Genomic DNA, 126,299 nt, shown 5'->3' on the forward strand with positions numbered 1-126,299 from the left:
CGATAGGTTTCGTTTGGGTACTACAACGAGCATCCAGTGTTGCCTTAGCGAGGTAAAGAATTCTGTCATCTCCCTTCCTTCTGTAGCTTCCTCTTTCCCAATCTCTATCGCCTTTTCTTTTTTAACCTAGCCGTTGTGCTCTTTCAATCCCTCAAACACTACTGGAGGTGGGAGATGTTTTAGGGTTTCTTTTAAAGGGATAACATGCATCATGATCAGATGCCCTGTTAATTAATTGTTGAGATGGTATTGGAAATTTTTACTTTTCCAAGTGTTTGTTGGGTACCATATAAAATAGTAGCCATTATAATAAAAAACCTCTATGAGTTCTCAGTATGTTGCACCAGCTTGTTCTCGTGTGTTATCTGTATGCCGTGTAACTACTGGATAGAAGATTGAAACAAACCGAAATTTTAACTGTTGTGGAAATTCTTGTATTCTCCTGTATTGTAGCAATGTTTTGCAATAGCACATCAACTTATTTCTTTGATGTTATGTGTAGATTTAACCTCAGTTCCAATTAATGGATGAGATTGTAATTCCTTTGCAACACATTGACATTTCTTTGCCTGTTGTCTAATTGAGACATTTTAACCCTGATTCATTGCGGACTTGGGAGTGCTGTATGAACTTTATGATGCTTATAACTGAGACATCATAAACTCCTGATTCATTCCTGATTTGGCAGTGTTGCATGAACTTTATGTTGATTTTCGTATTTTCAATGCCTTTCAATATGGCCAGGAAAAAAAGATTCAGCATGCAGGATATTGAAATTTTGAGATTTGTTGACTGTATCTGCTCATTGTTAGGTGCCTTCTAATTGTATTTATGCTATATTTAAGATAAGTCTGCTTCTGCTACAATTCGTGTGTTTTTCACTTTAACATCACATTGCTATATCATGCAATTGTGGCATGACTATGATTTAAGCAATTTGTTTGTATCTGTTATAAGCAATCTTACAATGGGCACCCATTCCCATTGTCTTCTTCATCTTGATAGACATCATTTCAGCCTTCACATTGTAACAGATTTGAGCACTGCATGCATATTTATTGTTTGAACTGAGGGTTTGTCCATTTTTTTCTAGCACTCTAGTTTGTATCTTTGGCATTTCAGACAAGTTATCTTGGTGGTTTTAATTTCTTCAAAAGAGTGTAAAGAAAGTAGCAGTGATCATAATCATCCCTTTAAAGTTCAAGTTTTGATATTGGGAACATAATTGTCATTTGTACAGTTTGATTGAGGTCTGAGTACCAAACAACTAGATATAGATTGAATATGGTATCTGAGAGTGTACGCAGGGGGAGCATTGTGAGCTTTGAAAAATATTCATTTTAACACAGTGTTTTTTGCAGATTTCTCAACGGAACTCGCTTGTGCCCCGCCACCCGTGGTAAGTAAGTGACAAAAACACTTTATTGTTCAGTAAGTGTCCCGTGGTAAGTAAGTGCCCCGTCATCCTTTCACATGTTATTTAATTTATTGAATGTAACACTTTATTGTTCACACACTCACTTAGTTGTTGATATCTAGGACTGCTTTGTTGGAGTTCGGAGATCATGCTGAGCATGATTTTAATGTATGAATATGGAAGTGTTCTTATTTTTGGAGTACGGAGTCCATGCTAGGCATGGTAGTAGTTAGTGGGATATTGAAGTGTGTTGGCTGCAGGTACATGTTTGACATTTGTTTGATATGAATTATTTCGATGTAATGCAATGTTTGATGTGATTGTATCCATGCTTACATGTAGTTACTTTCAATTTGATTATGTCTTTCATGTGAAATTGTATACTGAAAGCATGCTTCAAATGAATGTATCGTGTCATGAATAGTTTGCACATGAAAATATTAAGTTATCAATGCATGCATCATAATTCTTGTGATTGTATGACATCATATATTGCATGATAAATTTGATATTTTCTTCATCATAGCATTCTGATGGTTCTCTTTTAACTGGTTAGGATACTATTCGTAACATCATACGACAAAATGACTGCAAAATGTGAATGGATGTACCGTAGGATAGTGGACAATGAGTTATCGCATGAATATATGGATGGTGTTGACAGTTTTATTGAATTTGCAACGGCAAGTGTCAGTACAGTAGATCCTACAGGTCGGATTAGGTGTCCCTGCAAGATTTGTAAGAATAATCGATTTGTAGAACCTCATGGCGTTAGACATCACCTAAACAGGAAGGGTTTTGTGAGTGATTATCAGAACTGGACGTTTCATGAAGAAGAATTTAGAAACGATTTTGATGCACGTGTGAATATGGTGCACGATAATCCATATACGAATTTGATATCGCAGGAACAGAACTGGGTTTTGCTATGAGTTCTAGTGATGTAAGAACTGCCGTAGATGAAGAATCACCAAACGATGCAGCTAGTAGATTTTATGATTTACTTAGAGATGCTGATGAGCCACTTTGGAACGGTTGTGAGAGTCACACTATTTTGTCTGCAGTTCTTCAACTAATGAATTTGAAGTCCGAGTATAATTTGAGTCAATCATGTTTTGACCGTTTGTGCATGATTGTGAAGAGTATGTTGCCCAAAGATGAGAAATTGCCACAAAATTTCTATCGTGTGAAAGTTATGGTCAACGCTCTAGGTATGGGTTACAAAAATATTAATGTTTGTCCAAATCACTGCATGTTGTATTTCAAGGAGCAGGAAAACAACATATCATGCCCGTCATGTGGGCATCCTTGGTTCAAGCCAAAGACAAGAGGCAATGGTAGCACGAGATCAAAGGAAGTTTCATACAAGTCGCTCCGCTACTTTCCTATCACTCCTAGATTGCAGCGATTGTATATGTCTTCAAGGACAACTAAACACATGAGATGGCATGCAAATAAAGTTCGACACGATGAAAACAAGATCACGCATCCTGTTGACGCTGAAGCTTGGAAGCACTTTGATCGTACTCATCAGAACTTCGCAATGAAAGTGCGAAATGTTAGACTCGGTCTATGTACAGATAGATTTAATCCATTTGGGGGTAGATCAACTCCATACTCATGCTGGCCAGTATTTGTAACTCCATACAACCTTCCACCAAGCTTGTGTATGAAACATCCAAATCTTTTCTTGTCTCTGTTGATCCCTGGTCCGACCTCACTTGGCCAAAATCTTGATGTATATCTAAGGCCATTGATTGATGAATTAAAGGTATTGTGGGATAACGGTGTTACCACGTATGATGCCCACAAAAAACAAAATTTTAACATTAAGGCCGCTGTTCTATGGACAATCACTATAACAAAGCAGTAGATTAGCGACGACCACATTCCGTCGCTAACATAGTTAGCGACGGATTAGCGACAACAAGGCGACAGTATGCTTACGTCGCGAATATTTCGACGCTAACTGGCGACGGAATTATTCTGTCGCCAGGTCCGTCGCTAATTGCAACGGAATAACGAGCGCTATATTCCGTCGCCAATCCGCCGGTACTAAACGGCGACCACGTCTTGGCGACGGATTTAATTCCGTCGCTATGCCGTCGCTAGATTAATATGAATAGCGACGGATGGTTCTGTCGCTATGCCGTCGCTAGATTAATATGAATAGTGACGGAATCATCCGTCGCTAATCCGTCGCAAACACGAAAAAAAATAAAAAAAAAATTATTTAAAAATTAATTACCGAGAACTGTAAAATTTCTATTTCTTGTACAATTTATATTTCCTGTAAATAAAAAACAAACCACACAAAAAAATTCATATAACAAGTATCTACAATAATTAATCGTTCCACCTTAAAATTAAGAAGTTTAATTATTTACAATTCAACAATTACATTTAGGAAAAATAAAAAAAATAGAACTTCTTCAACACAGTCCTCTAATCATCGCCAAGATTTTGTGCGTCTTCTTGTTCATTGTCTTTATCTGTCCCTTCAGCTCCACTACCCTGATTATCGCTAGCAACCTACACAAGAAAAGAAAAGTCAGTATTGATAAACAAAATATAATGAAATAAATTACACACTATATGTGATTCTATCATGTGCTCATGTGTGATCTAAGGCAATAAAAAAACTCTATATGTGATTCTATTATGCTCATATGTGTGCTAAGGCAGTCAAAAAATTGAATATGTGATTATAGCATGTTCATATGTGTTCTAAGGCATCTAAAAAAACTCTATATGTGATTCTACCATGCTCAGATGTGCTTTAAGGCAGGCAAAAAACTATATATGTGATTCGATCATGCTCGTATGTGTGCTAAGGCAGTAAAAAAATTGAATATGTGAATATAGCATGCTCATATGTGCTCTAAGGCAGGCAAAGCCAAAAATTTTATATGTGATTCTATCATAAATGATATATAACATGTTCATATGTGTTCTAAGGCAGTTAAAAAACTCTATATGTTATTTTAGCATGCTCATATGTGTGCTAAGGCAGTCAAAAAACTGAATATGTGATTATAATATGCTCATATGTGTTCTTAGGCAGCCAAAAAACTGAATATGTGATTATAGCATGCTCATATGTGTTCTAATGCAATCAAAAAAACTTTATATGTGATTCTATCATGCTCATATGTGTGCTAAGGCTGTAAAAAAATTGAATATGTGATTATAGCATGTTCATATGTGTTCTAAGGCATCTAGAAAAACTCTATATGTGATTCTACCATGCTCAGATGTGCTTTAAGACAGTCAAAAAAACTATATATGTGATTATACCTGAGAGGGACCTGGAATCGAAGATCCCCTATCCTGAACAGCGGCCTTGATCTCATTTCGGAGAAAGGGGGCGACGGTGTATTGGAAGTAGTTATTCAGTGATTCATTAATGATCTCGCGTACATCATCACCGAAAAGAATAGTCGGCTGCTTGGAGCTTAGGTCGGCGCAAGAAGTCGGTGAGTCGTAACTGGAAGAACCAATAACTGGTGAAATGTTCATATTACTCCCAAACCCGAACACGGGACCTTTTTTGGGTTCACCTGCTGCAGTCACCCATGCTGTAGGATCAAATGATGGATGCTGAGTAGCGTCATCGCCATATCGCTCTACCATCTGTTGCTCATATGCCTCCTACAAAATAATGTTTAAAGTATTCATTAATAATTAATGATAACATTATGATAACTTGCATATATATTGCAATGATTATTAATAGAATTAATACATACCGTTGTCGTTCTCGCCTTCTCTGATACGAAGACTCCCGTGGTCTTCCGTTTATGTGTTTCTACAAACACATCCTTATATGGTACACTGCCTCCTTTTTCTGCTTCCTGCGAAGTTGAATGACAAAAGATTTAGTACACAAGTTTGCAACAATACTTATAAAATTAATATTATATATTGATGAGTTACCATTTTCTTTAGGTGGCTCCCAAATGTCTTAGATCCACCTGTGTGTAGATGGGCTTCGGGCATCTTTGATCGATTTTGTGAAACCTTCGCAGAGCGATTTCTAAATGCATCTCTCGCCCACTTATCGCACATTTCATCCCAATAATCTCTCCTGATAGTAATAGGACCATGGCCCTTCCACAGTAATGGATCATCTACTACGCCAGATGTTTTTTTTGCTGCAGTCTTCATAGTGTGCAGCATGTCTGCAAATCGATTGGCAGCCACCTTCTGCCACACCTTCCTTGCATCATTTTCTTCCACCGTAGTTGCAAAGCGATTCGAAGCCTACAAATATTTTCAGAAAGTTAGTAGACATTGCTTAAATAAATTAAATATGAAACACATTAACTATGAGTTACAACTGTATACCATGAATGAGGACCACAATCTGTCTAACACCTCCTTTGGGTACTCTTTCCATTGAGCAACTGGTCCTGGTAGATGTTGAAGAAGTAAATTCCTAATCTCCCGTACTACTTCTTGTGGCTCAAACCTCGTGCTGCACATGAATTGTTACACAGTAAATATCAATATAAAATATTTAAAAGATATGCAATAATTGAAAACAAAATACTTACGGTCGATTATTGATACACACTATTCGAATGAGTCTTCTTGTGCCAGCCTGAGAAGACCCTGTTTCCTGTGTTGGTTGTTGACTTGTGCGATCAACTGGTGTAGGTGGGTCGTGTACAGGCGCAACATCATCTGTAAAAAAATACATTAGAAATTCTCAGAATGTGCATTTGAACTAATCAAGCATCTAATTAGTTATATGATATACCTATCACAGGAGCCCGTGAAGATGAAGGTTGAGCCTGGCTACTACTGGATGAGCGACCACTATAACCTCCACGAACCATATTCTAACAAATAACATATGTCATACAATACATTCAAATAATTCACATCAAGTATTACAATGCATTCAAGTCATTCACATCAAGCATTGCAATGCATTCAAATAATTCAAATCATTGACATCAAGTATTGCACTAATTCAAATCATTCGTTAATTTCATAAATTATAATACATTCAGATAATTGAAATCATTCACATCAAGTATTACAATGCATTCGAATCATTCGTATCAAGTATTACAATACATTCAAATAAAATTTTTAATCATTCACACCAAGTATTGCAATACAACTCACATCAAGTATTACAATGCATTTAAATAGAGGTTTGTAGTATAAGATTTTGCTCACTAGCTTGAGAATTTTTCCTCGTCACTAGTTTGACTTTCTTCTTCTTCTTCTTCATTGTTTGCCCATCCACTTGGTACATCATTTGGATAACATTCCTCTATGAATGTTTCATCAGCCAATGGAGATATGACATGCATATCATGCGGAACATCGTGACCATAAGCGAAGTCACAGACATCATCTGATTGATAGTAATCATTGTCTTCAGCTAATATCAAATTCGTATATGGATTATCGTGCACCACATTCACCCGTGCATCAAAATCTTTTCTAAATTCTTCTCTATGAAACGTCCAGTTCTGATAATCACTCACAAAACCCTTCCTGTATAGGTGATGTCTAACGCCATGAGGTTCTACAAATCGATTATTCTTACAAATCTTGCAGGGACACCTAATCCGACCTGTGGGATCTACCATACTGACACTCGCCGTTGCAAATTCAATAAAACTATCGACACCATCCATATATTCATGCGATAACTCATTGTCCACTATCCTACGGTACATCCATTCACGGTTTGCAGTCATTCTGTCGTATGATGTTACGAATAGTATCCTAACGAATTAAGAAAAAAACAATCAGAATGCTACGATGAAGAAAATATCAAATTTATCATGCAATATACTATGTCAAACAATAACAAGAATTTTGATGCATGTATTGATAACTTAATATTTTCATGTGCAAACTATTAATGACATGATACAATCATTTGAAGCATGCTTTTATTATAAAATTTCACATGGAAGTCAAAATCAAATTGAAAGTAACTACATGCAAGCATGGATACAATTACATCAAACATTGCAATACATCATAATCATTCATATCAAATAAATGGTAAACATGTACCTGCAGCAAACACACTTCAATATCTCACTAACTACTACCATGCTTAGCATGGACTCCGTACTCCAAAAATAAGAACACTTCCATATTTCTACATTAAAATCATGCTCAGCATGATCTCCGAACTCCAACAAAGCAGTCCTCGATATCAACAACTAAGTGAGTGTGTGAACAATAAAGTGTTGCATTCAATAAATTAAATAACATGTGATACGTTTGCATCACTTACTCACCACGGGTATTTACCCGATTTGCATTGTTTTTGTCATTTACTTACCACAGGTGGCCGAGCACGAGTTGGTTCCGTTGAAAAATTAAGTAACAAACTAACTAATCATGAAACAAGATGAAACACTAACTAAAAAAATTAAAACAAATTAAAACAACTCTAACTAATTGAAAGAAGAGAAAAGAAAAATAGTATATATGTTAAGCCAAATCTAACTAGAAGATGCTAATTTAACAAACCAGCTATAACATGTTGAACCAGTCGACTAACATAAAGTCATAGACAATTTCTAATCTGAACTACTTAGCAAAGGAATAGTAAATCAATCAATTAGTTTACTAGAAAAGATGTGAACTCTGTTTAACCACCACTATCATAAAGAATTCAAATAGCCCTAATCTAACTAACTGATTGTGAGAACATTAAATACCAATCTATCTAAGAAAAATATAATTATAAAAGACTAATAGATTGAAATACTCTAACTAACCAGATTTCAAGAAAACAAATTGAAGTAAAACTAACTACCAGTAGACATTAACAAACTAACAAATTGATAAAAATTTATGAACTACTCTAACTAGATGCCGGAACTGCCTTTCTGGCAGGGAAGGGGGTTAAACCCCCTGCCGGAAAGGCAGTTCCGGCATGGGGGGTTGACCCCCTGCCGTGCCTTTACGGCAGGGGGTTAAACCCCCTGCCTTTCCGGCAGGGGGGGTCGACCCCCTGCGTTTCCGGCAGGGGGTCGACCCCCCATGCCTTTCCGGCAGGGGGTCGACCCCCCCTGCCGGAAAGCACGGCAGGGGGGGTCGACCCCCTGCGTTTCCGGCAGGGGGTCGACCCCCCCTGCCGGAAAGCACGGCAGGGGGTTAAACCCCCTGCGTTTCCGACAGGGAAGGGGCGTACAGCGTGAAGAAGAAGAAGAAGAAGATTACCTGCGCGTCGCCGGACGGTGGCGGGAGGTTGACGGGGAGCGGCAGCTGGCGAGCGCCGGCTGGCGAGCGGTGGACGGGGAGCGGCGATTGGCGAGCGACGGCGGCCGGACGGTGGCGAGAGTCGACGGGCGGCGGGAGGGAGCAATACAGCGAAACAGGGAAAAGAGAAAGAGGGATGGGATTAGGGATTTACGCGACATTTAGCGACGGCTTAGCGACGGAATGTTTTCGTCGCTAAGCCGTCGCTAAACCAAAATACCAAAAAAGCGACGGAATATATTCTGTCGCTACGCCGTCGCTAATTAGCGACGGATTAGCGACGATAGAGTTCCCTCTCTAAATCCATCGCTAAAATGGTGTTCTTGTAATAAAAAGTAGCGACAAAAACATGCAGTCGCGAATCCGTCGCTAAGTAGTGACAGATTAGCGATAAAAGTCGTTTCCTCGCTAATCCGTCGCGAATTAGCGACAGATTCTATCTCTAGCTAATCAGTCGCTAAGTAGTGACGGAAAAAATCCGTCGCTAATTTCTGTCGCTAATTAACAATTTTCTTGTAGTGAATCAGTGACTTCCCTGCATATGGTATGTTATCTGGTTGGAGCACACATGGAAGGTTGGCTTGTCCGTACTGCATGGAGGATTCCAAAGCTTTTAGATTGAGGCATGGAAGAAAGTCTTGCTGGTTTGAGTGCCATCATCGATTTCTACCCAGCGATCATCCGTTCTGACGTCAAAAGAATGCATTTAAAGTAGGTACAACTGAAACGGAAGGTCCATCCTCAAGATTGTCCGGCATAGAGATTCTAAGAAGATTGCGATACTTTCCAGATGTATTAACAGATGCCCGCAGTCCTACACCCTTCCGTGGATTTGAGAAGGATCACAATTGGACGAAAAAATCTATTTTTTGGGAACTACCGTATTGGCCGACCCTATTGATACGACATAATTTGGATGTGATGCATGTAGAGAAAAATGTGTTTGATAATGTGTTCAATACAGTAATGAATATTAAAGAAAAAACGAAGGATAATCTGAAGACCCGTTTGGATTTAAAATTAATATGTAAAAGACCAGAATTGGAAATCAAAGAGTATAATGGCAAAGTACTGAAACCAAAGGCGAAGTACGTACTCAGACCTGATCAAATAAAACATGTATGTCAATGGTTGAGACAACTGAGATTTCCAGATGGATATGTCTCTAACATTGCTCAGGCTGTGAAGATTGACGATGGACAGTTATATGGGTTGAAGAGTCATGATTGTCATATCTTTATGCAACGATTGATACCCCTAGCATTCCATGATATGTTAGACAAACCTATATGGGGGGTATTGTCTGAGTTGAGCGGATTTTTCAGAACATTGTGCACATCGGAGGTCGTTGTATCAGATGTAAAGAATCTCGAGGACTCTGTCATCACCACTGTTTGTCTGTTAGAAAAGATATTTCCGCCAGCATTTTTCGATGTTATGGAATATTTGATCATACATCTGCCATATGAACTAAGGGTTGGTGGCCCTATGCAATATCGATGGATGTACCCATTTGAAAGGTATATGTCTTTTTATATTTGTCTCTTTAATGACATATATTTAAAATTTGAAATGTATATTCTTGTCAGATGCATGTTCGACCTAAAAAAAAAGGTTCGTAATAAAGCAAGAGTAAAAGGATCTATTTGTGAGGCGTACACTTTAGAAGAGATTTCAAATTTCTCATCTATGTACTTCGAACCTCATATTCCAACACGTTACACATGCCCGCCCCGTAACGATGATGGAGAACAAGTAACTATAGCTGACAAGCTGTCGATATTTCAACCACTTGGGCATGCATTTGGTAGTTGCCGATCAAGGCTATTGACAGATCAAGAGCAAGATGCAGCACACATCTATATTCTTTTTAATTGCTCAGCGATCGACCCATACACCGAGTAAGTATATGTATATGCAACTCAATTATAAATCCTTTTATGTTCTATATGTGGATACATGGCTCGGTAATATAAGTATTTGTGGTTTGCAGACGATTTGATCTGGAGTTGCAAAATGAAGTTTCACATCTCACTGATGCAGAAGTACAAAAAGAACGTGAAACTAAGTTTGTGGAGTGGTTGAAACAGTTGGTAAAGAAGCTAACATAAATTTTGTATTTATAAACAACACTAAGTTACTTAATTGATCGTGATCACAATAATTGTTTATGTCTGTGCGTAGGTTCGCCATGGTGATGTTAAAGATCAAGGAATGTGTGATTTAGAAAATGGTCTGACCAAAGTTGTGCAATGCTACAACGGGTATATCGTAAATGGTTATCGATTCCATACAAAAGACTACGGTATAAACAAATCAACGATAAATAGTGGCGTGTGTGTCAAGGGTAGCAGCTACGGTGAAAATGAACATGATTACTATGGTGTTATAGAGGAAATAATGGAGTTGACTTACTTAGGCATGAATAACAGGGTTACGATATTTAAGTGTCATTGGTTTGATCCAACTGCAACAAGACTCGACAAAGCTTCAGGCATTGTGGAGGTGAATCATAAATCCAGGTTTGGAACATATGAACCATTCATATTAGCCTCGCAAGCTCAACAAGTTTATTATACTTCATATCCGAGTATAAAAAAGTCGATAGAAATGAATGGTGGGCAGTTTTCAAGGTGAAATCCAAACTATACCCCGAGTATGATCAGTTACAGGAAGATGAGTTAGCTGAAGACAGTGATTATTATCAATCAGATGATGTCTATGACTTCGCTTATGGTCACGATGTTGCGCATGATATGCATGTCATATCTCCATTGGCCGATGAAACATTCATAAAGGAATGTGATCCAAATGATGTACCAAGTGGATGGGCAAACAATGAAGAAGAAGAAGAAGAAGAAAAAAGTCAAACTAGTGACGAGAAAGAATTCTCAAGCTAGTGAGCAAAATCTTATACTACAAACCTCTATTTAAATGCATTGTAATACTTGATGTGAGTTGTATTGCAATACTTGATGTGAATGATTAAAAATTTTATTTGAATGTATTGTAATACTTGATACGAATGATTCGAATGCATTGTAATACTTGATGTGAATGATTTCAATTATCTGAATGTATTATAATTTATGCAACGAATGATTTGAATTAGTGCAATACTTGATGTGAATGATTTGAATTATTTGAATGCATTGTAATGCTTGATGTGAATGACTTGAATGCATTGTAATACTTGATGTGAATTATTTGAATGTATTGTATGACATATGTTATTTGTTAGAATATGGTTCGTGGAGGTTATAGTGGTCGCTCATCCAGTAGTAGCCAGGCTCAGCCTTCATCTTCACGGGCTCCTGTGATAGGTATATCATATAACTAATTGGATGCTTGATTAGTTCAAATGCGCATTCTGAGAATTTCTAATGTATTTTTTTACAGATGATGTTGCGCCTGTACACGATCCACCTACACCAGTTGATCACACAAGTCAATAGCCAACACAGGAAACAGGGTCTTCTCAGGCTGGCACAAGACGACTCATTCGAATAGTGTATATCGATAATCGACCGTAAGTATTTTGTTTTCAATTATTGCATATCTTTTAAATATTTTATATTGATATTTACTGTGTAACAATTCATGTGCAGCACGAGGTTTGAGCCACAAGAAGTAGTACGGGAGATTAGGAATTCACTTCTTCAACATCTACCAGGACCAGTTGCTCAATGGAAAGAGTACCCAAAGGAGGTGTTAGACAGATTGTGGTCCTCATTCATGGTATACAGTTGTTCCTCATAGTTAATGTGTTTCATATTTAATTTATTTAAGCAATGTCTACTAACTTTCTGAAAATATTTATAGGTTTCGAATCGCTTCGCAACTACGGTGGAAGAAAATGATGCAAGGAAGGTGTGACAGAAGGTGGCTGCCAATCGATTTGCAGACATGTTGCACACTATGAAGACTGCAGCAAAAAAAACATCTGGCGTAGTAGATGATCCATTACTGTGGAAGGGATATGGTCCTATTACTATCAGGAGAGATTATTGGGATGAAATGTGCGATAAGTGGGCGAGAGATGCATTTAGAAATCGCTCTGCGAAGGCTTCAGAAAATCGATTGAAGATGTCCGAAGCCCATCTACACACAGGTGGATCTAAGACATTTGGGAGCCACCTAAAGAAAATGGTAACTCGTCAATATATAATATTAATTTTATAAGTATTGTTGCAAACTTGTGTACTAAATCTTTTGTCATTTAACTTCGCAGGAAGCAGAAAAATGAGGCAGTGTACCATATAAGGATGTGTTTGTAGAAACACATAAACGAAAGACCACGGGAGTCTTCGTATCAGAGAAGGCGAGAACGACAATGGTATGTATTAATTCTATTAATAATCATTGCAATATATATGCAAGTTATCATAATGTTATCATTAATTATTAATGAATACTTTAAACATTATTTTGTAGGAGGCATATGAGCAACAGATGGTAGAGCGATATGGCGATGACGCTACTCAGCATCCATCATTTGATCCTACAGCATGTGTGACTGCAGCAGGTGAACCCAAAAAAGGTCGCGTGTTCGGGTTTAGGAGTAATATGAACACTTCACCAGTTATTGGTTCTTCCAGTTACGGCTCACCGACTTCTTGCGCCGACATAAGCTCCAAGCAGCCGACTATTCTTTTCGGTGATGATGTACGCGAGATCATTAATGAATCACTGAATAACTACTTTCAATAAACTGTCGCCCCCTTTCTCCGAAATGAGATCAAGGCCGCTGTTCAGGATAGGGGATCTTCGATTTCAGGTCCCTCTCAGGTATAATCACATATTCAGTTTTTTGTCTGCCTTAGAACACATATGAGCATGCTATAATCACATATATAACTTTTTGCCTGCCTAAGAACACATATGATCATGTTATAATCACATATTCAGTTTTTTGACTGCCTTAGAGCACATATGAGCATGCTATAATAACATATAGAGTTTTTTTATTGCATTAGAGCACATATAGGCATGCTATAATCACATATAAAGTTTTTTTGCCTGCCTAAGAACACATATGAGCATGATAGAATCACATATAAAGTTTTTTTGACTGCATTAGAACACATATGAGCATGCTATAATCACATATATAGTTTTTTGACTGCCTAAGAACACATATGAGCATATTATAATCACATATTCAGTTTTTTGACTGCCTTAGAGCACATATGAGCATGCTATAATAACATATAGAGTTTTTTTATTGCATTAGAGCACATATGAGCATGCTATATTCACATATAAAGTTTTTTTGCCTGCCTAAGAACACATATGAGCATGATAGAATCACATATAAAGTTTTTTTGACTGCATTAGAACACATATGAGCATGCTATAATCACATATATAGTTTTTTGACTGCCTAAGAACACATATGAGCATATTATAATCACATATTCAGTTTTTTGACTGCCTTAGAGCACATATGAGCATGCTATAATAACATATAGAGTTTTTTTATTGCATTAGAGCACATATGAGCATGTTATATTCACATATAAAGTTTTTTTGTCTGCCTAAGAACACATATGAGCATGATAGAATCACATATAAAGTTTTTTTGACTGCATTAGAACACATATGAGCATGCTATAATCACATATTCAGTTTTTTGACTGCCTAAGAACACATATGAGCATATTATAATCACATATTCAGTTTTTTTACTGCCTTAGCACACATATGAGCATGCTATAATAACATATAGAGTTTTTTTACTGCCTTAGAACACATATGAACATGCTATATATCATTTATGATAGAATCACATATAAATTTTTTTGCTTTGCCTGCCTTTGAGCACATATGAGCATGCTATATTCACATATTCAATTTTTTGACTGCCTTAGCACACACACGAGCATGATCGAATCACATATATAGTTTTTTGCCTGCCTTAAAGCACATCTGAGCATGGTAGAATCACGTATAGAGTTTTTCTAGATGCCTTAGAACACATACGAACATGCTATAATCACATATTCAATTTTTTGACTGCCTTAGCACACATATGAGCATGATAGAATCACACACACACACACACACACACACACACACACACACACACATATATATATATATATATATATATATATATATATATATATATATATATATATATATATATACATATAACTTTTTGTCTGCCTTAGAGCACATATGAGCATGATAAAATCACATATAAAGTTTTTTTGACTGCATCAGAACACATATGAGCATGCTATAATCACATATTCAGTTTTTTGACTGCCTAAGAACACATATGAGCATGTTATAATCACATATTCAGTTTTTTGACTGCCTTAGAGCACATATGAGCATGCTATAATAACATATAGAGTTTTTTTATTGCATTAGAGCACATATGAGCATGCTATAATCACATATAAAGTTTTTTTGTCTGCCTAAGAACACATATGAGCATGATAGAATCACATATAAAGTTTTTTTTACTGCATTAGAACACATATGAGCATGCTATAATCACATATTCAATTTTTTGACTGCCTAAGAACACATATGAGCATATTATAATCACATATTCAGTTTTTTGACTGCCTTAGCACACATATGAGCATGCTATAATAACATATAGAGTTTTTTTACTGCCTTAGAACACATATGAACATGCTATATATCATTTATGATAGAATCACATATAAAATTTTTGGCTTTGCCTGCCTTAGAGCACATATGAGCATGCTATATTCACATATTCAATTTTTTGACTGCCTTAGCACACATACGAGCATGATCGAATCACATATATAGTTTTTTGTCTGCCTTAAAGTACATCTGAGCATGGTAGAATCACATATAGAGTTTTTCTAGATGCCTTAGAACACATATGAACATGCTATAATCACATATTCAATTTTTTGACTGCCTTAGCACAAATATGAGAATTATAGAATCACACATATATATATATATATATATATATAACTTTTTGTCTGCCTTAGAGCACATATGATTATGATCGAATCACATATAGAGTTTTTTTTATTGCCTTAGATCACACATGAGCACATGATAGAATCACATATAGTGTGTAATTTATTTCATTATATTTTGTTTATCAATACTAACTGTTCTTTTCTTGTGTAGGCTGCTAGCGATAATCAGCGTAGTGGAGCTGAAGGGACAGATAAAGACAATGAACAAAAAGACACACAAAATCTTGGCGATGATTAGAGGACTGTGTTGAAGAAGTTCTATTTTTTTTATGTTTTCTAATTGTAATTGTTGAATTGTAAATAATTAAACTTCTTAATTTTAAGGTGAAACTATTAATTGTTGTAGATTCTTGTTATATGAATTTTTTTGTGTGGTTTGTTTTTTATTTACAGGAAATATAAATTGTACAGGAAATAGAAATTGCTCGGTATTTAATTTTCAAATAATTTTTTTTTAATTTTTTTTCGTGTTTGCGACGGATTAGCGACGGAACCATCCGTCGCTATTCATATTAATCTAGCTACGGCATAGCGACGGAAGTAAATCCGTCGCCAAGCCGTGGTCGCCGTTTAGTACCGGCGGATTGGCGACGGAATATAGCACTCGTTATTCCGTCCCAATTAGCGACGGACCTGGCGACGGAATAATTCCTTCGCCAGTTAGCATCGAAATATTCGCGACGTAAGCATACTGTCGCCTCGTTGTCGCTAATCCGTCGCTAACCATGTTAGCGACGGTTAGCGACGGATTAGCGACGGAATGTGATCGTCGCTAATCTACTGCTTTGTTGTAGTGGTTGTATCAAGCTGTTGAAGAAACTACTTTTCATTTATTCTGGTCCTGCTCAATCTTCGTGGCTCTATTTAATAGCACGTGGTGATCTTCGAACGTAATTGTCAAAGAAGAGTCTTTTGCGCTTGATCTGCTCCTAGGCCCTATTGAAATTAGACGATGCAAGCGGTGGAGACTAATCTGGAAGACATGGTTGCTTACTACTTGGTGGTTTGTTTGGATGGCACGTAATGATGCTACTTTCCGTCAAATTCCGGTCATCCTTAATAATTCTGTCCATAAAATCCTGGTTGATGTATATGCGATTCTACGTATGCATCTTAGAGACATCTTCTTCCGTCTGAACAACGTTCACTCATCGGTGGTTTCTTCTAATCGAGAGGATTCTTGTTGAGCTTGGCTTTGTTGTTTGTTGCTAGTTGGCTGTAGTTTCTTTTTCTTTAGCTTTTGTTTTTCTTTGTTTTCTGTTTTTTTCGGTTCATGGGTTCAACATTTTGTTGATCTTCATGAGTGATAATGTTGATCCTCTTTCGGCTCTCTTATATATTCCCACCAATCTCTCTTCCCAACCTCACCATCTCCTCCTCTTTATCAGTCTTCTTATCCTTCTTGTTCTTCTTCTTCTTTTTCATTGTTGGTGGTATAAATCTTAGACAAGAGATATGGCAGCGAAGATGGCAGAGAACTACGAGGATTTCCTGTCTGTGATGGCAGAGAAGTTGGGAGCAGAGGGGCTGATGGCCGAGCTCTGCAATGGGTTCAGGCTGCTCATGGATCCGGAGAGATGGCTCATCACGTTCGAAAGTCTGAAGAGGAACGCAGAGGTGTTGGGGTTGAAGGGGATGAGCGATGCGGAGGTGATGGGGATGGTGAGGGTGGGAGATTTGGACGGTGATGGTACTCTCAACCAGATGGAGTTCTGCATCCTCATGCTCAGATTGAGCCCCGAGCTGATGGACTACTCGTGGAGATTGCTCGAAGAGAACCTCGAATTCGATTGCCAGTAGCAAATTCTTTTGTATACCTTTGTGTATTTTTCGTTTTTCATTTTTTTGTTGCTGACAGACGAAATCAAGAAAATGATACTAGAAATCCATTCTTTTTAATACCACTTAGCTGAAAATGATATAGATATATTTGCTGACAGATGAAATCAAGAAAATGATATGACATATCCATTCTTTTTAAAGACCATTTTGCCTCTCCTGATGTGTGTTTGTTTGGTGTTGAAATATACGATTTCTTTTTTTTATCCATGGAATCATTACCGACTTTAAGGCTTGGCTACCAGTTATACAACTATACCATTGGGTTTTGAACCTGCAACGTCCCAACACATGGTGACGTGCACTAGCTGCTCTTACCAGACAAGCGGAGCACCCAAGTTTGTCATTACCGGCACATCGGTGACGACTTTTCTGTGTTTGTACAAGGGTACGAGTTGAGTCCAGATCAGGTGATACGAAAACTGTGTGTTCTGAAACCAGGGCCGTCCAAAGTCTACATCTTTGTGTGAGCATGACATCAGCAATTTTGGTTGGCCCCACTTTTGTTTGTACAGTGAATGGCATATGAGGCATAAAGATATATAATATGAGGCATGGGAAGAATCAAATAAGAAATGATCAAAACACAAATATAAACGATATAGAACCAAAATGTAAGTTTTTTACAAAAAGATTTTAATTTTCTAATATAAAAATGTAAGAAGTGAAGATGAAGCGAGTGGAAAGTGACAAAAAGCAAGAGGAAAATGTTAAGTACAAGGGAATTGATTTGTGAAACGAAGAGGAAGCAAGTTTCTAATTCAAGAGAATTGAGTTTCTCATATTTTGAAAGCAGGTTTTCCAAAGCTATGCCTCCTTTGAAGAAAGCTAAGAGTTTTTCACTTTCAAAGAGAGCTTTGCCACATAACAAGATAAGTTTTTTTTACCCACCGGAGACCTACCAATATGCATTCAGAGAAGGAGTTTTCTCTTGAACTAGCTGGAAAGAAAAATGTGCAAACAGCAATTAAGACATGTTTCCCAACTGAACACCATGTGTGAACTAATAACTTTTTTTTGGGGTAGATGCCCATGTCATAGCCAGCATGCTACTATGCCGGTCTTATTTCACATGGACACAAATACAGATGCTAGACCAATTAGGGCTGTCAATAGGACAGGTACTGTACCCATCAAGGTATATCCAAACCCACCCAAATAACAAATTGTCAGGTTCAAACCGGGCCTGCATATTTGCTTGGGTAGTTTAGAGTCGACCCAAATATTATTCAGGTCGACACTTCCCATGCCAATGCCCTGAGAATTCGATTTCGGGTTGGGTCGGATACTCGATACAAGTAAACCCCGTTAGACCCGATAGATGTGTGAGACAGATATGAAATCTTTTTGGAAATTAATTAGGACTCCATGACATAGGTTTTTGTGATATTTAATTGACAAAAGCAGATGATGTTGATCATGTAGATTAGCGTGTTCACGTGTCATTTTATGTCTCCTAGACACCGGACTTAATTAGCGTGTTCCTCTCACAATAAGCCAGCATTTAAATACTGCAATGGCAGTAACTACTCATAAAAACAGATCTAACAATCCCCATACCCACCTAGGGGTGGGCAACCGGCCTGGCTGCCGATATGGGCCGAGCTGACTTGGCCCGTCATGGTCTGGGTTTCGGTCAATGTTTTAGGCTTTGGTCTAGGCCTGTTATATATGTGAGCCGGATCCGCGGGTTATCAGGTTGGCTCCACAGGCCTAAGTTATTTATTAATTTTTAATAATATAAAATTAAAAAATAAATTTAATATTTAGTAACTATTGTTATTTATCTAATTAGTTGCATTATTTTTTATGAAAACTAAAAAGATAATTAGTTTGTACATGAGAACTTGTTAATTATTTATTATTTGCCTAACTAGTTGCACTAATTGGTTAGGTTTAGGCCAACTGGTCTGCTTCATGTTGGTATATTAGATTAATGGGCTGGGTCATGGGCTGCTCATCAAAACCGAACCTGGGCCGGGCCATCTTCGAACCGAGCTACACTTAAAGCATTGCTCAGGTTTCATCTCTATAAAAATTCAGATTTCATCAACCATCATGACTGATAAGGGAGGGTCTGCCTAACCTCAGCTTTCTCTCTCCAAAAAAATTTGCTCAGGTTCCATCAACCAAAAATTCAGGTTACATGAACTCGGCTACCTTCCTCACAATGTTAAACTAGTAGATCTTGGGAAAGAAAATGTGACAAATATAGTTACCGGAAGCGCTTCCCCTAAGGGCAGAAATGGGATCTGAAGCAAGAAGTGGCACACTTTCCCAAGAAAAAGTAAAGCAGGGGTTACTTCTCATTGATAATAATTGGTGCTTCTCATTAGTTTCTCAAATGTTTTCACTCCATCTCTTGTTTCCTTCTTGGTTTTTACGTAGATATTTATATTTTTCACTTTCTTGCATTCCGCTGGTTTCTGTTTCATTTTTTCTTCTCATATGCTTTCAAAACAAATCTCGCTTCAATCCTCATGGTACTTTTTAATGCTCGATTCTCCGCTTTCGCTTCACGCATCGCTTTCCTATCTATTTCGCTTCCTATACTATGGTTGCAAAACATGACTTACCTAATCTTGGTCAGTTTTGGAGACCGAACCTCTGCGTCGCCAACTTGGCCACATTTCATAGACCAAACATTGCCGAAAACTTGATCATGATCTTGGTCACCTTCCACAAATCCACCCTCCTTGACCCCACAATAGTCAAGCGGCCAATGTAGTTAATTATCACAAAGGGAGAGGGCGTTGTTGGAAGTTTAGTTGAGGACAAACCCCATTGGATTCTGTTGGGGGCAGGAAGCATCCTTCCCTTTCACAGAAGATGGGAAGAAGGTGAGAGTTGGGGGAGGGAGACAGGCGCACACCGACGCGCCTTCCATCTGTGTCCTTGTTGGCATCCAAACACCACTCTCTCTTTCCTGGAACCAGTTCACACCTCTCTTATATATTCCTACCATCTCTCTTCCCAACCTCACCATCCTCTTCTTCTTCTTCTTCTCCTTCTTCTTCTTCTTCATTGTTGGTGAATATATATCTTAGACAGGAGATATGGCAGCGAAGATGGTGGAGAACTTTGAGGATTTGTTGCCAGTGATGGCGGAGAAGTTGGGGTCAGAGGGGCTGATGCGCGAGCTCTGCAACGGTTTCAGGCTGCTGATGGACCCGCAGAGAGGGCTCATCACGTTCGAGAGCCTGAAGATGAACGCGGAGGTGTTGGGGTTGAAGGGGATAAGCGACGAGGAGGTGATGGGCATGTTGAGGGAGGGAGATTTGGATGGTGATGGTGCTCTCAACCAGATGGAGTTTTGTGTCCTCATGGTCAGATTGAGCCCAGAGATGATGGACTACTCGTGGAGATTGCTCGAAGAGAGTCTCGAATTCGATTGCCAGTAGCAAATTCTTTTGTATATCTTTATTTTTTTTTTGGCTGACAGATGAAATCAAGAAAATGACATAAGAAATCCATTCCTTTTTAGATTATTTTGCTTCTCACACTGTTGTGTATTGGAAATTTCGACCTCTTTTCTTATATATTGTTGTTTTTTGGATGTGTGGTTTGATATTGGATAAGTAAAATATGCGGATTTCGCATAGAGGGAATTTTTGTGTGTAGGAATTAGATTGGATTGATTGAATGATTGGTATTTCTCAACAAACTTAGGCAGGTTATGGGACTTCTTATTGGTACTGCTTATTTCATAGTTTGTTAACCATGGGAACAGAATCTCCAAATTTCTGTTCTTATCTAGTGTTCGTGATTTTTGCTGAATTGAATTTGGGATTCATGTTTTGAAATTGAATAAGTAAACATGTGGATTTGGGATAGAGAGAAATTTGCTGTATAGGAATTAGTTTGGATTGATTTGAGTGATTGGTATTTCTCAAAATACTTGACAGGGAGGACTTACATTGGTCTACTTGTTTAATCATGGGGAGCACTTTCTTTTGCATATTCAAGTGCAAGGATTTCTAATCACTTGGAGAGAAGAGAGCAACATTACCAAATCAACTATCTAAAGTTCATATCTTAATTCCAAAACAAGAAACCAAGTCTTTGGTATAAGTAACATTACCTAGCCTCTTGTTGTTTGGATGCTAAACACAAGTCTCCTTTTACTGAGAATTGTTTTAGCACAGTGGATAAATTGCTCCAAAATTCTGGTTGGATGTGATTTAGTTTGCTCATAACTATGGAGAGCAGAAGATCCCAATGTCCTCTTGCATACTATAGCTTACTTGTGTCATGGACAGAGAGATATCCTAGGGGCCTCTAGAAATTTCTTGGTTATCATCCTTTTGTTTGAATTCCAAGCCTGCAGCTAAGGAGCAATAAAGTTAAGACTCATTGGTGGTCAGCATTGAAGCCATAATTCTTTGGTGAAGTTGACAAGTTTCTTAGCAAAGACCTATTCAAAAAGAAATCAGTAGTGTCAATATTGAAGAAGACAAAGGGGTCAAAGGTTGTTACAAGAGCGTTTTATGGTGATATGAAGGGAAGAGCAGATGCTTGAATTCGAATACCCTTACACCTGCTTCAAGGACCACCACCTGTCTTGCATCATGGTGCCTGATCTGCTCTCCTTTGTTTTGAGTTTTTCAACTTTTTGGTGGTGGTTGTGAGCGAGTTCTTTCGTCCTCCAAGCCTATGTAAAGCACATTCTAGAGAACTTATATAAAAGCATGCACATTCTAGAGAACTTAACTTATGTAAAGCGTGTTTAAAGCACGTTCTAGAAAACTTGTAAAAAGCAGAAATATGGTACATGAACTTAGCCCACAAGGACTCCGGTCATCTGGTAGGGCATCACGAGTTTGAAACCTATGGAATGCGTCCCTGTGCTGCAAGGTCGAAGCTGGGTGTACTCCCTGTTGGGCAGGGAGAACCTCAAGGGTTTTACCAACCTGAGGCTAGCCAATGTGCACTCAATGATGGGTTTTTTCCTTGGATTATCCAAAAAAGAGTGAATGAACTTGGATACTTACGAAATGTTGAAAAACTTCAGAATGCATTGTCATTACCCTTTTCTTCAGTTAGGCCATGTGAACACAACTCCCCTTCCCCCCTCCCTTCTTTATGCAAATCACCAGCAGCAAATTGGCAGGCCTCTGGTTGGTAAAATTCTTGAGGTCCTTCCTGCCACCAAGGAGTACAACATCTTCAATCTTGCAGTAAGAGGCGCCTTCTTCTGTGGGTTTTGAACAATGGTTGTCCCATATCAGATGACAAACCCTTGTTGCCCTTAAACAGGAAGGGGCAGCCCTCATGAGCTTGTCTTTAGTCGGTTTTTTGGCCTTGTGAATGTATAATTTAATTGGTTACTGCACTAACTTTTCTAGAGTATATTATACTCAACTTGCTGGCAATATATGGTTCAACTCAAGCATATTGCTGAACTGAAATGTTTCATGTCCCTCATGCTCTTTTAAATTCGATATGATGTTTTTGTAGCAAGATAACTTTGTTGGTGCAACCACTGAATTTTAGGCTTTTTGGGCTTGCATTTGGCATGTGATATATGTCCGAGTTCATTAAGTCCGTTGCTTCACATATAAGGTTACCTCTTTAACGGGAGGAAAGATCAAGTACAATGTGATTGCACACTTTTAGTGTATTGCTGAACCTGATCACCCATCATGCCCCACAGCTGATGAGCTGTATCCCAAAGATGGAGGGTGATCAGGTGCAACAGCACACTACAAGTGTGCAATCACGCTGCACCTGATCTTCCCCTCCTTAAAAGGGCGTGTTTTAGCTAATTAGGAATACAAGAAAATTCGGCCATATTCCTCGGGACGTGATAATTTTCTAATTTTTGACAAAGCTTGGTATTTGTTTTGATGGAAATTCCCTAGGCAAGGTGATAACTCTTAAGAAAGGTTTTGCCTATATATGAGAACATTCTGTTTGGTTCTGCTTTTTGCCCACTTGAGAAATGATGCAAAGAAATCCTTGGAAATGCAGAACTGTAAAAGATGAGAATTGTCAAATCAATCCAATCACATTCTTGTCTTCTTTGAGATACCAATCCTTGGGTTTTTAGTTCTGTTCTAAAATAATGTCTTATTAGAAAGCCCATTAAGAGAATTAACCGGCTTCAAGTGGCACTTAAAACCAAAGTGCATACAGTTACAGCTAAAAGCATATATGCTATAGATGTAACTAGCATTGCTTTGACAGCTCTCTCTGTTCCAATCCTTTAGCATAGGATGCTTTACCATAGCCTGAGCATTAGAAAATAATGGTAAAAAATATTTGTCTGTGTTAACCTAATATGTTTACAACCTCAGTGAATACTGAAGAAATGGGTCTCCCAAGAATGGACCTTCTGCTTTGAGGTCATTCTTTAAAGCTTCAAAAAGCTATGTCACACTTGTACTTCATTTTGACTCCATTATGCATTCCCTTATGTATTGGTCACATTAGAAGCTTCATAAAAACAGTTGTATCCATGGTTGGCATTCTCAGAACTCAGTATCGGACCGGCCACAATTGGATGACTGGGGCGAGTCATGATTTTTATATAATTTATTAAAATAAATTATAAATATGTAATTTATAATACAAAAATCCATGTATTAATACTAAAATTAACATTTAAGTGTGTTAAACAATCCTCTTAAAAATTTATATAATAATAATAATATGACTTTGTAAAACTATAGTGTTCATGTGTTTGTGTTTGTGTTTGTGTTTGTTTGTATATATATATTTTGTAAATATAAAAACTGAGTATATTATTTTTAAATACAGATTATATATATATATATATATGTGTGTGTGTGTGTTATTTCCAATTTTTAATGTTTTTCACTTATAGAAAAAGAGTCACTTGTATTTATAGGTAAGAAATAAGATAAAGAAAAATAGAAAAAAATCATTATTAGAAAAATAAAAATGAGTTAAAGTTGAAGATTGTGATTGGCAAATGGAGTGGTGGATATTTAAGAAGCAATTAAAGAAAGAATGCTTAATTGGGTATAGGGGCGGTGCCTAAGTTTATTTAAAAAAATAATTAAAAAGAAAAACTACATAAAAATTTGTCAACTACTTGCATCCACAAAAGTGAAGTCATTAAAAGAGGTTAAAAGTCATCCTTAATTGGGCGTAAGGGATAGTGCCTAACATTTTAAAACGACATGGACTTAATTACACTTAATTAAAAAATCAAACTTTTGAAAAAGTGTGAACTGCATTCAAAGAAATAAGTGGTCATTAAAGAATGTATGTCTAATTGGGTGTAAGGGCGGTGCCTAATCGTATTAAAAAAAGTAATTCAATTTGTTGCTGAAAACAAAAGGTAAACGGCATTCGGCTGACTTGGCCAAGTCTCAAAAAACTCGATCAACATGGCCAAGTTTCAACTATCTCGGACGAGTCAGGCGAGTTTAGACCTAACCAAGTCCTATTGTTTTTCTGACTCGGTCAGGTACCACCAATATGTGGCAACTCAGTCGAGCCACCAATCCCCATGTCGGCAGTTGTATCCATGTGACATAGTTTAACTACTTCTAACATCCTTTCAATATGTGCACTTCTGAAGGTGATGGACTTTTGAAGAAATTTGCTTGGTAGCTTCTTCACTTATTATATATGCAGAAGCTTTTTCTTTTTTCTTTTCATTTTCCCTTTTTGCTTTCTTTCTGAGATGCAAAGGATCCATGTCTTACAAAGAAAGATAGCCTTCTACTTGTTTTTTTTATTAGAATCGCACCTTGACAGTTTTGAGACTCTCAATGATTCACATAAAATTGTTTGCTTAAAGCTTTCAGTTAATCATTTTCACAGTTGCATTATTTATTTGAGGATACGGGAATACTACCATTTTTATGAAGTTGGCAAAATGACTAGTATAGTATGTTACATAGGTGCAGGTGCGAAAAGTGCGACATATATATATATATATATATATATATATATATATAGAGAGAGAGAGAGAGAGAGAGAGACTTAGTTAGGGTTAACCGAATCTACTTTATAGAAATTAATGAACATGATACAAAGGGAGTCGTGTCCAAGTGTCACACTCGAATTGATGTGGGTGCATTGTTGTAAAACTTGTAAATTTTAAATATTATAGATAAATAAAGAAAACATCCTTATTATCGAGTTAAAAAATTGTTCTTGACTTTTAAATTTCAATTATGGGTAAATTTCATGTTCATTTACTCATTTATGGCCAATAAGGGTAAACTGACATTTTTATAAGTTGTTCAAACAATTTACTATTTAAAATTTTTAATCTACTCTTAAAACTATTTATTTTAGTGAGTTATGACTCATCAAGGTATTTTCTAAGTGATTTCAACCTAACTAGATGCATTTTTATGGTTTTTTGAAGAAAATCTATCAAAGGGTATTTTGGTTATAAATACTTTTTAGAGAATATTTTAATCGAATAAACTATGATTTTTTAATGTGCAAAAATGATGGTTTAGAAATTAGTATAGATATTTCGAGTTAGTATGATAAAGAATTTAGTTTGGAAAAGAATTTATGGACTTTAGTATGGACTTCATATGGGTTTGGACCCAATGGGTCAACCCAATTTAGTTGTGAGGTTTAATTTTTATTTGGATTTGTTTTTATATTTGTATTTTAGAGAATTTTATTTTGTTTTATTTCTTTCATTTTCTTTTTTCTTTTTTGTACTTTTTTTATTACTATTTCCTTTCATGTGGTGCGGTTTGGATGGAAACCGACCCCTTTGGGTCGGGACCCAATATGGACCCTTTAGATTGGGCGCATAAAGAAAAAAAAGAAATAAACAGTGGGGCCCACGTAGAGCACCCGACTCCTCTCCCTCCTCTCTCATTTTCAGCCCAACTGACACCCCTTTTTCTCATCTTCTCTCCCTCATTACCCCAGCCGACGCACCCATCCTCTTCTTCCTTCTTTCCCCATTCACGCACTTCTCTTTCTTCCCTCTCTCTTTGAGGAAACCGAACCCCCATCTTCTCCTTCCCTCTCCTTCTACAGTCTAAACCCCAGCCATGAGCCTTGGTTTTGAGAAAACTGACCCTCCTAAACCTCGTTTCCCTCTCTCTCATTCATTTTGGTGGAAACCGACTCCATTTCCTTCTCTTGCCATTTGGAGGAGTCTGTCTACATCTCCTCACACCGTTGGAGGAGACGCCCTTTTGAGTCTGGGTGACAAAATCTGACCCGACCCCCCAACCCGCTTCTTAGCCGGGTTAGGGTTTGGCTTAAACGAGTTCGTGTCGTAAACGGGTCGACCCGCCTAACCCGTTTATTAAACGGGTCGTGTTCATGTTAGGGATATGCCAACCCGCCAACCCGTTTGACCCGTTTAATAAACGGGTTAGGCGGGCGGGTCAACCCGTTTAATTATTTATGTTTATCTTGATGATTGTAAGACAGCTTGATGAATATGTTTTTAGTATGGTTGTAACTTGTAAGACAATTATGTTGATGTTGTCTTTATGTTTATGACTTTATGTTGAAGTTTTAGGTTGATGTTTTATGTTAATGTTGGTAGTACAATTCCATATTGAGATTTGCAGAAAAAAAGTACTAATTGTGTTATTCGGGTTAGACAGGTTATTCGGGTTACTCGGGTCGGTTATCGTGTCTATGTTATCGGGTCGACCCGTTTAATAAATGGGTCACCGTGTCGTGTAATTGTGTCGTGTCGACCCAGCCCGTTTATTAAACGGGTTAACCGTGTCGTGTCGGGTTACTCGTTTAATAAATGGGTCATGTTCGTATTTGACACATCCGACCCGTTTAATAAACGGGTCGTGTTCGTGTTGAGGTATTCTGACCCGCCAACCCGTTAACCCGACCCGATTGCCACCCCTACTTTTGAGGTTGATTGGAGGTGGTTGCACACCCACCCACACCGCCACCGATTCTTGGATATTTTTATTGGGAAATATCCACCAAAAACGATTTTGGAGGTTTACTCTGTCTTTTTTTCTGAATTTTAGGGGATTTCGTGTTTTTGAGATAGGATTGTCTTTATCTTTCTTTTAGATTACATGTTTAGGTATTTTTTCTTGTAATGCATGTTTTTTCATGATTAATTAGGAATTTTCATGTTAGATTTAGGAAAATTTTGATCTAAATTGAATATTTATTGAGTTAAATGGTTAATCTAGGTTGTATTATGTTAAATCTCATGTTTAGAATATGTTATAGAGTTTGTTTGGATTAAAGTTCTGTTTTAGTTATGTCCTAGGTTAATAAGTGATTCCTATAAAGTGAGCAGACTATATACTAAGTGTTTGATGAAATGCCTACATGAAAAATAAAAAATCAGATTTTGTAAGGCTTTTGTAGTATGTTTTAAGTTATGTTTACATGCTTATAAAACTGTTTATATTAGAAAAATCTATATTCTAATGCATAATTAAGTATTGTTTCACATGCATATAAGTATATTCACATCTAAGTTATTAATGCATTTAGATGGTGTAAATTTGCATGAACATATTCCAATCTTTATTCTAAATACATAGGTGGACGTGATTCACAAGCTTGTGAACATTTATGCTATAGCACGATAAATCTTATATTTTTTAATATAATTATGTGTATATACTCACTTAGTTGTGGATATTTATGACTTTTGTGTATACCTAATTGTCTATATTATGTTTCGTTAAGTGCATACACTCACTTAGTTGTAGATATATAGAGATGTTATGGTTGCCCTATATGCTTAATTGATTGGAGTATAGGAAATATCAAAAATATGATATTTATGTTATGTAGCAAAGTGACTATAAGCTAATGTGCATTGAATGAAATGCAATGCTTATGAAATCGAACAAAGTACCTGTGATAAGTTAGTATAATGCAATGCATCGTACAAAGGTTGAAAAAAGTTAGAGATCATGTTGAGCATTATTTGAATGTATAAAAATATAAGTGTTCTTCTTGTTGTGGTTCAAAAGATCATGCTTGATATGATTAGCTTAGTGAAAATAAAGAGTCGGTGTTACTACAGATACCCTTATGCATGAGCTGGTATGTCCCATGCTCTCATTGATAAACCATGATTTGTGTGAATGCTATATATATATATATATATATATATATATATACTATGTGGGAAACACATTATGCATGAAATGCTTGCTTTGCATATTGACTCATGTGGTAAAAAATGTATATATGACTTGAATCTCGTGTGCATAACTCGAAATACGTAAGAGTTATGTATGTGGAAGGTTAGTTGCTTTGTATTATGAAATGTGCATGTTCACATATACATACATGGAATTAAAAGTTTTATTTACGCATGCTTTAAGGTTCAATTTATAAAATGCAATGATTTTTGTGGCTATATTATGATATCAATGTGTATGATAATATGTTTTTGTATGATATTAAACACCAGATGATATGAAAATATGAACACATGCGATAAATGTTTAGGCTCAAGATCGAGCTATAGTTTATAAAACCTTGTTGTCTAAATATGTGATTTTATGATTTAAATGTCATATGAAGTGATGCATACAAAAAAAATATGATAAATCTTTTGAGATCAATTGAATATTCGAGCCCAAACAGGTGGCTCATGATTCTGTGAGTAGTCAATTGTATTGATGTATGTATGATAATAATATTTATTGGATAAGGTACTCGTTGAGGAATTGTTTTTGAGAAATTCTCTGTAAGGGTGTGCATGACTAAATCAGGTAATCCAGCTAGGACGGTAAGTCTCTCTGAGGAAGTGTATTGTTCAAAAGTAGGTAGCTTGTTGAGACGGTACACTCTTCTGAGAAAGTGCATTATCTAAGATCAGGTCATCCAACTATGATGATAACTCCTTGTGAGGTTATCAGTGGTGGAGCCAGAAGTTTTTCGTTGGGTGGACAGACTTCGGGTCTCGAGGACAATGCTATGGTCTTGAAGGACGATCCTGTAAAGAGTATGCACAAGTAGCAATGACAGTGGAATTAAATGTATGAAATTCTCAAACTATTTAACATGACTAGGGACTGGTTTAAGTACTGATTTATGGAACAAAAAAATTCAGCAAACTGTCTCCTAAAAGATGCCTAAACGTTTTTTAAAATGTGCAAACACTGTAAGAACTCGACCCTTAGAAAAAGACAATGGGTGGCTAAAAAATCTGAACCAAACTGGTTCAGTTGAGTCAGTGAGCCATTTCACCAAACAGTTGGTGTGTGTCCCACACCCATACTACTAACAACGCTTTTGGCTTAAAATCCAAGACGAAAAAAATCGTGAAACACAAACCCTATCCTAAACCGAATTACTAACAATTCAAGCAAGCAAAAATAGAAAACAGATTTAACTCAAAAACTACATATAACAGTTGGAGTTGGTTAACACGGATAAATAGGAATAACTAACTGCCCGACAAACGGTATTCAAATTGAATTGAATAGCGTCAAGTAGATAGGAAGATTAACAGCTAAATGCAAACAAAATAACCCACTGAAAATACTCATTCAACTAGGATGTTGGGACGTTTCACCCAGTGGCAGAGCCAGGGGTGGGCATGGTTGGGCGTCGTGTTGGCAGTCGTCGCCGGCAGGTCTTTCGGTTGGTGACATGGGCGACATGGGTCGTCTGATGCTTTGCGGTTTCTAAGAAATTGAAGGCTTCAGTTTCTCAGAAACTGCAAACAGGGTTATCGTGTTTGCCGATCGACAAGAAAAGCAAGAGAGAGGGGTAGGGACTAGGGAGGTTACCTGAGACAGTGTGACGGTCGGCTGCTAGCGATGGTCGCCGGAGATTGGCGAAGGTCCGACTGACTGCGACACCGGTGCCTCGCGTCGCCGGAGATTGCAGCAGAGAAGAAGCTCGGAGGGGGGCACCGCCACCGCGGGTTCACCGAAGGGAGGCCGGCGGCACTGCAGAGCACAGGGGTTGACGGCGAATGGGGTTGTCGCCTTGCCTGTGACAGAAGGGGAACGCCGGAACGGAGGGGCAGAGCACGGGCGATAAAGCAAAACTGGCGAGGGTTTTACCCCTCGCCCCTTTTGGCAGGCTCTAGACTCATCGAGAGCCCGGGTCCCGGTCGACTCGGTTTCACGAGTCCCGATTCGATTCAATTTTCCGAGTCATGAGTCGACTCAGTTTCAAATTTTAGGGTGGGCGGCCGCCCACCCCTGGCTCCGCCACTGGAGGTTATATATTTTTCATACCAGGTGATTCGGCATAGATCTTGTGAATCTTTATTATAATTAATTGTAATGTTATGATGAATTATGACAATTTTATGAGTTGGTTAAGATTGCCTATTATGCATCTATGGATTTGGCCTTTTTGTTGTAGTATGGTTATATGTTAATCTTAGATGTAAAAATCAGATCATTTTCAATTTTAAATCGTGATATAAGATTATGTTTGAGACACTCATGTTAGCGGACAGGTGATTGACACATCACACCTACAAATAAATAGGTTAACTTAACAGGTGAATGACACATCACGCCTACATAGTCTTATTGTAAATGATTGCATTATGATTATCTGATTATAATATATCACACATGTATCATGATTTGTGTATATCATGAATATATTATTGATTTACATTATTATGAAGGTGTGTGTGTTCATACTGAGTTGGTCTTAAATGCATATGGATTATACTTTATGATGTGAGTTAAGGTTGAATGAAATATTAAGTGATGAAATACTTTTAAATGTCTTATATTCAAATACTTGAATGAATGAATTATGGGACATTGTTTTTTTATCCATCACTTGATGATAGATGAATGATACCTCATATTTTTACCTTTAAAAGCTTGATATGTTTTTTCAAGTTTATGATTGGTTGCCCTACCAAGCTTTAGCAAGTTTGACCCCGTTTTATGGGAACAAGTAATGCAGGTAAAAAATGGTGAGTAACCGAAGCGAAGGATTGGTTGAGTTGCATCCTCAAAGGCCCATTCTTAATTTACGATCTTGGTAGACATAACATTTTTATTTTAAGTACTTGATCATGTAAAGATTGATCAATTGTTTTTATACTCTAATTTGGAATTCTTATATTTTAATCTTAAATTATACGTGGTTTGAAATGTGTATATCTCATATGTCTTGATTTGATTTTATCTCTAGTGTGACCTCGCCTTGAGAAAATCATTTTTGCATTAAAAATTTTGATTTACTTATTATGAAAAAAATCGCTTCAAATTTTAACATGTAAAAGATTTTTAAAAGTTAAAATTTGAGGGTGATACAATTGCCTTGTTAGAAGTGTCCATGACACATAGCTTGTGCATAAGAGAATGTAGAAGAGAAGCTAAATCGAGTTTTCTTAGCACATGGTTGATTTGTTTTAACATCATTAGTATGGATTATGAAGCCATGGCTGAGTCGATTAGATCTCTATGCTCTCTAGTTTATTAGAGATATGCAAATTCTCTAACTAAAACTTTATGATCACAGAATTATTAGTAGCCTTTACTGAAAGATAAGATATGACCAATTAAATTTTGCTTTTAACTTTGGCCCGGTCTTAACTTTATGGGCAAGTAAGATTTCTCTGTAGAATTTCACTTTGGAATAATTAAATGACAACATATTTTATTCCATACTTGTGGTTATCAATTTTTAGCAATATCATATACCAAATTGAAGATGTACTTTCCTTGAGAACACAGTTTGATATCTGGTAACTACACTGACCAGATAAACCCATTAACAGAAAAGAAAGATATTGGAATATTGCCCAATTCAATCTGGAAAAAATAAAAAAATACAAAAAGGTTTGTACTTCACTTTTTATGCCCATGTGGTTGAAGAATAAAAGCAAAGAAATAGGAAATAGAAAAGAATCGGATCTGGGCATCAAGAAAAGGTGATATAACATAGTAAGGAGACCAATAGAGGTCATTGTTGCCATGTAAATAAAAAAGATTATATTATCCATTGAGGTAATTAATGAATTGATGATACCAAAACCCAACTAGAGAACTAGGATAACTGGAAACAATTGAAACTTCTGTTATCTAGAAAAGCTAAGAAATAACAAGAAATAGCAAAAACCAACAATTATCCCATAAGGTGACCAAAATATCATGTTTTTTTATGACAAGGAACCCTCACTGAAGCGAGGTTGAGGCCTTAAGACCACCCTGCCTTACATGTAGGGGTGTCAACGGGTTGGGTTTACCCGAAACCGACTCGAACCAAACCCTATAGGGTCCGGGTATGCTAATAAATAAGAAGGCCGGATTAAGACCCAGGTCTGAACCCAAAGGTCAGATTAATACATGGACTTGGGTATAGTTTGTGAAATTTTATACCAGACCTGGGCCCCACCCGAGTTCCAATTAAGACCCCCCAATTTTTCAATATAAAAATGATAAAAAAATATCGTTTTACCGGGTCTGATTCATGTAGTTCTTATCGGGTCCAGGTATGGTTTATCTTATGATGGGTCCGATTAGACTCAAGTCCGGACCCGATACCATACCCAAAAATCATGGCCAAGTCTGATTCCACCTGGGTCCTAGCCAAACCCAACCCGTTGACACCCCTACTTATATTACCCACCTCTGAAAGCTAAGGATACACCCTGCCTTCCAAAATATCATGTTGTTTTGCGATATTTTCAAAACATCCCGGATATTCATCACTAAGCTATACTAATCTACTCCAATTGCAATGTTTCACTGCTCAAACCAACCATTATGTTTCAAACCAACAGGGTCTATGGACCAGCCAGACTCAAGATATGTATCATATGAACCATTATGCTATCAACAAGTTAATTTTGGCACTCATATTCTCCTTACTATCTCCACCATGATTGCTGCTCTGGGCTCGAACTTGAGAGTGGGTGTGAACAGGGGCATCCCAATTAACCAGTTGATAGCCCTGTTGGCAGCGACCACCCAGTTGGAATAGGTCAGTTTGGTTGGTCTCATTTTAGTGCTTCAAGTTGGGTCCAATTAACTAACTCTAATTATGATATCCAAGAAATTAACGAACATGTCAGAACTTTCATTTTATGTTCAAGGCTTAGTTAACCCGGATCCAACCCGTATCAGACCCTATAGCGTCAGAATTTGGTGATAAACAAGGAGGTCGGTTTAGAATCTGGGTCAAACTCAAAGGGTCTAATTAATATATAGAGCCGGGTATGGTTTGTGAAATTTCATAGCAGACCCAGACCCAACCTGAGTTTTGATTAAGATCCATAATTTTTTATGTAAGAAAGATTAAAAAAATATTATTTTACTATGTATGATCTGGGTCTGGTTTATGTAATCTTTATAGGATCTGGGTAAGGTTTTTCTTATGATGAACCCGATTAGACCTGGTACTAGCATCTCAAATCAGATCTGTGTTTGGTTCTACCTGAGTCTAAACCAAACCCAGCCCAGCCCGGTGACACCACCACCGAGCAAGCCACTGGGCTGATCCCAAGGGGAATCGATCATGGGCAAGATGAGGTGCCATCTGCCATGACCTTCTCAAGAACCGCCCTAACCACTTGGGCAACCCAGGGCAGGCTGAAATGGCCATGAGTTGCCACATGATGAAATATCATCCCCTTAAAATAATTGGTTTCTTATGGTAAAGAGCAAGACACCTCACCACCCATTCTTTCATGATTCTGTAGATCATGTTTGAATACCACGGGTCTCACTTTTGGAGACCTGACCCGTGGATTTGCCAATCAAAGTCAGATGGGGACCAACGAGAAATCCAATCTCTCCTCAAACTGAGGATCTTATATCCGAGATCCTTAAAATGAACCAAAATCCATGGATTTATTGCCCGATTAGGGAGGGGAGGGGACCAAAGATCCGTGGATTTGAGATCCTTGGACCACAAATCCCAAAGTCCCTTAGATGATATATGAGGGTCTCAAAGGCCACCTTTACTTTATGTGCATTGTCATCCATGTAACAATAACACTAGCTTTGATGTTTAGATAAGCTTATTTAATTCCATCCACTTGATAGCTATTGCACCTTCAACACACACACAGATGGGTAGCTGCCGTGCCCACACGTTAAGTGCTAAATGAACGTGTTCAACCTTTTTTCATTTTATTTTTAAATTATGAAGGTACAAATATGATCTATGTACTTGATTTTATAGTGATAAGCTCTTGAAGCGTTCAATTTTAACACATGGGTGGATTTTTATAAGGTTCAAAAAATCAACGGTCTAAAATCTTTATAAATTTACGAGGCTCCAAATATCATTTTTTTTATCAAAATCACATGATCCAGGTATGTGATCAGCTACCAATCTCTCTCTCTCTCTCTCTCTCTCTCTCTATATATATATATATATATATATATATATATATAGTGATTGGTATCTGCAAAATTCATAGGTACTAAATCCGTGGTCAAACACGTTGATTGTTCATCGCGTGCATTGACCAACGGCTATCACAAAACAAAAAATTACATTTTTGACAAATTTTTTTGCCAAAGGGGAATTATCTACGACAAAATTATCGCCGCTAATGCTCTGGGCAGAAAAATGAGCATTAGCAGCGATAAAAATTGCCGCTAATGACCTTTAACGGTGATTTTTATTACCGCTAATGCTAGCGACGATAATTTTGTCATCGCTAATTCTCCTTTGGCAGAAAAACTCAGCATTTTGATGCTATTTTTTTTGTGCATGACTGTCCATCAAAGTGTGTGATAGGCAACCAGTGCGATTGACCACCTATTTAGTACCTTAGCATTTCACACCTACCAATTTTAGTTTATATATATATATATATATATATATATATATATATATATATATATATATATATATATATATGAGAACTGAACATAATTAGGCCCCATTTTTTGTTCTGCCCCATTCTGTCCTATAGGTTTTAAATTTTTTATGATAGATCTGAACCGTTAGATGTGTTTAGCATGACCGATTTAATGGGAATTGACTCTTGGTCATGTTTTTTTATTAAAGAACATGATTTTATGAGCTGGGTAAAACTGGTTCCTTCATAGCCATTGATTTTGGATTACCGGAAAACCCCTTATATAGGTCAGATTCTGAAGATCCAAAAGCTAGTTCCCACTAAATAAAACCTATAGAAGATGTGAGAAAAAAATACTTAAAACTACTATTTTCTTGGAGCCTAAGGAACACATCTCTCTCTCTCTCTCTCTCTCTCTCTCTCTATATATATATATATATATATATATATATATATATATATATATATATATATATATATGCACACCTTGTCGTTTCTTGTGGGGGGCACAAACTGATATTGTAATAGTCCTCCCTCACTAGCAGCCACATCTTATTGCACCCAGTACACTCTTTTCACTCCCTTGTTTTAAATGCAAATAAATTCTCAATCTCCTATCTTGACCACATAACTACTTCCACTCCCATATTCCAAGGGCTCTGCTATCTGGTGAGGGCGACTTGTGAATATCAACAGGTTGACGAGACGTCTCAAGTTTGAGACCCACAGATCCCTTTTCTTGCCGCAAGGTTGAAATTGAGTATACTCATCGGCGTGCAGGGGGGGTTAAGTGGTTTTACCAACCAGAGACCAGCCAATATGCGGTCGGTGACCGGATTTTTTTCTTCAAGTATCTTCCATACAATATTGCAAATTATACAACATATGATGTCTTTACATGGACGATATCATGCCTAGTAAATCCCATAACCTCACCTTATCATTGATTATAGCTTTCTATATAAAAAATACAATTGGGGGCATATTTTAATGTGTTAGTTTGCCTGCATTTAATGTGTTAGCTTGCCCACTCCAACAGGGATGAAGCCAAGTTGAGTTTAGACACGTTAAATAAAGGGGTCAGTTACTGTGCTCATCTCACAGAAACTGCATTATCACTATGATAATTAAGTTTGGCGTTATCCCAAGATCATGATCTACATGCACCAAACAAGCGTCACCAATCTCATTCTTTCTGGCATAGGCAACTAATGCGTGGCGGGTAATGGGGGATTTTTTTCCTTGGATTATCCAATAAAAATCGGGAAATTCTTGTTTGTTGGTTTTTTAATATCAGCAGTCTTTGTGACATAGTTCAAAACAAGAGTGTCATTTAGGGTGCAAATATGCCCTATGTCAGCTTGGAAAGGTTTTTGGCAATTGCTATCTTTTGCCAATCTTGTGAAACTTGACCAAGATCTTGATCTGCAAATCTCCGATTTTCAGCTGCTTTCTAGATACATCACAAAATCACATGCTTGGTTCATGATTGACAAGACCAAAATATTTAGGCTATTTTTTAATGGTAGATAATATCCTAGAGTGAGGATCACTACCAATAAAAAAAATGGTGTTCAAGAACTTGGTTAGCATAAGCAGCCCAGTCGTTTTCAACGGCCTAAAGTATACATAGGAGATGTCAAGAGTAGCTACAAAAGGATGGAATTCACATAGGCCATGGGAAAAGATCAGGTGCAATATGATTGCACAAATATTTGTACATTAAGCACCTGATCACCCTCCATCTTGGGGACAGGCCTGTCAGTTTTGAGTCCCAAGGCCTGATGGAGGGCGATCAGATGCTTAATGCACAAATTTTGTGCTATGTGATTGCACCTGATCGGGACTCTTAGGCCATGCTGCTGACAAAGCATTGATGGAGGACACCAGCACTACTAAAACACACACACACACACCTGATACTAGACCAGAAACCAAGGGGCCAGTGAATGACACATGGAGAAATCAAGAGGTCGCGCGCAACCAATGCGTAACCCAATGATCTTTTCCTCGCATTCGGCTATAACCCAAGCCGCATAAATTGAGAGCCGCTTGGCATTCCAACCCGGAATTTACTTTATCACAAAGCCCAAGTCATGCGACAAAAGTTAAAAATGGCATATCCACACACACACACACACAAAACCTTGGGGATTTTTCATCCAACATGAAGTAGGGATGCACACGAGCCGGCAAAAGTCAAGCTCGAGTCATTTATTTTTTTGAACGAGTTTGAGCCAAGCTTAAACAAGTCAAGCCCGAACCGAGCTCGAGCTAGCTTGGTTCGTTGTGCATCCCTATCTTGAAGTGAGGAAGAGGCTAGCTTGAGGAAAGATGGTTCAAGCATTGTGGGTACTGGAAATAATCAAACAACTAATACTGAACATAATGTCAAATATCAATGCTTTCTTTAAAAACATGAAAAAAGGTGATTTTTCTCTAATCATTAAAAATGGTAGATATTGCGTGAAATTATTTTCCTTATTTTTAACTTTTTATAAAATATTTGGTTTCTATTTTAATTTTTCCTATAAAATTGTAAGAAAAAAAATCCAAACTCTAACAAAAAATTATTTGCCCTTAAATTTTCTCGTTTTTGAACTTTTGTCACTATGGTGTTAAACCAATAATATGGTCGATCTAAACACCTTATCTTACCTATTGGGAGTAAGAATATTAATAGTAAGAATAATTGAGTGTATGTGTCTCCAGTCTCTGTCTAGTATAGTTTAAGAGTATGATCTTGTCGAGCTTCGCTACAAATGAAGTCCCCCTCTTAAGTCTCTTGCAGTATACTTTACAACCACTGAACCGTGAATGATACGTCAGCTCAAATTAGGAATCAAATTCAATCTTATTTCTTGATCACTGTTACTATTTAATTAGGGTTTGTTGGGGCATTTAAAACATAGCCGTGTTAAGCGACTTCAATGTTTTTTTACCTTATTGCTAGAAGCATCTAAAAACTTCATAAGCTTGCTTCCCAAAGAAACTCCCTCCAAGCATGAAACTGTAACTTTAAGAGAAAACTCACTTAAAAAGATGAAAAGTTTACTTGTTCTAATATGGAAAACTTTTTTTTATCTTGAAAATGCACTGTTTATAATCAAAGAATTGCATTTTCATTTAAAATTTTATGTTTTTATTGAAGGGAAATTTTTTCAAAAAGGTACCTTAAATTTGAACATTAATAAATAAGGCACTTAAATTTTGAATTTTTTTAAAAATGCACATAAAAAATATAGTGGTTTATTAAAAAGTCTCGGAGTTTAATTAATACCGTCAAGCTTGCTGATGAATGCAATGTGAAATTACCATTTTATTCTAAAAAATGCACCTAAAAAAGAGGGAAGGAATCTTTGAAGGGTTAACTAGTAAATTAACTCTCTTAACTCTTCTTGGGTTAGTGATAACCTAGGTTAAATGAATGAAAGTTTGTTTTTTTATCATGGGTGCAAAAATTCCGATGCCTTTTTAAAATTCTTTCAAAACTTAGATGTGTTCTTTATTAATGCCAAAACTTTTTTGTGTATTTTTTTTACATTTTCTTTTATTGTAAAAATTACACCTATTTTTTTATTTTTACTCACAAAAATCGCCGCAAGGATCATACACCTAGTCGCGCTGGCTCTGCCTGTCATACTTACGGCCCCTTTACTATAAAAATTACACATATTACAAGTACTTACAAGTAGGGGTGTCAAACCCTATAGGGTTTGGGTATGGTGATAATAATAAGACCCGAAAATCCTATTAATACATGGATCCTGGTATAGTTTGTGAAATTTTATACCACAACCGGGCCCAACCCGAGTTCTGATTAAGACCATCAATTTTTCAATGTAAAAATGATAAAAATATTATTTTACCAGGAATAGTCCGGGTCTGGTTCATGTAGTTCTTATCGGGTCCGAGTATGGTTTCTCTTATAATGGACCTGATTAAACCTGGTCTGGACCCAATTTTATACCCCAAAATCAAGCCTAATTAAGTCTGGTTCTATCTGGATCTGAACCAAACCCGACCAGTTGACACCCTACTTACAAGCAAAAGGATTGAAAGATGCATTCAAGAACGAGTTTATCTTTCTCAATTTTATGTCACTTCCTACTCGTGCTTCCATGCCTCGCACAATATCTTTGTTTTCGACGAAACAACTTAAAGATGAGTGTTATGGGTTGATAGGCAGGCATGACCAATGTTGTGGTGCGTATCTGCCTGTATCAGCTGATACGTATAATAACCTAAATTGGCTACTTTTTAATAAATAAATGTAAAAAAAAAATACTTAAAATTATTTTTTATGTTATTTTAATATTTTTAACGTGTGTCACCTTCTTAATGAAATAAAATATTTTTTAATTATTTTTTAGCCAATTCAGAACGATTCAGGGCGGGCATGACTAACATCACAAATACTCAACTGGACAATGGAAAAGTTCATGAGATATAAAGTTAAACTTTGAGCTAAATTGCTTCCTTTATTTTTGTTATTTTTCTCAATAAAAGTATGCTCAAGATTCTAATACTTAGATGAGTGGCTTGCTTTAAACCTCAAGCCACTATCAATAATTTATTAATTTTTAACAATCAAAACACTGTCAAACTAAATCATGTGGCTTTCATAATGATGTAGTTGTCACAATTATGTCATATACATGCTTTGATCAGTAACAACTTTTGAGAAAATATTATTGTGAGATGGCAACTTACACTGAAACCACAATTTTGTATGCATTGCACATATACATATGCACAAAAGTTGTTGAATAAGAAAGAAAATGAAGGTCTTGAACACATTGACAACTATGAACTTTAGGTATTCATGGTCCAAGTCTTCAAACATATCACATCCATTCTTTTTAATTTTTTTTTGAAACATCCAAATTCAAGTTCAATTCAATCTCTAAGTTAATTCAACATCCATCCTTTTCAGCTTGTCTATAAAACATCAACCCTTGTGAATAGATCTTTTTTTTTTGTTAAACCAATCATAGATCATAGACCCAATCACTTAAAAGATTAGAGCCAACCAAATATATTCATTTCAAGACCGTCTCAAACTTAGCTTTATGACCGGGGCTGCCTGCCCTCTCCCCCAACCACAAGTTAGGTCAAGTCAAATAACCCAGCCAAGTTTTTCATGGATTATTTTGGGTAATTAGTCAAAAAAAAATGTAGGAAAGAGGAGAATGAAAAAAATGTTGTGCAAGTCAATGTGGACTTTTAGGAAAGCATCTATGATATGCATGATTATCCAGAAAATGTGATAAGCTTGAATGTTGTATTGTGGTCATGAGTCTGGTAGGGGCCAATTCATTAACGTCACCAAGTTGAAGGGACATCACAAGTTTGAAACCCACTTGTGCACTTCTCATGCCCGGTGCATGCTCTGGTAGGCTATTGGGACTGAGATTTTTATACCAATTAAATTCATGAGTGAGGTAGTTTTCTCCAACAACAAACAACAACAACAACAACTACGCCTTCATCCCAAAACAATTGGGGTCGGCGATACGATATGAACCAACAAAGAAAATCATTCTGGGTCTTCCACATGAATCCTTCTCCTCCATTCATGAGTGAGGTAGTTTTCTCCGGTTATCCAAAAAAACCCAAAAAGGTTTCAGTTTAACCAATTATTATGAAAAAGTTGATACATTTGGGTTTCAATGGGTCGGGTTTGACCCAGTCCCAACCCATACCAAACTCTATAGGGTCAAGGTTTGGTGATAAATAAGAAGGCGTGATAAGAATTCGGGTCAGGCCCGAAGGGTCCAATTAATATATGGAGTCGGGTGTACTTTGTGAAATTTTATACCAGACCTGGGCCCAACCAAGTTTCGATTAAGATCTATTTCAATGTAAAAATGATAAAAAAATATTATTTTACCTGCTATGATATGGGTCTGGTTCATGTAATCTTTATAGGATTTGGATATGGTTTCTCTTATGATAGGTTCGATTACACTCAGATCCAGACCCGGTATGATAATCTCAAATGAAGTTTGGGTCTGGTTTCACATGGGTCCCAACCAAACCCAACCGGTTGACACCCCTAATCTAACACCTCCTAGTGTTGTATGCACAAGGCTTCAATAACCTTGGCTGATACCATGATGAATTTGGTTCTTATAATAATTTTCTATATAAAAGAAATTTCATGAATTTTTTTTTTACCTAAAGGCACGTTTGAAAGCGAAAAAGATGTAGAAAAAGTGATGCAAAATTATTATGGACCCTTCAAATGAGAGACTTTTCCGCTTAAGAGAGTTTTGATAGGAAAGTACACTTTTGATTGATAGGAAAGGGTGGATGAATGTTTTGTACCAAGAGAAAATTTATTTTTACACTCTCCACCACCCATCTCACATCTCACAAACACCACCACCACCATCTCACTATCACCACCACCCCTCCTCTCTCTCATTTTCATATTTTTCCACTTTGTTTTTCTCATGCTACACAAACAAGCGAAAAACTTTCTTTTGAAAAACTTCTCGTATCATAAACTCTCGTAGGCAAAACTTTTTTTTCCTATGACAGTTTTATCTCTTCCAAACGTGCCCTAAAAAATTTTTTTTTCCACTCACTAAGATAGAGAAAACCTTCACATGTATGCTTGTAAATTTTGGGCCCAAGTATTTTAATTTTCAGTGCGAACATTTTGCCATTTTTAGAAATAGCTATTTTAAGTATTTCCCTGCAAAGAGTTTTCATAAGCAGGTCCATCTTTTATACATAATTTCTGATAATTCGAAAAGCACCTATCTTTTTTGTAAATTAATCAAAGGTGGTCTCTTTTTTTCTTTACCTTCGTCTAGTTAACCAAGGTTTACCTTAATAAATCCATGTAAATTGACCTAAGTACTCCTAAACTGAACATTTATGAAAAAAAAAAACTCGATATGTAAAATTCACCTGAGAAATCTCGATATTAAGCATAAAGGTAACCATTTATGACATAAAGTTAATATGGAAATTTATTAGAAATTTTGATTTTTTTTCCTGGCTGAAGTTAACTCCGGGTGACCTCGTGCCACGTCACCATTAACATAAAAGTTAATACAGCAATATTCTCCAATATTTTTTCCTTTTTTCGTCTTTTTTTTTCTGCTTCTAGAAGCTTTGTCCCATTCCCATCTTCTTCCCTTTGAGCGTTTGGCTGGTGATATTCTCCCGCAGGACATCCGGGGCCCCACCGAAAACCGCGGCCCATTTACCTCTCGCCACGTCATCAGTAGATCGGATCGAAGCCACGTCGGGCTGCCGTGGGAGGTGCGCCCAGTGGATGCCAAACCCCCCGATCCCCTCACGTGGGCTGGCCACGTCGGGCTGCCGAGTCAAGCGGCGGGCGCTCCTAGCGCCACGACCACACCCGCCCCCAATTCACCAATTTCTCCCTTCTCCCACCCGCCACCATGGTTCAGACCTAGTCAGGATCCAACCCGTTTTATACGACAAAATCTCTTGACAATCAACATAATTGCAATTATTTAAGATATCTTTTGTTTTTAAGATGCGTATTCAGTCCATTAATATTGATTGTTTTTGCAATTAGTTCAGATATCTCCCTTCATTTATGAATATCGGGTATATCATTGGGAAGAATTAACGGATAAGCTAAATAAACCCGATCCATTGTTTATTTGGCGGACGAGGGAGCCAGCAGAGGAGGGGGTACTTATATTGCGTTATTTTGAAAATATGTCTGTTATTTAAAATATATCAATTCTAACTGCTATTAACAACTTTTTAATTGCTTATATTTTCTCAGATCCCTACGTATTCTTGATACCTCAAAATTTTTTGAGGAATAACGTCTTCTAAAAATACCGCTATAATAATCGAGAAACAACAAGGGCTAAAGCTGTTTTGAAATTATCGCCTGTATTTTTGAGGCACAGGTTTTCCGGAGGACCACCTGGCACCTGGCGGGTCCCACATTAATGTTCTCGGCGCACCTGTACCTCACGTGCTCCGGCCCCTGCCTATGGACGAGCGGCCACCACGTCGGACGTCGAGATCCCTCTCACCGTATAGGATCCAGCTGGATGCCATGTCACTCCCCCCAGAGGGAAAAGTATCACCGGGAGATTTGGGGCCGGCCGGATAGATAGAACTCTGATCGGACGCTCTGGAGTCGGCCACGTGGATTCCTGCTAGACGTCCAAGCCCGATCGCCCAGGCCTTAAATAGGAACCATCTTTATAACACGCTGGTTCCTTTTTTTCTATAAATAAAAAAGAAAAGAGAGGAGAGAGAGAGAAGGGGTGATTTTTTCTCTCTGTAGGGAAGTAGAGAGAGATAGAGGTAGGGTTTTTCCGAGAGGGAGAGTTGCAGAGGAGAAGATGAAGGAGTGCGAGCTATGCGAGAGGCCGGCGAGGATGTACTGCGAGTCGGACCAGGCGAGCCTGTGCTGGTCGTGCGACTTGAAGGTGCACTCGGCGAACTTCCTGGTGGCGAGGCACTCGAGGAGCCTGCTGTGCCAGGCGTGCCAGGCGCCCACTCCCTGGCGGGCCGCTGGAGCCCGGCTCGGCCCGACGGTCTCCGTCTGCGAGAAGTGCGTCGGGAGGTGCGGCGGCGCCCGGCCGGCGTCGAACGCGGAGGTGGACATCGTGGAGAGGGCGAGCAGCGGAGCGGATGAGGAGGAGGACGACGACGATGAAGAAAATGACGAGCAGGTAGAGGAGGAGGAGGACGTGGAGAACCAGGTGGTGCCGTGGACGTCGATGCCGCCGACGTCGCTCTCCGGACCGTCAGCGAGCCCTAGCAGCGATGAGGAGGAGTCTTCCGGCCGGGAACACTGCCGCGCCGGCTACTGGACTCCGCCAGCCGTCTCGATGAAACGGAGACGTGAGAACGACGATTTCTTGTTTCAGGTTCGTAATTTCTGCTCGCAAATTCGTTTCCGGTGACACTTATCTGAAGAAAAATAGGAAGAAGAGAGGATTAGGGATTTTTTTACTTCAGAATTTGAGCGATCATGTAGGATTTCGGGATTTTGAGAAGGTTTTTCTTCGTGGATTAATGTTTTATGCATTTTAGGCAAAATTTCTTCGATTTTTCTGTTTGCCGTCAAGATCGAGCGAAAAACGTGAAAATAGTTTACCTCTTCGACTACGATTTGGATTTTCTCCTTGCTTTTCCTTGTGTAATTCGTGTTTCAATTGCTCGATTTCGTGCGTTTCTTTATATTTTTTGCTGATTTTTTTTGGGAATTTTCTTAGTTTTTCTTTGACGTCCGATCTGATCATATACCGCGATTTGCACCGCGATTTGCAGGAAGAGATCGGATGCTCATCGTCTCGGGCGAACTACGGCACGGCCGACGACGAGGCGACGTCGTCCGCGCCGAAGGAGCGCAAGAAGGCGTCCGGCGAGAGCGAGAACGCCGCAGGCTCGAGTTCTAATCTGATCGAGACTCTGAGAAGTCAGCAGAGCGAGAGGCGCAACGGCGTCGAGAGGACCGCCGTCGTCGATATCCGAGAACTCCGCGACGACCGTCTTTCCGCCGTCGATCTGGTTTCCAATGGCTCTAGGAGCCGTCCGATGTAAAAAGCAATAAAGAAAAAAAAAGGAAGGTATTCATTGACCTTCCTCCGTTTTCTTATCATATTTATCTCTTTCCTCTCAAGTCTTAACCGATCTAACCTCAGTCATCACCATTAGTAATAGAAGTAAATTTGCGGTCAAATTCGTGATTAGTCCTCTTCTTCTCGTTCTTGTTCTTTGTTGGTTTTTTGCTTGTGTTTACTGCGGACATGCTGAGAAGTGGGTGAGGAAAATGGGAGGAGGGAAAGGATTGGATCATTGAAACGAAACGAGAGGTCTGAGGTTCGAATCCTACAGGGGCTCTTCCTAGAGAAGAGAGAGAAAATTTGTGTGTGTATGAAGGGAATGCCTGTCCTTCATGCATGCACGAAGGAGCTCAATTGGTACGCTTTTGTCAGTGTCAGTAAATACCGACTGTTATGCTTTGGTTGCAAGTTTGTGGGCATTAATCGTCGCTTTGGCAGCAGGGAAGACGAGGGGTGCGCCCTCGCCTCTTTTAGGTGAATCTGCTAATTGAGTTAAAATTGGTTCACATTTTCTTCCCTTTCAGAGATGCGTCATGTTATTCGTGTCACACTTTCCGCGTTCTCTCTCTCTCTTTTGCTTGGAATCTCTTTTTTGGGCTTTGAAGTTTCAATGCATGTGTCTCCTTATGCATACACATGTCCGTTTGGTTTGCATGTCTGTTTTCTATTTTGTGATCAATCACATCGTGTTGTGTGGCGTTTGTCCTGTCACAAGTGCCTTGTTTACTCCAGGGATTGATATGTCATTTTCAGAATTAATGTGGTGTTGCCGTGTTGGGCTTGTGGTTGTAAATTTTGAAACTAGGAATGATACTACTACGGACTAGGGTGCATAGTGAGAAAAGTTTAAAACGCCCACCAAGTTATGGCCAAGATTTTTCTCGTGACATTTTGAAATTTTTTATTTCAGGTTTTTTCCGAAAAATATCGGCTAAAAATAAATTAATTAATATTTAATAAATCTGGGGCAAAATAAAAAATTTAGAAAATGATATGGGTTTAGGGTGTTGTCCAAAATTGTAACTTTTAAATAAAATCTTTTAAAACTTCAAAATATGGGTTTAATTTAAGACTTTCTATTCTCAACGCATTTAACCAAGATGGATTTTAGAATACCGTTTTCCATTTTCAACACTTCCCAAACTGCCTTGGTGATAAACTCGCTTTATGTTTTTGTGGATGAGAAGAAGTTTCATTACTATTAAATGAGAGATGAATAAAAAGATAGTTCAATGAGAATTTATTCATTTAAAAATAACGTAATACATTTTAAATAAATTTAAAGCAAGGGTTTCTTTTTTTATTTTAAATCTCGTGATAAAAACTGTTGAAAATATCGTGACATTTTAGAGTTTAAAACAGTAAGATAATTTATCGCACTTTTTCACGTTCTTTTCAAAATATCTCTGATATTTGGACGTCAACATACATAAAGCTTTGTTTGGGAGAAGGGCATCGGAGGAGTTGGGAGAATGTTAGAGGCGGGTTACATGAAGTGGCAGGGTCTAAACAGATTGAAGTCTGTTTGGGAGAGAGAAATGGAGGAAGCATAAATGTCGGTTGGGAGTCAGCCAAACTCCCAATACCAAAAATTTCAAATTTCAACTCCTCTAACAAAGAAGAGGCATTTAAAACTCTTTGAATCACAAAGATTTAGGTGGGTTCTTAAATTTATCATGATTCAAATGTTTTATCCCATTCTTCTCAATAAATCTTACATTCATCTATTTTATTTCATTATTAACTGCAATAATACTGCGGTAAAGAGGCTAAGAACTAAGGGTGGGCAACGAGCCGACCTGACATGCTAATAGACTGGTTCTATAGGGCTGTTAACCCAACCGGCCCGTAAATTGATGGGTTAGGCCAACAACCTGGTTCGAGCCGACCCATTGGGAAAGCCTCGTGCCACAGCCCAGCTGATATTCCCGTGGGCGTAGTCAGGTCAAGTTGGACTTATTATATTATATTATATATATATACAGGTCAAGCCGGGCCGCAGCCTAGTCTGTTTGGGCTCAGTGCTGATCGAACTTGAACCTAATTTATAGGCTAGGCTCAAGACCGGCTCACAAATGGTTGCCAACTCATTGCCCACCTCTACTTGCAACTACACTCACCTACAGCAAAACATGGTAAGGAATCAAGAAGAGTTGAAAACTTAGAATCTTTAAAGAGTTACTTATGCTTTCAAACAAAAGAGACAGGTTCTAATTCCTCTGCCACATGGGGCTTAAGAGTTATCCGGTAGGGGTCTGCCTAACACCAACGTGCTTTTCAAAGTAAAAAAAAATGTAACTCCTTTAAAATTCATTTATCTTGAAGTCCAGGTTTTGTATTGTTTTCAAACTCTTTGCAAATCTAACACTAATTCCCAAACAAAACGTGAATGGTTGGTGTTGTCGTTGCAAAATTTTACTTTTGAAAGTCAAACTGACAATTGAAAAAAAAATTTGAAAATAACTCGTCTCTGTTTTAAAATGCAGGATAATTTCGAAGAATAGGACTCGCATGTCGGTACGAGGTTCAATCATTCCTGGTATCATAACTAAGGGTAATCGAACCAAGGATCAATCATATACTTTGCTTTGCTCAACTTGCATAAATCGATTTTCTATTTTCTAAATGCATAAAGAATCAGGCATGTGCTATGAATTTCAGAAAATGCAGATTGAAAACATGATGTATTCTTTGAATAATTGAAAAATACTTGAAAAATGGATAATTAGAAATCGTGAACTGCATTTGAAAAATATTTCTGAAAAAAAAGAAAAATCGATTTTTTAAGAATTTTGATGTTTTGAGAAAATCGATTTCTGAAGGAAACTTGGGTAAATTTTGAGAAAATCGATTTTTCTGAAATGAAATTAGAAAAAGGGATGGGCATATAGCCCTATAAAATTCTTTTCATGATGCACTCTAACTTAGATGAATGAATGCAATTTAAAAAAAAAAAATTGTTTTCTGAAGAACTTTTGAGAAAATTATTTAAAAAAAGAAGTTTATATGCCTCATATCCCTAACTATGGCCACAGATATGGATTAAATCTAATCCATTTAATTCTAAAATGAGAAAAATATTTAGAAAACCTTGAAATATGCAATGGATTTTAAAGATAGCCTAAGAGTGTAGGTCGATTTGTGGCTTAAAAGAATATGACAAATCTGGGTTTCATTCGTATTCTGACCATGACCATAAATATGAAACCCACCGAGTTTATCAACTCCTTAAAAGATAGTGCATACACCATTCGTGTAGACCATGGTGAATTTGAATATGCATGAATCATCATCCATCACACATTGACATTTATATAAAACAATAAACTATATGCAATGCATCCTAAGCTAAGCGGGAAAAGTAAATTCTTATTCCAAATTTATAATTAATTTATATTACTAATTGAATTAAAATAAAAAGAAATACAATCTTTAATATTCTTGTAAAACTAGCAAACTTGTTAGTGAAAATATATCAACTTTTCTGGATTTATCTAATAATATTTAAAAATTACTAGATTTATCCAAATATAAGCCTTTTTCATGTTTTCTTGAGATAAACATAATAAAAACTGATATAAAATTGAATAAATAATAAAGGTAAACAACTTTGAAATTCAAAATTTGGAGAAAAATGATAAAAATATCCTTGAAAACAAGACTATGGCCTTGAAATCAGGGTTTTCAAAAAAGATTTTGGTAAAACTTTGGATTTAGAGCTCAAATAAATTCAAATAAACTTCAAATCGGGTGTGAAGCACCATAGCATGATTATAAACATGATCAAACATTAAAAAACATAATTTTTTTTATAAAAAAATCAAAATATCATAAAAATAGTGATTTTCGTCAGTGTTTTACTCAAACTGGGACTCCGCAGGTACCCTATTCTCATGATTTAATCAAATAATATATCAAATGAATTTAAAAATCTATTAAAATTGACATGGATAGTTTTGATAATCCTAACATTAAACTGTAATAAAAAAATTATATTTTTAATATTATTTTAATATGAAAACTAAATAAAACCCTAAAATACGCAATTTTGCTTGCGGGCACGTACCTATCACAATGTCAAACCCAAATCAGGTATCAAATCATCAAGAAAATTCATAAAAAATTACAGAGAGATACTAAACATAAAAACAAAGATTTTTCTTCTTACATATTTGAGAAATCATTTTTGGTTAGGGAGATATCACTCTGGTAATATATGTTTAATTCCGGCAAATAAATAATGAGTTAAAATAAACACATCCAGTTTCGGGTGCAGGAAAATATAATAAAGAGTGTTCAAAATTTATAAAATTTTAGCAAATGATAGTAGATACACAGATTAAGATTTTCTTTTTTACAGATCATCGATCGAATTGTCGGTGAGGGAGATACGATTGACATAAGTGGATCTAGGGTTTAGACAGTGCATAACAGGCTCTGTGAAACCAATTCTGCTTTCTATCAGAGGAAAAATAGCAAACAGATATGTAAAAATCTAAAAATTTTACAAAAAACATTAAACAAAATAATGAAGACACTGTAACTTACGGATCATTGATCGAATCTTTGACGAGGGAGATATTGCCTCAGCAAGTCATTCTTGAATCCATATAGCGATTTCACGGTTTAAAAAGTAAGATTCGGTTTTCTGTTTTTTTTATAGGGTTACAGAACAAAAAATATTCCAATTTTTTTACAAGAAATCATTAACATGTTCATGATTTAACCCTAAAAAATCATATTTTTTTGACAGGAAATCGAGCATGAGCTAAGATCGTTTCTACGTGCCTGAGATCAAAATCCATATATTATCGATAAAACATGAAAAACCTAATCTAAATATGAAAAATAATAAAGAAAACATGAAAATAACACCACGAATTTGGATTCGACATTTGAATGACCAAAATAAGCATGAACATGACAAAAAAAAAGAATAAGGGAATCCAATGTTAGAATTTGATTTAGCCTTCTAAAAGAGATATTTGACCCATTAAACGGGCGAATCTCATCTTTTTAGGGCTGCAATGGTGAAAATCATAGAAACAAGCATATAAAATTAATAAAATAAGATAGAGAAAATTTACCTTGGAGGTTGCTGCAACAATGGAGGAAGAAAGGCTGGATGGAAAAGAGAGAGAGAGCAAGAAAAAAAGAGAGAAAAAGCATGGGGTCGACCTCCTATGCCCCCTTTTAAACAGAATTTTTTAAAGGCTATTAATTAGGGATAATTAATGTCTTTTGACTTTTTCAAAATTTTATCTAAAACCACTAAGGGGGGGCAATTTTTTTGATGAACTTCTAGCCTACGTGGGACTCTAACTAACCTAATAGTCCTAATTCTATTAAAATGTGTTCAAATATGGCGCCACCCTCTGTGGGTCCATACTTGATTTTTAAAACTCTATTTTAAAAACTTTAAAAATCAAGGTTAAAATGAGAAGTAAAAATGAGATTTTAAAATCAATTTTGACTCTTCTAACCTAGCTAGGATAGTAAGCTAACCCTAATACTCTCAAATGTGGTGCCACTCAGAGTGGGCCCCAATTGGTTTTTTAGAAAACTATTTTAAATTAAAAGGCTGAAAACTATTAAAAATGTTTTTTTTTTCAAAAACTTCAAAAAGTGCCTAGATTTCTTAACATTTTTTTTGTATTTTTGTATGGATAAAATATGAAATGAAAGAAATTTAATGAAAATGGAGAATTTAGGGTTTGGACACTTTATGCATTGTAGGCCCCACCTGAAGAAAGCTGATAAAATTGGATTTTGAAAAGATTAAAACAAAGGTTGAGAAATAGGGTTTTTAAAGTGAATAACAATGAAAATAAAAGATTAAAACCATGAAAATTTAGAGTCCTAATCCGACTAGGACTTCGGGACAAAGTCCTGATCCAAGTAAAACTCTTAAAATTTTGATTTTTTTTAAAACAGACAAGAAGATTTTGAGAGTTTTTCGCGAAAATAGGTGAAAACAAGATGAAAACTGAAATCAGAATTAGAGTCTTGATCCAACCGGGACTCTGAGATAGAGTTCCAATTCGACTAAAACTGTTAAAATTTTGAACAAACAAGGAGGTTTTAAAAGTTTTCTCCTAAAAACAGATGAAAATAAGGTGAAAACTGAAATCAGAATTAGAGTCCTGATCCAACTAAGACTCTGGGACAGAGTACTAATTCGACTAAAACTCTTAAAATTTAGGATTTTTTAGAAAACAAATGAGAGAGTTTTAGAAAACAGGTGAAAATAAGATAGAAATTGAAGTCGGGTTCAGAGTCCTGATCCGACTAGGACTCTGGGAAAGAGTCCTAATTCAACTAGAACTCTAAGAAATTTTGGTTTTCTGAAAAGAAAATGATGAGATTTTAAAAAGAATTTTTGAAAACAAGTGAAAATGAAATAAAAAATAAAATCAGGATAGAGTCCTTATTCGATTAGGACTCTGAGGCAGAGTCTTAATTCGATTGAAACTCTGAGAAAAAGACCGAATAAGTGGAGTAAACAAGGTATGAACCCACTTCTAACTCAGAATCAATAAATGGAAGATTGAAAAGGCTTAAAAATATAAAATGACAGAGTCCTAGTTCAGCTAGAATTCTAAAATAATTGGAATTGTGCAAATTTTGAAAGAAATCATTGATTCAGAAGTGAAACCACCTGGATGGGTCTCATCTGAGGTTTAAAATAGGTTGAAAATTGGTCTGGAATGAATCTAGATTGTTTTTCTGAAGAAATGCTTTTGAAATGAAGCTTTGAGGATTAGCCAAATGTCAATTTAAAAACCCAGATTTTTTAAATTACTTTTGAAAGAAAGGTTTTAAAATCAAATCTAGATTAGATGTTTTGGAAAAACCAGAGTGCTGGATCTCGAAAATGAGATGAAATGATATAAAATGCTGAGAAATGATAAGAAATGATGAGATATGACATGGGATGTCATGTGAAATGCAAACCCTGGATAAAGGATTTCAGGTATTGGACCTTGATCGATAGTTATACTAGTTTAAAAAGTGATAAAATTGGTAAAAATGAACAAAATGATTCAAGAAATGGCTTTTGTTCCTGCAGGGCCAAGAGTGACACTGAAAACTGGGGTTTTAACTATAATGAACTGAGTTCTAGGGTTTCAGAACTCAAATAAATTAACAAGACACTGGCTCAACTAAACTCCTACACTGAACGATCGAAAAATGATATCATTTCTTAGAGAAATGGTGAGAAATGATCACTGGAGTGAAGTGAGTTACGAACATGAACTAGGTTTTGAGCTAGAACAAAGATCAGTAATACTGAGATAACTAAAACTGAAGCTCAAACGCTAACTCAACTGATTGGACTTGGCTCAATTTCAGTTGAAATAGGCTAAAATGAACTCCTAGACTGTGGAAAATGAATTTGAACTGAAATCGCATTACTTGAACTCCTAGTGAGCTCAGGTTAGACTTAAGGGAATAAAGTCGACTAGATTTAACTGACCCGGGAATAATTGAATGGGATTCATGTTAGAAATGAGCTCATTTCTCAGAAAATGAACCTGTTTTGACAGGAATGGTCGGAAATAAACATGATCTGCTCATTGTGAGCTCAGGTGAGCTAGAAAAAACTAGCATTCTAACTGTTCTGAACTTTAGAATGAGCTTGGTCGACTCTAACTGACAAGAATCTAAAGTGACCTAGGAATAAAATAAGAATTTTATTGACAGAATGGGGGTGGAATGACACCTAAAAGGGGACAGACCTAGGGTTAGACTCCTACAGTGATCTACAGGTTTGGCATCTATGGTAGGGAGGTGTCTGAAAGTGAACGAGAAAAAATTGAGGTGTTTACAGTCGGTGATTGAGTTTTTCATTTTAGGATTGTCATTGGTTTTGTTGTTTCTCTTTTACTAATTAAACACTTCTTTTTAGAAGTTTTTATCGTCATGACTGGGTCCATTATTGAATTTCAAGTAGATGTTGAGCAATGAGTACACTCAACCAAGAAATCTCATTTCCTAAATGGTAGTGGGTTGCCATTTGTATTTCTATTCTGACAAGGGCCAATTAGTTTCTTTAAGTTAGGCGTGTTTCTTATAATATAAATTAGCTTTGTGATGCATTTTTTAGATACGATTAACTTGCGATTCTTTCAGCAAATATGACGATAAAATGCATGACGAAGTATGCGGCATGTGTTTTGGTCATTTTCCCATTCTTGTCGTTTATAAGGGACCCACCTGGATTCATCTGAACCGTCCGTTTTTTCAGAATATATGATTATGAGGACAATGGTGGGAAAGGCTCCCCATCACGCAGGTTCCCCAATTTTTGTGTCATAAGCAGCAGAATGCTACTTGTCTTTTGCTTTTAATCTGGAGAACCCTCACCGAGAACCGGGTTGGGGTTCGTCTCCATGAAGGAAAACTCCGGGTTGAGGACATGATCTCAGCCTTATGTACCTCAACCGTGATAAAGCAACGGCAGCCTCCATGTGCCAGCAGGATTCGATCCTGGGGCCTTCAGCTTGATACAGGACCCCACTGGCCCACATGGGTAACCGGATCGGGTGTGGACCTATTCTTTGACACCAGGATATCTAATATGGTTGCAGCCTTCATTGTTTCTAAAGGAGAAGCAATTGCACTATTGGGTGGGCCATAGGTTCATTAGATCCAGGCTCTAATTTGGACCCAGGTAAGGAACAATCCCGTTGGACCCACAATTTGTTTTTATTCCATTCTAAATGTTCATATATATTGTTTAACGGCTAACCGGTGCTCATCTCATTTGGAATATGCTTTGAACTCTTGGTTTTCTATTTTCCTGTCCTTAGTCGTATCAAACGGCACAATTACAATATACTATTGGAATATTTTTTCCCTTGGAACTGGTGGTGAAGAGATAAACTACGACTCCTTGTTACAATCTCCTCCCCTGCTGGCCGCAAATAAATTATAAGATATTTTTTTATATTAAGAAATAGAAAAGAAGAACCCTGTAAAAGGAAATGGCTGATTGTAGGCGTCTTTTTTTTAAAAGGCCACAGTGTGAGATTACATCGCCTTTGGGTCTTTGACCACCTGTCTGTCGTTATTTAATGGAGGAAAATCGTGTGGCTCATATTAAAAATTGGGGTTGCTTCCCTTATTAAACTAATCAACTCAGCTACTCTCCTTTTTGAGGGGTACCCCTTATTTGATGCCGAGAGGGTAAGTATGGTTGCATCTCATGTGATTCAGTACCTTAAAATTAATTAAACATAAAACTTTTTTTTGGCTTAGGATCTAAAAAAAAATCTCATAAAAAATAAGTTGGTGTAGAACCATTTAGAAAGTAAATATCATTTGTATGAAAGTTTCTAGATTTGAAATCTCTTAATATTTTGAAAGTGAAACTCTTTTGAAGAGTATTTTTACTTTTCAAAAACGCAACCAAACGTACTCAAAGGTGGAAGTTAGATGTCTTTAGTGATTACAAGGATGTCGATGGATTGGATTCTATCTTATATATAACCAAATTCAGTTCCGTATAGTTAGATTTGGTACATCAAAGATCCAAAACTATGGATTGGATTCTATCTTATATATAACCAAATTCAGTTCAGTATAGTTAGATTTGGTACATCAAAGATCCAAAACTATAACCAACGGGAGCTCAGGTTGTTTGGTAGGAGCTGTTAGTGCACGTCACCATGTGTTGGGATGTTGCAAGTTCAAAACCCAATGGTATGTTGTGTAACTGGTGAGGTCTACCTAACCCAAGCTTGCCTATCAATAAAAAATTTCAAAACTATATCCGATTATAATAAGATAGAGATATGGTTTTATGTTTTTTACCCCATCCTATTGACTCCTTCGTGCTTTATTGAATCCAACTGGATTGATGGATATCGGAATCCGACTACATGTAAAAGTTTGGATTTCTTATGAGCTTTTCACCTTTCTGAATCTGAATTCAAATTCATTTAACCAATATCCATTAGAGTAATGGCTGCATCCAACCCGAATCCAAACTGTTTACATTTTTCTTATATGAACTTTTTTTTTTATTTAATAGGGAGAAAACCCCGGCCCGTTCTGTTGGTGAGGCTTGACAAAGAGATTGATGTCCTACCTTACGACTCAACCCCCTTGCAATTAAAAATTCAAAACATTTTGGCCATCCTCCTTTTCACCATAGAGTGTGATGCTTTTGCTTTAAGGCAAGGAGTACATACTATGGAACTCTTGAGAGTGATCTACACGGCTTGAAGAGGAGGAAGGGGATTTCTACCATAGTTTTAGAATTCTCTAACATTTGTGTAATTGGATCTTTCTTACATTTTGATGGATGACAAAATCTTAGGGTATAATATGAATGTGGGGGCACCACCCATGTGCTATTTTTAAAAATTTTCTGATCAGTCTATTCCTTTTGTAATCTGAATGTCAATCAAGCATCAACATACTTTACTGGCCAAAAGTACCCTGATTAAGGCAGTAAAGGAAATTGGTTGGACTACTTTCATTGGAACTAGCCAAGCCTAATTTTGGTACCTAGTATGTGTTAATTGCATGGTTCATGGGAATAACCATTCTGTGGAGATATTATTGGCACTATTCATTTCCCAACTTGGACAATCATGTTCACCTGGACATGAAATGTGGCTCCCAATTTTGGATGGATGTGTGGTTGTCTTTTGAAGTGCTTTGAATCAAAAGGCGGGGGGGGGGGGGGGGGGGGGGGGGGGGTGAGGTGTGTGGATGACAGTAGTGATGGGACTTCCAAAAATCATGATTTCCAATTGATGGTAGCGCTAAAAATCATGATTTGCGGTTTCCTGGATGACCTCATCCAAGAAGGATTGGCTTGCAAGTCTTGTCGTTTTGAATTTTGGTGTAGCCCTTGTGCCACACCAATATCTACCCGTTTCTTCTATCCTTGTGCTTCATAAAGTATGCTTGTCATGACGTGCAAATTTAAGTGTATCCGCCTGGCTTATGTTGCTCCACGTAAGCTTGCTATTTTTTATACTCTCTCTCTTGATTTGAAGTGTACTACTCAACCACCTCTTCGCAGCCTACTGAATGAAACTCATGGTGGTAGAGATCAACTTTACAAGATACCAAATTTTATAAATCATAGATACTTTTTAATAGTTTCATGAAAATTTTGAACAGTGGTTAATTTATATTGTAATGCTTTTGATTTGTTGCCAACTTGGTGATTCATAAAGATCCCATTGCCACTAAAACTGCATGTCATTGGGTCTTTGTTGTTTACATAGAGTTTTGGTTCTTCATAATGCATTTCAGGTCACTAACAACATGCCAAATTCTTGCATGCCACGTTATCCACTTTGATTTGTGGTGTATTATCTAACCACTAAAAATATTTGGCTTTGAATGCAACCAAGGGGCATGTGCACCATTTTTTTTTATTTGACATGGAAAAACCACTGCTATGGATTGAACATTCCATTATGGACGAGAGATGTCACGTGGGCTCCGCTCATTTGATAAGGGTGACTTGTGAATGTCACCAAGTTGATGGGACGTCACAAGTTGGAAACCCACTGGTGATGTCCTTTGCCACAAGGTCCAAGTACTCCTTAGTGGGTAGGGAAGACCTCAAGGATTTTCGTTCACATAAAGTTATATACACATTGTTAGAAATGTTTACACCTTACACAATGCCTATAAATGTGTTCTTTTGATAAAACTACTAAAATGCTATAGTTGGGGCTCCGACTTATCTGGTAGGAGCAGCTAGTGCATGTCACCTTGTGTTGGGATGTTGCAGATTCAAAACCCAATGGTATAGTTGTATAACTGATAGGGGTCTGCCTAACCCCAGCTTGCCTATTGAAAAAAACAACTACTAAAATGCTCATTCTAGTGAAAATTAAGGCATCGAACCACCATGTAGCCACATTTATGAGGGGCACTAAACTTGTTCAGAAGGCTACAGTTTTTTTCTTTTTTTAACTAGGCCAAAGTAAACACCCTCCACCAACAGCCACACCCTAGCAAGCCTCTGTTTAGCAGAACTCTTGAAGTTTTCCTTGGGCACTAGAGAGTACGCCCTGTCACCAAGCTGATGCAGATCCTTATCTGTTCCGCCATTCCACATTTGTTGAAGAATCTACTTTAGCAAGTTTGAGATATAATTGATGATTTGCATCAGTGTTATGGTAACTTCTTTGCTACCATGTTATTTACCTATATCCTTTCGGTTGAGATTGTGTCTATCTCCAACAAGTCGTTGCTTTTTTAGTTAGCTAGAGTTAATTATTAAAAAAAGATGTAACCATCAAAGCAGAGCACGAGTGAATAATAAACGTGTATGCCAGTTCTTTTATCCATGAACGTAGGCAGTGATTGCCGAACAACGTAAATATGTGTAGTCACCTTATTTGCTTGCATGTATAAGTTTCATAACATGGTATCATAGCATGACTCTTTTTGAGGTGATCGACGATCATTGAACCCTATGGAAGAGGAAAGAGGAGTGATGGCTGACATCACTATCAACTTCATGAAAGGTTCGATCGATAATAATGTTGATTGCCCTGATCAAAATCATTTACTTAAAATCACAAATACCTTATTCTCAAGGATTGACTACTTGAGTTGGGCAAAAGCCATTAAGTTATTTCTCACTGGTAGAGCCAAATTAGGCTGAAAAAAACATAAAGACAGAAATCTCAGATCCCTCTTATGAGAAATGGGAATATGAGAATGATATAGTTATGAGCTGGATGTTAAAGTCGATGGAACCAGCCATATTCCCATAAGTTTTTTGTTTATGAACACCACAAAGATTTGGATGCAATTCAAGAGATCTATAGTGAATAATTCAACCTCGCAAGAGTATATGAACTTCAACTGAAAATTGCTAAATATACCTGTGACGACAAGCCTTTTAGTGTGTACATAGGTACACTTAGTGGAATGTGGGATGAATTGCTCCAATACTGACCCCCAACTAGCGACATCCTTGAGAATAAGAAGAGATTTGAGGAAGATAAGGTTTTCAAAGTTTTTGCAGGTCTCGACCTTAACTATGAAAATCTTCGAAGCCAGATCTTGATGACAATGCCCATGCCATTATACAACGCCGTATGCGCCATGATCTAGCGTGAAGAAACTCGCTTCAAGGTTATGAATCCGAACCACAAAGGTAAAGAGGAACAGCCATAAAAAATGGCATTTCAAGTTGGCTTCAAGAAAAATCAGGCATCCATCGAGTCACCAAACAGCTCCACTTAAGATCGATCCAAATCAACGCTGAAACTTAAGTGTCCCTATTATAAAAAATTGGGTCATTCCAAAGATCGGTGTTCGGATCTTGTGGGGCATCCTAGCTGTGACAAGGAGACCAATACAAAGCAAGATACAACAAATTTTGTCACCAAAGATGATCTTGCCCAGTTCTTTCAGCAGATGGCTAAGACAAACTTAGCATCTACTTCTCTTATCAGTGATGCGACTGTCGATCAGCAAGGTAAAACCCATGCCCTCCTTTCATGTCTTTCAAACAACGAGTGGATTATTGATTCAGGAGCTTTGAACTATATGACAAATCGTGATGACGGTTTGATTAGTTCAAAAAAATTGGTATACATTGTCGATGGATCTATCATGATGGTTACTGGTACAAAAAATATAAAATTCATTAGTCAAGATATTGATTATAAAGTGCTCATTGTTCCTAAACTTGCTGCTAATCTCATATCTGTGAGTAAGATCATGAAAACTTATGATTATTTAGTTGTTTTTTCTTTAAAGGATGTAGTGTTTCAGGACAGGATAACAAAGAGGATGATTGGTAAAGGCATAGAACGTGATGGGTTATACATCTTCAGTCAACCGACAAAAGCTTTTTTAAGTTGTGCTCAATCAAGTAATATGCATAGTCTTTGGCACTCTCGTCTTAGACATGCTTCTGCTAGAATCATAAAATTGTTGTTGCCAGAATTGAATAATGATAATTTATCTTGTAATGCTTGTGAGTTTGCTAAGGCCTCTCGACTTCCATTTCAAAACTCCTCTATTAGAAGTAACATATTTTTTGAATTGGTGCACTCTGATGTGTGGGGTCTATCCCCTATAGACTTTGTGTTTGATTTTAAATATTATGTTATATTCATTGAAGATAAATCTCAAGTTACTTGAGTGTATTTTCTTAAACATAAAAATGAGGTGGTCAAAGTTTTTTAAAACTTTTATATTCTTGTGCTTACTCAATATGACCACAAGATCAAACTCTTAAGGCCCGACAATGGAGGAGAATACATTAATGAAGTTCTTGATGACTTCCTGAAGCAGTAATGTATAATGCCTCAAAAATATGTATGACGAGATCCCTCAACAAAATACGGTCACCGAAAAGAAAAATCGGTACTTAATCAATGTTAATCGGGCACTCATGTTTCATATGAACATCCCTCAACAATATTGGGTTGATGTCATAGCTACAACCTATTATATCATAAATCGTGTCCCAAGTTCTAGTTTAGAAAATGAAATTTCTATGGAAAGTTTGAGAAAACAAAAAAATTTCCATCAAACATCTGAAAGTTTTTTAGTGCAAGTGTTTTGTTTATCTCCAAGACAAATTTTGAAACAAGCTTGAAAAAAGAGTCATCAAATGTGCTTTTGTTGGATATTCATCATCAAAGAAGGGTTTTAAATGCTTCAATCCAATCTTAAAAAAACTTTATGTGTCAAGAGACGTGAGGTTTTTTGAAAATGAACCCTACTTTCAGTATCCCAACGAGGGGTAGAATCATCCAGATATGTCGAGTTTCATACCAGGTCCCATTTTGCCGATTCCTGAGCACTTTGCTAACTCCAGTCCTAACCCTTATAGTCTTAATGGTCAGTGTGACTTATCAGTTTAAGATTTTGATACCTCTCTTGTATCTGATCTAAATTCCTCATCTACGGATCCTGTTACTAATTCCAACCCAAGTCATACTATACTTATGTCCAATCCCGTTCAAAAGATTGGTAACGTTAGGAAGTCATCTCGACCCACTAGGCCACTAGTTAGACTGAGTGACTACTACTGCTATTGTGCTACTAAAACTTCGAAAGCTCATTTTATAGAACATCAATTTGACCTCTCAAAATTATTTGTGTCTTATCAAACCTACCTGGCCAAGACCTATGCCTATCATGAACCAACAAGTTTCAAAAAACCTCTTGAAGACCCGCAATAGAATTCGGCAATGGATGATGAATTAAAGGCGTTACTCAAAAACAATACTTGGACATTAGTTGGGCTACCTTAAGGGAAGAAAACAGTGGGATGTCATTGGATATATAAAATGAAATATAATAGTGATGGCTCTGTGAAAAGGTACAAAGCAAGATTGGTCGCAAAGGGGTATACGCAGAAAGAGGGTATTGACTTCACTGAAACTTTTGCATCTGTTGCAAAAATGAGTTCTATATGTATCCTCCTTTCTGTTGTTGCTAATAAGCAGTTAGGCATCTTCCAATTAGATGTGAAGAATGTCTTCCTTCATGCTGAGTTGGAAGAAGAAGTGTATATGGATCTTTTGCTCGGGTATAACTGTGATCTTGGGAAAGTGTGTAAACTCCAAAAGTGAATTTACGGCCTCAAACAATTTTCTTAAGTCTGGTTTGCCAAACTCAGTAAGGTTCTTATCAATATCGGATTCAAACGTAGTACTTCTGATTATACTATGTTTGTGCATTTTTCGCCCCAGGACAATGTAATTCTGCTAGTATATGTTGATAATATAATTTTGGCAGGAGACAATAAAGCTATGATGCAGAAAACCAAAGAAATCTTGCATGACAAATTTGAGATCAAAGATCTTTGTAAACTAAGGTATTTTCTTGGCATCGAAGTCGCACATTCTAACAAAAAAAAAAATTTAACGAAAGTATATTCTAGATCTTCTTAAAAATATTGGAGTAATTAGAGCAAAGGCAGTTGAAACTCTTCTTGAAGCTAACTGCAAACTAAAGAAAAATGATGGAGATATTATTGCCAATATCGATAGAGTTTTCAAAAACTTGTGGGAAAGTTAATATATCTGACTATTACTCGTCCAGCTATTACCTATGATGTGAGTGTAATCAGTCAATTCATGCATCAACCACAATCCATTCATGTTGAAGTTGCTCATAGAATTCTATGATATCTTAAAGGGAACCCAAGCAAGGGAATCCTTATGAAAAAGAATGAAAATCTTGACACGGTAGGGAACCCTGACGTCGATTGAGTGGGGACCCTAAGGATAGAAGGTCAACAACAAGTTTTTGCTCTTTTGTTGGTGGTAATCTTGTCACTTGAAAGAGCAAGAAACAATTAGTAGTTGCTAAATCCAGTGTTGAAGCTGAGTACCGCGCCATGGCTGTGTGCGAGCTCATTTGGATTAAGGCTCTTATTCTTGATATGGGCATAAAAATGACTCAATTGATGTAAGTCAAGTGTGACAACATGGCTACTATATACATTGGTGTTAATCCGGTTTTTCATGGGAGAACCAAACGCATTGAAGTCGACTGCCATTTTTTGAGAGAGAAGATTCAAGCTAAAGAAGTGTACACGTCATATGTTGAAAGCAAAGAGTAATTGGTCGACATTTTTACTAAATTCCCAAGTCGTGAAACCCATCACAAACTGAGTTGCAAGTTGAATTTGATAGATATCTACGCACCAACTTGAGAGGGAGAATGTCACCAAGCTGATGTTGATGCTGATCCTTATCTACCGTTCCACATTTATTGAAGAATCTAATTTAGCAAGTTTGAGATATAATTGGTAATTTGCATCAGGATTATGGTAACTTCTTTGTTACCATGTTATTTACCTATATCCTTTCCGTTGAGATTGTGTCTATTTTCAGCAAGTTGTTGCATTTTGAATTAGCTGGAGTTACCTATTTATTAAAGAAAGATGTAACCATCAAAGCAGAGTATGAGTGAATAATAAACGTGTGTGCCAGTTTTTTTATCCATGAACGTAGGCAATGATTGCCGAACTACGTAAATATGTGGTCACCTTATGTGTGTGCATGTGTGAGTTTCATAACACACCCAACTTCGACCTTGCGGCAAAGGATACTCTTATTGGGTTTTGAACTATGGTCACCCCATGTCAGGTGACAAACAAGGTCACCTCTACCAAGGAAGGTGAGGTAAGCCATGCATCTGTTTCACCACAAAGCATGGGAAACAGGCCCTCTTTCATAGAGGCCTGTTTCCCATTGGTGGCGAAATAATCACGGCATGGGAAATAAGTGGTGGGACCCAGACGCTTTCATATGAAACAATTTGTTTGTGTGAAAATGGGGCCGCAATGCGATGCAATTCGGTGTAACCTCCATTTCCGCAGGCTCTATCAAATGCACCTAATGGATCAATCCTGTTAAAGGGCTTATACCACATGTAATTGAATGTCCGTACCATCAACATGAATGATCTGCTTATTATAGTCCAGCATATGCTACACCAGGCGAATGCTAATCCCCTGGTGGTGAACAAACGGATGAGAGCATCAAAAGTAGTAAGACCACCCCAAGATGAGTTCTCTCTGTTCCTGCTTCTCCTATGCCTGGCAAGAACAGCTGAGCCAGTCATAGCATGGCTCCATAACTCATGCTTTGTGCTTCATATACATAAAAGCAAACTATTCTACCTATAAGTTTCACATGTGCATGTCCTGAGAGTTGGTCCAAAATTGTTGAAAGAAAAAACAAAAAATGCAAACATAATCCCAATTAGTTTGAGATCACCTCAAAATGAGATCTGCACCACCATGAGCACATGCTCATGTTTGAATCATGTGGCCATATGCTAACACACGTGCATGCCACCATGGATGCAAGTAGGACCAGGCCAGCATGTGACTAAGTAGCCAGTCACTAGGTTGGTTGTGGGGGGACCTTTGGTGGACCCAACAAAAACCATCCATCAAAGCAAAACCACCAAAGGGAAGGCAGCATTCAATGCTTAGGAAATGGGAAACCATGTAGACCTCACACTTGCTGTCACATCAATGGTATGGATGGAGAATTTTAGGGATAGACATGAGTTCCTGATTCTTGTGGGAGTCATATGCTTGTTGTATCTGATTTGATCATCTTGGGGGTACATTTGGTAGTGATACAGTGTTGAATAGATGACAGTCAGCCTTCTTGAAGACCAGGTTCGATCCCCCTCTATCAATTTGCTTCCTTTGTGGTGAAAACCAAGACCGAACAAAGAAGGGACCACGCTTGTAGGGCCCAACATACAAATCCCCCCATCAAATTGGTTCCTTTGTGATGAAACCGAGACTGAACGAGAGGGGACAAACTCCATGGGGCCCAACAAAGTTTAAGCTCGTCCACACGCTAAAGCTGCAGAAGTCCACATCTTTTAAGTGGGCCTCAATGTGCCTGTCATATACATATCACAAGAGAATAAGATGGGCCCCCATATGGTAGCAGATGCATGCATGGACAGAAACAGAGAAACAGTCTGAACACTTAGAGGCGGTTTTGTGAAACCACCGTCCTCTACTTTTATTGACGACATTATATATATATATAGAGAGAGAGAGAGAGAGAGCCCAAAGTAATTCAACATTACCACTCATGAAGATCAACAAAATGTTGAACCCATGAACTGAACAAGAGCAAAGCCAAAACAAATAAAGAAAGCACAACAGAAAAGAACATCAGACAGATAAGCGGGCTCACGCCGGAGCCGCTTGCCCAGATTGCGGCAAAAGAGAGGTAGCATTAGCAGGAGGGAGCGGAAGATCAGTAAGATGCATACGCAAGATCACATAAACATCTACCAAGATTTTATGCACCAGGTTATTAATGTTAACTGGAATTTGACGAAAATGAGCATCATTTCGCGCCATCCAAACAAACCACCAAGAAGTAAGCAATCACGTCCGCCAGATGAACCTTCACCTCTTGTTGCGCCTAATACAAACCGGCCCCAAGATCAGATCTAGCGCAAAGGACTCCTCCTTAACAAACACTTTCGGATGCCTCCAGGTCCTGCTAAAGAGTTCCACAAATATTGGGCAAGACCAGAACAAGTGAAACGTAGATTCTTCTGCAGCTTGACAAAGCACGCACCAACTCGGGAGCTGAATGCCCCACTTCTTTAAATTACTGTGGGTCTGAATCCTATCATGCAGAATTAACCAAGCCAGGACTCGAGAACGGGGAGAAGGACCCTTCGCCCAAAGCACATCCTCGGGCAACCAATCAGCCCCCGGCGAGAGCAACGATCTATAGACTTTTTTTGTAAGAAACTCTCCGCTTGGCGCCAACGCCCACTTTAACCACTGACCAAAATTTCTGGAGTCCTCAAAATGGTCTCTAAAGCAGGCTAAAGCCCTCAACCACGATTTACGCAAGTGCGAGAACGCCAAACCCCAGGTTCCCAAACGAACCGGGATAAGAGCTGGAGCCCCATATTTAGCAAGAAGCAAACTAGCACAAAGGTTATCCGATTGTGAACTAAGCATTTCAGATGCTTTTCATGCAAATCCAACCCTGCATATGTGTTCAGCATGGTTCATTTGCTAGGAATCAACAGTTGGATCATGTTTCTTTTGATATATATATAAATATATGATTTTTGGATGTTTGAATATTTACAAAAATTCTGAGCCATCGATTTTTAAGCCTTGAAAAATCCTGCTTATGTATTGCAATTCGACGATTCAAGAGCCAGTCCCTTTAAAACCAAGCATGTAGATCACAACTTGGTTAAATTTACTGAAAAAAATCTATGAAAATCTTGATTTCACACTCTAGTTTATATATATATATATATATATATATATATATATATATATATATATATATATATATATATATATATATAGAGAGAGAGAGAGAGAGAGAGAGAGAGAGAGAGAGAGAGATGTAACACCACAGTTATTAACAGCTCCCAAGCAATGTGCTTGAATTAAGCACAAAGAGACTTCTCATGCTCACGAAGTCGTTTCTTATGATGTTAGTCACAAGAAAACCCCATTTGTCTTTATTCAAAATTTTCAACTGATGCAATAAGCATTTTGGAAAATTTCTCATTCTTTCAATAAAATGTAAAAAATCTTCCAGAAAAAGAAAATTCTCTTGGAAACTTTCATCCTCGCTTGACAAAATTAATTGGTTTTTCAGTTTTTTAATCAAGAATGTCACTTATTCGAGGACTCTGCAAAGCATGTTGGTGTGCTTTTAGTAAATCATGACAATAATTGAAAGCAAGAAATTTCCTGTGAAACTAAAACATTTTCACCTCACATATAAACTAATTGAAATTTTTTATTGGACATCACAAGCGTGAAACCCACAGGTGGTGTTCCTTGCCGCAAGGTCAAAGCTGAGAGTATTCCCCCGGTGGGCAGAGGGGACCTCAATGGTTTTACCAATCGGAGGCCAGCCAATGTGCGGTCAGTGATGCAGGGTTTTTTCTCTTAGATTATCCAAAAAATAAACTTTGAAATTTTTGAGATACAATACCGCCATTCTGCCTTTTCCAGAAATCAACTTTTAGAAAAGAACTCCCACACAGACAACAAAAGAACTCAAGGTCCTTTCTAGGCACACTGATCTTCTCACGATTGGTAAAACTTTCAATACACATTCGTCATTTGGAATAGTATAGCAGTTAAAGATCATGCAAAACAATACCAAAAGATTGACTCTGAACCCAATCTAAAGATAGACCAGATCAGCCAGTCTCACTTGGAACAAGTTATCAGCAATAACTCGCCATTCCAATTTCCAACGACCACCCACACATTATAGCTATAATTACGTACTTGTATTGAGAAAAAAAAAACATCAAATCCAAATTGAATATGTACTAATAATGAGTAGAAGCTAGGCACATTGGAATAAACAGTATGGCTAAGTGTGCTTCTCACTATTAATGAATTACGGTCATGTACCGGATAATCCCATGGTCTGAACTGCAAGAAACTTGGACGGTCTTGATCTGGCTTTACTCTGGGCTGGTCATTGCATGAAATTTTTCTATCATGGAAAGCCAAGATCATCTAGTTTATAGTATTGATGAATTAGAAGAATAGCTTAGTGAAGGTACTTAGCTCAAAGGAACATGGTAAAATTTATTGGCCCAAGAATTAAGTTTATTGTGCCTTTTATTCCAATTATTCATAAAAAATCAACTTCTTGTCCTTTTTAACATGTATAGAAATAAAATATAAATTCATAAAAGGTAAAATTCATGAAAATGTTTCCATTAGTTCAATTTGAGACTTTTTTTGATAGATTGTGAAAAAACTCTTTTTAGGGCTTCTAACCCAAATTTATTGGTTTTATGATTTCTTCAATTCTTTTAATTATTTCATTGGTTTTGATACTTTTTGTTCTTTTTTTCAGAAGTTTCCTGTATTTTTCTAGTATATTTCAAAACATTATAAGGTTCCCTTACTGAGAAAATCCAGGGACTATATTTGTGACACTGTTGAGCACTTTGTGGATACAATCACTCCTCACAGCTAATGGACCAATGTAATCTCATTAGCGTGGTCAGGAATAAAAAAGGATAAACAAAGTTGCGACTCCAAGTGAAGATTTTTTTAAGGCACCTCTAATAGCAATGTTTACAGTTCATTGGGATGTACGAGATCCTTGCTGTATCAAATGCCACTTGTTATTTTATGATGAGTAGCCTTCGCCGAGAACTAGGTCACTTAATGAGCCCGCCCCCCTGTGATGTAAAACCCGGGTTGGGTCACCGACACCCAAGCCTTTACTGAACCCACCAGTTAAATACCACTTGTTTACCATAAAGAGAATGGAGTTTCTTCCCTATCTTCGAGCAACCAGACAGAGCCATGTCCAGTATGGTTTCTAATCCTAGAGCTCCATTGTGCCATATCTCAGCACCCTTTAAGCACCAATGGAAAGGTAACAACCATTCCCAGCATCAGACATTCCCCTAATAATTTCAATTAGCTGTTCCTAACCCATGTAGTTTCCAAAGATTCTGTCCTTGTTTTTGTGGTTATTTGTGTAATTAACTAAGTTTAGACAGTACCAACATCATATTTCCCCCAGTTAAGCTTCCCCAGATGCTACTTTTGCTACAATAAGGAATATACACAAATGATGCATATTAAATATAAATAATTGATTAAACTATGCCCAAGCAAGAAATAAAAGAATCCAAAGTACCAGTTTTACCAGGCAGATTATGGGCACAGTCAATTTCCAGAAAATGATTCAACATGATTCTCGGGTCCTTTTTTATTTCCTTGTATGTGCATGTGCACGATTGTGCATGTGTTCGTTCTCGGTGTGGTGCATGATGCTTCATAACTTGAAAAATGGATAGACCATCAGGGCTATAATTTCTTCCAAATAATGACTCAGTGAAGACTCAGGTTGGCTAATCTCACTCTAAATGACTACAGCTGAGGGTAAATAGTTAGGATCGGATGTGGTCAATACCATATTCAACTAAACTGATGGTGGCTAGAGAGATTTGGATTCAGATGGTGAAAAACTCATACCAGATCGACTCTTGTACATGTAAACGGATTCGGATATTCAACAAATCTGGATATTTGTCAGATTTGATAGCAAAAAATCAAAACCATATCAACATCCCATTATAATCCAATCCCATTATAATCCAATATGATTCTGGCTTACCAAATGCAACTAAATGGAATTGAATTCGGTAGGATATCAGATAAAATCCAATTCATTGACATCCCTAGGATTAGCCTGGTCAGAGGTTAATGTAGTTTCACAAACCATGGAACGCCCACTAGCAGTACAACATTTAAACAAGAACATCCACAGTACGAATTTCATCAATAAATCGTAGTCACCACTTACCAATATCGGCCATATTTGGAAGATATCATTCACAATTTTATCATGAAACATAAATGATGTTATTAACATTTATTACTTTTACCACTGCGGTGGTTACCCACGTGGTCAGGGGGATCCTGTGTCAAGCTGAAGGCCCAGGATCGAATCCTGCTGGCGCATGGGAGCTGCAGTTGCTTTATCACAGTTGGGGCCCGTAAGGCTGGGTGGAGTGACCTCAACTTGGAGTTTTACCTCACAGGGAGGTGGGCCCATTAAGTGCCCTGGTTTTCAGTGAGGGTTTTCCTTCGTCATAAAAAAAAACTTTCTTAAGTACCATCTAATTCTAAGATGAGCGGCAATGGTGGGACCAACAACCAAGATAACACGTTTAGTCCCTTACGCATAAACTTGCCTTTTAACTTGAAGGATCCAAAGCACCATTTGCAATATCTAAATATCAAACTAAATAATCTTTGTCATTTCTGAAAGCAGGCTTATCACGATTCCCACGAATTGCACTAAATGACGCAACTCCTTTACAACCAGGAGGCAGGAAGACAAACAAAATCATTATCTTAGCTAAAAATATCAAGGCAAGTTCATGCAACAAGTGGCTAACCATGCCAGTCACGTCAAGAAAAATATGGCTGATATTTCAAACCGCAGCCTCAAAGATATTTTCATTTATAGCAGCTAAGCCATGTAGGAAATAATACTAGGAAAGACTATCGGATTTACCACAGAGCTCAACCAGCTCAGTTTCTAGAAGAACCAACAGGTTTGCCTTTGTCCGCCTGTAAACCCAGGCATTACTTGCCCGATCCCAATCAAACCTTTATGGCCCACTGCAAGGAATTAAATGGTAAGCTGAGTGATAATAAGCAAAAGATGGCAATTTGAGCACAGATAAGTTACACAATCTATATATCAGAAGCAACACGAAAACTGTCCAGATGTAAAAACAAAAGGTAGAAACAGATCTTTTTTCTGCTTTTCTTTATTTTTCTTTTTCTACTTCATCCTGACGTTGGAGTAATCCCCTCAAAGTGTCTAAGAACCATGAAAAGAATGAGTTTGCTGTGCTCCATATTTACCCTTCCACCATGAAGCAGATTCAATGCGAGGTAAACTTAGAGTTGAAAACCCACTTCATGATTAGAATTGAATGTTAAGATGAACAGCTTTCAGGAACCAACCCACAAACCAGTAAGACAGTAACCCAACAGAATGGAAGCTCTTCCACATATATTTTTCAAAATTCCCGTATAGAATCATCAAACTTTCCTTAATCACTTTCATAAGTCATACATGGATACACACATACAACAATGACAAACTAGGGAATTTAAAGCTCAAAGCCCATACAGTTATTGGAGAAGGTTCTTTAGTTCTAAGCAAAGCTTTCTACCTCCTGAAGAACAAAATGGGTAGCATCAATCAAACAAAAGAAGGGAATCAAGGTAGCTGAGAGAGAATTGAGATATTGTTAGGGAGTGTTTGATTCGCCATCCCCATGTGTCCTGCCCAGAGTGTGGTCCCCCACTCACGTCCATGCACCCACGCAAATGCGGGACGTACGGATGCATTTCTGGTGCATCCCGCAGACGGGAAAACAGTGTCCATTGCTGCCCCCCCCCCCCAAAAAAAAAAAATAGAACAGGTAGGACGAGACAGCGCCGGAGGGGCACGAAAAAAAAAATTGAGGGTGCTGGACAGGGCAGGACAGCACATCCTGTCCTGTCTGCGAACAGTGCAAGACAGGACTCGCTTTCCTGTCCACGCACATCCTAGAATCAAACACCCCCTAAGGGAACATGGATATCAAGAAACAAACAAGAAGATAGACATAGAATCATAAACCACTTATTTTAAAAACCCCGTCAAACAGAGGAGAAATATCTTGCCTTAGATATTAGCAAGATGGAAAATTTATGGTAGACTAAAAGATGCAATACAGTCAGTTCAAACCTAATAAACACAAAAATGGGAGCTCTTAACTGGAACATATGACTATATTCCATTAGTAGAAGGCAAACAGAGGAATGACCACTTCAAAAGTATCTAGGACAAAAATCAACCATGACTCAGAAGGGAAAGCAGAGATAAAGAAGCGCCAGCAATGTATCAGGCAGCCTGACCTGGCATGGACCAAGTCTATGTCATATGGGTGCGGGTGCGGGTGCGGGTGCGTGGGTGCGACACTTTCAAAAAAATTGGGTGCAGGGGTGCAGAAAAAAAAAAAAAAAAAAAAATATATATATATATATATATATATATATATATATATATATATATATATATATATATATCCAAAAGTTGGACATAAATGACCCTGGGGGCGCTGACCGCACCCAGGGTCAGGTTGACCGCACCGGGTGCCGCACCCACGTCGCGTCGACGTGGGTGCAGCACCCAGTTGGCCAAGTCCCTGTGACATAGGACCAAGTTCAGCTGGGTTTTTGGCCCAGACACAAATAGGATCAGGCTTTGGCTCAGCCCAACCCATTGGCAGGCCAGACTTTACTGGGCCATAGCCCACAAAATAGCAGCTGGCCAAAAGAAATTTAGAGGCCAGGCCAGCTCATCGCCCAACCTTAAATTTATACTGAAAAAGATACAGGCCCAAGCCTGCACTACCAGACCTTCTGGCCCATGGGCCACATTGATGCCCCACAGTCTGGGATTTTTTTTCCCAAAACAGGGTTAGACCCTTGGCCGGCCAAGCTTGACTGAGCCATGGCATGTCAAGCAGCACAACAGCCCACCTAATTCATAGGCTCAGCTGGACCAAGACAGCCCACTGCAGAACCTAACTTTATGGAAATTTGTCCAAATTAAAAGAAAAAATAAAATAAATAAAAGCATATAAAGGTGTTAATCCTTCCTGAATCAAAGTCCAGCTACCCAATCTTATTATACATAATACATGCAATCTTAAATAAAGGTAGAGAAGTTCGGAAAAAATAGATAATCAACTAAAGAACATCACACAAGGAAAAAAAAAACATGCTAAGAGTATCAATGGAAGGAAGCACCGCAGGAGGATCCTCACAGATTAGTATCCAGGACCCTAAAAATCATGTTAACAATGTCAAAATTGGCAAAATAAATACTCCACCTTAAACATTAAAAATGGAAAAAAGATCAAAATTAGCAAAAGATCCAGACTCGCTAGACCAGACAAGAAGAGATTCATTTTTAATCAATTTACATAAACAACCAAAGGGAGATTATCTTTCACTATTTAGTGAAGCTTTATTTTGCAGCAGCACCCTAGTTTCATTTTGCATGTTCTTCAACTGATTTCAAGAATACTTTAATTACAGCCATTACATTTATGCACCTTCAAGGATTGTATGTATAAAGCATTGTAATAAGACTAATCCCAGTGATAGAGAACAGTGATGAATTTAGAGGTTTACAGGGATATTTTAGGTGTTCAGTTGATAGTTGTGATTACAAGTTTTCTTCTTGAAGAGATAAATTTCCCTATTTTATAGCTAGTTTACACCACTAAATTCTTTATGAATGATCTTGTTCGGCCCATAGTCACAACAGTCATGGTTGCAGTTACGGACAGATCGGCAACGTGGGCTCAGCATTGTTGGCTTTTTCAACTACACATACCTGGTACACTAGGTAATCAAATGGTCTAGACCTATGATGAACAGGATAAAAAAATGGTATTGAAGAAATTAAAAGCAAGATATAAAAATCTCTAGGCATCTTTAAAAAAGAAAGTAAGGAAAACCATCATCTTACATGTGAGAACAAAGAAAATCAAGATCACCAAGTCGACAAGACAACCAAGGAAAGGTGGTGTGTGTGTGTGTGTGTGTGTGTGTGTGTGGTGGGCGACAGTCATTTCCAAAATTACAAAAATGTCATATCTTATGGCAATATTATGTACTTTAATTTTCCACGTCACATTTTCAAATTATTAAAAACTATGGTTTCATGTCATCATGATCCACTTTAGTTTTCCATGTCATCTTTTAATGATTATAAGTTTATTTATGCCAGACAAACTTCAAGCAAGATTCAGTTTAACTGAACTAATGGTATTACCGTACATTGATTGTTATATATATATATATATATATATATATATATATATATATATATGTTTGTGTGTGTGAAATACCCATTAGGGGTATTTTGGTCATTTCCCATTTGTAATAGGGACTGCCTAGCAGGGGCAGATTTGTAAACTGATTTTTTACTTTTTTTATTTATTATATTTTTGAATAGGTAGCTGTTAGGGACAGCCCAACTAGCCGTTGGGGCTAGTCCAACGACTAGTTGGACTAGCCCCTTTTGATCCTTTTTGTGCCTATATAAGGGGATCTTCCCCATTGTGTTTGCAATGCTTTTCTAAGCATAATTGTGCTAATAACAGTTTATATTTTTTACTTGCTCTCTAAGTATTTATGCCTGTGTATCTCCTTTGTGAGATTGTATTTAGCCCATAAGTGGCCTTTTGTTTGAGTTTGTGCATCTCCTTTGAGAGTTTGCATTTGGCCCATAAGAGGTCCTTTTGCATTTGTGCATTCTTGTAGCCCTTAGAGGCAATCCTTGTATTCTTTTTGGTTTCATTACAAATGGAGCATCGGAATACTTACAATCTGAGTGGGCCACGCAGAGCTCAACCTAACAAGAGAAATTTTATGGTGGCCAGTCTCACAAACATGCATTTTTTAGATCTCTACATATCAAACTGTGATGCATAAACTACCAAAAAAGAGAGAGCAGATGATGTATGCATTATGAACCAATGGGAATTTGAAATGGAGGAGCAACAATATAGCACACAATTATTCACAATGGTTACATCAAACACAGAAGAAACATGTGCTGGATACTATAAATGTAACCATAGGACCTTTTTTACCTCACAAAAGTTTCATTAGCAACAATACCTTACTGGAGAGGACAACCATATTTGCCTATTTGAAGTTTGCTTGTTTATGACATAGGTACCAAGATTCCCAAGCTTCAAGGTTAAAACTTCATTCTGGCAAATGCACAGATGTAATCAGTTAATGTAAAATCACTGTAATATTGAGAGTCAAACAAAAATTGTAGTGTCATCAATAGGAAGTTTACCCCATAATCTACATCAAACCCATCGATCTGATTGACATCACCATACTCCTGTTAAGCATTCAATTAATACTAAGTAAACATACAAGATATCTATTAAAAATGAAGACTAAGAAGAAGACAGAGGAAGAAACAAACTCTCATGTGACACTGGTATGAAGCACCAGTTTTGCCATGTTGATATAGCTGTTCAGAAAAATCAAGGCCCTAAAAGTGTTACAGATCTACATGAAACATTGTTTTATATCCTAAACAGTTGATACAAGAAAGTCCAGGGGATGATGCAAGATTATCAATCAATAAATGAAGCAGTCTTACAAATATTCAACCGAGCACCATATGAATGAAATTTTACCTCAAGCTTCTCCTGCAAATCATGGATTGTTGCATCAGCTAACTTATGAAATTCATCCTCCTGCAGTAAAGAACTGAGTGCAACATTAATTATTAAACATATCTAAATAACTTGCTATATAGTATAAACTTAATAGATAACAAAATAAAACAAGATTATAATAGTGCTAGAAAAGATGGCTCCTCACAGTTGAGGGATATTCTTAATACAAGGCTCAAAGGTTGTGCAATGAAATAAGCACCTAAGTCAGCCAACTACTCATATGTATCCAACCGATATATATATATATATATATATATGGGTAATGCGCTCCTTAGGCCCCCTTTTTTCGTTAGGTCTCATTAGGCCCCTTCAAAAATCATAGTTTTAAGTATTTTTTTCACATCTAACACCATAAATGTGATCTATAGGTTTTGTTTAGTGGGAACCAGCTTTTGGATCGCCGGAATCTGACCTGCATACAGGTTTTTATGGTGATAAAAAAATCAATGGCTATGAAGGCATCAATTTTCCCGGTTCATAAAAATACATTTTTTCGTCGAAAAAACATGATCCAAGAGTCGATTCCTACTAAATCAAGCATGTTAAACATATCTAATGGTTCAGATCTATCATAAAACACTTAAAACTATAAAGCCTAACGGAAAAAGGGAGCCTAATATATTCAGCTCTCTCTCTCTCTCTCTCTCTCTCTCTCTCTCTCTCTCTCTCTCTCTCTCTCTCTCTCTCTCTCTCTCTCTCTCTCTCTCTCTCTCTCTCCACATATATATATAGTCAATCACTGAAACGACGGAACGAACTGAGAGACAACAGTTTATCTTTGTTGGCCGACAAGGCCTGCAACTAGCTTGTGATCACCAAGGACACATAAAACTGCGAGGGATGACGGATTCATTTAAGGCTATTTTAGTTCTCAGTTTGGGATGTCGAAGAGATGGCAATGTGAACTCTGGGAGGCTAGCTAGCATCTATTGCCCGCATGTTTCAACTGGGGGGGAGGGGGGGTCCCCACATGCATGTTGATGACCGACGTGGCTCTGTACCCTGTCCATGGGGATATAGGGGACCGGTTCTTTTTTTTTTTTGAGCTTTTTCCTTCGCCTCAATTTTGGGATTAGTCGCTCGGGGAAGCAAAGCAAGCAAGGCAACTAAAGTGGAGTGATAGTCACCGATAGAGTGAGGGAACAAAGCGACCGAGCAGTACACATTAAACTAATAAGGCAAGACTCCTAACCAGGAGATATGTAAAAAATGCCTATTGAGATCTCAGTGACCGCTTGAGGTCTGTCGTATCCTGATATATGAAACCTAAAAGCCCGAATACACAGGAGAAAAAAGCTTTGAGAAAAAGGATTTAGGTCTCCTGTACCCAGGGATGGTGAACTGAGTGAAGAGGCCCTAGTGAAATGAAAACAAAGATTGCCTGAGTTCGTGTTCCACGGCCCAAGGAAATATAGACTTATAGCAAGGGAAGGGTAACTAAAAGGCTAACCCCATTATAACAGTGTTATTTGTATCCTTGAGTTGTTGGTATAGTTAGATATGAGCTCTCTAGCCCTTAGTTAGCTAGTCTGGAATAGTAGCATACCTGTTGTTGAGATACCTAGGGGTGACGCCCCAATAGTATCTCTATCCCTTATCTCCTTCGAAGTCTCCCGCCCTAACGGGCTCGAGGGGGGTGCTTACATTAACACAACCTTTACCTCTCTCCCTAATGGGTTTGAGGAATGCTTAACTTATTAGTTTAATATGTACCGCTCAGTCACTTTGCTCCCTCACTCTATCGGTCGCTATCGCTAGACTCCTAACTGAGAGATATGTAAAAAATGTTTGCGGAGACCATCTGAGCTTTGTCATAACCTGGTATATGAGACCTAAAAACCCGGATACACAGCAGGGAAAAGCTCTTAAAAGAAGGATTTAGGTCTCCTATATCCAAGGTCGTATCCTGGTATATGAGACCTAAAAGCCCAAATGCACAACAGGGAAAAGCTTTTAGAAAATGAATTTAAGTCTCCTATACCCATGGGTGGTGAACTGAGTGAAGAGACCCTCGTGAAATGACAACAAATGTAGCCTGCGTTCATGTTCCACAACCAGAGAAGATATAGACTTACAACAAGGGAAGGGTATTCATTGGCATATAATCCACTATGTCGGAGTTGTCTTCTCTAGGTTCTGCACTCCTCCTGAACTTCTTAACTCATTCTTAGGAGGCATGGCAAGTGTCGTCTCTGCCTCGAACAAAACAACATTTACATGCTCGAAAAACTTCAAAAGGTCCACTTGAGTCTCTACCGACAATCCCATCTTACCAAGTCAATACATCGGTAATTCATTAGATACTATTTATGAATGTCAACTAAGTATCGTAAGTAAATGGATCCAGGTTGTTCAATCATTTGATAACCAGAGTCATCTTTGATAAATGATCACTATGAGTCAGACTCAATAGAATTTGATCAATCCTTTTTCTTATCATTAAGGTGGAGATTCAAAAACATCGCCGCCACTAGCAGTAACGCTTAGAGAGTGTTGCCTATGAGCGAAGTTGCAGGAGCAAAACAAAATTCTCATATATGGTTCTCAGAGGAGGAGTCTCTTCAGTTCACCTATCTCAATAAAGTATATGATTGATTTGAAGTGTTTCTCAAGATTCAAGCGATTGCAGATGATATAACAAGTAAATATGCTCCTCATGTCAATATATTTAATTGTCTAAGAGGGACATCTCATTCCCATATAAAGTAAGTAGGTTTACCATGTGATGTGAAATGGGTTTCTCATTAGATGGGAAACAGGTTTTCCATGCCTTTTTTAGAAGTTTCCCACAAGTTTCGGTCTTTTTTAGAAATGCGTAGTTTCTTGGGAAACAAGTTTTCCACATGCAAGTGGTGTTTCCGGTAGCCCTAGTTTGGAATAGTCGATTTACTAAGAATTAACACTTGAAACATATTTTTTCGATGAGAAAAATGAAATTTGGAGCCTTGAAATTTACAAAGATTTTGGGTGCTTGTATCGTCAAAATTTTATATTTATATATATAGGAAAATTTGTAACCAATGTCCACACTTGTGGAGGGGTGACAACCAATTTTCCTATAACGGTTGGGTTACATCAAGGATCTGCATTAAGCCCTTTCCTATTTGCTATAGTGATGGATAAGCTTACGAGATCAATTCAAGAAAATGTGTCGTGGTGTATATTGTTTGCTGATGATATTGTTTTGATTGATGAGTCTAGAGCTGGGGTTAATGCTAAGTTAGAATTATGGAGACAGACATTGGAAGCAAGAGGTTTTAAGTTGAGTAAGAGTAAGACAAAATATATGAAATGTCGATTTAGTAAGCAACGAAGTAGTGATGGGAGTGTAGTGAAGCTTGGTGAGCAAGAAATATTGGTGGATGACTGTTTCAAATATTTGGGATCTATCATTCAAAAGTATGGAGAAATTGATGGAGATGTAAATCATAGGATAAAGGTTGGGTGGATGAAATGAAAAAGTGCAACTGGAGTGTTGTGCGATCGTAGAATGCCATTGCGGTTGAAGGAAAAGTTTTATAGGACGACAATTACGCCCGCTTTACTATATGGTACAGAATGTTGGGCTGCCAAGAGACATCATATTCAAAAAATGAGTATAGCTGAGATGCGTATGCTTAGATGGATGTGTGAAAATACAATAAAAGATAAGATTCGAAACAAGAAGATACGTAAGAAGGTAGGCGTTGCATCCATTGAAAATAAGATGAGAGAGAATCGTTTACGATGGTTTGGACATATTCGGCAAAGGCCTAATGATGCTCCAGTTAGAAGGATGGAGAAATGGGAAAATATATTAGTTAAAAGAGGTCAGGGTAGGCCTAAGAAGACTTGGATGGAGATGATAGAAAAGGATATGAATGCTTTCAACCTCACCGAGGACATGGCATTGGATAGAAATGATTGGAGGAGAAGGATTCATGTGGAAGACCCAGAATGATTTTCTTTTTTGGTTCATATCGCCGACCCCAATTGTTTTAGGATGAAGGCGTAGTTGTTGTTGTTGTTGTATATAGGGAAACTGAAATATGTTTACCAACCAAATATGTTTGCCGGTATGAATAGAGATTTTCATAGGTTTTTTTTACAAATCTTACCCTGCACATGCATTTGGTGTGGTCCATTTGCTAGGAATCAACTATTGGATCATCGTAATTGGATAAAGAAATACGATTTTGTATTCTTGAATATTTATGAAAATTTTAATTCATTGATTTTCAACCCTTAAAAGATTCTTCTTATACATCGTAAATGGATGATCCAAGAGTCTATTTCTATAAAACCAAGTTTCTAGATCACATCTGTACAGTGAAATTTTCAAAAAAAAGTAAAAAAATCCTATGAAAATCTTGGTTCATACCAGTAAACATATTTGGTTGGTAAACATATTTCAGTTACCCTATACATATGAGTAATGTGCTAGTTATGCCCCATTATGCCCCTTCAAAAATCATAGTTTTTGGTATTTTTTCTCGCATCTAACACAGTAGATATGATCTATATGTTTTGTTTAGTGGGAATCGGCTTTTGGATCACCGAAATCTGACTTGTATACATGTTCTGGCGATCCAAAATCAATGGCTATGAAGGCATCAAATTTTTTCTGTTCATGAAAATACATTTTTTCATCGAAAAAAGATGATCCAAGAGTCAGTTCCCACTAAATCGAGCACGCTAAACACATCTAATGGTTCAGATCTATCATAAAACACTTCAAACAATGGGGCCTAACGGGGCAGAACGAGAAAAGAGGGCCTAATATGTTCAGCTCTCTCTCTCTCTCTCTCTCTCTCTCTCTCTCTCTCTATATATATATATATATATATATATATATATATATATATATATATATATATATATATATATATTGTGTGTGTGTGTATGCAGAAAATACAGCAACATTAGTGATTGTGGGGAAAACTGTAGACAATATTTATTCTTATTATTGGAGATTCCCACTCACTCTCTGATAAGAATAGAAGGCCTAACTAGAAAACCTAAAACATTTGGGACTATTGAGAAGTGGCGCTCGTTATAAAACTCACTCAGTCCCAAATAAATATGAAAGATATATTCATCAATCAATGGTCTTTACATCTTTACATCTTACACATGATAGTTTTGATAACTTTGTCTTTGGTTGTGTAGGATGACATAATATGTTGATATTTCAAAGAAAACTCTGAATTTCTTTCTCACAATCCTTCACAATGCACTTGTTGTTTCCATACCACCAGGTCCACAGCTAATACAAGATCAAAACTGACTCCTATGCAACTAAGAGTGATTTTGGAAACCCATGAAATGGTCCCAATGTATAATTGGATACAAATAGAACTTATGTGAATAGAAAACTCTAAGGAAAGGACAAATAACTACAATACATGATTTACATGGTTGACCCAGAAGGTGTGGCATCGATGGGCATTGTTGACAAACTCAAATCAACTATTAAATGATATACAGTTATATTGGAAAGCACAAAACTTATCTCTCCAATTCGATGAAAACATAACCACAATCGCTCCCCACCAGAGTTGCCAGTTGGGAAAGCGGGAGTGGGAAGCAATTCGGGAAGCGAAAGCGGGAAGTGAGGCACTTCCAAAACTTTAAGAAGCGGGAAGCGGGGGACGACTTAGAAACAAACCACAAATCGTCTTGGAAGCAAGAAGAGAAGCAAACCGGAAGCGAGGTGGAAATGAGGGGAAAGCGACAAAAGAGAAAAAAGAAAGAAAAACAAGAAGAAAAAAACAAAAAAAAGAATGGGAAGCGGGGAAGCGCGCTTCTCAATTTTTTTGGGGCTTCCCAACACATTTCAGAAGCGGCACGTTTCACACTTTTGAAACGCGCTTTAGGGAAGTGCACTTCCCCAGATACTATGGCGCTTCCGGTAACCCTGCTCCCTACCAAACCTCAACAACATGCTAAGCCACGCAATCTTCTTTCACTTTTTGGAAATCCAAAAAAAATAGTGATAGAAAAATGCTCTGATACTCTAGGACCTTAAAGATTTGAAAATAATAAGTTAACAAAATATAATATATTCTTTTTCTTTTCATTTGCTATGAGAAAAACATTCACTTTGAAGATTAGAAGATTTGATTTTCCTCTCTTTTAACTTACAAGAGTAACAAAACCTTAGCAATAAGAGACCGACCAATTAGCCTAGAAGAATATAAGGATGGGTATTTTATATTGCTTAACCCAACAATCTCCACCTTGATAGAAAATTTGTACACCATCAAATTTACCTTGACCTGAAACATGAGAAGTCAAGTTCCACTCCAACTTTTCTACTTTAACCGCCTTCATTAACATATCTGCTAATTCTCTTTAATTACAAAACTTCTTATCTTCATTTTGCCTTTAAATACTTCATCAATTTAGTTCTATTGAACCATAATATTTTGTTTTTTATGATAAACAAAGTTCTTACCCAACATATTGCAATCACATTTATCATAAAATACGATCAAAGGTCTAAAATGCATATTAATCTTACTCATCAAACCATGAAGCCAAACTGCTTTCTCACTAGCTTCTATCAGTGGCACGTATATCGTGTACTCATCTTTGGTAGCCCATGATATTGTCATTCATTGAAGATTTGACATCCAACCAACTGAATCATTTCCCAAATTAGATTATACCTTGTAATTTATTCTCACCTCATAAAACCCATTGACAAAGTTTCTATCAACACAACCATGCATTTAATTAGAATTCTTGCCATATATAACAGCACAATTACTCGTGTTTCTTAAGTATCGAAGTAGTCACTCGGTCACAGTTCATGATTTATCATATAACAGTTCAAAACACTAATCACACAAGTGATACCTAACCTAATGAAAACCATAAGAAGAATCGGGTTCTCCACCAAACTAACATATAGAATTCCATGTATCTTCCTCATCTCTTATTCCATCCATCTTGGGACAATCATTGGAAAACAGCTTAAAGTGTGTTGAGACTAGCGTCTTCACGAGCTTAGTCTTACTCATCCCAAACTTGACAAGCACTTTCTCCACAAACCCCTAGTCTTCCGTCTCGCTAACAATCTTTCACATCTTAATCACTTAGGAAGCTAACTTCAAACTGGTGATTCATTTGATCCAGCCATCAAAAACTGAAATTTTACGCCAGACCACAGCTCTCTACAGCGAATGCCCGCATAATGAGATCATTCAAGCACAAACAAAGACACACGGAGAATTTCTACACGCTGGTAAATTCGCAATCTTAATCGACCGAAAACCTTAACTAAGAAACAGATTTCACCGATCAATCAACCGAAAACTGAAACACGATCCACAAAATATTGGATTTTTTTAAAAGAAAATTATTGGATTTTTTCGCGTTTACATTCCCCGTAGCTAAATCTTTTTCGAGCAGGAACGGAGAAAATTGAGAGAAGAGAACCACGAGATGCAAGCGATAGCGACAACCGTTTCAAAGCCTTAAGCATCAATTCGCAATTCGACTATCAAACCATCCAAAATTACAAAAAAGACGCATAGATTAAGGTTTCCAGATTCCATTTCGCAGAATAAAATCATCCAAAGCCGAAAATGAGAAGAAAAAACGGGAGAAATCCACGTACCGATAATCGATCGCAGCTGGCCCCGGCGAATGGTCCGAATTCAATGCCTTGGAGCAGAAAACCCTAGAATTAGCCCTAAATTTCGAGAGTTCAATCGGCTCGTCTCCGAGAAAACGCCTCCCTGCGAGGGATTGAGGACGATCGGGAGAATCGAGAGGCAGGAAGCGAGGGAGGAGGGATCTCCGGAGGAGACTACTCGGCCCGGAGAGTCGCCGGAATAACCTTGACGGGAGGAGGGCGGCCATCCGAGAGGGATCGAGCCGGAGTGACGCAGAGGAAGAGAAACGATCTGATGAGGGCGCGCCCTACAGGAACTCTCCGCGGGATCCCTACCGCCAAATTTCGTCTTCGACGGTTTTAAAAACACGAGTTTAGAAAATAAGCTCCGAGAATTACCTATTGCCACGTAAGCGTTTTGGATACGTGGCATCACAAGTGGGGGGAATTCTTTGTTAGGTCCATTTGACTCGTTTATAATTTTATGTACCAGTTCGGATCTGGAAAATAAACTCAAATAACTGTCCAGCACCACACAGGATCCAAAAATGGATCAGATAACACCAGATTTTTTTTTTAACTGGGACAAACCACCCCAGGATCATAGACCTAGTCAGGCTCCGTCTGCCGTAATTACGGTCGTTGTCCTGGCAACGTAACTCTGAGGGCTTACCCTTCACCTCGACGAAGTCACCATGCTTCGACTTGTGAAGGGTGACACTCATGGGATTTGAACCTACTACACCACTCGCCTAGCCGCCCAGGCCCCTTCCCACTATTGTATATTTGTTAATAGTTATTATCATTGTGATAAATAACATGGGATTTTCAAAGATATCTTGATAATTTCCCAATATTTTGACAGCCATTTTAAATTATCAAAATATGTAGATATTCTGAAAACATCATGTTATTCTGTTTTATTCAATTTATACATTTTTCTTTGTTTTTAATTTATTTATTTTGACCAATATTTTGATGATAAAAATGTGACAACTATAAAATTTTCAATTTCTCACGAGATATTGTAAGATGGTGAAAGGACGTGTGCAGATACGCAATAATTCTCCACTGACAAATTTATGTTCACAACATATGGCCTTTCAATTTTTGGTATGCTAAGATTTCTCACATATGAATCAAGTATATCTGAGTCCCATTTTACTCACATATGAGAAAACTTCCTCGGTGACCATTTTTGTGAAGTGATCGGTTACTATGTCACAAATTCATTTTTATTTCATTCTTTGTAATCATGTCATGCAAATATTGATATTTAACCTCAATATATTTACTTTTAAAGTTATTAGATCCTTTATGAATTATATGTATATAGTTTTGTTATCACACTAAATTTGAGCTAGACCTCTTAATTAGAATATTTAATTTCAAATAATTCAAAAAGCGAATTATCCAAACATCAATTGTCTTGAACCATTCAATTTAACCAAAAGGGGATGTGAGTTCCACTGGTGTCCCACTTTAGCAAGGTAGGATGTGGGGCCCACCATGGGCGAGGCTTCTGTGTTTGATGGCATCCAAGATTGGATGGAACAACATAACATATAGAATACATGTTTTGTTTGTTCTGTAATAACCGTGTGACATTCAACGTCCAATGTTCAATGTTTGTTTCAACTGAATAAGAAGTATTCTTTGTGTCTGGTGTTTGATTTTTACGCTGTGCAGACAACTTGGACACATGGATAATGGGTTGGATAACTTTGTTTTGAATCATATGATTCGATCTGGCCAACCATAAGAGTGTTTTAACATGTTTATTATGGATTTTTGCTTTGGACATGGATCTCAAATTGAATCTAAAAACAAAAAAATGTTTAAATTTTGGATAATTTGAGAAAAAATAAGATTTGATATTTTTATATATATAAATGCTTCAATCAATATCATATTTGATCTAATTATGAAAGTTTAGCAAAAATTTATGGATTTTATCCCCAAATGTGGATCTCAAACTGGATCCAAGTAAGGCAAAAAAAAGTTTAAATTTTAGATAGTTTAAGAAAATAAGAATTCATATTTTTATATATAATTGTAAAAATCATAAAACTCTAACATGCAAGAAAATAAATCTCAAAATAAACCAAAAAACCCTAAACAACAAAAAAAAATAAACCATAAAATCAAAGAAAGCATAAATACTCCATAAAATCACATATAAAAAGTCATAATTCAAACACTAATGAAAGAATATCAAAGAATAACAACCCTAATCAAATACAATTTAAGAAACCCTAGTTAGTTTTTTTTATTCAAAACCTTAATTAAAGAAAATAAAAAATAAAAACTCTAATCAAATTAAATTTTAAAAACCCTAATTAAAGATATTTGATTCAATGCCCTAATCAAATAAAAAAAGTCCTAATCAAATTAAAGAAAAGCCTCAATAAAATTAAATAACAAAAGTCCTAATTAAAGGTACTTAATTCAAATCCTTAATAAATGAAATTAAAGAAAAAAATTCTAATAAATGAAAATCAAAGAAAAAACCCTAATCAGCGAAGAAGAAGAAGATGGTCAAGAAAAAGAGAGGAAGAGAAAGGAACAAAGAAGAAGGAGAAGAAAAGGAAAAGAGAGAGAGGTTCGGGGTTAGACCCCCTTTGCCCGAGTGTTTTTTTAAAGTGGTGCTCACGGCGTCCCGTTCTCAAGGTAACAATGGGAAGAAAGGTGTTTCACCATTCCACATATGCGACAAACACGTTTGATGGTTTCACACAGGGGCGCGCCATCAAACACAACCTACAAATTGGTTTGGATGATTTCCTCTATCTAGAAGAAGAAAAAAAACAGGGATATTGCATTGTCGACCATTTTATGATTTGTTATCATCATAAGGTCGCCCATCTTAATATCTCACACTGTTGCATGTGTAAATTATTATGATAAGTTTTCCCTTTCTTTCTGATGTTCGTACAAAACCATCAAAGACAAATTTTTTTTTCGACGAGATAAAGTTTAGGCAGACCCCTACCAGTAATACAACCATGGGTTCGAACTTGCAACGTCCCAACACAAGGTGACGTGCACTAACTGCTCCTGCCAGACAAGCAGAAATAGCTAATATTTTAAGTGCCAACCTTAGATGGTTGGTGCATCTGTTTCCTAAGGCGGTTTGTACTTGATACATGGCTCTGATGTTATAAGAAAACGGTTATTAATGCCCAAGAAAAGTCTCTTTTCTACTCCACTCACAACCTAACTCTCATAAACAGTTCAAGTCAAATCTAAGTTAAAAATTCAGATTAAATCGAAGTTAAAAGCAGTCCTATTCGAGAGACATCACTGGTACAAGCCGTAGGGCGTAGGGTGCACGTTGGTTGCGTAAGGAATGAGCAAAAAAGGGGGCTCATTTCTTTGAATCACGTGTCACTTTTGAATAAAGTAACTTAACGCACAAATAATCAACAATGCCCAATACTAATCTTTTTGGTCATTGTTTAATAGCACGTAGGATCCGGCCGGTCCATGACTTTTTCAAGCCCATGGAGTGGGACCCACCTCATAAGTTGTCAAGATGTCCTAAGGGTGTCAACGGGCTGGTTTTGTTAGGGACTCAGGTGGAACACCATACTCCAACATGATTTGAGCTAGAGTTTAATGGGACCCACCATAAGAAAAAACATACCCAAATCCTATAAAGATTAAATGTAGCATACTGGATAAAATAATATATATATATATATATATATATTTACATTGAAAATTGCAGATCTTAATTGGAACTCAGGTCTAGCATGAAATTTCACAAACCATACCCAGCTCCCCTTCAGGTCCGACCATGATTCTAATCAAGTCTTCTTATTTATCACTATATCCTGACCCTATATAGTGATGTAAGTGTGGTGACCTTGCCCATTTATAAAATAAATTTTTTTATGCTGACCAATGGTGTCTCGAAACAAGCTGAATGGACTTATTTTTCAATAATTTAAATATATATATATATATATATATATATAATATTTTTTGTCATTATTATATTGTTATTTTAATATTTTCAAGATAAGTGTCATTTGCTGGTTAAAGATCGGCTGATTCAGAACGATTCGGTTCAGAATCGGAATCAGCCATTTCCTCAAATCGTTTTGAAAATCGATTCAGGGTCCGATATGATTCTGACAACATTGACGCTGACTGCACATCTTGAAGTCTTAAAAGAGCATTTTGAGTTACAAAAATTATCAATTCCCTTTTCCATGAAAGCGAAAAGCTAGTCATATGTGGCCACAGGCCCACAAGGGCTCTAGTCATCTGGCATGGCGACTCGTGAATGTCACCAAGTTGAGGGGACGTTCAGTGAGCCAGGCAGTTTTTTCCCAGTTATCTAAAAAAAATGGTTTGATATAGGTTAGGGGTGTCAACGGGTTGGGTTTACCCGGACCGACCTGTACCATACCCTATAGGGTCCGGATATGGTGATAAATATGAAGACCCGATTAAGACCCAGGTCTAGACCCAATGTGTCCCATTAATACATGGATCCGGGTATAGTTTGTGAAATTTTATACTAGACCAAGGCCCGACCTAAGTAATGATTAAGACCCACAAACTTTCAATGTAAAATTGATAAAAAATATTATTTTACTGGGTATGGTTCATATAGTTCTTATTGAGTCCGGGTATGGTTTTTGTTATGATGGATCCGATTAGACCTGTGTCTCAACCAGACACAATACCCGATAATCAGATCCAAGTCTACTTCTACCTGGCTCCGAACCAAACCTGACCGGTTGACACACCTAATATAGGTTATACATATGGGGAGATGTGTTTGCAGACACACATAAGAATTGCCATTTTTAGGTTCGAAGTAAACAAACTTGTGGCCTCTAATGAATTAGATTGCTCTGGGTCTTCACAAGACCATGTAGGGCAAGATTTTCAAACCATCTCTTTCAAAACAGCCATATACTCCACAAGATAAATAATGAGTACCTGGCTAGTTTTGAAACATGCTTTTTTTTCAAGTTAAAAATGATAGTCTTCAGACTCTTCACATTTATGATAAGCAGATTAAATTTCACATTCAAAATGAAATCAGCACTGAGAAAACTAACCGTATTTGGAAGACACATTATGTTGGTATGGAGGATGACTTCATCATCACAAGTCTAGGGTTGCACCATGTAATGTAGAACCTAGGGGTATGCCAACCTGGCTGACCCGTTTAATAAACGGGTTAGGCGGGCGGGTCAACCCGCTCGCTAACCCACCAACCTGTTTACCCGACCCAACCCGTTTATTAAATGGGTTGGCGGGTCGTGTCAGATTACCCGTTTAATAAATGGGTCAGGTTCGTGTTTGCCACAGCCGACCAGTTTAATAAACGGGTCGGGTTCTGGTTGAGGTATGCTGACCCGCCAACCCGCCGGGTCGACCCGCCAACCCGACCCGATTGCCACCCCTAATCATGAGCTTGAGCTTGAACTTGGCTCGGCTTGCCACAAGAATGGGGCCAAACTTGACCACCTTCTGTTTGGCTTGATCGGCTCATTTGTCAGCCATGCCAATTAACTCGGTGAGCAAAGCAGTTTTCTTAGATTATTAAAAAAAATAGAAAAAGAAAAACTGAGAGTTGAATGATCAAGAAATGTTGAAACTCTCACTCAAGCCTCTTTTGGTTAAGCCTCGCGGACTCATCCTAATACTAATTTACTTCACCACTCAATCCCTCTAAACGCATTGACCAAATTGTGTGAATTTGGCATGTTAGGTGACTGGTCTACAAAATATAATTTCTTGCAGATAGTCAAACCCTTGTACTTAACGCCTTCTTGATTCGCCATTGAAGGCTTGAAAATAACTTTGGATTCATGGGTCAAGGAATGACTAAGATAACCATGGTGGGTCCCATTAAGGATTATTAGGGTATGGTTATCTTCCTGCAGGGCATAGATGTTGCCTTTATATGGATACAAATGGGCCAGCCAGACTCACAAGGTCAGTTGACCTAGCCCATTTCAATCAACTCCTTTAGATTCAACAGGCACATACCCTAGACCTAGGGTGGCCCTTGAGGCCATCCTCAACTTTATGGTTGGCACTATGTACAATGCATGAGCATCTTGTGAAACTTATCCAAGTTATACAACTCCAAGGGTTCAATTGCAAACCAAGTTATACCCAATGCCACAACCTTCTTTCATTAGATCTACCAAAACAAATCTTGGATCTAACCGTTCAGATTTGGTCAGGATGGATTTATTATGTTATTAAGTTTTTAGTCATCTCCTAAAATATTATTACAATTAAAATTTCAATGTGGTAAAAATCAACAGCTCACGGTTTATCATGATGCTTTAAAAAGAGCCCAAAACATCTTTCTTGAAGTCAACTTTAGATCATTCTAAGCGAGACCCAAATGTTAAGTTTTTGCTTTTAAAAATTAAATATATGCAAATCAAGATTCTACCACCATAAGTAATGGTGGAGCGGGCACACACACATTATATATATATATATATATATATATATATATATATATATATATATATATATATATATATAGAGAGAGAGAGAGAGAGAGAGAGAGAGAGACTGGTAGTTGTTTAATCCATTAAGTGCTTAACAAAAATGCACTCATGCTGACCGTGTTTGATAGATGATCAATGTGCAAAAAATGCAAAAAGGTGCTTATAAGGTGCTTATCGATGTTTTTGTCATTTTCAATTAATCAGGTATCGTTGAAGAGGTATTTTTGTTTAGTTTCTTTATATTTTTTGTATTTTTTCATAATACTAGTGGCAAGATTTGTCATAGATCTTGAATGCAATACTTGAGCACATATTTGAAAGGAAATTAGAAAAATTTGCTTGTGTGAATGATAAAAATTTTAATCCAAAAAATTTGTAAATTTGCAAGGATTCAAAAATTATGTGGCATTTCAAAAAAATGCATTGTTTTTTTTGTACAATACAATCATTTTTAGTATTTGATAATATAGATCTAACCACCAAATGGATTCAAATGCACGTATATGTTTAGCATAATTTATTTAACATGTTAAAAGCTTTTAGCATGCTTAACATATCATAAGATTTGATTTTGGATATGATGAAAATCAATGGCTCACAATTTACGAAGATAAAGGTGCTTTAAAGATAAACGCTAAACATGATTCAAACTTAAAATTTACTTTTGGACTAACTCTACGATGCATGAATACATGCGGGGAGAGAGAGAGAGGCTCAGACCCGGGTCCTACTTGATTTCAATTAAGACCCGTGATTTTCAATATAAAATATAAAAAATAAATAATTATATCAACCGGGTTTGGTTCATGCAATCTTTATAGGACCTAGGTATGGTTTTTCTCATGGCAGACCCGACTGAACTTGGTTTGGACCTAGTATCCTTAGGTCTAAGTCAAATTCAGTGAGTCCGAACCAAAACCCTAATCTTATAGGATTTGGTACGAGTTGAGTCTGCCCTGAGTGAACTCCCTGCTTATTAAAAACAAAAAAAAAATGATGAGAGAGAGAGACGTGGACTCCCTAAAGTAAAAGAAAGAAAGAAAGAAAGTGATAATTACTGAATCCTGGGTTTATTTCCGCAAAAGCCTAAAATCCAACGCTAGGTCAAAAATCCGTGGTGCTGCATCAGTTCACGCCTGTCCGCTCCCTTCCGCCCTATAAATACCTCTACCCCCACCAACCGTTCAGCCATGAACTCGCCACTTGTCTTGTAAGAAATTACGTAGAAAATACACGCCGCACAAAATAGGGAGAAATTCCCGGCAGAGTCGGTCGTTTTCCGGCCGTTTCCAGGACGCGTTTCGCCGACGGAAGCCGTCTTTTGTGCCAATCTGGCTGGGGAAAGGTGAGATCTCGACTTCCTCATTGGATCTGTGGTTTCTGATGGGAGTTTGGTGGAGGGAGCGGGGATCTAGGGCTTCTTGGGGTTTTATATGGTTGAGTTTCTTGTGGATCGGTCCGTGATGGGTTTTCTAGGGTTTTTTTGTGAGTGGTTCGATTTGGAATAATGGAAAATGGATTCTGCGATCGACATGCTTCGTTTTCTTTGCTTATATGTTCTTTTGGGAAATCTGTTATTTTTGTTTATTTGATTTGCGTATTTTCTTGTTTTTGAAGCGATTATCGATAAAAGATTGAATTTTGAGCTAGTTTTATGAATTCGCTCTATCCTTTTCATTTGTTTTGATTGGAAACTGGATGCTTTTCGCTTGTTTTTGTGTGGATTTGATTTTCCCTTCGATGTTAAGTGCAATATAGAAGACTTGATTGAATTTTGAGCTATGTTTATGAATTCGCTCTATCTTTTTTCATTTGTTTTGATTGGAAAATGGATTTTTTTGGCTTGTTTTTGGGTGGATTTGATTTTTCTTCGATGTTAAGACGAAGATAGCTTGCTTTTTTCTAGATTTATTGAGAGATGTAACTGCGGATCGAGGTATTCGTTGTTTTTCCTAATCTTATTTTGATTTAAAATGGAATATGACAGAAGTCTTACCGGAATCGATTCTTCTCGCTTTTCATATTGTGTTGCTCCGGTTAATTATTGAATTGCTTTTCATCTCACGTGTCTCTAGCTTGTAACTCTTTGTCAATTTCTTGACATGTTTCGTGCATGATTGAAGAAAACAGCGATGATTATATACTAGGTTAGTGCCTTTCAGAAACTCTTTTTAGCACAGAAGAGTGTCACCCATCATCATCCTTCTCTCGAAATTGTTATGTTTAGTTGGATATAATTTTCTGTTGTTGAATGTTTCTTCTGCTTAAGAATACAAAGATATGAGTTTTCCGCTATATTTTTCAACTTCATCTTCATACAATGAATTGCAAATAGACATGAAAAAAGTAGTCTTGTTGCTTTATCAATGTGCTCCAAGAAACCATTGGGAGAAGGAAAAAAAATGAACATTCAAAACCGAAAAATGCATAAAAGATTACGATTTGGAGAAGAATAATGATGGGTATCTTTTTATTGTGCTATGAAATAATTTCTAAAAGGTGCTGCCTTTGACCCCTTGAGTCTGGAATCATAGCTGCAGCAGCAGAAGTGATCATAATAGTACTATTGGTAGTAGAAGTAGAAGACAACAAAGAACATTGATTTGTGTCAACCCTTATTCCAAATGCAAGCTAGTGGCTTCAATTCTATTTTCCTTGTTCTCCTCCATTTTTTTTCTGAAAGAAAGTTCTCCTCCAAATGGTTGTTGCTGAAAAAAATAAAAACCCTTTTTTTAGCATTCTAATCGGTGGACATAAAAATTTAATACAACTTTGATCATAAATATAAACTTGGCTGATGTGGCTATTGTTCATTGCAATGTATAGATTTTGCATTTGAGTGTAATCCTGAATCAGAAGCATCAGTACTGCTTTTTACTGAGGTGAACTACAAGCAAGAGAGAATTAAATTACTTTTTCCTGAGAGAGGATACTAGAATAGCTATCTTTTTTATTTTCATAGCTACTTAAGGGAACAAAAGAAAGCAAAAGCAAAAGCAAAAGCAAAAAAAAGATAAAAAATGCAAACTTTCTGCTGCTCGTTCTTTATCCTGTCACCAAATTATGGAACCACCCAATATTCCATTTTACCTTGGGAAAATATTTTTCTTTTAAGAAATAAACCAACATCATTCTTTAGAATTGGTTCTTATCTTATGAACATTGAAGTAGTGAGGTTAACTTTTGTCCCTAAGTTGGTCAACTGATCTGTTATTTCAATGTTGATTGTTGAATTTATGCATATCTTTCTTCTTTCATTTGGCTATTGCACAAATTGCAACGTGAATGAGAATAAGCACTTGGCCTTGAATAAAGAAGAAAGATACACATGCTAAGTGTCATCGTGAAATAGCCTCTTTTTCAACTGAAAACCCAATCCTGTAATTCCACTCTTGCATCTTTTTCTTTCTTTATAAATTTGTTGATTTAATAAATTGGTTCATTTTTCAATCAAAAGTATGACTTTAAATTTCAGCAAATACTTACATGCCATAAAAATGAACTATGTATTTTGTGTTATTTCTTTGGAGCTTTATGTAGGGGTGAAGAATTATTTTTCCTCTAAATTTATTCGATTTAATGGATTTCTTGCAGGCAAGCAGAACCACCATATTTTCTGAATCAGATCTTCTTAGTTAGATACAGCTCCTTTCCACTCTGGCCGCTATAATAAAAGAACATTTTTCTCGCACCTCTAGGTGGGTGTGGGGTAATCATGAAGCCTTAATTGTTTTATGTTCGTTGTGGAGGTCGGAATCTTCCCACATTTGGAGATTGTGTCGCATTCTGGAAGGCGTATCAGTTGATTACGGCTAAGATCAACAGGAATGTGATAGGTGAGCTTCTTAGCAGAAGGTTGGTTTCTGCTAATTAGCTATAACATATTCATGGATTGAGATCCAAGTACTGCTTATTGATTAGAACATACTCCTATATCATTATCTGCAACATGTGAATGTTTGTCTGCCCAATTTTTAGCCAACATGGTTAAGTTTTCTTGCTTCCCAGCTCACATGTCTTGCCACAAGTCAAAGGTACAATATGCTAACATTTATGTGGTTTTCCTTTTGCCCGTCTTTGCCTTGTATGAAAAACAGCACCATGTAACACAGATTTTGTATATTTGTTGCTGAATATACTCTTTACCCATCCTTCCAGAAAATGTTTCAACATTCTGCTGAGTGCATGCATAAGAAGTCTCAAGATCATCCTCTAGATCTTCCATCAAAGGGCTCTGCAAGCCCTCTTATTGCAGATTCTACACATGCAAACTCATTGAAAAATCATTGCCCGAGTAACCATGCAGAAAAAATTACTTGTTCATCTTCTTTTCATATGCCTGCCATCTCATCCAATATTGTATCACTTGACCCAAAGCTTGTTGGCGAGAGCCATTGCAAATTAGATCCGGCCCATAGTGGTTCCAGAAATGCTAAAACTCTTTATGCAATGTGCCTTAAGAAAAGTAAGTCTCTAGGTAGTGGACTAGATAGGGAGGGGAGACTTTCTAATGTCATAGATACAGAAGATGAAACAGATCAAGGTTTATCATGTGGTGATGGCCATGAAGTCAACTGTAGTAGAAGTTTTTCAGCTTTTGACCACAATGACTCAGAAGAATCATCAGAGTACAAGGAACATGAAAATGCATCACATGATTTATCTGGTTGTGACCACCATGATGGGGTCGCTGTGAACGTTGGATCGTGTAAAATGCATATGGAGCTCAATCAAGAGGATTGTGTTGCTTCTAGTATGTTAGATGCAGAGGTTCATGAAGAATTTACCACGCAAGCATCAGATGACTGTGTATGTGCACATGAAAGCCATACATCAGAGGCACATCCTATCATGCAGCGATCTTACTCTTTAACTGACATGAAAGATGATGGAAGAAGCAGAAAAAGTACTACTTTAGCTGGTGGTCTATCTGAGTGTCGCTCTAGATCTTTTAATGATTTGCTTGCCCTAAAATCAAGTGCACAGGTGTTCCTTGGTGATGAGGATGGGTATTGTTCTCAGTTGGCTTCTCTTAAATCGGGAAATGTTTCTTTCCCTAATGTATCAGAGCCAGTATCATCAACAAAACACCAGCGTATCTTTGAAGAAAAATCAAGGGAAGATTGTGCACGCTCAATCCCTAGTGATCATTCTAGCAAAATAATAGGTCATGTAAGAAGTCACACCATAGATGGGGAAGATTCTGGTTGTGAAAATCAGTTGCATGAGGGCCATGGATCTTGTAGGCCATTTTTCTCTGTGAAGAATAACATAATCATCCAGGACACCGACACAGAAGACACGGAAAAGCTTGAGTGTGTGAATCAGCAAGCTGATGGTTTTGAGGAGTATCCACGACATTGGTGGGATGGACAGTCTTCCAAAGCATTCAACATCAGGCGCATTGAGCACTGGGTTAGCACTATCGACATTCAAAACAGCAGCCCTTTAGAAGAAGTTGGGGAATGCTCCAGCACCTCCCCTGAAACCAAAAAGCACTCTGATGGAATTGGTACATTGGCTTCTACCAAGTTGGATGGTAGAATCCCTCACATGGTGGCAAATAATTATATTTCTACTTTGGGTGCCTCGTCTGCTACAGCACAGATGGCAAATTTTGGTTTGCCTGTGATCCCTCCACTTAGCATTTTCCATAGTCTTCGTGTGGTAAATTTATCCGGGAATGCTATAGGTATGCATACTCTTCTAGAACAACTGTTTTTGTTGCTTTTGAATTTATGGATTTTTTGTTGAATTTATTAGGTCTACAGGAAAAACAGTTTGTGTTTGACTCTTTCACATGTAATGACTGCTGATGTGGATTTTATCTCAGTGCGCATAACTGCAGGAGCTCTTCCAAAAGGACTTCATGTTTTAAACCTGTCAAGAAACAGTATCTCTGCCATTGAAGGCCTTCGTGAGCTTACACGTTTGCGTGTTTTGGACCTTAGCTACAATCGTATATTTCGAATTGGACGTGGTATGTTGAGTTGATTATTTATCCACTTTGATCCTCTTGAAACTTATTGTCTTTTTATTTAAAAAAGTATATTTCTTCTTCAGTTATCAGATCTGATAATAAAGGAAGACTTCATGATCATCATCCTGCTTCATGGCGCAAATTTTGCGTTTATAATATGAATTTTTTTACATTAAGGCCGACTTAAAATTTTTAATCCTTTTCTCTGTGTTACGTTCATATAGGTCTGGCTTCATGTTCATCTCTGAAGGAGCTATATCTAGCTGGGAACAAGATAAGTGAAGTAGAAGGCCTTCACCGACTCCTTAAGCTGCACATTCTCGACCTCAGTTACAACAAAATCTCAACAGCGAAATGTCTAGGCCAACTTGCTGCAAATTACAACTCCCTCCAAGTGGTCAACTTAGAAGGCAACCCTTCTCAGAAGAATGTGGGAGATGAGCAGCTAAAGAAGTCTCTCATGGGCCTCCTTCCGCACCTTGTCTACCTCAACCGCCAGCCTGTGAAAGCCAGCTCTTCAAAGGAAGCTAGCGACCGAGCTTCCAGATCTGTGTCTATGCATCAGTTTGAAAGAGGGATGAGATCTGATCATAAAATCTCTCGGAAAGGAGGCCATGGTTCGGGTGCTAGTAAGACTTCTGCAAATGGTGGTCTCATTCAGGCAGCGGCTTTGGCCAAGCACTCCAAAGGACATCATCATGGACGGCTTCCTCCGGGCAAGTCCAAGGTAACCCATCATCAGGTGAACCTTGACAGCAGACTTCTTAGTATGCAACTGGGCAATTCTATGCGCCGTAGCAGAAGTGAGGGAACCATGAACGTGCTTTAGTTAGAGCAGTAGCTATGGTTCTATCCGATAGCAATTCGTGAAACAGTTTCTAGTAGCAAATAAGCTTAATTTATGGGCATAGTGACACATTTAGGTAGTTTGTTATGTCTTATTGTGGTTGATTGGAAATAAATGGTACTGTTCTGGTGATTGAGAACTTTGAAGGTGGTACTGAGTTGCTTTTGTTTGGAGCTATATTCTTCTGATATTGTTTTGTTACGGGATTCAACTTTTCAAGAATAGTCTGATTGTTGAACTATCATATTTGGTGGTGCTATCTGCCTAAGCTTTAACTTTTTTCCGCTGTTTTTTTTAATTTATTTCTACCGGCTTGAAGAAATTTAAGCTCATCATTTTCTGATTTGGTTTCTGAAAAGTGAGGTTTCCACATTTCCGCTCGTCCTGTTTTTCAGTTTATTATATGCTTATGAGAATTGGAAGTCGTAGAGCTGCTATTTTTTGTGTGGTATAGTGCAGTTGCAGTTACCAGGGATGACACTGCTTGGCGACCGTCTAACTGTTAAAATGTACACTCAAAATCAATATTGTAAGTATAAATACATATACTTATATACATAGAGATACGTATACATATTTTATATGTATACGTATCTCTATATATAAGTATATATATTTATACATTTTTATCTTTTTTTACCCGAAAGGGTATTTTTGTCATTTTACATTTTGCGCATATTCCATTTGGAATATGCTGTAATTTTTCCATTATTTTTGTAATTTCTTTAATTTTTTATTTTTCTTTTTTGCACTCTCAAAAAGTGCATTGGGGGTCTCCCCAATAGAGTCGTTGGGGAGCCCCCAACGGTCACAATTGTGACCGTTGGGAGCTCCCCAACGACTCCTTTGGGGAGCCCCCTCTTGCCTCCTTCCTTCTTGTATAAATAGGGGTGTTCCCCCTTTGTATTTTCTTAAGCTTGAGAGTCTCAAGCATTTGCTTTTATATATTGAAATACATGCATTATTGCATGTTTATTATTTATACACTTTTTGTGTATTTTGTTCAAGTGTTGTGAGAGTGCTTTCGTGCACTTCTTTTATAAGGTTTTTATGCTTGTTTATGTATTGTCTCTTCGTAGACAATTTCACATGGTATCAGAGCTCGGTTGTTGATTGGAGATCGTGAGATCCGCCTTTGTTCGAGTGCCTCGAAAACCGTGCCTTCGGATTTTTTGAGATTGAAGTGGTGGATCTTGCTTCTCAAATATTTTAGAAGGATCTTGTGCTAAGAAGAAGTGGAAACATCGTATTGGTACGCCTTTTTTCTTCTTCTCTCTACGTCTTAATGGGTGAGAAAGAGTCTCACTTTGCCCTTGGCTTCAAGTTGAATGGGTCCAACTATCATATTTGGGCCGGGAATATGGAGGCCCACATAAAAGGAAAAGGATTGTGGGGTTATGTGCAAGGAACAATTCCGGAACCGGAACCCAAGATAACCATAATGGACGGAAGTGAAATCAAGATTCTTGAGGGAGAGGAAAGGATCAAAGCTCTTGAAGAATACTCAAAGAAACACGACGAATGAGAAATGAAGAATTTCAAGATTCTTTCTTGGTTCTTCGCATCCGTCGAAACGAAGATTAATGCCAACATTATCAAATTAAAAAAGGCATCGGAAGCTTGGCATTATCTCGAGAAGATGTATACATCAAGAGACCTATCTCATAAGTATTACCTTCAAAAGAAGGCCCTCTCCCTTACTCAAGGCGAAATGTCTATTAGGGAATATTTTGCCGATCTTTCCTCTATTTGGGATGAGCTCTCTATGCTTGAACCAAAATGGAGTGGAGAGGCAATTGAACTCCGCCACAAGCAACTTGAAGAAGATCGTTTCTTCAATTTTTTGAATGGGTTGAGACCGGAATTTGAGCAAATAAGGTCATCACTTCTATCCTCATTTACTCCTCCCTCTCTTGAAGATGTTCTCACCAAATTAAGTGGTGAGGAGACTCGTATGAATTTATGTAAACAAGGACCAAGTGTTCTTATGGTTCCTTGTAATTATGAAGAAAATAATGAGGTTAATGCCGTATCAAGACCCGGAAATAATGTAAAGACCTATCGTCCTCCTCACTTTAAATTCCAAAATCAAGGAGGAGATGGTGGACAAAGAGGGAAGCGGGACTATAGCAAGACTATATGTCACTTTTGTAAAGAACCGGGGCATATCAAGCCGGTATGTCCCAAATGGAAGAAGCTCCTTGCTATGGCCACCACCGGCGCACCACAAAAGGAAGAGGCATCATCAAGTGGGTCACTCTCGTTGAACCAAATAATGGAAGCCCTTCAACCTCTTCTCAAGGGAGCTACATCCGGTGCCGCCGTGTCTACTTCTTCCATTCCAGGTAAAGTCCCTTGGCTTTTGGACTCAGGTGCATCCTTTCATATGTCCCCAAACATGTTTTCACTTTCCGATTATTCAAAAAATGCTTCTCCATCCTTTGTTTCCACTGCGGATGGAACTTCTCTTGAAATTAAAGGAATAGGTAATTTTGAAACTCAAGACTTTTTTATTCCAAAAATTAGATTTATACCTAAACTTAATTTAAATCTTCTTTCTGTTTCTCAACTCTCGGATCATGGTTGTGATATTAAATTTTCATGTGATAAATGTTTAATACAGGATCGCCTGTCCGGGAAATTGATTGGGGAAGGCTTTAGAAAAGGCGATTTATACTACATGGAATCTCTTCGAGTTCCAAAATCTTTTTGTAATGTTGCCCGAAACAAAGATATAAACATATGGCACAAAAGACTTGGTCATCCTAATATCACCAAGTTGTCTTACTTACATTTTGCAAAAGACCTATGTAAAAGTTCCTTTTCTTGTAATGACTGTATTCTCGGAAAAATGAAAAGTTTACCTTTTGAGCAAAGAACTATGTTCTCATCAAAACCCTTTGAAATTGTTCATTCCGATGTTTGGGGACCGGCACCTGTTGTCTCAAAAGGAGGTTTTTCTTATTATGTTATTTTTGTGGATGATTTCTCTAGATATTCATGGATCTTTTTTCTTAAATTCAAACATGAAGTCTTTTCATGCTTTAGAACTTTCCATTCGATGATCAAGAATCAATTTAATAGTAACATAAAGATTTTTAGAAGTGATTCTGGAGGAGAATATCTCTCCAACCAATTTAAAATATATCTTGAAGATCAAGGAATCATTCACCAAAGATCTTGTCCTAAAACCCCCCAACAGAATGGGTTGGCCGAAAGAAAACATAGACATATTATTGAGACCACTAGAACCCTTCTTATTTCCCAAAACATACCAAAAAATTTTTGGGTTGAAGCTGCTCTTGCTTCTGTTTATCTGATAAATCGTTTGCCTTCTAGATTATTAGGAAAAATATCCCCTTTTGAGATTTTATATAAACTTGAACCAGATTATAATAGATTACGAGTCTTCGGGTGTAAGTGTTTCATACTTACGGATAAGAATGACAAACTCTCTCCCAAGGCTATCCCCTGCGCTTTTCTTGGCTATTCTGAAACTCAAAAGGGATTTCGGTGTTATGATCTTCGAGAAGATAAGTTATATGTCTCTAGAAATGTAACTTTTTTGGAAAATGAAAGTGGATTTGAAAAAAATGTTTTGCAACAAGAAAATTTTGATTATTCTTTCCTTTTTGACTTATTGTCTAGTAATGATGATGTATCTAGTGATGATGATGTATCATCAAACCATGATGAGGACATTGAGGGTAATGTCGAAGAGCATAACCAACAAGAAGGCAGGAGTTCAAGTGATCCAATAACATACTCACGTAGAAACCAAGACACCTTTAGAAGTGCTATTGATCAATATAGTGAACTTGTTCCTGTTCTCGATCACCGTAGATCTGAGAGGAATAGGAGACCTCCAACTCGTTTTGTCTCCTTTGATTCCTTTTCACCCCGATATAGGACTTGTCTTAGTGCCATTCATTCTTATTTTGAACCTAGAAACTTTGAAGAAGCTAAAAAATGTATAGAATGGCAAGAAGCTATGCAAAATGAACTTAGTGCTCTTAAAAGGGCTGAAACTTGGGATTTCGAAACTCTACCCATAGGTAAGAAAACTATAGGTTGTCGATGGGTTTTTAAGGTTAAAACTAAGAGTGACGGATCCCTTGAAAGGTATAAAGCTCGCTTAGTTGCAAAAGGGTATGGGCAAGAGTATGGAATTGATTATGAAGAAACTTTTGCTCCTGTAGCCCGAATGGTTACAGTTAGATGTCTCATTACTATTGCATCTATTAAAAATTGGAACATTTTTCAAATGGATGTGAAAAATGCTTTTTTAAATGGTGATCTTAACGAAGAAGTATATATGGATGCCCCACCAGGCATGAAGATTCCTGAAAATAAAGTTCTTCGTCTTCGAAAGGCTCTTTATGGATTGAAACAGGCTCCCAAAGCCTGGTATGATAGATTTACCAGTGTAATGTTGGAAAATGGTTTCTTCTCATGCTATACTGACACTGCTCTATTTACTAAGAAATCTAAAGCAGGGATTGTAATATTATTGCTCTATGTTGATGATATGTTAATTACAGGTGATGATGTTCAAGGAGTCAAGGGTATTAAGTCCGTCTTGACTTCAAAATTTGAGATGTCAGACTTGGGTTTTCTGACATATTTTCTTGGAATTGAGGTTGCTTATTCGCAACGTGGTTATTTTTTATCTCAGTCTAAACTTGCTTGTGAGATTATTGACAGATCCGGGATTTCTGATGACAAAGTATGCGAAACTCCTGAAGTTATGGGAGCAAAAATGAAAATTGACGATGGTGTTCCTTTAACCGATCCTACCCCTTACAGGCAGCTGGTAGGTTCGTTAATGTATCTTAGTATTACTAGACCTGACTTATCACATGCTATACACATCGCCAGTCAGTTTCAGCACGCTCCCACAACCGTTCATATGAGTGCTGTTCTTTGCATCGTCAGATACTTGAAGGGCACAATAAATAAGGGAGTATTTCTATCTTCTTCTTCTGATTTAAAATTACTTGCTTATACTGACTCAGATTGGGGAGGTGACCCTAGTAACCGTCACTCCACCACTGGTTTTTGTGTTTTTCTAGGTGAATCTTTGATTTCATGGCGATGTAAAAAGCAACAGAAAGTCTCTTTGTCATCCACTGAAGCCGAATACAGAGCCATGGCATCCACTACCATGGAAATTGTATGGATTCGACAACTTTTGGAAGATATGGGAGTACCTATTCGAGAACCAACAAAGCTGTGTTGTGACAATAAAAGTGCAATCTATATTGCCAAAAATCACACCTTTCACGAGCGAACAAAGCATATAGAGATGGACTGCCATTATGTCAGAGAAGAATACTTGAAGAAGGTCATTGATCTACCATACGTGACGTCTGAGTATCAACTTGCGGACTTCTTCACAAAAGCTCTTTGTTCGCCTAGATTTCATTTCCTTCTGGACAAACTTGCGGTTATCACACCGTAAGTTTGAGGGGGGGTGTTAAAATGTACACTCAAAATCAATATTGTAAGTATAAATACATATACTTATATACATAGAGATACGTATACATATTTTATATGTATACGTATCTCTATATATAAGTATATATATTTATACATTTTTATCTTTTTTTACCCGAAAGGGTATTTTTGTCATTTTACATTTTGCGCATATTCCATTTGGAATATGTTGTAATTTTTCCATTATTTTTGTAATTTCTTTAATTTTTTATTTTTCTTTTTTGCACTCTCAAAAAGTGCATTGGGGGTCTCCCCAATAGAGTCGTTGGGGAGCCCCCAACGGTCACAATTGTGACCGTTGGGAGCTCCCCAACGACTCCTTTGGGGAGCCCCCTCTTGCCTCCTTCCTTCTTGTATAAATAGGGGTGTTCCCCCTTTGTATTTTCTTAAGCTTGAGAGTCTCAAGCATTTGCTTTTATATATTGAAATACATGCATTATTGCATGTTTATTATTTATACACTTTTTGTGTATTTTGTTCAAGTGTTGTGAGAGTGCTTTCGTGCACTTCTTTTATAAGGTTTTTATGCTTGTTTATGTATTGTCTCTTCGTAGACAATTTCACACTAACTCGGTGTGAACAGGTTTAACATAACGGCTTTCACCAAAATGATGGTGGTGGCTCTGCGGATGGCTTCAAAACTGCTTGATTTAGGAACATCTCCATCGATGGACTCTGCTGCAGGTTTGATAGCTTATGCATGGATTCAGTAGCATGATTTTTGTATGCAATGTATTCCAGTTATATGTTTTTGCATGAATCATCAAACTCTTTAGCTATCGATCAACATGAAATTAGCCAAGTATCTGTATGAGGCTATATGTAAGGGTGGGCAACAGCGCCGGTACTGGGTACCAGTAGGTCCAAAAAAAAAAAAAAACAGTGGAGCCCGGCTCAACCTGGTCCATTTATGAGTTGGGCTTATCAAGGTAGAGGATCGGCGCCCCTCCTTTGGGGCTCATCTGGATATGCTGCAACATAAACGGATTATGGATATGAAAGGTTAGGTGACTGATGTGTTTGTGTTAGTGCACTCCAAGAGTGATTATTCGATTTATTGACCTTTTCATTCAAAATAATAGTTAGCCCTTACTAGGATAGGGGATCCGTAAGAATTTGATGGTGTGTTGAAAGAGGTGAAAAATGTGTACAGTACAATATTATGCTCCAAAGTAGTAAATTAACGTGCTAGAACATCCCAAGAGCTGTTCTAGTTTTCAATAATTGCAATTAATTGGACCATAATATTATTTGAAAGGTAGGATTCACCTGAATAGATCAGCTGTAACTTGGATCTAATATAAAAAAACCATGTGTTTGTAGACACTTTGGTCCACTACATATTTGACTTGTATTGAATAGACATATTTTCGTCGAATGTATTTGACTCGGCTTCAACAACACACCTGGGTCGAGTCCTACTTCTGACGTACCTAAGATCAATCAATCTGAAATTTGAGAAATAGAAATATTGGTCTCGGCTATATCTTGACGAGGAAAAAACTTGAGATATTATCGTTTTTTTTATAAATATCAGGGAAATTGTTGGATCTGGATAAAGGATCTGGCCATACAATCGCACATTGGAATCCAAAGAGCCACACAACGGTGTGCTCTTAACATAGAATGTGAGTTAAAATCTCATTATTACATATTGAATAAGATTAGAAACCTCATTAAGACTGAGAAAATGGCTACCCATGGGAGGACAATAAATCCCTAGCCCCGCACTGCAGGCGGAACCCCCCTCAAGCTTCTCTCGAAGCAGGTTATATGTCCCCCCCGAACAGGGCAGTTAACTACATCTCATGTTCGGGGGCCCAAAGAGCACCACGTATGTAAGCATGTGCGTCTCGTATCCCCATGTTTGTCAGCATTAATTAGCGTTGGAGTTTGATGCGATTGCAAAGACTTAAGTACCCTCTCCTCCATTGGTGCAAAAAAAAATGGCGATTCTAGAAAAGAAGTGGTTGTAAAGACTTAAGTGCCCCGAAGATGATTATTGAAGACCCAGTCTCTGCACTGTAAGATTATCCGAGAAAGAAATCTCCCCTGGAGAAGGCCATGAACATCAACCCTCTCACTCTCTCTCTTCCTTCTCTTTCTGCTTTTGTGCACATCCAGCAGAAGATCATATATTGCTCCATCAAGCACCGACTAACCTGCACATTGACTGTTATGGAGCCTGATTCAGAGTTTTTACCCTTACAGGAGGAGGGTTTGGGGGCTTATCCTAGCTTGGATAACATCGTTCAACTTGAAGAGTTGTAGATCCTGATTCAGAGTTTTTACCCTTACAGGAGAGGGGTTTGGGGGCTCCTCCCAGCGTGGGTAGCATCATTCAACTTGAAGAGTTGTAGATCCTGATTTAAAGTTTTTACCCTTATAGGAGACGGGTCTGGGGGCTCCTCCCAGCGTGGGTAGCATCATTCAACTTGAAGAGTTGTGGAGTCTGATTTAGAGTTTTTAACCTTACAGAAAGGGGGGTTTGAGGGCTCCTCCCAGCGTGGGTAGCATAATTCAACTTGAAGAGTTATGGAGTCTGATTTAGAGTTTTTACCCTTACAGAAGGAGAGTCTGAGGGCTCCTCTCAGCGTGGGTAGCATCATTCAACTTGATGAGTTGTGGAGTTTGATTTAGAGTTTTTGCCCTTATAGGAGGAGGGTTTGGGGGCTCCTCCCAACGTGGATAACATCGTTCAACTTGATTCGTTGTGGAGCCTGATTCAGAGTTTTTGCACCAATGGAGGAGAGGGTACTTAAGCCTGATTCACTCTCTCTCTCCCTTCTATTTCTGTTTTTGTGCACATCCAGCAGAAGATCCTACATTGCTCCATCAAGCACCGACTGACCTGCACATTGACTGTTGTGGAGCCTGATTCAGAGTTTTTACTCTTACATGAGGAGGGTTTGGGGGCTCATCCCAGCGTGGGTAGCATCATTCAACTAAATGAGTTGTAGATCTTGATTCAGAGTTTTTACCCTTACAGGAGAGAGGTCTGGGGGTTACTCTCAGCGTGGGTAGCATCATTCAACTTGAAGAGTTGTGGAGTCTGATTTAGAGTTTTTACCCTTACAAAAAGGGGGGTCTGAGGGCTCCTCCCAGCGTGGGTAACATCATTAACCTTGATGAGTTGTGGAGCTTGATTTAGAGTTTTTGTCCTTATAGAAGGAGGGTTTGGGGGCTCCTACCATCGTGGGTAGCATCGTTCAACTTGATTCGTTGTGGAGCCTGATTTAGAGTTTTTGCCCTTATAGGAGGGGGGTTCAGGGGCTCCCCTCCGGCACGGGTCCCAGGTGTCGTGGTCAAAAAATACACAGGGTGTCGGGGTGAGAAAGACATATGTTTGTTCCAAGTAAGGTGGGAAGAAATCAATGAAAAATCCAACAGGGGGCATGCCAAAATCAAGATGTGGATGTCAAGCGAGAATGGTGTTGTGCAACTCAAATAACACAAAATAATAAGGGTCTGATTTTTAGTTAAAATAGGGAATGAAATGACAATAGAAATTGCTTAAAATTTACAAGAATAAACTAGACTCAATAACGAAGACACCACTTTTTATGGATTTGGAATATGACCTCCGATTAGGGAGATATGACCCTGACAAGTTGGTCCTAATTCGGGTAGCGATTTACAGCGATTTGCTTACTGAATAACATTATAAATCGCTATAGCGATTTGCAAAAGACACTACAAATCACTATAGCGAGATCCAAAAACACTATAAATCGCTATAGCGATTTGCGGAAGACACTACAAATTGCTATAGTGAGATCCAAAAACACTATAAATCGCTATAGCGATTTGCGGAAGACACTACAAATCGTTGTTGAAAAGCCGGATAACACTATAAATCGTTGTGGGGCTTGTTGGAGACCCGAAAATACTACAAATCGTTGTAGAAAAGCCTGATAACACTACAAATCGTTGTTGAAAGGCCCCAAAAAAATTTGGTCCGGAGGGCGCTGCCCCCCGAGCCCCTCGCCAGGGGCGCCCCCCCTGGACCGCTGACCGCGCAGCAAGATCCGCGTCGAGGGGGAGCCCCCGGACCCCCCTCCTGTAAGGGCAAAAACTCTAAATCAGGCTCCATAACTCATCAAGTTGAATGATGCTACCCACGCTAGGAGGAACCCTCAGACCCCCCTTCTATAAGGGTAAAAACTCTGAATCAGACTCCACAACTCTTCAAGTTGAACGATGCTACAGTCAGTGTGCAGGTCAGTCGGTGTTTGATGGAGCAATGTAAGATCGTCTGTTGGATGTGCACAGAAGTAGAGAGAGAAGGGAGAGAGAGTGAAAGGGTTGATGTTCATGGCCTTCTCCAGGGAGAACTCTTTGCCTCCCTTGATTTCTTCTCTAGAGAGAGAGAGATAGAGGGTTTTACAGTGTTTTACGGAGAAAGAAGAAGAAGACTTTGAAGAGTCAACGTCATCCTCGACTTTCTGGATGGAGGACATCCACATCTTGTGCATTTTTTGAACGGAGAAAGAAGAAGAAGACTTTGAAGAGTCAACATCATCCTCGACTTTCTGGATGGAGGATATGTCTGTCCTTTTTTTGAACTGTTTGTTTTTTCTTTTTTGAATGAAGGGCATTTTTGTCATTTTCTCAAACCATCACTTTATGAGAAGAATAGCAAGAAAGGGTACTTAAGTCTTTGCAACAACACCAGATTCTGATGCAAAGTTATGTCAACATACACGGGAATACGAGCCCCATGTGCTTGTATACGTGGTGCTCATTCAAAGCCACGAACACAGACGTGGGATTCAGTGAATCATCCGGGGGGAACATACACCACCCTCTCTGCTTCTCTCATTGCACACATCTCAGTCTACGAAACCTAATACTAGTATCAGAGCTCGGTTTTCGGTGTAGTTACTCGACCCAGATTGTCGAAGATCTACATGGATTCAGCCTTCACGGGAAAACAAAGGAACCGTCGGGTTCAACTAGCTGTGCTGCCTGCGAGAATCTGCAGCAGATGCGAGAGACGCACAGAGGAGAGCCCGACGTTGGAAGGGCATGTCCACCGGACAGCCATGCCCGACATTTCTCGCTGCCGGTGTGATACGGCGGAAAAGAAAGAAAAAGGCAAAAGAAATAAAAAACAAAAACGATAGCAGAGCACGAGCGGGTGATGATGATCATATCAGATTGTCTTCTCTTTTGTCGCCTTAATCTGCCAGAATCCTCCCTGGACAGCCATCAGATTATTAGAGATGGTTAACAACCAAACCGAGTGGCCTTGTTCTTCCTCCCTTCGGTGTCCGCTCTGAGAGAGCCCAACCCACCAACCGAAACGTGGTGGTGGATGGGCTCATGCACATGCGGGTTTTCAATGGATCGATCGCGGGGCTCTTCTTCCTGGGCTTCATCCCGCAAGCGACCATGCTCTCATACCCCGCATCGCTCTCCTCCTCCCGAACGTACGCCATCGCGCTCCTCGCCGCCATCTCCTTGAGTGACGCCTTGAGAGAGGTATTGGCTTGCCTTGCAGTACAGGAGGCTCGACGATTGCAAAGGAAGACGAGGAGGAGGGAGAAGTGCCACTCTTTGAGACCTCTTCAGTCTCCGGCGAACTCACCGAGTTGGTGGGGAAAGCGTGCAAGGAGTGGGGGTTCTTTCAGATGGTGAACCACGGGGTCCCACCGAAGTTTCGACGGAGGGTGGAGGCCGACGTGGCGGAGTTCTTTGGGCTGATGTCAGAGGAGGGATGAGAAGAACCCGCTGGGCTACTACGACGCCAAGCACCACAACCGCCACCACTTCTTCCACCACGGAGGAAGAGGAGGAATCCAGCGGGTCAGCCAAAATTAGGGAGGAAGATAAAGGCGTCGGAGGGGACGCTTCGGTCGCCTTTGGACAAGCCCTTGGGGGAGCTCATGGAGGAGGAACCGCTTTCCTACGCCGACTGCGTTGGAGGGCTCATGAAGGAGGGCGGAGGCGGCATCCCGGTGGTGGAGGTCGGGACACAGAAGCAGCAGGGAGGATGGAGGAGACCCCCCTCTGTTAGATGGTCGTCTCGGAGTCTCTGACTGTAGTGGTGGTTTGCGGAGGATGGCCGAACGGTGGAGTACCGACGAGTAACCGGAGATGGTGGAGTTGCACCGAAACTAGTGACGGTGGTGGAACCTGCAGAAGAAGAGGAAAAAAAAAAAAACAAAATGAAAAAAAGGGGTCTGAGATGGGTCGAGAACCCTTGCACATTTTTTAGATAAAATTACGATATTACCCTGATCTCAACCTATGTTTTACAGAAAGAGGGCTTTTATTTTTCAAAAATTTAATAAACAGTTCTCTGAAAAATATAGAAACAGAGTTGTAGTTTGAGATTTTTTTCAGAATTGGTTCTTTTTTGAAATTATAGAAAAGCACCTATAATTTTTATTTAACTCAAAAAGTTTTAAAAATTATGTTTCATTATTCCGATTTATTATTTTGCTCAAAACTATTTTTTGATTTTTCTAATTTTATAGAAAAGTGCTTTTGGTTTGTAGAATACCCCTCAAAACTTTATCCAAATATGTTTGGATCTTAATTGGATCAAGTTGGTATATGTAGTTTCTTATAAACTTAGTTGGATCTGATAAAAAAACTTTTTTGACCTAGTTATGATCTGTTTTATTTTTGACCTAGTTATGATCTTAAATTTTTACCATGCATATATATTTTGATTTAGAGACGAATCTAAAAATATACTGATAGATATGGGATATGGATTTTGATTTGATATAAAGTTTATGTTGGATCTAGATAGTATCAAGTCAAATATTTGGATCTAAGAATATATTCTATATGACCCTTGGTTTAACCCAAATAAGTATAATGCTGAATGTGTCGTGTGGATTCATTTTAATTTGGACGTGGATTTGGACTATGGTCATGTTTAAGCTTGCATGAACGTCTATTTTTAATATGAATCATGTTGAACTTGATGAATAACATCTCAAGTCAGGTTTTGGATCTAAACTCATATAAAACTTCAATAGATTTTAATATAGATCTTTTGAGTGGATTCAATAATGAATTTGAACTTATATGTGGACATGATTATTGATTATCATATTTGATAACTTTAAAGTCTTGAAATTGGCTTATCATGTTTGGCATATTCAAATGAGAATGAAATAACTTTTATTGTATATTAATTTTGTATATATCTAAATTGGATTTAAATATGAAGACTTAGGTTTTATTGTATGTGCATATTGCTTTTAGTTTGAGACGGCTTAATGAACATATTGCTTAAATGTAATGTATTGAAAAAATGAAAATTGAATTATAATTTTACACATGCATATATATATATATATATGATAAATAATCATCATAAATAATACTCACTATGGTATGCTTGTACAAAGGGATATTTTTCATGCATGAAAGGATATTTTTTATGTATTAGAAGCTTATGCATGGTATGCAACATTGATAGTATTTATATTAGATAATCATTTGGATATGAATATACTAATCCAAGATGATTAGGTGGTGGTTAACCTAATAAAAAATTAAGCATGTTGTAAGTAATGATGATACACATAGATAGTGGGAGTATAAACTATGAACTATGATAAAATTTTGAAAGTGAGAGTATTTGTTATATTTAATAAATCATACTTTTTCATAGATTCATGAGTTGATAAAATTTATAGTATTCTATTAGTATGCATATGGACATGATGATGTCCTATGATATGATCATGAAACATGTCATAAGAATCGCATGACTAAGAAAGAAAGTGAGACCCCAATATGATTTATTGCACATTTAGGGTTATGATTTAAACTATGATATGATGAGAAACATATATGGTTATGTAAAATTAGTGCATGTAAGAAAAAATGTAATGGCTAAACTTGTGTCATAAGTGAAAAGTATCATGGTTCATATAATGATGAAAAACTACATGACTATGTGGGAAGTAACTCATAGCAGGTGTGAAAAATGTCATATTTGAAAATGAAAGAAATACACATAGTGATGTAAAAAATATCTTTTAACATGTGTGAAAACCTCATACTTGAATATGAATAATGAAAAAATCTACATGACTGTGTGAGAAATAACCCATAGCATATGTAAAAACCTCATATTTAAATTGAATGATGAAAAAATTTGCATGATTATGTAAGAAATGACATGTGAAAAAAATATCATTGATATAACCCAAAGAATTGTGCAAGATTATTTGGTTCATGTTTTATCATGATGTGCTATATGTGATATATGATGCATTGATTATGATATAATATAGGTGTTCACCTCAAGTGAGAGATGTTGGATCCGGATAAGGAATTCAATATGATCATACGGTTTCACATTGAAATCTAAAAAACCACACAATGGTGGATTCAGTAACTCACAAAACGTGTGAGTTAAAGTCTCATTATTATATATTGAACCAGATTAAAAACCCTATTAAGGCTGGCTACCAATGAGAGGACAATAAATCTTCAGCCATGACTGATGAGGAACCTCCTGAAATAGGCCTTTTACCAAAATCTCATTTCTCTTTTCTTCTGTCAACCTGGAGCTTTCTTCATTGCCCATACCCGTCCACAAAACCCAACATAAATCTCTCTTTCTCTCTCTCTCTTATATTCATTAATGACAAGCACAATGCTGGCGAGGTGCCTCTCTCTCTCTCTCGTAGTCGTTAATGACAAGCACAGTGCTGGCGTGGTGCCTAAGATCACACATCGGTGATCAGCAAGCCGAGGCAATTGATCGCCGGCCGATCAGTACCTTCCTATCTAATATAGGTGAGAATAGATGATTGAACTTCTATTTATGTAATTCTCATTTCGTTTTAAAATTTAAGGCATCAAATCTAAGGCGCAATATGCTGCAACAGACTGTTAGACACCAAATGACATCATGATCATTGCAAAATATTCATCCATTTGAAATAATCACTACCTAAAACCCTTGATGATAAGCCACTACCCCAATCCTTTATTTCATTTTGGCCATCCCTGTCTTCGTAAATGGGGCTTCAATATCATGAACTTATCCATACAGGGTAATGCACTACTGTTCACACATCTAGCCAGCTCCAAATCAGAAGCAGGACATCAATTTTAAAGCAAAAAGAGAAGTGCATATGATCCAACATTAGTTCTCATATCCGCAAGCACCTTCTGTCTTCAAGATGCACGCTTTATATTTTATAGGGGTGTCAATGGGTCAGGTTTGACCTGGACTGACACTGACCAAACCCTACAGGGTCAGGGTTTGGTAATAAATAAGGTCCTATTATAATCCCGATCAATAATATATGGATCCAGATATGGTTTGTGAAATTTCATACCAGACCTAGGCCTGACCTGAATTCCAACTAAAATCCTCAAAATTTTCAATGTAAAAAGATAAAAAATATTATTTTACCAGGTATGGACCAAGTCTGGTTCATGTAAACCTTATAGGGATCTGGGTATAATTTCTCTTATAGTGGGTCCGATTGAATCTGACCTGATACCATAATCTCAAATCAAGTCTGGGTTTGGTTCCACCTGGATCCAAACCAAACCCAACCTGTTGACACCCCTACTTAAACACAATACCCCACCAATCGTTAGACTCCTTGGTTGGGAATGCAATGAAAACAGAACTTTCCAAGAGCCCCCCAAGGTCCTGCTGATATATATATATATAAGAGAGAGAGAGAGAGGAGTAATGGCTACAGCAGCCTACCGCAAGCGAAGGGAGGGTTCCCAAGTTTTTTTCCAAATCTGACCATTCAGATGCGTTCAACATGGCCAATTTGCTAGGAAATGACACTTGGCTTACATTTTTTTTATACAAAAACATAATTTTTTAAGTCTTGAATATTTTACACTGTCTATTTTCAAACCTTATTGTGTGTAAGAATCAAATGATGCAAGAGTCCATTCCTATAAAATCAAACAAGTAGAACACATTTGTATGGTCAGATTCGAACGCTTTAGCGATATGTACAAATCAATGTAAGCAGCTATTCTCTACTATATATATATATATATATAAAAGAACGATGACCGTCCAACCAAATGAAGGTTCAAAATCTACAACCAATGATAATCAACGGTGTTCATTCTCTAACAATTTGAGTTTTTCACCGATCAAACATTTTAATACTGAATTTTTATCATTTATTTAGTGAGCGACATATTTTCAATTATGAATTTTAGATGCATTTTTGAAAGCACTAAAAATCAATGGCCAACAATACTTTATATTGTAAAGTTTTAAATGCATTGTGAGCCATTGATTATTAATGTTTTAAAAAACATGCATATATGTCGTAAGTCTTCGTATAAAACACATTTCTTACTAAATAAATTATAAAGAACAAATATATGACATCTCATCGATGAAATGCTCAAGCATTGGGGAGGGAGAGCTGTCTGAAGGTTATTGGTTCTAGATTTTAGACTTTCTTTTGGTTGGATGGTCTTCCTTTTATATATACATATGAGTAAATATTTGAGGCTATTGAAGGCACAACACTGTTGAGCTGAAAAATATAAATACTTGTATCTAGCATAATTTGTTTGCTAAAGATTAAACCTTGGATCGTGTTATTTCAACCTAATATGATTGTATGAGTTGTAAAATTGTAATGCATTGCAAGCCATTATTTTTTAAAGTTCTTAGAAAATCAGATTACGTCACAACCGCATGATTCAAAACTCATTTTCTACTAAATAAATCATGTAGATCACATCCATAATGTTCGATATCTACAAAAAAATATGAAACTATAATTTATAAATAGTTTGTACCTTCCATAGCAGCAAACACTAACCTTATATATATATATATATATATATATATGAGTAGGTGCCTAATGAAATATGCAGATTAATGAGTTTTTCATATTTTTTTTCTTTTATGTTTAAATGCTGACTATGAGGATGTGATCTAAGTACTTGATTTTATAGGGATCAACTCAAGTTTTTGTTTACAACACACGAGTGAAATTTTATAAGGTTAGAAAAACCAATGGTCCAAAATCTTTGTAAATTTTTGAAGCTCCAAATATCATTTTTTTCATCCAAAACACATGATCCAAGTGTGAATTTCGGGTAAATCAATTATGCCCAACACATTTACGGGGTAGGAACTGCGAAAAAAAGCAAAGAAAGAGCACAAAAAACCATTAAGCACCTTCCCATTTCTCTCTCTCTCTCTCTCTCTATATATATATATATATATATATATATATATATATATATATATATATATATATGTGGATGCTTATATGGCGATAACGTACCGCCATAGCTTATGATGGTACACACAAAGCAAAATCTAATCATTGGATCATGTTTAGCATATTTTATTTATTATTTTCATGCATTAAAGTTGACTCAAATATGACCTTTTATACCATTTTTATACCACCTTATTTTCGAGAAGTGAGCTGTTGATTTTCACCATCCGTACAGAACCATCATATATATATATATGAGTTTATAGATCCAACCAGACGCACGTTAACAATCAGGTTTAAAAAGTGAACGATTAAAAAAGGAAGCCCTAAATCCAAAGGACATACACCAACAGCATCCTCGGCCTTGGTTTTACAAGTTATAACCACAGGTAATTGATATGCAGTTGAGATTACAAAAGCTACCAACGACTTTGATCAAAAAGTTTCGAACCCACATGAAACAGCACCAACATGCAATGCCTCCATGACTCGTCTCCATTTTATCCAACGAAAAAGAGAACAAATGCCACCTCAAATGAGCTCAATTCTCTTTTTCTGCAATAAGGAAAAAAAAACATGTGCAACATCAGGAAAAGTTCTTCACATCACAAATTATAGATCTGAAAGTTTCAGTAACTTGACATAAAACAAGGAAAAATGAGATGAACAATCAGCAACAAATTCTTAATGCTTTCTGGACTTTACTATTGACTAACTTGAATACACATTTAAAATGCAAACACTATAAGCTCTTGACATAAAAGTAATTAAATTTGAACCAAATAAAAATTTAAAGACTTTTGGCACCTCGTAAGTTAATATTCAGCTAAGTAATAAAATTAAAACAGGTACCCTGTTTCACAAGCATATAAACGCACAGAAGACTATAGTTAATGACAGTAGCCACCAATTCCATCTGGATATGAACCTGATGGCAACATGGAACAGTAGCCGTTGAGTACGCTTATAGAGAATCTGTAATACAAGGAAAATAAGGATCTTTTCATAACTGATCCACACATCACCAAACATCCAGCCCACATACATCAGGGAGCAATCCATAAATCCTGATTTGATTCAAAACCAAATACTAACGCAACTATACACCATTTCTTACAACCAATAGGATCTTCTCAAATATAACCAATATTCACCTCACAACAACACAATGAACCACAAATTGACACTCCAATTTTGCTTCCAGTTCTGCACCATTCCACATTTTCTTGTCATAATACCCTGTAGGATATAGTGAAGTATTTACCAAAACCTAAAGGTTATCCCATCAAGCATCAGTACATAACCAAGTATTCACCAATACCTAAAGGTTAACCCCATCAAGAATCAGTATATATCTTCCTAGAAGCATTACATTTAACTGCAATATGAATATCCCTTGTTGCTGTGCTAAATTCTTACTATCATGCTCCATAAGGGCAAATCTGAAACCCTCCCTCCCTCAACTAAATGAGTCAGATCTGATCCAGGTATTACCTAATTCTGTCTAATAGTGACTGGAGTCAAGATTTTGGATTTGGATTCAAATAAAGCAATACCAAACACATCTGAATTTGAATCTGAACCACTTAAATTTGGATCTAGTATTAAAATGTCACTAAAAATATCATATTGGGATCCAAACTATTTAGGTTTGGATCTGAAATCCACGTCAAAGAAGACCTGAAGCTAATTGAAAATAAGTTTCCATAGCATAAAACAAACATGACAAATTGAATTATATAATATAATTCAATTTGTTATATTCCCTTTCACATATGTTCCTAAGTGAAAAATTGAATATACCAGAACTCCCTTCCATTTAAACGCCAACCAAGTAGAGAAGCTAGGTTATTCATTTAATTATGGAAAGTGAATAGGGTGATGCTTGCGTTTGACATGACCATTCCCATAACCCTTCCTAATAAAAAATTCAGAGCTAGCAGGAGTGCTATATTACAAAACATAGGCCCCGTATGGATGATAATAGTGACAACCTGATTCTTGATTGTCTATTTCCAAGCCCAACAGCCACCTCCCATTACAAAAATTAGCAAAATCTCCAAATCTATATCAATCTATTGAAAGCACCAATTAACCCATACCCACTAAGAACTTGGGAACTCAACTTGCAAAAAACTAAATCAGTGTCACATAAAAGAATTCAAAGTGAGCATTAACCAGATTGCACAAAAATATGATACTGAATTTTGTATTCCAGTTCCAATAACTTGCCCAGATATTTTGATTGAACTGAAACTCCACTAAAATCAGGTTAAAGTGTAATATGCTAGTAAGTCAGACAATCTAAAAAGTAAAAAAGAAAATGAAAATGAAAATGAAAACAAAGAAGAAAAACTTTTCAAGTAGATAAATCAATTTCAAAATTTACCATCTGAAACAGATTGTGCAAGGGCAACCTATAACTAAATTCGAATAACTAAACACTAGTATATGCATCACTTAGGTATCAAAATACCATACAAATAATATTTAGCATCATATTTACCCTCACAAAAAAAGGATGAAAAAGTTCAACTATCACTTTAAAATGTGATCCTGCAAGCATAACCCTCAAGCAACCAAATGAACACCATGCAACATCACAACATCAGATTCAACAGAAACTTTATAAGTGATGAATAGCCTTCATCTCGGGCTGATTCTTGTTTATAGTTTCTAGCACAAACAATATTTGTCCATCAAACATAAGTTTCAAAAGTCAAGTGCACCATCACGCCATTTTAATAAAAATAAAATAAATAAATAGAGCCTATTGATAGGTTCACCCAATTGTGCTTTTAAGTTTACAAACAAGGTTGTATGGGCTTAACTTATAGCATGCAAAAGCAAAACCTGAAATTCAACAACACGAACAATAGGCAAAACTAGAAACTCCTAATCACACCGGTTTAACAAAATACTATTCTGAGCAAAACTTAAACACATCCTGTAGGAGAATAAACAAACAAATATTGATCCATTCACAGTGTAGTCATTTGAGCCGGTGATATTAATGAATAGATAACAATAAAGACTACAAGAATTCCTTTGCTTTTACATTCTTTACAGCCAAACCCAACAAAGCACTTCACACCCATGACCTGCATAATCACAAATCTCTAAATTTTGTGGTGTTACTAGGTTAATAATCCATTCTGTTATATTAGGAACTTGATAGATAAAAGCACAATGATAGAACCCAGCTTCAAATAAGCTGCTTGGATGTATGCGTGATAAGTGTACTTTTTCTTAGGGCTGGTAAACGAGCCGAACGAGTCAAGACCATCTTGTTCAGGCTCAGCTCGTTTATCATTTAATTCAGCTTGAGCTTGGCTAATGTTCGTAACTAGATGAGCCGAGCTCGAGTCAGCTGAGCCGAGCCATGGGCTGGCTCGTTAAAAAAAATATTGTATTTTTCCACATTGACAACAATGAGATTTGAACTGCAGACCTCACCTTAACTAGTCATGTGTTCTAACCAACAATACAAAAGGTATATTGCACTAAAATTTTATTTCTTATATACCTATGAGCTTACACTAGCCAAATCAAGCCAAGCATCTTTTTTTTTGTGCTTGGCTCATTTTGTGGTTAACGAGCTGCTCGTAGCTTGGCTCACCAGCTACATGAACCGAACAAGAACAAGTTCATGGCGAGCCGAACGACAAGTTGCTCGGCTTGTTTCCCAGCCCTACTTTTTCTCCCACAAAGGCGTGATGATCATGATGAAATGCGAATAATCATGATGATACTACTAATTTTTGTTGTTATTATGATAATAATGATAATTCAACATTGATTACCATCAGGTGTGGACGCTGGAGCAGCCTGCAAAGCCAAGCCAAGCTGACCCACATAGGTATGGGTCTGTGTCAAGCTTTTAGACCTAGGCTTGATAGGGGCTGGACCTAAACCCAGCCCAACTATTAATGGATGGGACATACGTAAACCTGCAAGCGAACTGGACCACCCTGACAACCCATTATCTTTACCCTTTTCTTTTAACTTCATTTTGCTTAAAAGGCCAAAAAAAGAAGGTTCGTTTAAATTTTCAAGCAATGGAGCAAACAATCATACCTATCATAAGGCAACAGTGGACAACCAATCAGGTTCATGTTCATCATCATCATCATCATCATCATCATCATCATCATCATCATCATCATCATCATCATCATCTTCTTCTTCTTCCTCTCTAAAGTCATCGTCTTCCCCTTGTTACTCCTCCTCCTGCCCCCCATTACATTTCTCCTCCTTTTTACTTCTTTTTCTTCTTCTTTCCCCATCACTTCTCCTCCTTTCCCCCACCCCCTACCTCTCTCCCCAAATCCTTTTCTCACAGGTCATAAGAGGGATTTTACCACATTCAAGCTTTTAGACAGAACCATGTCAAGCCAGATCAAACCCACCAATCAAAGCCCCATGGACCCGCTTGGACCTAGGCCCCATAAGAATGTGGTAAAAAAACAGCTGACCACTTAATGGGTTGGGTCAATGCCCGCAATTGGGCTGCCTTTTACTAGGCTTGGGTTGGGGTCAGGCCAGCTCGACACTATCCTAGTAACAATCATACTTGTCACCTAAAAACATATCAAATGTCTTAGTTAGGAGATGCATAGAGACTCTGTATATGAATTACTGTAACAGTATTTAGTATAAGAGAGCAGAAACTGCTATAATGAATTTTCATATTACAAGGAAAACATTGATGGAAAGCCACCAAACAAATTCCATGACTTCTTCTGCCTTCTTCCAACTTTTAAATAAGGCTCTAATTGGAAGCCAATTTTGGTAACACATCAGCAGGGATTTACGAAATCCCCTCCCACATCCGCTGCTTGATATGTCGTAGATGGAAAATACGGGGAGATGGGAAGGGATTTGATTGCCTAAATCCGCTCCCATATCGAGATTTTGACTACATCCTTGCAAGGACGTTGTTGCGAAATCCATCCCATCTCCACTTTGGACACCCTTCCATTCCCTTTCACGGTGCCCTACCCACCCACCTCACAAGAATGATGAGCTTGACACCTTTGAATCATGGTGTCTATTTTCTTTTCTAGCTACCATAGCCGGAAAAATATATACTCTTCCCCTCTGTGCATTTTTTGGTGATAGGGCTGCCAGAAAACTGTAAATGTTTGATCTTTGAATTTTTTTCTGCCGCACCATGGTTAGTAACCCTTTTCTCTCATCTGCCTATTCTTCCATTTGCCTAAACAATTTCTCCATGCAATCGTTGGAAAAAAGAGAAGATAGCAATGATGCCAATGTATGATGATGGTGCAAACCCCTTGCTTTCCGTTTTTGCAACCCTCCATTGCGCCCCCATCCCTATTTGTACAAACTAGAATATTTGAAGCTTGAACTATTTCGATATTTTGCACATCTGAACTCAATTAGGGCACCTTGAAGTTTCAGCATAGCAAAGCATCACTGTACAAGGTCATAGAAACTTGTAATGAAAGCGACTGATGCCTTCGAATTTTTTTTCAGCTCACCTGCTTTTTTATAGTCTTGTTTTTGTTTCAACAAGCTATGTTTTTAGTCATCAAACAATTGTATTCCAAATCATGATAGTTGAACTGAAAACCACTTTTGGCTGACCATAGAATAGAAAGTTCATGGCCAAAAACTATAACATGCTAGTCATGATCATCCTAAGCATAGTAATTAACGTAACATAATTATGCCCAGCAAACACCCGCCCTCCTACCCCCACTTCCTGATGCAAAATTGCAAAATCCATAACTATACAATAAAGAAGAATAGCTGGATTCCCTATCCAATATAATCAATTCTTGCGCCAACAAAATCCATTTCCTTCAGCATAAGATTATATTGAATTTTTAAGTCCCACACCTCATCCTCTTCCCTCAGAACCTGAACCTTGATCAAATTCCAATACCATAATACACAAGTTATGGAGTAATTGCAATCCAACCTCAAGACTTCATCGATGGACTCATCGAGTTTTAGCCTCTCAATTCATGAGTTATACATGCATTACATCCCATGCCAATAAAAGCTCACACCTTGTGTTTTAAGAATTAAGATCATCCAACAATATCATCTTGCTTAAAACCAAGATAATTAGATATGCTTGCACGGTTGCACCGAACATTGAAGTGTCGATTACACCATAGGGACACACCATTTTGGCTGTGTATCCCTAGTGAGATGACTGGACAAGCAAAAACAGACACTGAAATGTATTGATAATATTTTAATAATTTTTAATAATTGTTTAATACTTTTTAACAATATTTCAATAAAAATGCATTTTCAAATATCAAAACATCAAAAGTACTTTTTCTGATAAAAAAAACTTGTCCTTGCGTGATATTTCCCAAAACAATTTCAAACCTGTGTCGAACCTGTATCATTAGTCAGGACATACCCATATCTTTGTGACATAGAGTGCTGAAAGATCATCAAACAAGCTTTATGGAATACTTGCATCCAAAAAACGTGACTCCACCATTAAACACCTACACCGTCACAATAGCAGCCCAGAAACATCTGTTTTGCTTATTAGATATATCATATAGCTAGCCTCATCACACAAATAATACATTAATCTCATATATCAGTAGAAACTTTAGTCGGCTACATCCATAGCCTTTGGTTTTCACACAATAATCTAAACTCGTTCATCACAAAATGTCCCAAAGAAAACACGGACTAACATGCTCCAGCATCCAAATAAACCAGATTGTCGATAATGTCATTTCATGCTCCAGCCTCTAAATTTCCATTGCTCCTAATCTCAACACAATTTTTCATAATCAGCATGGAGGAGTTTCTTAGATTCATAAATAAATCCATCCAACTTATCACTTTTATAGGATGTAAGTACATATGAGAAAAATGATCAAAGTGGTTATACTAATTAGTAATTGCCTATTATATTAAAAAATATCTTGCCTTTTCTTTCATGCCATGACCTTGAGATGGTCTGACTGAAAAGATAAGTCATTCAAGCCAAGCTAAAAAATTCTTCAAGCAAAAGCTTCAGTGAACAGTCATTCCCTCCATACAAAAGTCTTGTCATCAGCATTCATTGGAGTGACAGATCTAGCTCATGAAAAGGTAAGTGAAAGATAATATCTCAATAGCTCGAAGTTTCAAACTTAGTTGCATGAAAGTACTTTTTCCTCCAATAAGCATTAACAAATGATCCATCACCAATTTTGCAGATTCCTTGTACAAATGAATCCCCAAATCATACAAATTACTACATATTCTCAAAAGATGAGTTAGTATTCATCTCAACCACTACCCTAACCTAGAGGCATTTTCCCCGTGAATAAAAGGACCGTGCATAAGACCCTTCTTCAATTGATCTAACCAATACAAAATCAAGCTTTTATAAACTATTCAAGTGTGTGTATGGTGGACAGCTAGGGTTGCATAACAAGCCGAGCTAGCTAAAGCCCGGCTCGGGTTCAGGTTCGGCCCATTTAAGCCCGGCTCGGACCCATCCAAATAAGTAAACAATCTGAGCTTGAACAAAAGCTCATGCTCGTTAAACATAAACGAGCCATGCTTGATCAGGCATTCAAGCTCAATTAGCCCGATTAAGCTCGACTAATAGAGTCATGTAGTGGCTAGTTATATCATGTGTATAAGTTTTGTTGGATAAAAGGCAGAAAAGAGGGTTTCATCCAAGTGGCTAGGGTGTTAGACGGTTGTGTATGAGATGGGGGATTCAAATCCCACCCTCTACATGTTCTTTCCAAAGTTTTTTTTAAAGAAACAAGCCGAACCAGGCTCGAGCTTCACCTGAGCCGAGTTTATACACATGGTATTCAAGCTCGGCTCGAGCTCAAATGGAGCTTGAAGATATGTTTTGAGCCTAAGATCGGCTCAAGCCCAGCTCATGTGCACCCCTATAGACAGCATAGCTTGATGGACATTTCTTTGGTGTCAAAGTTCAAATACAGTCAAATCTGCTGTAAGTGCTTGCCAAATAGTAAGGGTAGCACACTGTATGTAACACAAGCTTGATAACCAAGGATTGTTGGAATCTACACCAACTTCAGCCAAATTCTCCATCACATTAGAAAAAGAGAAAGGAATAAATGGAAGTTGTACAACATCAGCCATTGTATCAGCATGTGAATCATCTAATGCACCAAGTAACACCATAATACATGAAATATATTTGTATAACAATGAATATATCAACCAGTCCTCCAATTTCTTTCTATGCTTTCTCAAACACAGGGAGCCAACATGATACAAGAATGATCTCATCATGTCATTAGCTCTAGCAATGTGTTGATTTAGCCAAAATCAGGGATTCATCAACTAAATAAGAGGCAAAAGGTAATTTGAGAATTTTTCATTGCAGGAACTTTGTGCAACACAAATGAATTTCATATCTTGGATATTTTGAAGAAAGTGTTTGAAAAAAGAATAGAAGGTATCAAAAATGTTGAAAGGAGCGATATACAAATAGTGACATGAACAGCAAAAACGAGAAGACAATTTTGAGCAAAAAAATGTTTAAAAAGAAAATGGGGTTGCCAAAGAAATGCAAAAAAGAATTTTCCCAAATAGCGAACACAATTCCACTTGTTTAGTTTCTAAGAGAACATTATACCATCCTTAATTTCCCATAAAATTCCATGATGATTTTACTTTATTTCCTAGTACATTTGAGGGAAAACAATATGCAAGCCTGAAAGCATGATCATTTCTGCCAAAGTTGCCTCCAATCCAAAGAAAAACCTTTGAATAAACACCACCTTATAGAATCCACATGAAATGGACATCAGAGGTTGCAAAACAGAACAAAACAGAAACAATATGTCAATATAAGCCAACCAGAATAGCAAAAAAGGGGAGAACTTTGCAACATTGGCAAGTTACCCAATACCATGTGTAAATCTAAGCTAAAAAAAATTACTCGTGCAATACCCTGATATTACTACCCAAGCTGAAAAAATTCAGTAATATGTGACATGAAGCAGCCACATTAACATAGTAAAAGATAGAAGCAGCTGCAATATCACACCAAACTCAGAATTCATAAGTTCCCCCATAAATGAAACACATAATTTGCAACAGCAAGAGTACAACAAAATGCTGAATTGAAGGCTAGAATTCTAAAAGGTAAAAAAACATCGTACAAATACAGCACTTCTATAATAATTTCCACAAGAGAACCCATGTCACAAAGGATGCCCTTGAATCCATTTGATTCCTCTGTACGGACAGAACTCTGCCCATAAATTTTATTCCGACTGCAGATTTTTCTGGTCATATATCAAATATCTATCACATGCCATAACGTAGCATTCCAATAAAAAGGTTATTTTGGCGGCATGTTTGGAATCATCCACTTATACCTATAAATTGGGCAAGCAGGAACATTCCATTCTGCAACACAATGAGGTATTAAGATTCATTGCAATCTTCTGATATTAGTGAGGCACCATCAATCAAGCACCCCTTAATAAAACGAAACCAACCATGACTTTCTGTAGGACATCAAATTATGCTACATTTCTACAATGAAAGTATTCGAGTAACAACACGAACAACATTAAAAAAAATCCCAAAAACCCTTAAATTCTACAAATTTAACATACTCCCTCAATGCTAACTCAAATAACCACTGGAAAAAACCGAAAAAATTAAAGAAGAAGAAGGGATCAAATGAACCAACCAAAAGATTAAGAAGCAACAAGCAAAGAAACCGCAATGCCGACCAAAACCTTAGATTGTTCTGATATTTCAATTTGTGATACGAAAAAAGCAAACCCTTGAGATAGAGAGAGAGCGAAAAACCGAAAGGGCATAAAAAGGAAGAGGGAGGCAAAACCCTAACCTTTCTGCTCATCGGATGCAGACTGGTACTCCTGCTCCTCCTCCGGCACCGAATGCAATTGCTGCTCCTTTTTCTCTGGCGCCTTCTCGGTCCCGGCGCGCACCCCGCCTGCGTCATTATCGTCCGGGTAGCGCAGAACGACGACCGGGCAGATGCAGTGGTGGACGCAGTAGTCGCTGACGCTGCCGAGACGGCTCTTGCTAGTCCGCTTGGAGGCGCCGAAGCCGCGGCTGCCCATGATGACTGCGGAGAGGCCGAGCCGCTCGACCTCGAGGCAGAGCCGCTCTTTCATGTCGTGGTCCTTCACGATGTGGATCCGGAAGGGGATATGCGCATCGACGAGTGGCTGCGCAAGGTCGGTCGCCTTTGTCGTCGTGAAGGCGTCGAAGTCGTCCTCGAGCTTCTGCTGCGACTCCTCGTCGGTGTCGACGGAGAGGTCCATGGAGCCCCAATCGGCGCCGTAGAGGACGCTCGTCGGCCGGACGTGGAGCAGTATCACGGTGTCGCCCCGCCGAAGGTAGTTATGAACCGCCCATTTCACGGCGTACGCGCTCTCGTCGCTCAGATCGACGGCGATGGCGATCTTCCTCTGGCCGCCGCCACCGACGACGCAGCCTCCGGCCAAGGGCGCCCTCGGGGAGCGAGGCGATCGGTCGGATTCCGACGGGGTCTGCATTTGCCGAAGGAGGTTGGGGGGGGAGAATAAACCAGGGAATCACACTGAGAGTTTGAGTTAAAGAAAACAGGGTAAATGGATTCCCGATGGGAAAAGGAAGCTCGTCGGAGACTCTCGATTCGGTTTTCCGGTGTTTGATTTTCAACTTCTTCCTTCTCTCTCTCTTCCTTTATTGCTTCTCCTTTCTTCCTCTCTTTGCTCGCTCGCTTTGCACTGTGCGTCCCGTTTGTGGGAAAATGGCGGAGTGAAGACTCGATGGAAGGACAATTCCGGAAGTATCGGTTTTTTGACTTTTGACCGAACTCCTTAATTGCCCCTATCTCTCGCTACTCACCAGGGGGCAGGGTCTTCTGGAGACGCCTCGATTTGTTGTCTAAATGATCAAACAGCCCCCAAAACTTTACGGAATGACGAAATCGCCCTGCCCCGTTTTACCGGGTCTGGATTCCTCTTTCTACGCGTACCCATTTGATAGCGCCTTTCAAATTATCACGTTTGCACAAGCGGAGATTTAGACACGGACACGGACACGACACATAGGGATGTTAATTTAATATTATTTTGTTATTATTAGCGTTATTACAATATAAAATGTGTTTTCAATATCAAAATATCCAAAACGAGTTTCTTATTCATTAAAATATTAAAAAATTATCTTGACCCTGTATCTTTGTGACATAAGATTCGATCTAGAAAATGGATCGTGGTTGGGGTTTGACTGCTAGAATTTAACACGATTTAGAGAAGTTCGGACCTTAGATTGTTGATTCTGTACCCCCTCCTAGAGAGTCTGATTGGCTTGACTAGGTTTTATTGAAACAGGAGTACGGGACAGCTCAACCTGGTTCGTGGTAGGGCTGTCAATTCAACGGGTCGGGTACCTGACTCATTATGGTGTACCTGAACCCACTCAAACAACAAAGTGTGTGTTTCGTGTATTATCGGGTAACAAAACTTGAACCCATATGTATAATTTCAGAAGTTTACTTTTACTTAAAATACATATAAAACCCTCGGGTCCAGTGAACACAGGAGGATACCTGGCAAAAAAAACCATGTCGGGTTGGATACATGGCAAGAAATCATAACCCAAACTCAGATTGCATATTGCTGGGTCGGTTTTGAGTCGACCCGAATATTATTCAGGTCGCATTTTGTTATGCCATTCCCAAGAATTTGGGTTTGGGTCAGGTCGAGTACCTAGTACAAACCCGACCTTGGTTGGACCTTGAATGTGGTCTGGTTGGAGAAACTGAAGGTATGGCAGTGAACCCGGAAAATGTGCCCCCTCCCAGCCTCGCCCCCATTTGAACTGGAGATGAGAGAATAGACCGGGATGGAGGTTAAAATCAAAACCCGTGTAGGAATTAGGGGTGGCAATCAGGTGGGGTTTGCGGGTTGGTGTGTCGGGTCGGCGGGTCAGCATACCTCAACACAGACTCGACCTATTTATTAAACGGGTCGGCTGTGGCAAACATAAACCCAACCCATTTACTAAATGGTTAACCCGTTTAATAAATGGGTCGGGTCGGGTAAACGGGTTGGTGGGTTAGCGGGCGGGTTGGCGGGTCAGGTTTGGGTAAACGGGTCAGGTTCGAGTAAACGGGTTGGCAGGCGGATTGGGTAGGGTAAACAGGTTGATAGGTCGGGTTTGGGTAAATGGGTTGACTCACCCGTCTAACCCGTTTATTAAACGTGTCAGTCGGGTTGATGGGTTGGCATACCCCTAACACGAACCTCACCCGTTTAATAAACGGGTTAGGTAAATGGCCAAACTCGAACTAAGAACCGGGTTGACGGGTCGTGTCAGATTTTGCCACTCCTAGTAGGAGCAGGGATAGACTTACTCTTGCCCCGCCCATCATTGATTTTTGTTAAAAAAATACTATTATACCATTATATACATAACCTTAACTGAAAGGTAAAATTTTGAGACGGAGCGAGGGTAGAAACTTTATCCCCCACCCTGGCCCGGTCCACTGCCATCCCTACTTAAGACAATTCAGATAAGTGAACATCTGAAACTTGATGCGGTACGACCTTTGGATACAATTCAACTGGATCAATCAGTTTTTAATTTGACATAAACCCGATTCATACATGTAAGAGTGGCTATTCTGGGACCCAAACTGAATTTTTCTGCTCGAGAGTGGATCATGAACCAAACCACGTACCTGATTCTTGGTTGGATAATGGATGCATGAACTGGATCCCGGATCAGAAGATGGTTCATGGTGTATATCCGGGTCCGACTTGACGGGGTGACGTGACGTCTTATCCTGACGCTGATGCTGTTATGGAGAGTCAAATAAAAGGACAAAAATGCCCTTACCGTTCGCCTTCGTCTTTCTCCGGACTTCATGCACAAAACGACAAAATGAGCACTGGGTTTTGGATAAAGGATGTCATAAATGAGCTCGCAGTGACGCAAACGCCTAGAGGTGTCAATGCGCGTCGGGTTGGACCCGGGCCTGACACGTACCAAACTTTACAGGTTTTGGTAATAAAGAAAGAGGTCTGATTAGAAACCGAGTCGGATCCAAAGAGACCGATTAGTATATAGAGCAGGGAAATTTCATACCGGACCCAAGTCCTAGCCAAGTTTCGATTAAGACCCGTAATTTTTCAATCTGAAAAGACAAAAAATATTATTTTACGAGGTATGAACTGGGCCTGGTTAGCACGATCGGGACTATCCAGCACGTCAATCTTGTTCGCCTTCGCGGGTTCTGTTCAGAAGGTACTAAACGGTTGCTTGTCTACGATTTCAAGCCAAATGGCTCATTGGATTTTCATGGCAATTCTAAACCACTGAACTGGAGAACAAGATATGAACTTGCTCTTGGGACTGCGAGAGGAATAAGCTACCTTCATGAAAAATGTAGAGATTGCATCATACATTGTGACATCAAGCCTGAAAACATTGTTTTGGATGCTGAATTCTGTCCAAAGGTTGCAGATTTTGGGTTGGCCAAGCTCTTAGGCTGCGAATTTAGCCGGGTCTTGACGACTTTCAGAGGAACAAGGGGCTACCTTGCACCAGAGTAGATCTGTGGTCTTGCAATCATAGCCAAGGCTGATGTTTACAGTTATGGAATGATGCTGTTAGAGTTGATTTCAGGGAGGAGAAACTGAGAATGGCAAGGTTGGCTATTTTCCTACTTGGGCCGAAAACAAGGTGCTCGAGGGTGAAGAGTTTGTCTTGCTTGATCCTAGATCGGAACGTGAAGCTGATCCAGAAGAGCTTACCAGAGCTTGTAGAGTTGCTATCTGGTGTATTCAGGATGATGAGAATGGTAGGCCCTCTGTGGGGCAGGTAGTTCAGTTTCTCGAGAAAATCCTGGAGATTGGCTATCTGGTGTATTCAGGACAACCAAGAAAACATTGTGTTCTTCTCTGAAGGGACTGACAGAAGCTCAAAACCACAGAGTACCATCTCAAACACTTCTCAGGCTAAAGGCTCTTCTTCTAGTTCACTGTAAAAATCCTTTAATCAATTTCCTCTCTAATTTTCATGATGGCGCGAGCATGAAGAGTTTTGTGGTAATGGATATATTGTGTAATCATTATTAAATGTTCTCATGGTTCTTTGGGGGTTGTAATCATATAAATTGAGAAACTGCAATATAAGCCTTCATATTGTTGTAAGATGCATATCAATAGAACCAGTCATTGGTATATGTGAATAAGTCAATTTGTACTCTCATTGAAATATAAGCTCTTATTTTCACAAGGCTGAAATTAGCCGGCAGAAAATTCCGTCTTGTTTTGGAATTGCTCCAACTTTTCGTTGAATTTGGATGGTAGTCTTGCTCATATATTGTGTGTTTCATTTGAGTCTATTGCTCATGATTGTGAGTTTATCTTTGCTAAGGAAATCATGGAGCTGTTATAGATTTTTTTTTTCCTTCTCTTTTCGGTTGCAAACCCTTTTTTTGTTGCCAATTGACACGCATGGTTATTTATCCTAAAGAGTTTGTAGATTTGATGTAAAGCATTGGTGGTCTCTCCTATCAGAATTGGGTGAAAATGTTCCTGATTTGATGTAAAGCATGTTGCCAATTGAAACATGGGATGATGCTGGTCGTCCATCACCGCGCATGATCGACGGCCATCATGCTGAAATGGCCCCCAAAACGCTGTTTTGTGCATTTTTTGGGCCCCGGGGGGCGGTTTGGTACATTTGTAGACTCCAAACCATTACAACATTAGAGTATCAAAGTCAATTTGAAAGACTTCAAATCAAGCTTTGGATTGGTCTGAACCACTCCACCACCAAAAGCCTACCAGCTAAAAGGCTTACACAAGAACTTCAACATCAAACTGTATGTGGTCTTTGCTGGCGTGGTTGGTAGGAGCTGTCAGTGCACGTCTCCTTGTAGTGGGACGTTGCAGGTTCAAACCCCAATGGTACGTTGAATAATAACTGGTGGGGGTCTGCCTAACCCCAGCTTGCCTTTAAAAAAAAAAAAAAAGGAATGGCATAAATGCCATAAATGTAAAGAAAAACACCTATTTTTTTATGGAGCCCACGGCAGAGGAAAAGGAAGAAAGTGACTAGAAAGTAGAGGTAATTTAGAGTCAACCTTGAGGACAAGGTTCGAATTAAGGGGTGTGGAATGATAGGATTCTTACTGAATTTTATTCATGTGATGGGTAAATTGGTAAGTTTAAAGAGTCATGGAGTTGGACATTGAGGTTAGAACGCGGATATAGGCTAAGGTAGTTAGTTTTCTTATAGTAATTAGGAATTAAGAGTTACAGTTGATAATAAATGAGCTAGCTTTCCTAATTAATTGGATTTTCTCTTTAAATTGCTTGTAGATGTTGTATGGCACTAGCCAATGGGAAGAACAACATTTTGTTAAGATTGTGGAAGCTTAGGGTTTCTTTGAATTAATCTGTGTGTGTGTACTGCATATGAATGAATTCTTTCACGGATTTAGGGATCAAGCATGTTTGATGATTTTTTGCACTTTTTGATTTATTTTTGTTGTGTGAATATGGTACAAATCTCATTCATCTCATACAACAACCGCTCTCATTTGGATTTTGGATAGGGTTCAAACATGTTTTTTCTTGTTCTTTTT

General features: G+C 37.8%; 4 protein-coding genes and 2 pseudogenes across 7 annotated transcripts; 4 read left to right on the forward strand and 2 right to left on the reverse strand.

The window, feature by feature from the left end:
- The first annotated feature begins 17,094 nt into the window (after positions 1-17,094).
- Positions 17,095-17,439, forward strand: LOC149844485 (calcium-binding protein KIC pseudogene; annotated as a pseudogene).
- Positions 17,440-20,474: 3,035 nt separating this feature from the next.
- LOC149844486 (calcium-binding protein KIC pseudogene) lies at positions 20,475-21,015 on the forward strand (annotated as a pseudogene). Its single transcript, XR_016429497.1, has one exon. The product of XR_016429497.1 is annotated as a calcium-binding protein KIC pseudogene (transcript).
- A 22,386-nt stretch (positions 21,016-43,401) lies between these two features.
- LOC149844487 (uncharacterized) lies at positions 43,402-44,879 on the forward strand. Its single transcript, XM_089994556.1, has 2 exons — positions 43,402-44,064; positions 44,468-44,879. The coding sequence occupies exons 1-2, from the start codon at positions 43,534-43,536 to the stop codon at positions 44,738-44,740; spliced, it is 804 nt and encodes a 267-aa protein (XP_089850682.1). The 5' UTR covers positions 43,402-43,533; the 3' UTR covers positions 44,741-44,879.
- A 23,249-nt stretch (positions 44,880-68,128) lies between these two features.
- Positions 68,129-80,999, reverse strand: LOC149844488 (frataxin, mitochondrial-like). 2 transcript variants are annotated; one of them, XM_089997236.1, is made up of 6 exons: positions 80,672-80,999; positions 73,027-73,099; positions 72,810-72,857; positions 72,675-72,722; positions 72,488-72,582; positions 68,129-68,413 (listed from the first exon to the last, which is right to left on the reverse strand). In XM_089997236.1, exons 1-6 carry the CDS (start codon positions 80,914-80,916, stop codon positions 68,404-68,406), a joined length of 519 nt encoding a protein of 172 aa, XP_089853362.1. In that variant the 5' UTR covers positions 80,917-80,999; the 3' UTR covers positions 68,129-68,403. The 2 variants fall into 2 exon arrangements, with proteins under 2 accessions (XP_089853362.1, XP_089853361.1); XM_089997235.1 differs by lacking the exon at positions 68,129-68,413 and adding an exon at positions 70,036-70,638.
- A 7,349-nt stretch (positions 81,000-88,348) lies between these two features.
- Positions 88,349-94,264, forward strand: LOC149844489 (uncharacterized). Of its 2 annotated transcripts, none has more exons than XM_089994579.1 (5): positions 88,349-88,507; positions 90,757-91,196; positions 91,321-92,854; positions 92,996-93,142; positions 93,367-94,264. In XM_089994579.1, exons 2-5 carry the CDS (start codon positions 91,146-91,148, stop codon positions 93,969-93,971), a joined length of 2,337 nt encoding a protein of 778 aa, XP_089850705.1. In that variant the 5' UTR covers positions 88,349-88,507; positions 90,757-91,145; the 3' UTR covers positions 93,972-94,264. The 2 variants fall into 2 exon arrangements, with proteins under 2 accessions (XP_089850705.1, XP_089850706.1); XM_089994580.1 differs by having other exon boundaries at positions 88,353-88,507; positions 90,757-91,017.
- Positions 94,265-110,993: 16,729 nt separating this feature from the next.
- Positions 110,994-121,415, reverse strand: LOC149844490 (universal stress protein PHOS32-like). The gene is made up of 2 exons (XM_089997238.1): positions 120,534-121,415; positions 110,994-111,247 (listed from the first exon to the last, which is right to left on the reverse strand). Exons 1-2 carry the CDS (start codon positions 121,207-121,209, stop codon positions 111,234-111,236), a joined length of 690 nt encoding a protein of 229 aa, XP_089853364.1. The 5' UTR covers positions 121,210-121,415; the 3' UTR covers positions 110,994-111,233.
- Between the last annotated feature and the right edge of the window lie 4,884 nt (positions 121,416-126,299).

This window comes from Nuphar pumila, chromosome 2, assembly GCF_984573655.1.
Source record: "Nuphar pumila chromosome 2, dmNupPumi1.hap1.1, whole genome shotgun sequence".
Classification (NCBI taxonomy): Eukaryota; Viridiplantae; Streptophyta; class Magnoliopsida; order Nymphaeales; family Nymphaeaceae; genus Nuphar; species Nuphar pumila.

Bases quoted from the DNA above. Each gene is read 5' to 3' on its own strand.
- LOC149844487 (XM_089994556.1), top strand. From the start codon at position 43,534: ATGAAGGAGTGCGAGCTATGCGAGAGGCCGGCGAGGATGTACTGCGAG. The intron at 44,065-44,467 runs GTTCGTAATTTC...CGCGATTTGCAG, and splicing joins ACGACGATTTCTTGTTTCAG to GAAGAGATCGGATGCTCATC.
- LOC149844488 (XM_089997235.1), bottom strand. From the start codon at position 80,916: ATGGCCGCCCTCCTCCCGTCAAGGTTATTCCGGCGACTCTCCGGGCCG. The intron at 72,723-72,809 runs GTTTGTTTCTTC...AATGCTTAACAG, and splicing joins CATACCAGTGTCACATGAGA to GAGTATGGTGATGTCAATCA. The intron at 72,583-72,674 runs GTAAACTTCCTA...TGCATTTGCCAG, and splicing joins GGTTTGATGTAGATTATGGG to AATGAAGTTTTAACCTTGAA.
- LOC149844489 (XM_089994579.1), top strand. From the start codon at position 91,146: ATGGTTAAGTTTTCTTGCTTCCCAGCTCACATGTCTTGCCACAAGTCA. The intron at 91,197-91,320 runs GTACAATATGCT...CCATCCTTCCAG, and splicing joins TGTCTTGCCACAAGTCAAAG to AAAATGTTTCAACATTCTGC. The intron at 93,143-93,366 runs GTATGTTGAGTT...ACGTTCATATAG, and splicing joins TATATTTCGAATTGGACGTG to GTCTGGCTTCATGTTCATCT.
- LOC149844490 (XM_089997238.1), bottom strand. From the start codon at position 121,209: ATGCAGACCCCGTCGGAATCCGACCGATCGCCTCGCTCCCCGAGGGCG.